Below are 141,548 nucleotides of genomic sequence, written 5' to 3' on the forward strand. Positions count from 1 at the left end.
TGTCAGACAGAGGTGTTGATATGTGGATGTAACTGGACATTCCAACATGACTGTGATCCCAAACCAAATCGGGATTTGGAAAGGACCAAGCAGGCTAGCATTATGCTACATCTGTATAATCATCGTGCCTGTTATTACTGCAATGTAAAGCTCGGACTATATGTTCAGTTTTGAATGATTTTTCAACCTCTCATCCTCCTTTCACCTTTCCTCAGGTGGATAGACAATGCGAAGTTGGAGGTTGCAGCAACATGTGGTCACCCTCTTGAGCTTAGAGGTCAGCAGGTGGCGGCCACCAATATCTTTGCTACCTGCCCAGAAAACGCTAAAATTTCTACAGAGATGGGTGCTGTACGGCGCAGACCTGTAAAAATAAAATCCACCAGAGTGAAAGCAAGGCCAGGAAAGCCCAAGCTGGACAAAGTATCCAGGACCCAGCATCGGATAAAGGCTGCGAAGCATAAGGCCATGAACAAGAAGATGAACGAAGCTACAATGGGAAATTGAGTTTCTTTGTAACGAGCTGTTTCATTGTAGATATGCGTTTGCTGTTAGATTATTGTCGAAGCAAGTTCCAGTGATCCGTTTACTATAATATCATAACTATATCATATACGACAACCTATATAATAATTATGCACTTTACGCTAAAAAGGAATACTTGTAGTAAATTGTTGGATGAAGGTTTAAATCCATTATGAATGTGTGTCATAAGCAGTGTGCCATTTGCAAAAAAAACAGTGGGGGGAATCATTTCAAGTGTTAACCAACAAGGTTATATGGCCTGTATGCTTGCCGCCAGACAGCTTTCCATCTTAGAAAGCGGTCTGGCTGGAGATGGCCTCCAACCTGTCTGGGCGGGAGAGTGGAGACATTACCATGGTACCAAATGCTAGCATTACCATGGCATTTCGTCCCGTCATCTACTCTTGACCTTTTCTGTTGATCTTTCGGGCCGAAATATGACTAAATACTTTGTTGACGTTTATGCTGCCACACGTTCTCATTCATTACTTGGAGCTAGCAGCTGCTCTTTCAGGTAAATAGCTAGATCCAGTAGGTTAGACTATTGTTTTTAAACTTGCGCCATCTACTCTCTGGACTCGGGAGTGGGTATTAGTTTACTTTAACCGCTTCGAGCAGAAATCGTATTAATACTCTTTAAAAACGGACAACAAAAAATTTAATTAACAAATGTGAAGGACACAAGACATGTATTTATTACTTATTTATTACGTATTTATTATTTATTTATTGATTCTGATTCTTATATTAGGGCTGCCAAACGATTAAAAATTTTAATTGCGATTAATCGCATAATGTCGATAGTTAACTCTAGATTAATTGCACATTAATTGCATATTTTATCCTTTTATTTCTGAAAGTCTAATAACCTGTTTGGGCATTTTAATTTGCAATTTTGAAATAAATGATACTAATAAAATACATGCTTGTACAAAAAATATTTTTATTTTGTTATTTTTCAAGCACTTTTCAGAACTGGAATGAAAACATCCTTGTGCCAAATGTTAAACTCTGGACTATAATGGCTAAATGACGCCCTGATGTTTACACAATGTGTAAACAAATGTGTAAATAAATACCTGTTTTCATGGTGATATATTTTTCTGCCTCTTAAACAAAGATAGACATGGTATTACGCATACACAAACAAATTAATAAAAACTGTACATTTCAATAAAGTCATGTTTTGTTCATTTTTTCACTCTCTCACACACATCTAATTCTGAGCTTTCACACCAACAGCAATAATTTCTTTTAATATTTTTGCTTGCTGTTTCTATCCATATTCATAGAGTTTAAGCCTGAAAAAAGGTTTTAAATTTCCAGGTCATTTCAGTCTTACGCTTTGCTTGCAACTGGCCAGGAGCTTAATACCCTGAAAGAGACTGTTTAGCAACTGTTTAGTAACTCCAGGTCCTTCGTTTGGCAACATGATTCAGCCATAGTTTGTCAAATACAGAGACAACAAATTAATAGGCATTAAAGTATGGTTTATGGGTTGGGTTTCTGCAATGTTATCAGCGTGTTAAAAACTTATCTTCTGAACCAATATCTGCTTAAAATGGTGATCTGCATCGCCTAACCTACTTTCAGTAGACAGGTAGAGTTGCTCTGTCTGCCTTTACTACCGTCGGCTCCTATGGCGGAGGGATATTTCAGCTGGATACACTAAAGTGTCTGTAGTGCATAATAACCACTGAGCTATATAATACACTGGAGTGCTAATCACCGTCTGTTTGAACGAATCGCTTTGAAGCCACCGGCCGCCATATTGGTACTCCCTATTTTCCCCCAGTAACTAGGGAATATGTGCGCTACAGCATCGAATAACGAGGATTTTCTCATGTTCAGGGGGGGCTTAAAACTTAAAAATGTCAAATGCCATATACTTTTATGTTATGTTCTAAAACTATCAAGTACTGAGAAAGTCATGTGCTGAAATATTTTGCATTATTTATATATATATATATATATATATATATATATATATATATATATATATATATATATATATATATATATATACACATTTATGAATATATAAATAACAATATACATATATTTACATATATGTGCACATATATATATATATATATATATATATATATATATATATATATATATATATATATATATACACACATACTTATATATACATAACATACATATATATTTATATATATGTATACATAACATACATATATATTTAATATGAATAACGTGTAAAATATTTCAGCACCTAATTTCTTAGTAGTTGATAGTGTACATCCACTGACTGTAGAATAACCTATGAAACGTTTTCACACAACCAAGTACTATGGGATTCTGTGAGAGTAGGGAGTAGCAAGATGGCGGCCAGTGACGACGGCAAAATCAGCACTCTGTGGTCCCTCCCATAGACATCATATACGTAGACGCGTCATAGGGCGCAGGTTCGCACGTCAACGTCACCGCCATATTCCCTGTAAATTTTTCCTGCAACGATACAAAAAAGACATTGACACAAACTGTTCATTCTGCCAACTCCATGAAGAAGATCTCTGTCATTTATTCTGGTCATGTAATTTCTCATATATTTTCTGGCAAGATATTTGTACATTTATTTCCCAAACAATTCTTGATGGCTTTTCTCTTAACTATATAAATGTGTTGTTTGGATTCTTCTCTTATCCCACTAATAAAACTAAACATTTTTATATTATCAATCTAATTTTATTCGTTGCCAAATATCATATACATAAATCTAAATTTTCAAATCAGAAACCTCGCTTTGCAGCCTTTAGAGAGGAATTCAAACAATATATTAGATCTCTCGAATATTCAAAAAATAGAAAAGCCATTAAGACAATGGATTTGTGTTCTTACTTTAATATCTTTCTCAGTTAATTTTTCATTTATTTATTGGCTTTTCGATTTGTTTGTGCTTGATATGTAACACCCTGGCATTACTGTCTTGTCTGTTTTATTACTCATTTGTATTGTTAATTTTGCTTGTTTGTAAACCCCTTTATTATCAATAAAAAAAAAAAAAAAAAAAAAAAAAAAAAAAAAAAAAAACGTCACCGCCATATTGTATGTGGCAGAAAAAAGTTGAGTTCTGTTATTGTGAACGTGAATCAGAAAAGATTCCTCATTCCTGTGCTGCAATAAATACACACACGCACATATATATATATATATATATATTTGTGTGTGTGTGTGTTTATGTGTTATGAATATAAGGATAAATTTGTTAAATCTAAACATTGTGGTCTTCATTATTTCATAAACCCGTGTCACATGTGAACCTTTAGGAACAGACTTTTTGGGTGAGTATTAAAGAGGTAAAATTAATAATATGAGGAAAAAAAAGTCCTAAAGTAAAAATAAACTAACAAACACAAAAGTGATAATGTTATGATAAAAACATCATATTATGAGAATTAAGGGGGAACATTTCCAGAATAATCACAGTTTGCAGAATTATTTCACTCCTGGAGTAATAGGGCCAGGTTAGATTATTTTAAATATTTTTATTCTTTAGGAGAATAAATTCAGGAGGATGAAGCTAAAGGGATACGAAAATAAACTTGTAATATTACAAAAAAGAAATACTACGAATACAAAGTATATTCAGAGATTAAAGTCCCTCTGATACTGTTTAAGTGACTGAGTAACTGCAGATTTGCCACATTTAAGATGGCGGACGCTCTGACGCATCACAGCATAGGCAGAACCCGCCCAATGACGCGTCTACTCTTATATTATGTCTATGGTCCCTCCTCCTTCTACGGATCACTGGACTCGCGAGATCGAGTATTCACACGAGAGTATGTACCGGAAATTCCGCGAGCATAAACAAGCCGGGCAGTAAACGTAAAGATGTAGTTGCTGCTCAAACAAGAAGATAACTGTTTCACTTTCTTTTCTGTTTTCTGTACTCCCGAACTCCTACAGTGGGTAAGTACAGTTTTTATAGAAATGTATTAATTATTTATTGAGCTGTGTGTTACCGGGACGAACCTGGCCGAACATTGCGTACAGTTCAGAGATTTTGTTTTGTATTTTCCCCCAAGCGGATGTGTTTTACGTTGACAACGTGTCTCTCTTCCTGTCTGACTCACGACTTTTCTTTCAACCAAGACAGACCAGTGTCAACCTCTTAAAAAACTCTAAACATTTTAGTTTGTAAAAAGCCCCGCGCAGTAACATTGATTAAGAATTCTAATATTATATAACAAAAAAGCTTTTCCTTTTTAAATATTGATAACATTAGTTTTTCAATAATGCAATTTAAACTTTAATAATAATTATTTTTAGTAATAATACAACAACAACAACAACAACAACAACAACAATACATTTCAAGATTTCCATGGATATGATATGCTGTTAAAATCAGTTTGATACATTGGATTCAGCTTAAAACTAATCCTTTCCACCATTTGTTTACTCAGGTTGAGTTTAGACTGAGGGCAAAGGGTGATGCGCACGCCAGTTCAACCAAATTGCTTTAAGCACCCTAAATAAAACGCGTTTACATACGCAAATGTTACATGACCTTTTGAAAAAGTGCAACCTATAATTGTAGATAGATATTTACTACTTGGATTTTGTTGATTTTTTTTTTTAAGAAGATCACCATTATACTTCTATTTTCACGCTTTAAAATAGAGAAAAATAAAACTTTTGCAGAGAGGACATATACATTTTCTTTTATGGGATTTTATTTTTGGAAAATTATTAAAAAAAAAAAGCACAGTTTCACACCTCATGAAAAATATACAGTAGATAAAAAAATAATAATATTAGTGGTTTTTTTAATGTCAATGTGTTGTGGAAATTCAGTGCAATTATTCCAATAAAAAAATCCTGAACCGGGTGTACTTTAGTGGTTAGCGTGCACGACCCATGTAAGGACCTCTTAGTCCTCGACACGTCCGAACCAGGTTCGACTCCGAACTGTGGGCTTTTTTCTGCATGCCTCTCTCCCCTTTCCTGTCAGCCCACTGTACAAAAAACGAGCCACTAGTGCCGTAGAAACCTCAAAAAAATTCCTAAACCTACATTTTTTTATATATCTGTATTTGAAACGATTTGATGATTCCTAATAATTTTTAGCCAAAGTTATTGCACAAGATCCAAAAAGCCACTTGCGGCTCGGGAGCTACAGGTTGCAGACTACTGGGGTAGATGTTTTTTCTTTACCACCCCCAGAAGAAGACAAAATGCCTGACATTACAGCAAATCAAAGATGGCAAAGACAAAGTGGTGAACCTACTGTGACTAGAACCATACACTGTTTTTGGATTCCCTATACCTCCTAGTATGTAGTATGTACCTTTTTTTTGTATTGATTCAACCAGAGGGACAGCAGTGTAATGAGATCTTCATTTCTTTGTAAATACTTAAGGGTAAAATACTATTCTCTTAGCAAAACATCTGGCCAACATTGGTGTTACTGCTTTAATTTGGTTGGTATAGACACCCCTGGGGGGCATCAGTGTTGATTGTTCTCTGTCAGGAGAAGATACTCCCCAGCCTCACCTGCTGCTGGTGGTGAGTCCGCTGACAGGTGGAGGGCGGCACTGTTAGCTTCTGGTGGAGGATGTCAGGGTTGATCATGTTGAAGTCTACAAACAGGATCCTTGTGTATGATCCTTGTGTATGTCCCTGGGTGGTCAAGGTGGCGCAGAATGAAATGTAGACTCCGGTTGACAACGTTCTCTAGCAACCTGTTTGCCCGGTAAGCAAACTGCAGGAAGTCCAGCAGGGGGCCTGTGAACTACCAGTTGCTTCTTCTACAGTGAAAGTTTGATCAGGGCTTATATTATGTCATATTTCATAAGATATGAAATATGGTGGGAGTGGTGTCCTCGTGGTTATAGGGAGCTGGACGTTTGCGTCATGGAGAGGCTGCATAGGTCGTCGGTTCAAAACTCAGTCTGTCACTCTGGCTCCCTGAGTAAAACCCTTCACCTCAAATTGCTCCCTTTGCGCCACTTGGTGTGGCAGCACACTGCTCCCTGAGGGATGGGTTAAACGCAGAAACTAATTTCCCCTCTGTGGGACTATAAAAGGAAGTATTAATTTAATTTATTTTTGTACAGCCACACTGCCCTGAATGGGAACCAGAAAAAATAGAAACAAAGTCCAAAAAAGTAATGCGCTTTTTATTTATTTTTTATTATTTATTAATTAAATATACATATTTGATCAGTTTTATGGCTATTTATCTCAATTATACATACAATAAACCTAATTACAGAAAAATGAATACAAAACAAAAATAAAATTATATTCACATATGAATATGTACCAAATGATAACTTTGCTCCCTTTTCAAAAGCTGCCGTCGTTTCTCTTTAAAATTCTAAAGATGGGTTCAAACGGGAGAAAAGGCGGCCCCTGATTGGCCAGACTGACCGACTGACCGTTAATCCCCATGAACAACGACGCAATCGGAAGTGATGCTCCGTTCAAGTTGTGATCAAGAGTGGGAATTGAGAATTCTTAGTTGAACTCGGAATGGAGATGCAAATGGAGAAATACAAATACACGACCGCCGCTACGTATATTTTTGAGGTTGAAAGCATAAAGTGGAGAAAAATTTAACAGTTTTCAATCAGCTCTGGGGTCACTCAGATTAACATCCGAGGAAAAATAAACGCAGGTCATTAGTCGAGGGATACCGTAACGTAGCCTACATGCTGTATATTATACCTATGGTAATTTAAATAGTCGCAAAAACAAGGAAGTATGTTTTGTCAGCCAGGATTTTCCCGGGTTAAAAAAAACGACTGTTTGAATATTTGACGTAGCTTCCGTGTTGCGACCTGTCGCTGTTTTGGAACTACGAGTTACCAGACGTTCATGAAGGCAGCACACAAAAAAAAAAAAAAAAAAAAAAAAAAGAAAGCGGAAAGGAACGCTGTTGTGGACGCTTTGCTCTGAACACACGGTAAGAGTGAATGTTTTCAGCGATTAAACGCTTAAATATAGCTCACATTTCGTTACCAAATACAAACCACGACACGAGTTAGCTGACTGAGAGTAAAAAAAAAAATTAACAACGTGTAATGCATATTTAAAAAAAAAAAAAAAAAAAGACGCGTTTAGTGACAGTTTGCTGTCACTAAAAAAAGTGAAGTTTCTTATGCGTGAATTGCATATTGAGCTTTGGTGGGGAGGATATTTGTTGAAAACAGGAATGTGGCGTTTAAAGGCTGAAATAGAAATGGGAAGAATGTTAAAACAAAGCTTTGTTTACAATGCAGATTTGTTTGCAGCTGGACTCCAGTCAGCTGTTCAGATCAGAGTGTGGGGAAGGTTAGAGCTGTGTGTGTGTGTGTGTGTGTGTGTGTGTGTGTGTGTGTTGGTTCTGGGTGGGAGCTGGCACTGGGCCTCATATTGTCGCTGTGCTGCTCCCTGTAACAAGAGGAGAAACAGAACAACATAACTGACCAGGGTAATCTGAGCTAAGGCCAGTGTTTCTGCTGCCTGCCCTCTCATGTTGTTACAGAGCATTTTCCCTTTTTTCCTCCACAGAGCTCTGAAACAGGCTGTTAAAATGTAGTGAGGTTTAGTTGCACGCTTAAAAGCCCCGTCTCTCTCCTGTAATCTAATCAGCAGACTTCCAAGCAGGCAAAAGTTTCTTCTAATCACTGAAGATGGAGCGGATCAATACGTTCGCCAGACTTTCTGATGGTCTTTTAAAGCGTTTCTGTGGAGTTTGGCCTCTTTGCACTCATTTTCAGCCTTTTCTACCCGACCTTGTAGAAGAATGGATGTCTATAATGACAGGGTGGACATATGCAGGACTAAGAGGAATAAATATTTCTATCTTAAGCCAATTTGCTGAATGTAAGAGCTGATACAGGCATGGAAGAGGGCTAATTCTTTAGTTGATGATCTAACGCGAGATGATCTGATGTGCTAAAACAATTTTTGTGTTTCTTTTATTTGTGAAACAAGTACCAAAGTATAACCTTACAAGATGTTCAACATTTCTCGCTTTAACGTAGGATGCCTGCACTTTTTAAGAGTTCTTGTAAAGATACTATTCTAATCTTGTCATTTTACATGTTTATTTTCTAAATATTATGACTTTATTCTTATAATTTCCCCCAAAGAATAAAAACAGGGCGTCACCACCAGCCTATGGCACTGAGAAACCCCTGATCTAACCCATTTCTTCTTTTTTTTTTTGTAATATAATAGCTCTTCGGGAATCACCTTGTAAAAACTCAAACACCATCTTATGTTCAAATTTGATGTTGTTTATAAATTCAGCTAAAATTATAAAATTTTCTGTTGTATTTATGTTCTGGGGCCTTTAAAAAAAATAGCCTCAAAACTGAGAAGCCTTGCATATAAAAGTGTCGTAGTCTTCTTTAGGGCTGGACGATATAGAAACAAAAAGCACATCAACGAAATAAAAATCATATCCATAATTATCAACAAATTCAAAACATATATTTTAAGTGCAGCCCTAACTATTTTATACTGTTGCTTAGCGAATTATTTTTAGATACAGAATACACAAACACTCAATTCAAACTCAATCCTTTATTCAACCAACTTTTTACCAAAACTGCAAGTATTTAAAAAAGAAAAAAATAACATATTCTCTGAGCTCTGTGAAGGGGGCGGAGCTTGGTGACGGAGAATTCCTGGGTCTGTTTGTGATTGGTTGGGAGGATGTATTGACTGTAGTATCAACCTACATGATAGGCTAGAATGCAAAAGTAAGGAAAACTGTTGTTGAACTTTTTATTAAACCCTTTTTTCTATCATCAATATACGTCTATCGATCGATTATATATTGTTATTGAATTATCGTCCAGCCCTAGTCGTCTTTCAGCCTGCTGACTGTCAGTGCACAGCAAGGGTTGGACACCGGGCCTTTTTGAAACTGGAACTTCGTTTAAAATCTTGATTTACTGGTTCGTCTGTTGCAGCTGGCGTCTAAAGATCTTTTTAAAGTTGCTTTGTTGGCATAAGCTGTCTGGTACTTGTAAAGAAAACTGGCGCGTCCCTTAAGAGCTCAGCTGCTTAAACGGAAGCAGCAAGAACTACAGAAGAAACACACCCTGTAAAAGTGGCCGGGTGCTAACGCTAAAAGTCACAGAGTCACAGACATGTTCTGGTTCATTGGAAGCAAAATTAGAAAATGGAGGGATGATTTAAACGTTCTGGAGATTAAAGTGGTAGAGACGATGCAGGCGTGACAACATAGAGTCGCACCAGAATCCAGATTTTCACGGGAATAATAGTCGGGACCTTACCGAAGCGCTGCTGAGGTTCTGTTTTTATTCTCCTATGTTTTAATCATGTAGAGCACTTTGTGTTGTCCTTCTACTGAAATCTGCGATACAAATAAACTTGCCTTGGTTTAATTTCAGTAAATTCATGTCAGGAGACCCCAAAACCAGAAGAGTCGAGCAGAAAAAGGCCAAAATGTACCAAAAGGGGACTAATTATGGGTTCAAAATAACAAAATGCTGCTTTTTAAACCCAGTTTAGACAACTTTGGGCCACGCCGGTTATGTAAGAAATGTGTTTATGGTCCACTGCCGATCACAGGTTGCAGATTATGGGATTGTTATTTTGAAAATGACACTTTTGTGTTCATCTAATGTTAAAACCGTACTGAAAGCCGCTCAATATTCTCTGTTATTTTACTAAGAATTATATTTAAATGTTTTAACCCTTTTTAAGACGACTGATTAAGGATTATTCTCAGTTTAGCATGACGGGAGTTTTCAGTAAAAGCCACGCTCACACACCTGAATGTTTCTTACCAGGTGCCACGCGTCTCTCCCCGCTCCTCGGCGACGGACCTCGTCCTCCCCGCGGTCTCCGCGATGGACAGCCTGGAGGAGGACCTGACCTGCTCGGTGTGTTACTCGCTCTTCTCCGACCCGCGCGTCCTGCCGTGCTCCCACACCTTCTGCAAGGACTGCCTGGTCAACCTGCTCCAGGTCTCCAGCAACTACTCCATCTGGCGCCCGCTGCGCTGGCCCATAAAATGCCCCAACTGTCGCAGCGTGGTGGAGCTGCCCCCGGCCGGCGTGGACGCCCTCCCGTCCAACGTGTCTCTGCGAGCCATCGTCGAGAAAGTGAGACGCGTTCAGGGGGAGCAGGCCTCAAACTTAAAACAGGGTTCCCACGGGTCCTTGAAATCCTTGAAAGTTTGTGAATCTGAAAAAATAAATTCAAGGCCCTTGAAAGTTCTTGAAAACAGCCAAAAAAACACCTTGTCCTTGAAAGTCCTTGAATGCACTGAAATTGTGTCTTTAACAAAGGTAACAAAAGCCTGAGAATGATTTAAATCAGGGGTGTCAAACTCATTTTGGTTTAGGGGCCGCATTCAGCTTAATCTGATCTCAGGAGGGCCACACGAGTAAACTCATTGCAAGATTAAATAAAACTAATAAATGTGGACTTGTTGATTTTTATATTAAATTAATTTCACTTTTACACAATATATTATGAATAACCTCAGCGTTTTTAAGAAAAGTATGTGCAATTTCAACAATACTTTTACTCAGTTAAACATTTACTTAAGTACATTATGCATAAGAACTGATCACAGTGATTGTACAATGTTGAAAAACATTTATTCACATTTTTTGGAACTTAAAAACACTGTCCTGCATGACAAAATACATCAAACAGATAAAAATTAAGAAATGATTTAAATTTTTCCACACCTGAAGCTTAATCTGCTAATTAAAACATAGCGTCCCTCGTGGACAATATAGGAACTGCAGATTTTCAATTAAACAAAGTACATGTTTTTTTCAATAATTGTTTTTATATCATTCTCTTCCTTTTATCTCCTCTTTCTTTCACCTTTTGTTTTTTTTCTTCTTGTTCTTTCCTCTTTTCCTCCTTTCCTCTCCTACTTTCCCATTGTAGTGTCCATATCATTTGAGATATTCCCCGCATGAATCATAATAAAACTATTCACATTCATAAATCAAGCGGAGCACTGTGGCAAAAGCAGTACTGCTCCACTTGTGAAAGTCAAATCTGATTAGCTCTTTTTGGCATTAAGACAACAATTCTTATTGCCATATTGCCAGACAGGACACTGGATAAAAAAATTTTTTTTTTTATTTTTTTTTTATAATGATAATGCATTTAGCCACAGGTCCGGACTAAATTGTTCAGCGGGCCGGATCCGGCCCGCGGGCCGTATGTTTGACACCCCTGATTTAAATATATCTCTGAGTAGCTTTCTGGCAACCGTGGCACTTTAAACGGAAGTCAAAAACTAGCTTAATCAAAGATGAAAGTAATATCGGACATTTTTGACCAATCTGTATAATCTGACCCAATCTGTATAATATGATTGAACTTGATTTTGTAAAGTGCCTTGAGATGACATGTTTCATGATTTGGCGCTATATAAATAAAATTGAATTGAATTGAATTAAGTGAAACAAATTGATATAATTCTGAACATCTCAATGCTGCACTTTTTTCCATAAAATTCCATGAAACGGTAGGCTAATGTACATCTTATATGTAATGTAGTATGGCATAGCCATGTACTGTGGATATAAATGTAGGCTATGAATATGATCAATATCAATGTAGGCTATAAATTAAGTCCACTTTCTTGCATTGCTTCTGACCCAACAACTTCTATGCCATTTAGTCTTTTATTGAATTTGCATTGTATTAAAATATGATAACCTATTCAGCGGTCACAGTAGGTAAATGCCTCCACCTGTGGTCCTTGAATTTGAGGAAATTGGTCCTGGAAAGTCCTTGAAAGGTCCTTGAATTTGATGTTCACCAAGGTGTGGGAATCCTGTCAAAAGCTGGACGCCTTTGTGCTGACGTGTTGTTTTTATTTTCCTCTGTGGTTCCAGTACCAGCGGGACAGCGAGCCGCGAGCGCCGTCCTGCCAGGAGCACCGGCGGCAGCCTCTGAACATGTACTGCGTCCAGGACCGGCAGCTGATCTGCGGCCTGTGCCTGACCGTGGGCCGCCACCAGGGCCATCCCATAGATGACCTGCAGGCGGCGTTCGTCAGGGAGAAACGCACCCCGACGCTGCTGCTGGCCAGGCTGTCGGAGCAGAGATGGGCTCAGGTGGGACGCCGCCTCCAGGCGCGGGGGGGGGAGCCTGTGTGGAGGGAGGGCTAACAGAGTAACGGTGTCCCCGTTCAGGTGTGTGAGCTGGGGGAGCAGCTGGAGGAGGAGAAGGCGCGCTGCGAGTCTCTGCTGAGGCAGGACAGACAGGAGGTGGAGGAGTTCTTCGTCTCGCTGGAGGAGGTGCTGGCCAGGAAGAAGCGGGCCTACCTGGAAGCTCTGAGTGAAGCTGCTGCGGAGGTGGCGCAGGCCTACGAGCCGCTCATCCACAGAGTCAAGGAGCTGCAGGTGTGTAGAGACGGCCGCGGTGTGGGCGGCTCCAGCTTTTTGCTTCGGATGTCCCGATGCCTTTCAACAAGGGCTCCAGGATTTTAGAAATAAATAAAAAACAAAGGGCCCACGGCATCACGGGTCCTCCACCGTGCATGAGGTGTTTTTCTCCACGTACAGTAGAGATCCTTGCTGGTGAAGATTCTCAGTCATCCAGGTCATGGTCATTCCAAAAAAAAAAAAAGGGGTAAAAAACAAAGCAACTGGACTTGTTTTCCGTAGTTGAAGACGTTTCGCTCCCTCTCCAGGAAGGGAGAGGAAGCGAAACGTCTTCAACTACGGAAAACAAGTCCAGTTGCTTTGTTTTTTTTACCTCCTTTTTTTTTTTTTTTTTTTTTTTTTTTTTGGAGTAGAGATCCTTCCTCCACAGAACTGCCTGAAGTAAAAATAGCTCCATCTTTTCCCCATTTTCAGTGTTAATTCAATTACATTTTATTTATATAGCACTAATTCATGAAACATGTCATCTCAAGGCACTTTCTAAAGTCAAATTCAATCAGATTATACAGATTTGTCAAAAAATGTCCTAAGGAAACCCAGTAGATTGCATCAAGTCCCAACAAGCAGCATTCACTCCTGACAGAGCGTAGAGCCACAGAGAGAGTCATCTGCATTGTTGATGACTTTGCAGCAATCAGTACTGAGAAAGCATGAAGCGACAGTGGAGAGGAAAACTCCCATTTAACAGGAAAAACCTCCAGCAGAATCAGGCTCAGTGTGAACGGTCATCTGCCTCGACTGACTGGGAGTTAGAAAAAGCAAATGCAACTAAAGATACATTTATTTTAGCGTTTTTTTTTTTTTTTTTTTTTTTTTACACTACCCGATTGCCAGTAAATGTATAGAGTGTCCAATCCAAACATTAATTTTACTCTGATGGAGAGACTTTGAAATGCATCCCCCCACATTTGGTTTTTAATCATGGTTGCTTTAATCTGTCGACTGATCTCAGGAGGAACAGCTGGACCTGGTGTCTCTGGGATCCTCCGTGGAGGACGAGGACTCCCCCCTGGTCTTCCTGGAGAAGGTGCATCAGTTCAGAGATCGGGTGGAGAAGTTCATCAGAACCCCCCTGCCCTCCGTGATCAGCCTGTCGGTGACGCCGCGCGCCGCAGCGTACCTGCAGCAGAGCTGGCCCGCCGTGACCATCGGCAGCCTGGAGCAGGCGGCGGTTCCCACGCTGAGCTGCAGCGCCACATGCGGCGGCAGCAGCAGCGCGGAAACCGAAGCCGAAGAGGCTCAGCCAATCAGAACGAGGTGGGACGTGTGGCGCCGGATCCCGCTCGCTGCTTCTGTGGCGCTGCTGGTTCTGCTGCTGCTGCTGCTGGTGCTGTGGGCCAACCCTGTGGGAGGAGCGTCGCTCTGCTTCTCCCTCCTGTCGCGCCTCAGTCAGTCCGCCCAGGCTCTGAGCGCCGACCTCGTCACGTCCGTCTGGGACGCGCTGGTGGCGGCGGAGGCCGCTCTGGATGAATGGGGCTCACAGGTGAAGGCGTGGGAAGACAGAACTCACCAGCAGATCCTTGACTTTTTAAAGAGTCTGGCTAAAGAAGGCTAAACTGGAAAACCAGCTTCTTCAAAACATCCGCCGCCTGTTCCACAAATACTCCCCATATGTTACATTTTAAACACGCCGTCTTAGTCTGTCGTCAACAATTAAGACGCCAAATGCTTTCAGCCTGGAACAGCACCAGGATTCTTCTCTGCTTCTGAATTTTTAGGCGAAGCAGGAGCTTAATTAAGTCAGAATCTCTTCTGCTCTTTGCCTGCCAGCTCACATAGGCGGCCATGATGAGAAGAAGCTCAGCCGTTCACAGAATCTGTGGATTCTCTGAGGCTGAGATTCTTCCTCACCTTCAAACTGTTGTAAGAGCACATTATGTAGCATCCAGTGTTTTTATGTATTGTTGAAGTGTTCTGTTCCTCTTTGGGGATATATTACTGCTGTTTATGATGACAAAGAATGCACAGAGACTTAAATCTGATTTTTCCAGGACATTCAGACATGTTGCGTGTGGGTCGTATCACACCAGACCGTTTACAAAAACAGAGGAATGTGTTCAGTGACTCCCGGACGGTGCCTTTGACCACCGTGCCTTCATCTTTCCTCCAGGACCACTTTTTTTTTTTTTTAAGTGTTGCACCTTTTTAGTAGGAAAAGCTGCCTCAGAAACTGTTTTCCCTCAGCTTTAGTGAACAAAGTCCATCATGGCGTCTTATAAAGTCGTCAGGATTTGATGCAAACTGGGATTTTGAAATGTTGTGGAAGAATCACAGCATGATATAAAATAAATGTTCAAAACTGTTGTAACCTATATTTTATGTAAATGTTTGTTTTAAATGTACTTTAATAAATGTTTGATTGGTAGTGTTTGTTTTTGTCATCTTCTCATCATGCTGTGAGATCTGCAAAAATGGAACTAAGACCAAGTCTAATTTTCTTAAGTGTATGTGTCCTTAATTTGAGCAGCAAGTTTAAATGATCTGCATATGGAATAAGATTTTTGCACTTAAAATAGTAACAACTCATCTCCCATAATCTTATTTCAAGTGCAGTGTATCTAATTATCTTATTTTAGGATTAAATTTTTTTTACCTGCTCAGATCACATACACTAATTTCAAGGAAATTGAACTTTTAGTTCCCTTTTTGAACTGAGATCTGCAGACGTTTGGTTGCGTCATTTGAACAGTTTCATTCACTACAGCAGGCAGCTGTGTTAGCGTTGGTCAGGGGGCCCAAAGTGTGGCTCCTGGAATGAACTTTTTATTTATTTTTTTGCTGTCCCCAATTGCCGTTGAAGAATGATTCGGCCCACCAGAACATGCCTGATCCAGATGGAGACTTTATTTTTAATCAGGGCAAAATTATTATATACAATTTAAAAATCTTACAATTAAAATGTTAAACACAAAGTATGTCTTTTAATTAGTGCATTTTTTCTTAAACACTTTAATTTCTTGGTAAATTGGACCACATCTGGTGCACCGAAATTGGATTAAAATTTCTAATATCAGCAAATACAGTAAACATTACGACCCAAATCGTGTTCTTAATCGCTGAGATTCGACAAAATTATTTTTCTAAATATTTTTTTGGCCCTTGAGTACTTTTGAAATGCTGGTTTTGACCCATGTGAATTTGGACAGCCCTGGCACTGGTGTTTATATTTCATTTGATAATACATTCTTCTTCTCATGACTGCCGCTCTATACACTGCCACCTACTGGGCAGCCAGTGTCAGTTCACATATTTCTTTAAACCCAAACCGTGGAAATGCCAGAAATGCTCATCAGATCTTCCTGACAATTGAAAGGTGAAAAACTTTTAAAATGTGTGTTTTAACATCACTGTTAAAATGTTTTTTTGACATCCAGTAACAATCCTGCCTGTTAAATGCAGTTTGCTCCTCTGGTTTAATTAAACTGTTTTGGAAACGTTGACAACCAACATGATCCCATCTGCTGAGCTCTGCATAATTTTCTGTGTGGTGACGTCGTAAACTTTGGTGCTTGTCTTATTTGTCAGATTTCCAGTTAAATTGTGGCTTTTTGCAGGTTTACTTTTCATTTATGAAGATCAACACATCTGCTTTCCTTTGACATGTTCTTTCAAAAAGTATGTTCTTGATTTGAGCAGGTAAATAATGTAAGGTTTTTGCCCTTAAAATAGGAACTACTCATCTCCATTTTATTTCCAGTGCAGTATATCAAATTATCTTATTGTAGGGGTAAAAAAATACTCATTCCATTGGCAGATAAGAATTGTTATCCACTCAAATGAAGGTCTAATAATCTTTTTAAAGAAATATTGCTTACATTTTGTTCCCTTTTTGCCATGTATAAGAATAATTTCATAAACAAGAGCTTTATTTTTGAAAAACTTTATTGTTTTGAATTAAAAGAATAGCAGCGCATTATTACAAAAAGAACATACAAATATTTACATGGTTTGTCAAGAGGAAAATGAAAGAGAGTGAAGTTGGATGTCGGGTTTTATGCTGTGATGGCGTCATGTTCCCTGAACACGATCGTTTTGGGATTGATCCCAACGCTCTTGGTTGTGTTGTGTGTTTTATAGATGCCGATGAGACGATCTGCGATCTCAAACATGTTGTTCCTCAACGAGATGATGATGAACTGAGCGTTTTTGGTTTGTTCCTGAAACCGGAAGAATGTGTTTCAATACTTGCAGCATAAATAAGTTACTGTAGAAGAACTAGCTTTCTCCAAGGTTATTCTCTCTATTTAAAACACAAAAATCTCAGGGTTGGGTCATTAGCCTGGTGCAATCAGACTATATTAATAATAATAATTTTGCAAAGAAAAAAGAAGAAGAAATCCTAAAAAACACGATGGGAAATGTAAAAAATAAAAAAAGGCCCTGAATGTTACGACATCTGGCTCACACAGAGCTTCATACTCACATAAATGTAACAGGCAACGATGGAGACGTTCTTGAAGTCTAGAGCGGCGTCTATCTCGTCCATGAAGTAGAGCGGCGTGGGTTTAAAGTGATGCAGAGCAAACACCAGAGCCAGAGAGCTGAGGGTCTTCTCTCCTCCTGACAGGTTAAAGATCTTTTTCCAGCTTTTCTTTGGAGGGCGAACACTAAAACAAAGACCAGAATGAGACAAATAACAACCAGCCCTGTAGCTGCACATAAAGAAACATTTTTTTGTTTTGTTTTTTTAAACCCTCACCTGAACAGGATTCCCTCAGAGAAGGGGTCCAAGCTGTCCACCAGCTCCAGCTCCGCGTCCCCGCCCAGCGTCAGCATCTGGTAGTTCTCCTTCAGCTTGTTGGTGATCATGTTGAATCCGGTCATGAACTCGTTGAGCCGCTGCTTCCTGAGGTCCTCGTAGGCGCATTTGAACTTGTTCCTCTCTGCTGTGATCTCGTCCAGCTGGGCGACACGCTGCAGGTACACCTCCTCCTGAGGACACACAGCGACGGAAAAGTCCTGTCATCTCTGCGTCTCACAGCGTTTATGACATGAATGAATATAAACTCGGCTAAAAACGGTCATTCTCTGCCAGTGCAGCGGTGACCGTATAGAAAACCAGAGCAGAAAGAAGTCGTCACATTCTGCTCCAAAGCAGGAAACGCTCTTGATTACCTCGTTCTGCTAAAGCTCATGAGTCAGAAGAGAAGCGTGGATCCTTCTTGACCCTGAAGGTCATGTGACCCCTCCCTGCCAACCAGGACCCTGTGAGTGTGCACACCTTTTTCTTGTACTCTGCGATGGCTCCTAGATTGGGCTTCAGCTGACGACACTGGTCCTCTAGCGTGCTCATCTTGTTGAGGAGGACGTTTGGATCGGAGATGGCGTCCAGCTCGGCGGGGGTAAAGACACGCAGCTCCTCTGCCGGCTGGCCCTCAATGGTGTGAAGGGACAGCTTGGCACTCTGGAGTTCAAAGATACGGATCAGTAAAAGGAACCGGCTCAGGGAGCCCGACCGTTAGCCGCCTGTTTGCGGACGCACCTCCTCCTGCCAGTACGCAATCTTGCCGTTGTGCTTTGTGATGGTGGCGTCTATCTGCTCGATGGCCAGCCGGACGTTGAGCGACTCCTCTTGCAGCGCCTCCTTCTGCTGCTGCAGGACCTCCAACTCCTTAGAGACCTTGTGGTACTGCTCCTGCACCTCAGGCAGAGTGGCCTACGGAACCAGGAACAGAGCGTCAGCTTTTACTGCGAATAAAATGAATCTCCAAACACGCCGAGATTCAATCCGGACGAGTACAAATGATGTCAGATGGAAAATGATCTGGTAGAAAGGAGTCACGCGTGAAGTAAATAGCAAGCAGCAACCTCTGCCTCCTGATTGGCTCTCATGATCTCCCCGGCCTCGTCTTCCAGCTTCTTCAGCTGTTCAGTGAGCTCAGTCAGCAACGTCTTGTTCTCCTCCAGCTTCTCCTGCACACGAACAATGTTCTCCTCGCACTTTTTCACGTTTCTACGAGGCAAACGGACAGAAAAGGATTCGTTTCTCCAGCGCAGTGACTGGTGACAGCTAACAGAGAGGTGATGCACACCTTGAATTTTATGATATTTATCCCACTGAAACAAGTGTAGTTTATTCCAAAAAAAGTTAAAAACTGGACTTTTTTCCCGAAGTTTGAAGACGTTACGCTTCCTATTCAGAAAGCTTTTTCTCAATTCAAATGTCTGGAGAAGTGTGGAGTTCCAAGCTTTATATTATTGCCCAAAAAAAGGCCTTTGCTTTAGATAACATGCAAATTAAACCGAAACTGGTCCACCCTTAGCAATGGGGAGTCGTTAGGGTCGTTATTGGCCCGCCTTACAGGAGCGATGTTTTCATCACCTGCATGGAGGTGAGGATGAGGTGAAAATTGGAAGGAATCAACCCTTGTTGTAAGTTTTTGTGAGTTGGAACGCAAGTCGTCCTCCTTTGTTTAAGGTTGTTTTTTCTCTCTTTACGTAGATGTCGATGTCTTCCTTCACCCCCCTTTCAAACCATCTGTCTTCTTTGTCCAAAATGTGAACATTTTGGTCCTCAAAAGGATTTGCTTGGTGAATATCCAACCAATTCCTCCTGATGAACAGTTTTACAAATAATCCAGTAATTTGTTATGAAAATATTCTTTATCAACTAATTGCTTATCAGGAGATCAAAAACCTAGAAAATCTGATGTTTTGTTTGCAAACACGCCACCGAATGGACCGTCTCAGGATGAACTTTAATTATAAATCAGATCAAGGTTAGAGTGGCCACAGAACCTACTCCTGTCATAACCAATTTAGAACAATCAGGCTGTTTGACCGACACTTTTTTTCTAGAACACTTTGTCACGGACACCCTGCAGCCAATCAGAATCGAGTATTCACCCAGCCCACGGTATAAATAAACACTGAACACCATGGTCTGGGTTAATACTCGGATTGGCTGCAGGGTGTCCGTTAAAAAGTAATATAGCCGCTTCTTGTGAACAACTCGTGGTTTTACCTGCAAATTAGAGCCTCCGTGTCGTACATTCATTTCTGATAATGGACACTTTGTTGGGCATTATCCCTTTATCAGATAAAACAGCGACATAATACTAACCCAAACTTTCATATCAGTACATCTCCCCTTTTATGCATAAATCGGGACCATCTTATGATCCCTTACTCCATTACTGAACTTACAACTCATCCTTTTCCTTTCATGGTCCATATTGTTTTAAAGTTAATTATTAAATTGAAACAAATCAGTTTCCTGTACACAGAAAACCAGAAATGACATCATAAACCTCGAAGAAAGCCCAAAATTAGCGTCAGCTAGGAAGAGCGGGACTGGTGCCTCTTTAATATTTCCTCACCGATCGGCCGTGGTTATGGCCACTTTGGCCTTGTTTATGACTGCGGAGCATTCGTCCAGCTCTTTGTTGATCTTGTCAAGCTTATCCTGCTGAGGCTTCACCTTGTTGTCGTTGATTTCTACAATCAAGTCGTGGAGTCTTTTAACCTCGTTTTCCATCCTCACAGCCTTACTGGAGGCCGACTCAAAGTCTGACAGAAAAGGAAGAAGAAAAAGGGAACAAATGAAACTTTCAGGCATTAAAACCTAAGGCAACCTATTTCAACTGAGATCTATTAGGTATTAGAGATACATGAGACAGAGTGTGGAGCACATCTCCCCCCTCTGTCTTAATCCAACACGAGAAAGGAAACAATGGCATAAAATAATTAGCGCCTCTCTTTGCAGTTTACAGAGGTTCCTACCTTTCCTGAAAGCCTCCAGGCTCTTCTCCATCTGTTTCTGCTTGGCTTTGTCCGGGACAGTTGCCAACACTTTGCTTTCAAGCTTCTTAATCTCAAGTTTAGAGTGAGTCTCCTGGTCAGCCAGCGACTGAGGGAAGAGGAAAACACTTTTCTGTGAGTTTTTATGAATGGACATGTGCAACGTTTACCATTTAAACCATAAACGGAGCCGAGCCGAGGCCACAAGACGACATACGTTCATGCAGGAGGTGTATTTTTCCAGCGTGTTCTTCATCTCCCTGAGCTGAGGCTGCAGGCGATCGATGTTCTCCTCCAACTGCTGCCTTCTCTCCTGGCAGCCCTGCAGCTTTGACCTTTTCTCGTTCAGCTTGCGCTCCATACGGTCAAGCTGTAAAAACACACGTGGAAAGTCGGGTTGAGTCGTGATGGAGGACACACTTGATACGCGTCACATAAACACGTCCAGAAATTATGCACAAAGGACAAGTGGCTTAAAGCTGGACTTGTTTATGAACGTCACACTAATTAACTTAAAGATAGATATATATATATAGATATATATATATATATATATATATATATATATATATATATATATATATATATATATATATATATATATATATATATATATAATATATATATATAATATATACACACACATACATACATACACACACACACAAATAATATATACTTCTAGGTTGCAATCCACAAAGATATCCAGATGTCTTGAGAAAAGAATCCCTTCAATTACATGAAAAGACATCAGTAACATTTGCAATTTAATAATAATAAATATTCTTCTATCATAATACTTTGCCTAGTATATTGCATAATATTCCATATAAACATAAACTGAGTGACATCTTTATGTTTCAGTGGTTAGAGCTCTGAATCGACCAGGTTTCCCTTCGTCGGTTCTGATTGGCTGTCGCTGTTCATTAATTGCAGGACGACTTTAATTCAGGGTTTTCAGTCTAGAAATAAGTCAACCAACAGGATGCACTTTAATGAAAAAAATTAAATAAAAACACTAATTATTTTTCCATCGAATGGATACAAAATGACATCTACTGGGGAACCTCCTGCATGCTTTATGGACTTTGGGGACAGGAAACTGGAACTGGTCAAATTTAATTAGAAAACTATTTTTTTAGGAAATCAAAAATCTGTTTTATGAATGTTAAATTGGATAAAACAAGATATAATAAACACAAGAAATCTGTCATTTTTATGAGCAGAATGTATGTTTTTAATGGGATGTTTTTCAGACTGCTGAGACGTGTCAGAAACACTTCAGTTGTCCGTGTCGCGCTAACCTCGTCCTGGGAGACCTCGGTGCCGATAGAAGAACCCATTCTGCCTTTGAGAACTCGTCCGCCTCCAGTCATTGTTCCTGGGAAACAAAAACAAAAAGGAATGAGGGACAAAAAACCTCCCCTGGATAGTCTGAAATTGAGCTCAGAACCAATAAATAAGAAACGGGGTCTCCAGAAAAATAATATACTATTAAAAGGAATTATGTACCTCTAAATTGGGAAGAGCATTAACTAAAATTGGGGAATTATATGAGATTTATTGATATCTTCAAGTCAACACAAGACTTAAGGACAAATATCATGCAGGGTAATTAGAAAATAAAAACAAATTAAAACCAACTGCTTAAGCTTATTAATGACTCGTGTCTCCTAAATGATTCACTTAGGAGACAGACTATTAAAATAAATTGGGAACGTGAACCCGAGATGACCACGTCACTGGAATCTTTTGGTGAAAAACTAAATGCGCTGAGCTCAGCTCATTAGCTTTTACATAGAAAAACAATAATTAGATCCGTCTATTACTCCCACGATAAACAAACGCAGATGGGCCACTCGTGCTTTGGGGATTGTTGGAGGATGCAGATTGGTTCAGGCATCATTATCATTACCACACAGGTTATTACAGCAGGACCAGTTATTTCATCATAAAAACGTTGACGTTTTTGCCTTCAATTTTAGTTTTATCCTGGAAACATATCAGGCACCATTGCTACCAGTCGTTGCTTAATGTTTTTGGTGGCTGCTGGTTAACAAGCCAAAACTAATGGAGAGTCACTAGCCCATACTAATAATAGAACATTAATAAAAGAAATTAATTTCCTCACAGATCTCAGTAATAACTATTGGAGGAAATGTAGAAACGACATTGGAGAGAAAAACACCACAAAAACAGGCGGCGTTGGTTGTGTGAACTTGGGACGGTGACAGAAATGGTGTCTATGCACGTGGTTGGTGTCGTTCCTTTAAATGTTAACAGATAGAGAACATCTTCCCAAAACCTGCAGTGGTAAAGGCCGGCCAGTAGCAACGATGGAACCCGTATAAACCTGAAACTGATGCATCTGGAAAATCATCTTTCCATTTCAAGTTTGCACGTAGCCTTATTTTGTGGCCGGTTATCTTCACTGCAAAAAGGGAACTAAAAATAAGTAAAAATGTCTTGAAATTAGTGCATTTTTCCTTGATTAGAGCAGGTAGATAAGACTATTTGCCAATAGAATGAGATTTTTGCACTTAAAACAGGAACAATTCATCTCTAAAATAACATAATTAGACACCCTGCACTTGAATTAAGACGATAGAGATGAATTGTTCTTATTTTAAGTGCAAAAATCTTATTCCATTGGCAAATAGTCTTATTTACCTGCTCTAATCAAGGAAAAATACAATGATTTCAAGAAAATTTCACTTACTTTTAGTTCTGTTTTTGCAGTGTTGTTTTTAAATATTGACTCAGATGTTATGATCCGATAGCTTGAGTAGCCATTTTACCAACTACTTCAATATAATAAACGTGTCAGTAATCACGACTGCTAAAATGCAACATTTACTTTTACGTGCTTCATTAAGTCGTTGGCTGCTGCCGGCCCCGTGAACTTGGACTCCGGGTGTCTGGACCTTACCTGGCAGAACTCACTGATAGCCGACGCCCATCTCAGACCGTCCACAAAGGGCTACAGCGCTTTCTACATACAACTCAACCCGCTGTACCCAACATTCACAGTTTTATGTGCTTTTCTTGCACAAGCAGCAGTAGGCTTCAAGTTGCCGTTTGAAGCGGACTTTAAACAAGCCTTAAACTGGTTCTATTGATGCCAAGTGTTGCGAAATTAGCAATTCCCATGACAACGGCAGCGCTACTTCTGTTTCTGCACACTGACCATCAAGTGGAGTGGTATGGACATTCAATAAAGCACGATTCAGTCATAGGACCATCTTATTTAGCACTTGAGCAAGTGTTACATGTGAACAGCATAATTGAGTTAATTTAAAGAACTTTTAAGGTCTTAAATTTTGATTTTAACATTTAAGATTTTTTTTAAATAGCCCTCTGAAACCCTGTGTATCAGTAAAGGTAGTAAACTTCTCGGACAACAGCTAGCTGCTATTAGCTTGACTGACAGCCCAACGACTGGGTTCCCCCTCTGAGCGGTGCAGCGCGGTTGAATAAATACAGAAGAAACGAAACTACAAACCAGTGTGTTATCTCTATAGATGATGGTTGGGCACAAAATGGCTTGTTTACAGGTGTGAATTGGTATATAAGGATAGAATGGCAACACGTGGGTAAAATATGAGGCTACAAATTGATAAAGAAGCAAACTGTCATAGATCCAATATCCCTTCCCCCCTAAAAAAACAACAGGAATCTATGTGAAGGTACGGACTCTCACAAACCTGCCATCTCTATTATCTGCCCCTTCAGGGTGACCACCCTCCAGCGTCTGTCCTTCTGGAAGGCCATCCTGGTGGCCTGGTCCATGTCTTGAGCTACCAGGGTGTCCCTCAGGGCAAAGTAGAAAGCCGGCTTCAGGCTCTCGTCGTCCACTCGCACCATGTCGAAGAGGCGGGGGCTGTTCTCTGGGGTGCGAATGGGGGCCATGTTCTTCTCCCAGACCTTCATCTGAATAATAATAATAATAATAATTAAAGAAAGTGGTAAAAACAAGGAAAAGCAAAAACATTTTAAGTTTACCATCCTGACAGAAGCACATTATAAATTTTTTTTATAATAATTTTACCTTGTCAAGACCGATGAAAGTGGCAACCCCGATATTCTGCTCTTTGAGGAAAGTGACACATTTCTGAGCGGTGTCGATCGTATCCACCACAATGTTGTCTAGAGCACCGCAGCACGAAGAAATGGCCACGTCATACTTCTCATCTATGGCTCCAAGATCTCCCTGCAAAGCACCAAAAGCTCTTTAAAATACTGCGTTGTGGCTTAAACACGATAAATAGAGGAATAAAAGGTCAGATATATATATACACACACTGCAAAAACGGATCTAAAAATAAGTAAAATGTTCTTAAAGTTAGTGTATTTATCCTTGATTTGAGCAGGTAAATAAGATTATCTGCCAATGGAATGAGTATTTTGACCCCTAAAATAAGATAATTAGACATCCTGCACTTGAAATAACATGATGGAGATGAGTTGTTCCTATTTTAAGTGCAAAAATCTTATTCCATTGGCAGATCATCTTATTTACCTGCTCAAATCAAGGACAAACATACTCATTTTAAGAACATTTTACTTATTTTAAGTTCTGTTTTTGCAGTGCACAGATGAAGATGGGGTTTTAAAATGTGTTTATAAACCGTTTTTTTTTTCCTTACCAATCTTCCATAGATGCCAGGAATTTTGCCGCTCTTCTTGAGCTGCATCAAGGCATCCAAGACTTTTCCTCGACTGCGACTGGAGGACAGCGAGCTCTTGGCTTCATCCAGCTTCTGCTGCAGCTCTTTCACCACAGGACTGGTCTCATTGTCCAGCTTCACCAGCGGCTCCAGCTCTTGCTGGTCCTGCGGCAAAAAGGGAGGAGCTGGTAAAGCAGAAGCTCCACTGATGACCTCATCAACTACTGCAGTTGGCGCCACCTAGATGTTCATTTTGTTCGGTCATGGGTTTACCCTTTTGAGCTCCTTCTCCATCTGGGGGATTTTGACCTGCAGGTCCTTGATGGCGGCCCGGCGCTCCTGCAGGTCTTTAGAGGTGGCCTGAAGCGTCTCCTTGGCTGCGTTGAGCTGAGTCAGAGCCGTGTTGTGGTTGCTCAGGTAGATGTTGAGCTCGGACTCAGCGAAGTTCATCTGAGACTGGGTCTCGTTTACGGCCTTCTTCAGCTCCATCAGCACTTCCTCTTTTTTCTGGAACGCACACGCGGACACAGCTGGTTGGAAAAGACCTCAAGGCTTGGTTTCAGGGAAATAATGTAAAACTGTACCTTTAAGCTCAGCTAATTAGCATGCTACGATGCACACACACCTCTTTTTCCTGTTGCAAGCCACTTGTCTCTTCTTTGAGACTTTCCCTCACTTCTTCCAGTTTTTCTTCTTCTTTCACCTTCTGCTTCTCCAGGTCTTCTTTGCGGGCAGTTGCTTCACAGATGGCTTGTTCCTTGTTGGCGGGGATAGCTTGCACTTCCTCCAACTGAAGAATGAGCCCACCAACAAATGCAGAGTTAACATAATAAAAGGAGGCAGATACCAATCACAGGTTCATACAGAAGCATCTCAGTTATTCAACTGAAAAAGTAAATATAGATTCATTACAGACTAATTGATTTTAAAGTGTTTTCTCTGTTAAATTTGATGATTAGGGTTTATAACTATTGAAAACCCCAAATTAAGTCTCAGAGCATTTTTATATTGCACAGTAACAGTAAAAAAATGATTTTATTGCAGAAATGTTAGGCTCTACATAACATAACCACAGGACAGACAGCTAGCTAACAGTCTTTGACACAACAAAAAGCCAAAGCGCCAAAGATATTTGATTCAGAGTACTGCATGCAGCCATATCACAGGAAAGTTGAGTGGAAGGAAGAAGTGTGGTAGAAAGCGTGCGTGAATAACAGCAATAACTGCAGCCTTGATGATTGTAAAGAGGGTTTGGTGGAGAATAACAAGATTTGGGGTGCAGCTGAAATCAGTGAGGAGCCACCACACACAAGCAAGACTTAGGCCCCGTTCCCACTGGAACAGGTCAGGTGACCAGGCCAGATGTTTTAAAACCAGTCTAAATGGTCAGATCTGGCCCTGATTCGCATCTGATCACTCTGAATGTGACTCCACTGAGAACAACCATGGTGTATTTCATGAGTCTTCGACCTCACTTTCAATTAACACCTGTCACAAGTTTGCACCAGCTGGAAGTGATAACTTGGCATCAGCAAGACAGCGGCTGCCGAAGCACTGCTCAGTGGAGAGACAGCGAGACGTTAGACCTCATTAATATACCCAATGAAACTCCTATTCCAGACAAACTGGGAAGCTCGTATAGGAACTGTTTGGATGAGGGACGTAACGCACCGCAGTGAAAAATTCGAGTACCATCCTGCACACGGAGGACTGAGATGCAGAAAGAGGTTTTCACTGATTGCAAATCCACTGTGTCGCATTTCCACGGGGCAGCGTGTCGTAATCTGCCACCTGTTGCAAAGCTGTACCACCGACTGCAACGAGTGTCCTGACTTTGGAGTCGAGAGGAGAGACGCTGACATATATAATTAAAAGTTGTAGGACATCCTAAAGTTATGAATGAACTATCACTGAAGTCGTTAAAATCCCTACCCCATCATTCCTGGCTGCGCGCCCACATCTAAATAAACATCTGTGCCGTCAATGCTCTGTAAAATACCAGAATGCAGAGTTTCACTCTTTATTTTTTTGGGTGCCATGTCATCTGCTGGTGTTGGCCTACTGTCTTTTATAAAGTCCATCATCAGTGTACTGGTCTAGCCAGATATTTTACAGCTCTTCATGCTTCCCTTGCCTCACGAGCTTTATTAAGATGCTGATAGTTTCCCAGCATGCTGTGGCGCCTATCCATACTGCCAAAGGTTCCCGTTTAATGTCTATGGTATAACGTATAATTGCGATTGATTGGCCAGCAAACTCACCTGACCTGAACCCTATAGAGAATTTACAGAGTATTGCCAAGAGGAAGATGGGACAGCAGAGCCGACAATGCAGGCGAGCTGAAGGCCGCCATCAAAGCAACCTCGGCTTCCTCAACACCTCAGCAGAAACACATATATCTATGATACAGTTGATGCAGGAGCCCTGAACAAGTACTAAGTGAGCATACTGCAGTACGTAGACACTCCAGTCAGCAGACATTTCTCTTTATTAAATATCCTATTTACTTTCAAATAAACATCATTTGGGCTTTTCATTAGCTGTTCAATTGATTTTTTTTTGGATTGCGAAATAAACTGATAATGATATTCTATGCTAATTAGCATTAATTGAAATGCACTTGTAATCAAGATGAAATTGTTTCATCAACAAACTTGCCTTTAAAGCACGGAGCAGGTTGCCTTTGCTCTTAACCTGCATGCCTACCATGTGTCTGCGTCTGTGAACTCCTGCTCCATGCTTTCCTGCCTATACAGTTGTCTATTAGTCCATCAAGTAACCAAAGATTTACACTAATTACTGCTGTTATGAGGCAGCAGGTAAAGAACGGAGGGTTTAGCACTTGTTGACAGACAAGACATATGAAGTAAGAAATGACAAAATAGATTTGAAAAACTAATCGATAAGATTTGAAAAGACGTAGAGGAAGAAAAGGAAATGAAAAACAAAAAGCAGCATTACATATTGACTTAGAACCATTTTTAAATATCTAATAAGATACATGCACACTATCCAATTCCCCCCTTGAATTTTTTCTTTTTTACATTTAAAAAGAGATAAAATGTAAAACCAAACTACCACCAAAAGTCAGAATGTCTCATTTTGATTTTGCAACTCTGCCGGCTCAATTTCTTCTCACATAACTTTGGAAGTCATTTAAGGCTAAATAAGCAATAAATTTAGAGCTTAGTCGTAGAACAACTGCAGTCTGTAAAGAGGAAGTAGAAAACCTGTTTCAACAAGATAGGCACAATGTCAGAGCCGATATAAATAACACTGCAAGCCAAAATGAAAATAGAGCCAAATGTTAGCGGAATAAACTTGGCTTAAAGATATTATCTTGTTGAAACCTTTACAACAAAAGTGCACACAAAAATTAACAATAACAAATATGCATTGAATAAATTGTACCATGTATTCTCACAGATTTTTGATCACACTTCCATTCTCAACAAAATAAAATAAAATTAAATAGGAAGCACTAAAATAATCCCATTTAATTCTGACAGAATTACATTTCAGATTTGGGTTTCTGTTTCTCCCTGTAGTGGACTCGCCTAAAATCTTAGCATCCTCTTTAATAACAAATAAACTTCAGCTTATTATCTGTTATGAAATAACTATTCCTGTTGATATCCAAGTAAATATACCAATAATATGTTTAAGACGGGTCTTAATTGTCTGAAATTAAATTAAATTGCAATTCGGACCATTAAAAAGCAATGTTCATGAGGCTCTATATGCGCATATGGTGTAAGTCCTGGGTTAAATTTAAAAAGAGGTTCAGCTCGAAAAAAAAAAAAAAAAAAAAAAGTGTACAAAAGACATACACAAAAAAAAAAAAGAAAAAAAAGAAAAAAATCTGTAAATTACCAGCTACTTTACAATGCATTCTAAAGCAGGCCAAGGCACACATGTAATCACGCATAAGCACACAAGGACCAAACAAGCCCTGGTTAACACTGGCACTACAGTCTGCATTTTGGCAGAGCTGAAACAAAGGACGAATTGGCATCTGCGTCTTATAGTCTATGTTTTGTAGGGTTAACTGCGGGTGAAATGTGAATGTTGCTGCTTGAAGTGTTACACAAGCCAGGCCATAGTTGACTACCACACAGCAGAACACAGCTCCCCAGAGGTCAGCCTGCCTCTGCCCAGCTCCCCCTCTGACCAACATATTTCCAGAGCGCAAGGTTTCAGAGCACAGAGAAAAAGTTAGCCATACATCCTGATGGTAACGCTTGACAAATAAATCGTATTAGTTATGAAGCAGGAATAAAGAAAGTTCAGACTAACCCATCAGGGAAAAAAAATAAAAAAATCGTCCACCAAAGCACACACCCAGATTCACTTTCTGTGTAACTTCACAGCCCCCTAGTGGCTAATTTGGGTCTGATAACTTGTCCTGTCATTGATTTACAGTTTCACGTTAGTTTTTATTTTATTCCACTGAAAATATCACGTTATTTAACCCCAAACATTTTGTAAAACAACCCTTCTTCAAACATCTTTACACAGAAAATTTCCAAAAAATTATGTGTACATTATTTCATACGCTACGACTAAATTACAAACGGCACTGTTCTTTGTGCCTAATACTGGTCAGTAAAAATAATAATAATCTAAATTAGATGAGAAAAGCTACTACAGTGCATTTTCCTCAGTGCAACACCCAAAGTTCAATCAGACAAAATGCTGGCAGCTTTTTACAAAACTATACTTGAAAAGATTTTTTTTTTTTTTGTTATTTAATTTCATCTCTTCAGAAGCTGGAGTTTCACATTAGGAAAAATGTAAAGATGTTTAAAAGTTTTAAACATCTTTAAAAAAATATTTTTGCCAGAAGAACAATTTATTTAGCCTAAAAATACCATAATTAAATAATAAATACAAAAAAATGAAGCTTAAATAGTGATTAACACTTGTGTAGGGGGGGTAAAACAACCCTCCTCCACACCAGCTATTTTAGTACATCTGAGCTACAAAAAACTAAAATCTATTTTTTTTTAACATATATTTTTGTTTCTTCATAGTCCAGAATCAAAATACACACTGCAAAAAGGTAACTAAAAGTAAGAAAAAAATTTATTGAAAGTATTTTTCCTTGTTTTAAGCAGGTAAATAAGACTATTTTGCCAATGGAATAAGATTTTTGCACTTAAAATAGGAACAATTGATCTCCACCATCTTATTTCAAGTGCTGTTTATCTAATTATCTTATTTTAGGCATCAAAACACTCATTCCATTGGCAAATAATATTATTTACCTGCCCAAATCAAGGACAAATACACTCATTTCAAGAAAATTTTAATCACTTTTAGTTCCTTTTTTGCAGTGCACATACAAACCCCGGTACTGGCACGGCTGTGGCAGAATTACATTTTAATTAAAAAATGTGGGGTACATTTAGAAAACAAAAGGCTAAAATTACACGCCTCTGTCAGCCTTACTATCTGTGTGCCTCTGAACTGTGCTGCTGCAGTAATGCTGTCAGAGTGACACAACTTATCTACTCCAGAGCAGCAAACACTAACACCAAGGTAGATAAAGACATTGAACTGCCTGCAACAGTGCACTGCAACTTAAAGGCCAACACACCTTTTTCTGCTCTTTTTCCAGCTGCTTCTGCAGTGCCTTGTTCCCGCTCTTGGAGTTTTTAATATTCTCACGCACAGCAACATCCTGAATTTCCAGCTGGGTGAACTTTTTCTTCTGGGTCTCAATGTACTTGTTGATCTTGTCTTTTTTTCTGGTGGAGGAAAAAGCATTTCAAATTTGTGGAAATCGCCTCTGAAACACTATAAAATCTTTGAAGAGGAATCAGTAAGAATTAATAACAGGGAAATCAAGAACAAAAAAAAAAAAAAAAAAAAAGGTGGTTTCTATAACAAAAAAAAATATTTAAAGATGTTCTTGTGACAGATTTAGGGAATAACAGCACACCAGACTGTCGTGCTTCTACCCCTTTTCAAAGCAAATCACTTTATAAATCACTACTTTATAGAAATGTGAATGTAAAAAGAAATGCTAGGACACAAAGCATGTTACATTAGTAACAGGGAGGGGGGGAAAAAAAACCCTGCAGACTTCTTACTTCTCCACATTTTTGAGCTCCTGATTCATTTTTTCGATCTCTTCTGATATCTCTGCATTTTTTTCTGTCAGCTCCTTGGTTTCCTCTAAGATCTTCTGCTTTTCCTGCTCTTTGTCCACCACACGTTTTCGTAGATCATGACTAAAAGCAAACAAAACACACAAACATTTATTTTTAAAGAATTAACCAGCTGAGCATTTCAGGAAAAAAAAAAAAAAATTTTAAATGGTAAAACATCAGTGAAGCTGTTGCTGGGCTTTCTAAACCGACTCATTCTCCTCTGTGTTGTTTTTTTTTTTTTTTGTGTCCAGAGCACAGAGACGGTCCTGGTGTACTTACACATAGTACTGGTTGAGCTGACTCTTGTGTTTGAAGATGCTGTTCTCCAAGGTGAGGAACTCCACAGCTTTGTTCTTCTCCCCTTCCAAAGCATTTTTCTCCTTTTCTACCAGCTTCACTCGATTCAGCTAGACAGAAAATTTATTTTTTGTAGTTTTAGTTTTTGGGGGAAAAAATAATGAAAAAATAAAAAAATCCTAAATTGTGTAGTCTAATTAAAAAAAAAATCTAAACCTCAAAAAAGTGATTATAAGTTAAGATCTACATGAAATTCAATGAATGAGTGATGTTTATAGGTGGGTGTAATCTAACTATGGAATGACACTGTATATCTGTGATATCAAAGTGAAGATGTATTTTCTTAAACAAAACGGTGCTTCTTCATATTTATTTCCAAATGTATTATGTCATATACGCATCTCATGGCCAACTATGCAATTTTACACAACTATCCAAAGTGTTTCTACCTTCTCTCCCCTTTGCTCATTGAGAAGCTCAATCCTGCGAGACAAGGTCTGGATGGGTTCTTTGAGGCGACATGAACCAATAATGTCCTCCAGGTACTCGAGCATCCCCTCCTCATGCTCAGTGTGACCTTTCGGCTTCATCATGGCAATCTGCTCCACCTCACCCTAGACAAAGTCCACAAAAGCAAATGGGCAAAGCGGCACGCTGATGTACAAAGATGCTTAACAAAACATAGATATAAAATTATAATTAAAAAAAAATAAAAACAATCTCATCTACTTATATTTTTGAACAGAGACAAATGTATCCCATGCAAACATTTAAAGAGTGTATTTAACATTAAACAGCAAGAGAAACAACCTGGCTGACCGGGTTTGCCACTCAAAAATAAAAATTAAACCTAAAATCCTACCACTGAAAAATAGACTCTAAAGGAATAAATTATTTTATTACATTAGTAAACTTTGCTTCATAGTTAATGCCAAAATATCCCAGCATCCCACCAACAGTCATTACCGGTGATAACAGAAAAAAAGGAATTTACAGCGCTTTAAGAGCAAATGTTGGTTTTGCTAAATTAAAAACGATGGACTGATCAGGCTTTTCCTGCCCAAAGCCGATTTCCTTAAAAATCTGACCTGTGATTCTGATTAGTGTTATTTTAATGACTACCACACATGAACGAGGAAAGTATGTGTAGCAGGTTCATTGACACAGGAGATAGTTTTGGAAACCAATAATTTAAAGATGATCTAAATGTATCAAAGCAGAAATCTCCTATGTTATCTTGATATTTTATTTAACCTAAAACAGGTTAAGCCACATGCTGTTGGTGGATGTGTTTATTGACCAAAAATTGTGAGCTCTTATTTTCGGCACATATAAAAATAAAGAAAAAAATAAAATAAAAATCTGTTTTCTATATTCTATCGGCCAATTAAGGGGAGGAAAATAGCACAAGTAGTGCATCAAAGTTCTTACTAACAAAAGCAATCGAAGTTGCTAAACACACAAGCTTACTTCACCTCATTGCAATTCTACTGGAGTGGATGTGTATTTTTGTTTTTTATTTCTCATAAATAATCTGTCAAATAATACCATAGTTTAAGATTTTGTCCCAGTAAAACACTTATTTTTACAGCCTCAAATTAATTTTAGATTTTTTTTTTTTTTAAACAATGCAATTTCAAATGCTGTTTATATCTGTGAAGGAAGAAGCAGCCTTAAGAAACATCTCTCATCTCTGCCCAGTGTACAAAATAGAGAGCTTCCCTTTATTTGCCAGGGGCCTGGAAAAGTGTCATGACCATGAAGACCAAGCATAAGCCTCTATCCAGTCATGCAGCCATGTCACAGACAGAAATATCCAAGAATGAAAATGAACATGCACATATAAAAAAAAAAAGGAAAAAAATAATCTTCACTTAAAACCACCACAATAAAAAAAAATGTAATGTGAAAACAAATACAGCTAAATGTTATCATATGCCTCCAGGTAATCAGCAGTAACAGGTAGGTCAGATGCCAGGTGCAACACACTCTGCAGGGGTAGGAGTGTAACAAGTGAACTGATTCAGGCTGAATACAAAACAACACATGGAGGGGAAAAAATGCATAAATAATGAAATAAGAAAAACATTTTGCAAGGAATTCAGACTGCATTAGACTGATTGTGGGTAAAATTAAATAAAATAAAGAAATAAATATTAAAGCCATGGTAATGGAGGGTGTTTTATCCAGCCACCCTGAAGCAGCACTGCTAATATTGGGGTTGGGGTCTTTTCTCACACACCAATATTTACGTGCTGCTAAAGCGTGGCAGGTACATGAGAAAGGGAGGGGGGAAGAGGGTGGGGGGGTCCGACATGCCCCCACTGGTAGGTCACCTCGAATTTTCTCCCACGGAAAAAAAAAAAAATCTCACATGCATGTTTGTCAACTGGTCAAATTGTATATTTTCCTTAAAATACTAAAGCAGCAAATAATGGTTCGCACCTTTTTCACAATGTTTCAAACCATGATGCGCTGCTATAGCAGTCTAAGGGCTGGCAGATCACATGTCCTCTCCTTTTCTTACTCCAGTGCAACTGGTCATTTCACCACACACATACATTAAAAGATACATAAGAAACTTTCACTAGGCAAAAGAAAACTAGGAAATGGCTTAAGGGGCAGCGATTCTTCAGTAGATAAAGGATGGTCACAAGAAGGATAAAAAAAAAACAAAACAACAACTACAATACAATTACCTGTAAGATCAGAAATCTGTTGTGATCTAGGTCAATACCGTGGCTTCGGAGTAAAATGCCAACTTCTTTGAATGTAGCTTTTTTGCCATTGATATGGTAGTAAGAGGAATTGTCTTTGTTGGCAGTCCTGGAAACGTAGAACTTGCTGTTGGGGATGACTTCGTAGTCATCTCCTTCCTGGCTCATGGGGGGGGGGGAGGGGCAGAAGACACAGAGCAGCAGAACAGAACAGTTTAGGAAAGACTCAGACAACTCTAAACATCCAGCTTTATAATTCACAGTACTAAGATAATTACTAGTTGTCACAAAAGGTAATAAACATCAAAAACAATTAAGATTAGGACTGTCAAAAACACTTGATTTAGACAAGCCACAGTAACGTGGAAAAAAATAATAAAAAATAAATAAATAAAAAAAGATTGGTATAATTTGTCACCTTTACAGAACTTATAGAACAAGTTTGGTGAAATGAAGAGATTACAAATACATAACAAACGGGTTGGCAATCTGCCCAATAATCCTTTACTTTAGGAAACAAGTCTAGTATTGCAGGCTGTTTACACCACCTCTAATTTTTTTTAGTTTGCTTCGAAAACAACATTTTTTGGGCCTGATGAACACAAAAAAAATACATCAGTTTAAAAACTTGATTTTAGTTTTACAGCACCGATGAAGCAAATTTGAAGGCTCTTATGAGCAAGATCAGTAAGGGACACATTTACACTCCTATGGCAGATTAAATATATAAATATTTTTAATAGTGAAAAAAAATACAGTTTAGCTTATTTTTATGGTAATTTGTGATCCAAATAAAAATATCCATGGTCTTATAAATATTAACACAGCAGTAAAAATTATTTGGGGCATGATCACCACATGATTGATTTAAAAGAAAAAAATATCTAAAAAAAATTTTAGAAATACTGGGGGTGCGATGTACAGCAAATATAGCATGTGGGGGTGTAAACTTCAACTTTCAAGACTGATTTGAGTCTGTGTTTAGTCACTAATGTTACAAATGAGTAGCAATATTATATTATGACTACTGAGGAATATTGTTTGAAAAATCTGACAATCATTTCTGTCCTGTAAAAAAATATTTGTGGTGTTATTTTTCAGGTTAGGCAGAATATTGAACCATCTCAAATGAGTGTGTTCTGTTTCGGTGTGAAAAAAAATATATAGATATATATACCTTATCAATAATCTTTTGAAAATGCACCTCAACAGTACAGCTTTGCACATCCTTGTGTTTATCAGAGCTGTGAATCAGAACTGAGAGCTTTTTCGATCTGATCTTTTGAGCTCTGTATCCAAACACAAAGAGCATTGAATCTATCACATTGGACTTTCCACTTCCATTGGGACCAATGATGCATGAAAAGCGCTGGAAGACAGGTAAGAAAGGAGATAAAAAAAATAAAATAAAAATCAAGAATCAATTATATCAAGATACACAACATCTACAACAAAGTGTAAAGATTGTATTTTTAAAAACACATGTGGTAGCATTTTATCTCAGAAAATCTGTAATACTAACAGCATTCCATGGAAGTGTGCTTAAGATTTCATGTTAAATCCAGTTAGAGTACAAATCATGTGAATAAAATACAATGAAAAGGCAAAGGTTTAAAAAATGTCATAATTAAATACAACTGTGGGAACAGCAATAAATCACTACTGGTTGAGAGATATACTAACAAAATCAAAATGGAGGATTGTGACCTTTTCACTTAATTTTTTTTAAATCACAAAAATACATCTTTAAAACCTATGTAAATGTACCATGTTAATGCTGTAATAAATTGTACATCTTCAACTATAGGGTGTAACCCCACAGAAAACGCACCAAAAATAAAACAAAAGCAAGACAAATACAACAAGGTTGACACACAACACAACTAATCTTATCAAACAGACTCAAAAGTGTTTGCCCTGCCTGACATGCAGAATTAGAGCCATGTTTGGTCATACCTTGTGAAAAGGCCCCAGAATCTGCTCCCCTGCATATGACTTAAAGTTGCGATTGACTAAATGTGTTATCATCAGGCGAGGAGCGCCCGGTTCATTGGTCATTGCTGGGGGCGGGGGTGGAGGGATGCTGCCGAGAATCTCCTCCAAACTTCGACTATCCACCGCCTCGGTGGCTTCGCCCTGAGACGGATCTGTGGCACAGCAAAAGTACAACTTTTATTCCTCTGATGCGAGTCGCTTCAGGTGGTGGGGTGTGTGTGGGGGAGGGGTGAAGGAGCGCGCACATACACGCACACACATACACAAAATAAAACAAACAAACACAAACACACGCAGCAAGTCTCGGTCAAACGACGACTGTGGAGAGAAAGTTGACAAGGCTTATTTTTTTCTTTGTTCTGAAATCAAGAGCCAGCCCCAAAAGAAGAGAAGTGCCATGAACCCACGTTATTACGCGAACGCTCCCCACGACAAGCGTTTGATACCAGAGTGGATGCGCCACAGCCACTCCGTCGATTATCAATAACTAAAGTGTACGTCCCGCTCAAAAATGCCACAGTCTGGGTCCCTTTTATTAAGTGCAAGCAAAACGCTGCGACGAGAGAAATATTATTTTAACAAATCGTTAAAAACGACTACGGTGCCATCAGCCACAAACGACCTGTCCAAAATCTATTGTGCTCACATATGCATAAACAAGCAAATGACTTGGTGTTTATGGCTCAAACGCTAGCAAACTACCCACGAGGTTAAGCATTTTCAACCCATCTCAACGATTACACTTGAAAAGCAACAAAGAAATTTGCTGATATCGATTAAAAAAATATTTTTTATACTCAAACACGGTTTTGAAATACAACAACAACAACAATAAAAAGCAATTCATCTTTCGAAATAAACTACCTCATTTGCAGGGGACATCCGGACAAGAGGCACCATCGTCGTTCACAAAATCATCCAAAAAAGATATTATGACGAGCACTTACTTCAGACACACACACACACACACAAAAAAAAAACTATCAGCCCATTCTAACTACGTATTCGCAACAAGAGAGGAGAAGAAGAAAAAAAAAAAGCACTACAGCTGAGCCAATTGGCCTCCACCAGTACAGCAACACACGCAAAGCAATTGACTGAGCAACTTCTTTGGATTCAGAGACACCAAAACAGCCTTTGTTACTTGCCAGTTGTCGGGGGTGCCTCCTTTTGGCCATTGGAGTTGGTTTCCTGGGGGGGTACATCCAAGTCGTCCTCAGAGTCATCCCGAGGCTGCAGCTCTTTCCCTTTTGGCTCCCTTTTGGAAGCAGTGGAGCTTTTTGCCGTTTTAGATGGCATGATATGAAATCTGAGGGGGTCATTGAGAAGAAGAAAAAAAAAAGAAAAGAAAGAAATATCCGTGACCTGTTTTTTTTTTTTTTTTTCTGTGCATGTCAATCTTCAAACTCCCATTATAGTCGGTCACAGGGAGCCAATTCTGTGAGTTTTTTTTTTTTTTTATATCATTACCACAGCCAGATCTCACTGCCGCCCCTTTAAGTGCTAATCGCTTCACTTATTCGATATCGCAACATAGTGCAAGTAGCAGTGAAATAAAAAGTATCTGGTGAAGAGCAGGATGACTAAGGTCATTTTGTTTGCGCGGATTTGTTTTGGTGGCAGAAAAGCTACCCCCGGTGTACAGAGAACTATTTCAAATCGCACATTTGAGTAAAATCTTGAGAAAAAAAGGCTCGCTCAATAAATAACTCGCTCTGTCTGGACCTACGATGGGGAACTTTTATAGCGCAGCACATAGCTGTACAATGCAGGGGTGGGAAAGGAAAAAAAAAACAACGTGAAAGATACCGTAAACGTCCCTCTAAGTTGAAAGCACGAGTTTGAACGCAAATACGGTGAAATCGTTCCCCTCGGAGCCTAGTAACGCCTATGTTGCGTGGCCACCACTGCGCAGCTATACGACTCTCTCAAACTGACAGTAATATTAAACTTTCAGCCCCACGAGTTGTTATGCTGGGGGGGCGGAGGTAAAATCCGAATAACCCTAACCTCAATGATAACACGCACATTCAAAACTAATAAAACCTAAGCGCAACAATGGAATAACATTTTAGCCACACGTTAAAAAAAACGTAACTTGGCTATGGTTGCTTTTTCCTAAGGATTTTAACACATTAGCACTAGGTTCGTCATGCTATTCAGGCGTGCTAGGGGTAAAGTTACGTTAGCGGCTAAAGCTAATCGATGTCAAATACCGATATAGAGACTCGAGAAAAATAAAAAAAGTTACATTTGACTTGCAAACCAAACTAAAATAATTTTAAATCCAGTAAAGCTAGCTACTGTCAAAGTAAAACGTTAAAAAGGTTTCATGGTATGAACATAAATGTCATTAAAATTAATGTTCCCGAAAACAACTTACACTTTATAAATTTCCCAGTGTGCAATAAAGCCATCGTTTCGCTTCCTACCGTTACTAACGCTAAGACCTAGTTTAAAACGTTGCTCGCGGCACCTTTCACAACGACCAAACGTTGCGACTCCAGCAAATAGACGGTACCCAGACAACGACTCTCCTCTAAAGCATCCTTAAGCACCTTTTAAGTTACACGCACGGTCCGTCAGAGGTCCTCCTTTCTGTTTCAAACGGCGAATCCCAAAACAAAATGGTCCCAAAATCCAAAACTCGGCCAGTAAAATCCACAAAATTCAGCCCCGTGTCTCTCCGAGTCGCTTTCCCATTTGAAATCTGTATCTTGTAAATGGCGCCTAAAATGCGCCGTCGAACCAAATTCGTTACAAACTGACGCAACGCGTATGGATCGCTGAAAGGCCATGGGAGGGGAGCGAAATTCAAAAAAAGGGGACAGTGCCAACTCCGCCTCTCCTACACCCATTATATTCATAAACCGAAAACCGGTCGAAAAAAATGGAAGAAGTCAGCAAATATTTTCTTCAGCTTGTAAACTTTTTTTTATCAAAAACGCACGTACGATTCAAAACCAGTGTGTTATTTTCTGGAAATTTCAAACGGTTGCTTGGTTACAGAGTCCCGCCTCTCGGAGCAGATTATGCATTTCAGAAAACACATAAAACTCGCTGTACAAGCGATTAATGCAAAGCGACACGCTTGGATTTAACGAGCGCGACTAAGCAGACACATTTGATAAGTTATTTTTATTTAAAAATATGTGGAAAAGTAGGACTTGGATAAGGCGTGAATTACAACTCTCGCGATGACGCACGTTTTTTCTCCCCCTCAAAGCTGTTTCTCTCCTTGATTAAACGGCTACCAACAAAAGTTAGCCCGTTGGTTAAATGTTACTGTTAGATTATGGATGTGATTGCTTTGTGCTGCACTGGCCTCTCATATGTGATAAACGACACGTCCGCGGTGTCTGCTGTGCGGCAGTAATCTCGGTAACGTCAGAATGATGGCCGCGGTGCGTCTCTGAAAAACGGTTACAGGCAGGATTCACGTTAGCAACGGTGACAGCTACCTTAGCAACTGCACACCGCCTTCACCGTTAGGGACTATCAGCGAAGACAAACGGTGGTATTACCGTATTAACGGGGTAGGTAGATGGGTTTTATTCGTGTATTTTTGTTATTTTATGCGCTGCGTTGAGTTAATTGTAGCATGAAGCCTACATTTGTTAACCAGCGATACTTTCGTTCTTGTTTTTTGTTGTTGTTGTTTTTCCTTTAGGATATAGCAGACCAAACATCCGCAATGAGGCTGAAAACGTCGCTGCTGAAGGAACCAAAACATATCCTTGCTGTGATGCAGTTACCTTTACCTACGTTTTTAGTTTGTTTCAAGCTGAAATGTGCATCGTAATAACCTTAATGTGATCTAAATGTATGGAATGGCTTCTATTGGTCGACAGAGAGCATATATATATATATATATATATATATATATATATATATATATATATATATATATATATAAACATTACTTATGCAGATGTGTATAGATATTAAACAATATGAAAGATTCAGCAACTTCTACAAGCCATACAAAAAAAAAAAATCTTTTAACAAAAAGTATGTTTCTATAGATTTATAATGTAGTCCTTCTGACTGAAATAGTAGAATACTGAAGCAAAGGTTAGGGTTATATCATTTAGACTTTCATATGTAATTTTGGGGTTTCTACAGCCTTGAAAGTCATAAGACAATCAAAAATAAGCCTTTAAAAAATCCGCCCCAAAAATGCCCAGCTTTCACACTTAGTGTTTAGAAGTACCATTTGTTAATTATTTAATTTGTACATTGGTAAGGTCAATGCCTCTTTCATTGAATTTTTATTAACTAATCGAGAAAAGGTTTGGCAATGTGTTGGCTGAGGCATTATTACACATGACAAAAATCTATAAATCCCTTGACTCAGGTTTGTACACAGTCCAGTTGTAAAGAATTTAAAAGCAAACATTTGGTCTCCTTTTTTTTAGGTAAATAATATCAAAGCATTCTTGAAAAAAGATGTAATTATGTTCCACACATATCTTACTATCTGTCTATTAAAGCTGCATAATAAAGCAAAGCGCAGTTATTGTGGCCACACCAGTGTGTGATATTCTGCTATGCCAAAAGACTGCTTGGGTGCAATACTTGTTGTCAAGTAAATATTTTGTCAGGCATTCATATTCTGCATAATATTAATATTATATTTGGCCAATTAAATGGACTCTAACTGCCCCTAATGAACGTGACTGATAGACTTTCTGTCCCCGTTTTCTTTCTTTTGTCGTTTTTGTTCGTTTGAAGGACTTTTTCTTCTGTAGACTTCTGCTCTGGGGTGGGTGGGGTATTGGTGGTCTTCTAACTTACCTGGGTTACTTGTCCTTAACAGTATATTACATAAGGAGCTTGTAAGTTGCGTTGGTTGGACCACAGCAGACGAGCTGTACTCTTGCAGTGAGGATCATCAGATCCTCAAGTGGACCCTGCTCACCAATGAAACCAGCCTGGCGGTCCGGCTGCCGGAGGACATCTATCCTGTCGATCTACACTGGTTCCCCAAAACTGTTGGTGCCAAGAAGCAGACACAGGCTGAGATTTATGCCCTCACCAGCACAGATGGTAGGTCCTTGTGTTGTTTAAAATTTGTCTTGCAGGATCTGTTTAGATTTGTACAAGACAAAGATTAGTACAGGATTTAAGTCAGAACCTTGGAATTCAGTTGCTGCTGAAATATTACCACATTATAACCACATTTAATTAAACTTACTAAAGTGTATAACTTTGCCTTATATTCTGAATCTTGTTGCACAGTTTATCAGTTCTTCTTTTTTTTTTAATACAAGAGCAATAATTTGTGCCGTTTGTATTCCATGTTACCTATAAATATGAGAGCACAGTCTGTGTGACGTCTATCGCCATCATCTACCAGATCCAGGTTACTTTGACCCCACGGGCCTTTTCTTCATTCTGTATTAGATGCAAACACAAGGAGTATGGATGCACTTTTATGGCAGGCAATATGTGGTCACATCTCTAATGACAGTGTAGGGTTGCAGAAACACACCCACAAACTGAAGCAGCAATTTTCTCTGGCAGACCAGAGACAAGTGAAAACCCTGTAACGGTTCACTTTTGCAACTTTCTTGCACTACTTGTCATTTTTCAGTTGCATGAGTATTAGTTGCTCAGGAGAGTACTCAACTCGTGAAAAAGGCAAACAGAAACATCATGTACTTTTTAGAATATTAAATAAGCCAACGTTTCTCGTCAGATATTCTCTGTGCCCTGCAAAAGTATTCACACCCCTTGACCGTGTTTGCGTTTCGTCACATTACAACCAAGAACGGCAATATATAAATTTTATATCAATTTTTTTTTTTTTTTTTGTTTTAGACCGATGCAAAATAGCGTCTCATTGCCAAGTGAAAGAAATATATGTTGATGTTTTCACAATTTTTGTTTCTGAAAAGTGTGGCATGCATTCGCGTTCAGGGTCCTGAGTGAATTCTTTGTAGAAAAACTTTTTGCTCTAATTACAGCTGCAGGTTTTGATGGGTAAGTCTCTGCCAGTTTTGGCGCATTGTCCACCTACAGATCTAAGTTTTTCCCATTTTTCTTTGCAAAATGCCTCAAGGTAAGTCACTGTGGATGCAGAGTGTCTGTGGGCAGGATTTTAGTCTGGCCCATTCTAACACCAAATACCCTTTGATCTAAATTGCTCAGTTTTAACTCGGATTGTTTGTTTGTTTCTTTTTTCCTGCTAGAAAGCAAATCTTCTAGGGGTGCCCTGTATATGATGCTTTTAGATCTCTAATGTTCTTTAATAAACCTCTGAGGCCTCATTATAAACAGCTGCAGTTATACTGAGATTAAATTCTACAGTTTTTTGAATTTGCAATTTTCCAGACTTTTAAAGGCAACTGATTGCACTGGATTTTATTAAGGGGTCTCAGAAATAATATTTTTGCAAATTCTCCTTCCTGTATTTCTACAAAAAAATGCAATAATCAAGTACAATTATCCACTTCTTTGTGTTGGTCTGTTAGAGTTCGAGGTTTGGGGATACTGTTCCAAGTATCGTTTTGAATCATTCACATGATGTGAAAAGACAACTTTACACCTCCTGCACCGAGGAAATGGATTTGATTCTGAGAGAAACACGAGGAATCCGTTTTACCCGTTTTTCATTTAAGCATCAAAAATAATTTTTCTCTCCTACATGTACAAGTAGACTTAATATCAAGCTTTTATGATTCCTATGTGAATAAGATGCAAAGAACTTGTCCCACAAATGCACCTCCCACACCTCGACCTGTTTCTAAGACACACCTAGCGTATTCGGTTCGGAGCCTGTTGTTTAGTTCTTAAATGCACTCGCATAGTCCTCTTCCAGTGACTACCTGCAGCATCAGTAATATACACTTTTGTTGGGGTTTCCAAGTTTAGAAACGGGAAAGGGCTAAAGCATGCTGATTTGCAATTATAGGCCACCAGAAATTACATATTACACAGAATTTTTAAGACACATCACCACAAACTATATGTTGGGTAAGCGTCTTCAATAGCTGTCTCCATGCCTGATCACCCTTTCATGTCTGGGGAACAAAAAAAAAAAAAATTGTCTTAATTCCACCAGCAGAAACCATTTGGTTATACTCATTTGCCTCGTGTTCTAACTCTGCAGTGTAGCTGTTGGGAGAAATGCAGCTTTGCTCAACCAAGTGTAGTTTACTTCAGATTAATCCATCCTTTAACTTTCTTTAATCGTTTATAACGCGTTTGATACCGTTGCTTTACATTCACACGCTTATTCTACAGTAACTACAACGGATGTCACTCATTATCTCCCCGGATGATGACACCATTTATTTATCTTCCTCGTTAAAGACAGTTGTCTTATATATCCACTGCATATGTTATAGGTTAGGATTTTACTGAGTTGTTTTTTTTTTTAACAGGAAAGTTCCACCTGGTCTCCAAGATGGGACGCATTGAGAAGAGCGTGGAAGCGCACAAAGGGGCTGTTTTGGCTGGAAGGTGGAACTATGACGGAACTGCTCTGATCACAGGTGAAGGCACCGGCGACACATTTCTGCTTTGAAAATAGACAGTTGATTTCAGTAAAACGTGGACCGTATCATAACAGCTGTCCTACGATCCCCTTTCTTCTTCTATTTACTTAGCGGGCGAAGATGGACAGATTAAGATCTGGTCAAAAAGTGGAATGCTGCGTTCAACGTTAGTGAGCCAAGGTAAGACTTTAAAATGTATTTATTTACAGAAGAAAAAGCATCCAGCTAATGTTACTGCTTGTGTAAAACACCTCATTACCTACAGGTAGTCATAATTGTGTCAGAATGGAACAAGAAGTTATAGCTAATCTCCGAAACCAACTACCGTATTTTTCGGACTATAAGTCGCACTTTTTTTCATAGTTTGGCCGATTCTGCGACTTGTATTCAGGTGCGACTTACATATCAAGTTTAAATGGTAATTCATCTTGACCAGCATGAATCAAGGAGTGAACATTGCTGTCTATAGTATATATATTAATTGTATCATGATGGAGGAAAAAAGCTTAGCGCAACGAGAGGTATTTACCCGGTCCTGCCGCTGTCCCGACGTAGCAGAAGAGCTACCCCCAGACAGAGCTTCTCAACAAAATCAGCGACATCCCCGGTTTTCGTTAGAGAAATCTGGTCACAATAACTTAATTATTAATTGAAACATTAACTTATAAACAACACAGACCGAGAAAATGTTTGTATGTTTCACTGTTTCAGTCTGCATTCACGCAGCAGAGCGTTGCGTGGTGCAGCTCGAAGGACCCAGACCTCGACAGAACCCTGTCTGTGAAGCTAATAGCAGCTAGCGCTAGCTTACAGGTCTGTTGTCTGGGCGGGTTACAACTTTGCTGATGCGTATAGTCCGGTGCGACTTATATGTATTTTCTTCCTCTTTGTGGCACATTTTTGACTGATACGACTTATATTCCGGAGCGACTTATAGTCCGAAAAATACAGTACGCTCAGTACAAGTTATGTATTGATCACCACCATATCATCCAAGCCATTTGGTGCGTTAATTGGAGACTTAAAACTTTATGAGGTGTCTGTAAACAAGAGGCTTTGCTACTTTAAGAAGGAAACTGTGTTTATTTAATATTATATGCCTTACAAAAGACAATTTAAACCCATTAGGAGAAATGGGGAAAAAAGTCTCAATTGATTTCATTGCAGAGAATACTAACCAGCTGCATATAAGAAATTGTGTTTCATAATTTGGCATGATGAAAAAGATGCTTTGTTTTTTACTTTTTTTGGAATGACCATGACCTGGATGACTGAGAATCTTCACCAGCACGATGAAAAAGATTTTCTTTTTATCTTTACTGTTAGCAGTTTCTGGTCAGATAAGATGAAAAATTAGATTTTCTTGGCCTATGTGCAAAGTGTTGATGTGGTGCAAAAACTAACCCTCCACATCACCCTGAACATGTTATCTCCACATAAAACATCATGGTGACAGTATCATACTGTGGGAATTATTTTCGGTGTAGAATGGTTTAAAAACATCTGTCTTTAGTTGAACTAATCTGGTAGAGACATACACCACAATACTTAAGCTGCACTTAAAGGTAGTCCTACAGAGTTTTGACTCAGGGAGGCCAACATAAATGCGTGCCACACTTTTCAGATTTTTCACAATAAGATGCTACTTTTGATGGGATAAAGCGTGATGAAGCTTAGGTGGTGTGTGAATGCTTCTGTTGGGGCACTGTAACCGGGTTACAACTATATACAAATAAAAAAAGAAAGCCTTGTGACACATTTAAGGCACAGGACTACCTATGCCTATCAAAGTTGCTGCTTCTTGGTTTTTCTTCACTGTAAAAAACATTTGAGTACTCTAATTATTGATTGATCAGTCAGTAAGCCTCAGCTGTCTTTACTGATGAGCTTTTGCACCCTCACGCAGAATCATACATGCTGCTCAGCGCAGCCTAGATCTTATTTTTCAGTAAACTGACAGTATTTGTGTGTAAAAATGACCCGATTGCTCATTTAGCTTTGTGTCCATATTAGACGAACTGTTATTGGATACTTACTGTTGTTTGATTTGGTCTTTTGGATTTTACTTGTCTAACAAAATAATATAGCTGCGACTTCACAAAACGAAGATTCAAACATTGCATGCATTTTACCCTGCGCGACTATGTGATTTCACGGAGATTTGCCTGGTGTGTGCATGTGTTAGGCCTTTTGGACTGGAAGTGAGCTCAGATGAAGGAAAGCTGAGCGATCGCTCCAGTCCTGTGGTTTTCTTTATTAAAAAATGCCTTAAAGTTTAAAAGTTTTATAGAGTTTTTATTAAAAACCAATAAAGAAATGCTCCTCTCTTCAGAATTCTCATTACAGATGGCTTACTTCCTAATTGATTCATTGTGTCGTTTGACTCATTGAATATTCTTTTTTTTTTTTTAAATCATAGAATAGACAATAAACATAAAAAAAGGGTGGCTGTTAATTGCTTTGAGAAATTCACAGTACACCCCTAATTGATGACGGGAGTTGTAAAAAATAAAATAATCTTGGCAGAGCAACGGCAATATATGGGAAAAGAACAATTTTCCCTTTGGTTTGTGTTTTTTTGAGTCCAAGCTGCTCGATGGCCGTCAGATCTGCAGAAGCCTGCCACATGGCACCGAGATGGCTGCAGGTGTTGCTTCTCTTCACACTCTCTCATTTGCGCGCAGACATGCAGAAAGTGCAGGAGTGCGCTGTTCTTTTTTGGTTGCTTTTGACCCATTTTAAAACCTAGCTCTAGGAAGAGGTTGGAACTGCGCGAGATGGAGGAAAGAGGAACTTGTCTCAACTCCTTTCATCGACTTCGTCAGATTTTCAGATCACGTGACCAGTTGGCATTTTTAAGAAACCACATGCACCTGGAGTGAGGTTAAATGTCAGCCCCCCCCCCCCCTCCCCTTCACACGTGTGTAGCCACAACTCAAATTTAAACACACACACGCACACACTCGCTCACACACTTTCTGGTCTAACTCTCTCAGTAGGGACAAAACAGGCTTGATGCATTTCCTTTACCCCTTATCCTCACTTTTTAAAAGCAGTGAGTCTAACTCTTACCTGAACCAGATTCTAATATAAACACTAAATTCAACTCCTAACCTTTAAGTGGTTAAATCTGTTGTCTGTTTAACTTTGGTCCTCTTGAAGCTAGAAAAACAAGCACACAAAAACCTTTTGTTTGTGTGTGCACACACATGTGCTTTTAATGTGGAATTTAGACAGATTTTCTCAGCTGGTTTTCCTGTAAACTGAGGGCTTTATTAAGGCTGAATGAGGTGAGATCTCAGAGAGATTGTGATATCGCCAGAGAGGGTCGAATCAGTTCTAGTTCTAGTTAGTGACAGCAGGGAGAGCAACGTCCTCATAGCAAATCAAGGCAAAGTCAAAAAGTCTGCGTCTGTTAAAAACCTGGTCCTTTTTTTTTAAGTATTCGTGATTATGATAAAATTTTTCGTGTCTGTATTTCTGCGTCCTTTCCAGGGTCTCCTGTTTATTCTGTTGCTTGGGGTCCGGACTCTGACAGAATACTCTATTCATCAGGACGGCAGCTAATCATCAAACCTCTGCAACCCAACGCCAAAGTCATTCAGGTTCACAGTCTTTGCTTTTTTTTTGTTTTATTTTTATAAGATGAATACATTAGTTAATGTGGTTGGATACATTTTATAAGAGAGGAGCAGGATGCAACATAAAATGTATTTAAAAATGAACTGCACTGAGGTTAAATTTTGTAAATTAACGATTATTTGCCTTTTTCGTTTGGGGATATTGTGTGATAGACCAACACAAAGTAGGACATAAATGTTAATTGAAAGTAAAACTTTTTTTTTTTAATTATTTTTACAAATTAATATCTGAAACGCGTGGCTTATTTTTATATTCAGTCAAGTCTCATTTCGTATGTCTTTACCCACTTTGTACATTTAAAATTTTTTGCATAATAGCTCAAGCTTAGTCAGATTGGATAAAGTGTGTCTATAAACAGCGATGTTCAAGTTCTGGCACTGATTCTCAATTGGATTTCTGTCTAAACTTTGACTAGGCCACTCTTGCAAAGGAGTATTCTTTGATCCAAACCATTACATTTTAAATATTTCCTGCTGGACGGTGAACCTCCGCCCAAGACTTGCATGATTTGCAAACTCTACCAGGTTTACTTACCTTGGCCTGTAGTTGGCTCCTTTCATCTTTCCATGAATTTTGACCAGCCATTCAAGGAAAGTATCTCCACACCACAGCCCACCAACATGTTTCCTCATGGAAATGATGTTCTTAGGGTGCTGTATAGTGCTAGTTTTCTTCCAGACATCGATGTTTGTATTTAGGCCAAAAATGTTTAAATTTCTCTCATGTGACCAGAGCTCCGTCTTGTACCACATGTTTGCCATCTCCCCTACATGACTTTAGACAAAGTTTAAATGGGACCTGAGTCGTTTTCAATAATGACTTTCTTTTTTCCACTCGTTCATAAAGCCCAGATCTCTGGAGTCCACCTCCAGAGTTAACTAATGGTGGGTTTTCTAATTAATCCTTCACTTGTCTCCCCTGACAATTTATCTCAGTTGGTTTACAGTTGTGCCGTACTACATTTTCTGATGATGGATCGAGCGATGCCCCGTAAAATGTTCAAAACTATTTTTTTATAACCTAACTTTGCTTTTAACATCTCTGCAACTTTATCTATCGGTTGTGTTCCTTGGTCCTGATGCGGTTTATTTACAGATGTTGTAACAAACCTCTGAAACCTTTATGGAACAGTTGTTTTTATAATGAGAATGCATTACACACAGGTGGTATTTAAAGATTTAGGTGGCTTCTGAAGCCCATTTGTGGCGCCAAACTTAAGGGTATCAGAGTAAATGGGGTTGAAAATGGTAAAGTGGACCACAACCTTCAGATTTTAATCGTTCAAAATTTATTGTATCAAAATGTAGTGTGTGTATCAAATAGTTTTAGGTATTTATTTATTGCGCTGATGTCAGAAAGAGTTTAAATCTCAACAGTTTCTTCCAAAACAAATAAAACAATAAAGTTGCCAAATTCTCAACATTAAGCTTTTGAGGATCTTGTTGGTTATGACTCAGTATGCCTGGTGAGGATGCCCCATGCCAGTGGACAAATAAAGTAGAAAAACTATATCTATCTATCTATCTATTCAATTCAATTCAATTCAATTTTATTTATATAGCGCCAAATCATGAAACATGTCATCTCAAGGCACTTTACAAAGTCAAGTTCAATCATATTATACAGATTGGGTCAGATTATACAGATTGGGGTCAGATTATACAGATTGGTATAATCTGATCTATCTATCTATCTATCTATCTATCTATCTATCTATCTATCTATCTATCTATCTATCTATATATATATATATATATATATATATATATATATATATATATATATATATATATACATACATACATACATACATACATACATACATACATACATACATACATACATACATACATATACATATACAACACACTAGTGTTTTTTGCTTTTTTGCTTTGAATAAGGAATTTTTTCTCAGCTAAAAGCCATATAAAACAGCCAATATTCACCTCCGATTAACCGGTACATTTGTCCAATTACGGATTTGCAGGAGCTTGAGTGGAGCTGTTGGACTTTGTGTCCAGCTTCTTAAGCTGTGCAGGGGAAAAATAAATAGAAGTCTTTCTTTGCTGTGGCAAAGTTTCAGCCTCCCTGATGGATCAGTAAATTAATGACCATGCACATTCGCTGCTAACGTATTACTCTATAGATGACCTTATACACCGCAGAGAATTTTTCTTGTTCATGTATGCGTTTGTTTATTATTCTTCTCCATGCTGAACAGCACCTGGGACCTTGGGTAAACAAGGGAGGGTTTAATGTGTGCTTTGCTTTCTCTTGGCCATTACTAGACATACGAGTACAAGTTCAAACACACACGTGCACGCACACACTGAAAAGTGCCACTTCATCACCTCTCCCTCACACCCCTCCGAGACCTATCCGGCGATGGAAGGCACAATCAACATTAATATGGACACCCAGAAAGATCCTCTTTAAAGTTTGCAACTCCCTTACCAAGAGAGTGATACACCTGCATGAATTTTCCTGTGGAGGAAGTAGGATGCTAAAATGTAATGTTATTTGTTAACATTGAAATCTAAAAAACAAATCACAGAATTTTAGTGACTCGGGTCCAGCTCAGTTGACAGTTTCTCGTGTTTTTATTCTTAGACTTTTTTCTTTGGACAAAGTATAAGCAAAAATTGATCAATACATTTTTTTTGTCGTTCAACTCGATTCAGTTTTATTTATTTAGCGCACATGCCATCTCAAGGCACTTTACAAAGTCAAATTTAATCAAACCATCCAGACAGATTGTTCAAAAAGTTTCCCATCTAAGAAAATCCAGTAGATTGCATCGAGTCTTGACAAGCACCATTCCTCCTGAAAGAGCGTAGAGCCACAGTGGACAGTCATCTTCATTGTCATGGCTTTGCAGCAATCCCTCATACTGAGCATGCATGAAGCGACAGTGGAGAGGAAAACTCCCCTTTAACAGGGAGGAAAACCTCCACCAGAACCAGGCTGTGTGAGCATCCATCTGCCTCAACCGACTGGGGGTTAGCACAGAAGCACACATTGATCTGGAATGTTATATGGTAATGGCAGATGATCTGACCCCCACCCCCCATTTGGATGCCGTCACAACTAACAGAATGCCAGACCAGGTGTACCTACTGTGAAACGAAAAAAGACAGAGAAAACATAAAGTTTAAAAGTTGAAATAACAAACAATGCAGTTGTTCTGGTAACAAATAAAAAGGGAAACTATTTATGTATGATATCATGATGTGTAGCTAAAATTCTCTCTTGCTGTCTGTTTTTAGTGGAAAGCTCATGATGGACTGGTTCTAAAGGTGGACTGGAATTCAGTCAATGACCTCATCCTATCAGGTGGAGAAGATTGTAAATATAAGGTTAGTGATTTTGTTTTTTCCCTTTGCACCCACATTAAAAAGAAAACATATTGTTGAGTAAATACTGTTTATCTATAAATGTTAAAGACAATTGAAAACTGTTTGATGGCATTAAACAAGCCTTCTGTAAAAAGACAAACTAGGCATCCAAGACAGAGTGAAATGACAATGAGTAAAATGCAGTTAAATGGCGAATTCAACGTTTTGGCCATAAGTAGTCACTAGTGGTGTAACAGTAGACCCAGCTCATGAGATGATACCATAGATGGTACTTGGTGTAGTCGCAATAAAAAGTATAAAATAGCTCTTTGGTTTGGTGCTGGGAAGCAGATGCTAACTTTAGCGTCATTAACAGCCCAAAATGTTTACCACACTAATGATCTGAAAGTGGTTGAGACTCCCTTTATACTTTTGCCAAGTCTGTCAACACAACTCAAGAACTACATCCTTTTCTGCATCAATGCAAGAGTGTTTCAAGCTTAAAGCAGATATTTATATGTCTTGGGGCCATAATAATAGGATAAACTTACTTCCCCAGGTGAAGTCACATCAACTGGATACCGTGTCATGAGAGAGACTACACTTTGACAAGAAATAATAAGGTTATTTAATATCACAAGACCTTTCACTAGATCTTGTTACACCCCTAGTAGTCATTAGCCCCTTTCACAAAACACTTCAAGGTGGGATCAAGGTGGCATTTAGCCTTCTCCATGTGTTCTTTGTTATGACCAATGTGGTGTGGGGGCTAGAAGGTAGTCACAGGCCCGGATCGGCTGACTTGTATCAGAACAAGCTGGCTTCACAGGTCGAGGGGGTGATGTAGTGATGACATGTGGTTTGTGCGACCAGCCTGCAGCAGGATTTACAAGCAAGCAAGACCTAGAAATCATTTGCTGACAGGAACATTTAGAATGTGAGATATATACATTTAAGTCTGAAGTGTTTGCTCGACCAACAACAAGAGTGCTATGTTGTGTTTGTCTGCTATTGTTGTTTTGAATGTAAGAGTGTGGGAAAAGCTACAACATAGATTTTTTTTTTTTTTTTTTGCCTACAGCTGATTTCTGTGTTGTACCACACCTCTTGACGCTGCCGGCTTATTTGTTCTAGAGCTAAACCTGTTAGGATATAACTGACTTTCCTAGTGATGTGAAAGGTGCTTTAATATTTGTGAGTTTTGACAGAAACTTTTGTGGAAGAGGCAAAGGATGCTTTCAAGCTAGGGTAGAGATGCGTTCTTGTCTTCTCAGTGTAGTCTCCGTAAATGGTAAATGGCCTGCGCTTGTATAGCACATTATCAAGTCCAACAACCCCAAAGCACTTTACACTACATTCAATCATTCACCCATTCACACCCTGATGGTGGTGAGCTACATTACTAGCCACAGCTGCCCTGGGGCAGACTGACAGAAGCGAGGCTGCCATACATTGGCGCCACCGAATCCTCTGACCACCGCCAGCAAGCAATTCGGGTGAAGTGTCTTGCCCAAGGACACGTCGGCTGAGACGGCCAGAGCAGGGGGTCGAACTGACAACCCGCCTGTTACAGGATGAACTTCCTAATAGGGCTGTCACAATAATCAATAAATCGATTAATCGCACAGTAAATTTGACTCACATTATTAATTACAATAAACTCAATAATTTGTTTGTGCATGCTTTCTTTTTTCCACCCTGTGTTTCCCTCTCCTCTCTCTGCGACTGGATAACTAAAGGTTTTAGTACAGCGGATCAATGTCCACTCACCCCTCCTGTCTTGTTTCTTCAATGTAGGAGGAGTTAAATCTTGTGTCAGGTAGGCACATTCTCAAAGTTTAGCATGAGAGCCTCGTGAGAGACAGCCAGAGAAGCGATAGTTTGAAAAGAAAATGGAATTTGTGTCAAAACCGAACACGACCGCTGCAGTGTGGGAGTGTTTTGGATTTAAGCCAAATGACGGCGGCCAACCGCTTGATCTATCTGAGCCGTTATGTCAAGAGAATATACTTGCGTTATTATGCCATTATCGCATTAGTTGAAAAAAGTCTCCAAACAAAAATATTGTGGTTTATTGCGATCATTTTTAGGAAGATTTATCGTCCAGCAAAATTTGGTATTGTGACAGGCCTACTCCCTAACTCTGCTTAAGGACTGAGATGGTATGGTTGGAGCTGAAGACAATCCTCCCCTGGTAGACTTTGTTCAGAGAAGGAGACCAGAGCAGTATGTCTTTCAACCGGAGGGTTGTGACTGCAATTTCTGTGGCTAACATCCACAAACATTTCTCACTCTCTGTCTGCTTCAGAATCAGAATCAAGTTTATTGCCAAGTAGGTTTGCACTTACAAGGAATTTGACTTGGTGTTGATGGTGCAGACAAAATAGATATATATACAGAATCTAGAGCTATATACACAGTAGACTGTGCGTTAATGTAACGCAGAAGGTCTGAAGATGCTACGTTGGTGTAGCTTGTAGGTTCTGAACGGGGGAGGGAGAGAGGCAGTGTCAAGTGTCACAGGCGGTTCTTGCTTGAAGCTGGTCTTGCTTCAGTTGTGGTGACCTGTTTCTGGTAACTCTTGCCTACTTCTGCACAAAAGAGGTTTGCACCAGCGTGTGTTCTGTTGGTACCAGAGAGTTGGTGGCAGCTTGCTTTTCTTCCAGAGTGGTGGGAAGGCTTTTGTGGACCTGGTTGTGGCACCAGGTGTCACATCCTTGGCTAAGACTGATCGTATACCCTGTCATAATATGTTTGTGGTATGCTGGCTTCAAGGATAGGGCACATCCTGGATCTTCAAACAGCCACTGGTTTGATTTGATGGTGTTGGAAGGACATTTAAGTTCACTTACAGCAAACTGTCCCAGCATGTCCACTGACCCTGCTTGTCAAATGAGACTGCCTTGGCCAACCTATTCTGCTTCCTCCTGATGACGTATTTCTTCCACTACCATCTTCCTGCGCTCGGTTGCCATAAGTTCCAGGTTGGCTGTCTGGTCGTTTGTCCAAAGTCTCCTCTTCCTTGCTGAACATGTCCCACTATATCAACGTCTCTGAGGGCTGATATATCCTCCCCCACAGTGTTGGCTGGTTTCTATTTGCAGCCTGCCACTGTAAATGGAAGGTTGGTGCATTGTTGCTCACCAGCACATCTAAAGACTTTTTTCAGTATTATCTGGAATCTTGCCTCTGTGCTGGCCAAGCAGTGAGGAACTCCAAGCTATATCTTGACAAAGCCCGCAAGTCCTCTTTCCAGTTTCTCAACTGTTGTGAAGGGGACCTCAGTGAGTATAAGGTTCCACATCACCCGAGGAAGCTGGCCAAATTGAAGACACCAGGCCTTCAGTTTTCCAGTCATATTCTCTATGGCCCAAAGCCCAGGACTAGTTTGCTTCTCCAGGAGTTGCATTAGCCAGATCCAGATAAACTACATGGAGGTCCTTCCTCTGCACCATTGCCATCTGGAACTGGTGCCATATCGTGTTGATATGCTCTAGGCACCACAAGAACAGCCTTATTCCTGCCATTTGTAAAGATGTATCAATGTATTTGTTCTCCTGCAGGCAGGTGGACACCCTTTTAGGGAGTGGTGGCCTACTGGTTAGAGCAGCACGCTTGCGCTCTGAGAAGGATGCAAGTACCCGATTCGATCCCAACTGCCTGCACTCTGGGTCCCTGAGCAAGACCCTCAACCCCCAATTGCTCCCCGGGCGCCCTACAGTGGCAGCCCATTGCTCCCCCACGGGGATGGGTTAAATGCAGAGAAAAAGGTGGAAGTGTTGGCCTAGTGGTTAGAGCAGTACGCTTGCGCTCTGAGAAGGATGCAAGTACCCGGTTCGATCCCCACAGCCTGCACTCTGGGTCCCTGAGCAAGACCCTTAACCCCTGATTGCTCCCCAGGCGCCACACAGTGGCAGCCCACTGCTCCCCCCAGGGTATGGGTTAAGATGCAGAAGTGAATTTCTCCATTGTGAGATCAATAAAATTCAATTATTATTATTTTCCCTTCCTACGTTCAGTAAGTATATGGACCAGAGCTGGCTGATGTACTTTGCTTCCATCTACTTTGGGATCAGTATTCATCCTACCCATTGCCACTTTTGGGTACAACCCTCCTCTGCAACAGCACTTTCGTAAGCCTCCAAAGAAACCTCAGGAAATCTGGAGCCTTTTTGTACACCTTGTACAGGAATGCTTTTGTTTGAGGGACTAATGCTGATGTTGGCCAATGGACTACATTTTCCATTTTTTTCCAGGTTGGGGGCCCATCGACTGTTCTGAAGAGTCTAATGGTGGAATGTCTGAAAGGATAGTAGTTCATATTGCCTAGGATCAGAATGTGTTGTCTTCAGGTTCTCTTCAAAGTTTGTCCTACCTGGTATCAAATTTGCACTTTTCTCCACTTTAGAGAAAGCCTTTTAAGGAATTTGATGGAATCTTTATAGAAATATGTTTTTTGTTACTTCCATTGGTTCTCTGCCCTGCATAGAGCCATTAACTGAATTTTAATCTCAACTCAAAGCTCATTGATTCTTTCTTTCATCAACTCAAAGGCTTTTTTCCACTGTTTCCAAAGTTGTCTCTGCTGAATGAGGCTCGTAATTTTCTGTTGTCTCCTTGAAGATGGTGGTATAGACCAGTTCATTGTTATTGTTTTGATGCAGGTTTTTCGCGCATTCGCGCCGGACTGGTAGGCAAAAGGCGAACACAATGGCGGACGCAAACAGAGAAACTGACGAGTTCTCCACGTATTTTTCTTCTTTAGATAACATATCACAAGATCGTTTTAAGAGTAAGTTGATGGTTGATGGTATCAGATTGATAGGTTAAAAAAAAACATTGTTCACTACGGATTATTTTGGTGTTTTTGTCTTGTTAAAATGGGTGGGGGTGTCGGCGACGTTGCAGCATAAACACAGACGTACTAGCGCGCGTGAACAGGGGCGTAATGCAGCCACTGTCTGGTGCACATTTTTGCACACTGATTGCACAAAGAAAACTAAAATGATGTGGCGTGCTGCTGCTGCAGCGCATCGACTCCGCTTCTCCCGGCCCCGTCTAGCGATCGCCACCTCCCCTCCGCCGTTATTTAAGTAGAACAATGACTAGTGCAGAATTAAGTTGTATTTACCGGAGATGAAGTGTAGGCTGCAAATTCTGTCATGGTATGATGGCTCCTACTGTCCATTGGGATTGTCTGCCTGTGCTCTTTTCATTGAAATTATCCATTTCTTTCTTCCTCCTTCGGTAAACGACAGAAACGTACATCCGACGATTTGGAATTCCTCTCTGTGCAACCGGGAGCACAACAAGTCGTAGGCATTGCTTAGATTCCAAAAATAAACAAACTAAAAGTACGCTCTAAATCACCCGTTTTGTCATGTAGTAGACGAGAACAGTTCTGTTTTTGCCTACCAGCGGGACCCGGATGTAGCGCTGACATCACTCGTGAACTGGTCTATTGGGACATGGTTTCCAGACTTCCTGTCCTGAACACCATAACGTTCTTCCTCATATCAGCAGCAGTGGAGCATTTCCCTTGTAGTCTGTGGCTGGTGAGCTTCCTTTCAGGTGCAGGCTTGGGAGGCTGGGTGGGCTTTTCTGACGTTTCCCTCTGTGCATGTGTACACTTCTTCCGTGAAAGGGATACCGATGTGATGCAAGCTGTGGTTTGACTCCAGTTGCCGTGCTTCACTCGACTGATTTGACTCCTTCTGCAGAAAGTAGTCAGTTTGGGGCGCCTGTCTTTCAACTCTCTAGTACTTTTTCCTTCCCTGGTGAATCCTGTGATGTAACCTCCAGCCACATGCACGTAACTAAAGTTGATGGAGGTGTAACTTCAACGTTCCATTTGATGCTTTTGTTATTCCTAGTCAAGGGAATGTTTAAGTTACACCTCCATCAACTTTATTTTTGTGCGTTGTGATTGGAGCAGATTTCAGGATTCCAGCCATGCAATATGTAAAGAAATTTGAAAGTATGGCTATTTTTGTGAAGCATAATATGTTTTGGGTCATAGTGTCTCACGTTTTATTGTAAATGTGTAAACTAAGGTATCTAAATCTGACCTGATCCTTCAGAGGCACTTAAATGGAGTCACTAAGTCGGCCTTCTATCACCTGAAGAATATTTCCAGGATTAAAGGACTGATGTCCCAGCAGGATCTTGGAATTACTCATCCATGCATTTATTTTTAGTAGAATTGATTACTGCAACAGTGTTTTTACGAGTCTGCCTAAAAAGTCAATTAGACAGCTGCAGCTGGTCTATAACACTGCTGCCCGCGTCCTCACTAAGACAAAGAAAGTAGAGCACATCACCCAAGTTCTAAAGTCCTTACGCTGGCTCCCTGTATCTCTCAGAGAATAGACTTTAAAATACTTCTGTTAGTCTATAAATCACTGAATGGCATTTTCCTGTTTTATTTTGTTTAAATTTTCCTACATTGTATCTGCTATACAAATACATTTTCCATGCCTAAATCGCCCCAGAATTTTATGTTTTAATTATTTTTGCCTTATAATACTAAAGGTATTTTCATACTCCTTTTATATTAACCATTTATTTAGATATATAAATCTTTTGAACTACTGCGAAAGCTAAAATATATAAAATGGATAAAGTATTAAACTTTCCCTGGAGTGTCTGTCCTAGTGAAATTACTCCAAGAGATAACAAAGGACCCAGAACCACATGTAAAGCACTGCAGGCCTCACTTGCCCCAGTTAAGGTCAGAGTTCCTGATGCAATAGTAAGAAAAAGACTGGACTAATATTGTTTCCATGGGGTAGTTCAAGGTCAAAAGCCATTTCTCACCAAAACAAACACACAGGCCTGTTTCACATTTGCCCTAAAAACATATTGATGAACCTTAAGATCTTAGGGAAAATGGTCTTGGGCTGCTTTGCTTCTTCAGGACCGGGTCGACTACCTTTAACTGAGGAAGCTACAAATTCCTCTCTCCAGCAAAAAGACCCTGAAGGAGAACGTCCTGCCATCGTCTAGTGACCCTGTTATGCTGCACGACAAGGATCCAAAGCACATCCGCCGTTCACATCTGAATGGCTAAAAAGAAAAGGCAAAATGAAGGTTTTGGAGCGACCTAGCCTAAGTATGGACTTAAATCTGACAGTGCCTCTATGGCATGACCTTAAACATGACCTTTATGCTTTAAAACCCTCCAATGTTGCTGAAATAAATCACACTCAGTTATTAGGTTTAGATGGCAATTACTTTTTTTGTATGTGTTCAACTCATTCACAATGCAACTCCAAGTTAGATAAAACATTATTTGAGAAAATAATATTTTGAAGAATGATTTGCTAAATTAAAAATCAATAACCTTTAGGATATTTGATTTCCAATTGATGTAAATATTTCTCCAGAAATATTTAAAGCTATAGTTGGTAATCCTGTTCAGAAACACTTTTTCCAATACTGGGTAGGATGAATGGTCCTTCCATCCTGAAAGTAGTGAATACATTATGTATTCATAAAAAGGAGGTTAAAAAGACATTTTCTGTGGGAGCTGCAGGCCTGTAAAAACTCTAACCAACCCATGCTCGGTCCGAAAGGCATGGATTTGACAGAGATTGTTCCTGCTTTTATCCCCCTCTGCCCCTCAAGCTTCAGGGGTATCACCTTATCTATTGGAGAGTTGATTCAAATCGGAAGAAAGGTTATATACGATCTCAGGAGATGGCCAGTTGTGAAGGCAGTTCTCACATTTCTTATAGCTATTAGAGTACAGTCTTATATTTACATTCCTCCCTGCTGAAGCCCAACACCTTCATCAAAATCATGCCCAAAGTGGTATTTTGCTTGATTCTTGTATGTCTGAGTAATCCTGGTGAATTCTGCTCTCGGAGCACCACCCCCTCCTGGTCATGGAAAACAAGTGGCCATGACCGGGTCTGTGTAAAGTGGTCATTACCCAGCCCCTCCAGAAGCACCTACCTTGACTGCGCCATCCTGCCCAGTAAACCACACATCTGACAATGGGTGACGTTAGGCAGAGCTCAATCTTTTCTGCTCAAAGTTGAGACGAAGTGGCTCTTTTAGCACTTAATCTGCACCAGCGACAGCAACTGCTCTTTTCTGATACCATGCTGTGGCAGCTTTAGGGCGACACATAGGAAGAGGCGGCGTCGCAGAGAAGGCAAGCGGCTTTCTTCCGAGTTGGAAAAGTAGCACCAGAAAACCGCTAATATTTCATAACATTAACACGCCATAATGCCAAAGGCGATATTTCATCATATATATGCCTATAGTTGACTTTGGAAGGCTTAAAAAAAGTACCTTCAAGTAGAACCTTTAAATTAAAAAAACGTTCATTGACCTGAACTGTATGTGGTATATAATGAATGCAGAATGGGAGAAGCAACAAGTGCATGAAATTATTACTTACTAAGGCGACTGAGCTCAGTGTAAGCAAAGAAAACAAGAAAATGACTGCTTATAACATATCCTGACCGTTTGTCCAAAAGAAATTGTATTAATGGTTAGGTTGTTGATCTGTGTTGTAAATTATGTTCTGCCTCTAAAGGTTTGGGACAGCTTCGGACGTCTGCTTCACTCGTCGTCCTCTCAGGACTACCCCGTCACCTCTTTGTCCTGGGCCCCAGATGGAGAGGTGTTTGCCGTGGGTTCCTTCAACACCCTGCGGCTCTGTGACAAGACTGGCGTAAGTGGAAACTTTGTACTCGTCTTCAATTCCTTCTTTTCATTAAGGCTGGAATCCTCACAGTATAATGTGGAATTAGTAAACCTTGGCACTGAGAAAAGGACTTTTGGGGATGATCACTTACTGAGATTTTAAATTTAATTTCATGTAGTTTTATTCCTGCTGTACCAATTGACAGCAAAAAGGATTTACAGGAGACCTCACACATAGATAAACCCAACAGATTCATTTTTAGCACTTTTAAGTGACTGCTTAGGTGGTAGTTTGTCACATATTAAATTTAAAATTGACTGCTCTACTTTTTCTAAGTCATACTGGAGCGGCACCATTGTACGCTGTGTTGTAAAGACAAAAAAGGCTCAGAGAGATTTGGCTGAGCAGATTAGCCTCTTTTCATTGTCATCTACAACCATTTGTTAAGCCTATACATAGGCCTGTCACGATAACAAATTTTTCTGAATGATTAATTGTCTCAAAACTTATTGCGATAAACGGTAATATTGTTTGAAGACCTTTTTGCACTGATTTAATGGAAATTACTTAATAATGTTTGCGATTTCCTGCCAAAGATAAACACACTTTACACTGGAACTGGTTAACAAAATAAAACGAGAAATAAAAATCAAATGGACTCTTAGTCTCTGTTAACTAAAAATACACTTGAATAAAAACTAAACACAAGATAAAACCATGGTGGAAATAAAAACTACATTCAACCAAAAGAGTACAGATAATGAAGTCTGTATATCATTAGATTTTAAAAAAGATAGGCAAAACTGCCATTTTATAAAAAAAAATGCAAAGTAACAAAAGCAGATTCTTAAATAAGACTAGATGCCTCAACAATCTTTAAGCAGATCTGTAACTACTTTAGTCAGACAGATTCCGAGCAAGAGTAGCAATGTGTCCAGCTGTACCAAACATTCTCTCTGAACTGGTGCTTGTTGCACAAATACACATGTATTTTTTTGGCCAAGTTTGCCATCAAAGGATTCTTTGACTGACTACCTGATGCGATAGTCCACTCCTCCTCCCTCCTCATTTTTCCCTTCCTAAAAAAAATTAGGAAGGGGAGGGGTCAGTGGATAGCACCGGAGTTAAGCCTTTTCATCCAGCGTCATCAATAGAAACAGAAAAACACAGGCAGAGACGATATAGACGATAAATTAAATGACGCAGATAGTTTTTATTTATCGTGCGATTAATTGATTTATTGATTATCGTGACAGGCCTACCTATACAGTACCTGTATGGTGGTTATTAAAATATCTGTTATTTTTTTTAACAGGAATAGTTTGATCCATTTTAGCCATCATAGTGTGCAAACAAGGTATTGCCAGATCTATCCCTTAGCACTTGGAAATTTAGATAAAACGTCTAGGACCTAATCTGGCATACATGTCCAGTGAGTTTAATCAAAAATCAAGATTATTTATGGTCATTATGTAGCCATAATGACATTTAGGTGAGACATCGGCTCAAATTTCATATATAATACACAGACACAAATCAAAGACATAAAGGTTCAAGTTGAATGTACCAAACAACATAGGACTGCCAGACCTATAATACAGTGGGGGAAACCCTGTATGTTTGCATAAGAGATTCAGGTATTGTATTGTAGGCACCCTGACTTGCTTTGGTGTGGACATGAATAGAATGCCATGCTCTGTAGATTATCTGCTTTTGTGGATATAACTTCACGTATGACCTATATCTTTTGTTTTACTTTTTATTTTTACTTTATTTTACATAACAAAGACATAACCAACACTTTTAGTTACAATGTATTCTGCATTATATCAATCTCAAACAAAAATAGGCAGGTGAGTAAATGTGTCCTGTTGTCATATCGTTGTCACCCTTTTAGCATGTACATCATCTCCTAATAAGTAACAGTAAGAAAAAAACAGAGAGGGAACAATAACATGGAACAATATTTAACCCATAAAGTTGAAAAAGATTGCAAGTAAGGAATTTTACAAATAAAAAAGAAGTGCATTTTCATACTTTAAGTAGTTCCTCATTTGCTTCAAGTTAGATTAAGACCTATTTTTTGGCACATTTCTCCTAGTGTTTAGCAATCTGTAGATTCAGAGAAAAGCTACTTTTTTTCCATCCTTTAAATAACCATGATAGGACCTATATCTGATGAAAATCTCCTTGTATAACCTCACCCTATTTAGAGGTTTAGAGTTCTAATGCTTGGCCTTTGAGCAGCCTTGGCAAAATTGGTTCATCTTCACGCTACTGCAGCCATACACTTTTCTTATATTTTTAGTTTTTCCCAAATAATTCAATTTATTTTATAATTTCTTTCTTCATATACAACTTATATGCTTTTACACTCAGTGAAACCTTTTACCCTGGAACAAACAAAACATCTGTGGCACTCTCTATACTGCACTTATCCAGTGCAGCATGGTTTGTATTGTGCAGCTCACGCTGGTCTTATGCTTTTCTATACATCATTCATCTCTGTAAATTGCATTAGGCTTCATGCCACACATTCCTGTTACCTGGTGCTCAAGGTAACTGCAGTAATGAGAGGTGGAAAGGAGAGAATGATGAATGGTAATTGTCGTTTTTTGTTTGCCAAGCATTTGGCTAGCAAAAAACATTACCAATCGCCTCATGGGACATTTGGGGCCTCGTTGAGTTGGAGATGTCAGCATATTGCGGCGTCGCATTTCAGTAATCAAAACAAACAAACAATGCTGGGTTTTTGTGCTTTGATCACCAGGCGTTTCATGCTCTATTTTGATTTAGTAAGGATCAAATGTCTTTTTTTTTGTTTCAGAGCACTGAAATAAGTTAGACGAATGTCTAAGGGAGCGCATGTACTGCTTATGGAAATAGAGTTACTTTTGGTTTTCAGAATCTGGGATTTGTAATATTTCTGTATGGTAAAAATATTTTTCTTGAAGTAAACTTCTTTTTAGGAACAAAAATGCTCAAGTCATAGAACAGATGAAAGTAGGTGACACCTTGACAGACCCAATTTTAAAGAGTATTAGAAAATACATATATGATATGAGTTTATTTGTTATAATTGTACATGAACTTAATATTACAATTTTGAAGCTTTTCAGCCAGAATCCCATGTTGAGTCTCGCAAAGAACGCTTTCCAACCTTAAAGACTGGGAGCTAATCACCAATAGCTCCCAACTGCCAAGTATTGGTTGTGTTCTTCAAGTGACAAATGTCTTCTGTATTCTCCATATGTCTACATTAAGGAGTAGAATGCGAGAATAAAGTGTTTTATTCCAGAGAAACCATCTGGGCTAAAGTTTTCTAGAGAGTTGTAGAAGAAAGTTCTGTGGACTAAAGAAATCCAACCTAAACCTTTTGGGCCATACTTCTAAAAGGGACGTTTGGCACAAAAAAGCAACATTGTACATCACTAAAACACTGAAATTACATTGAAACATGGTGGTGGTAGCATCATCATGTTTAGATGAAAATGTTGTTGTTTTTTTGTCAAGGTGAATTAAATTACTAACAGTTCAAGACATCAGTAGATTTTGATGCAAGACCTTCAGCTGTCTGCTTGAAAGGTGAGGAGGAAAAGGCATATCATTTTCAGTTTCCTATTGATTCCAAGTATAAATCCAAATGAGGCTTCTGTACATGGGTTGCATTCACTACCCCTGCTCCACCACCTCATCCATCTGACAGTTTTTGAGAACTTCTGCAAGGTAGCGTGAGCAAATGTATTCAAGCCAAGATGTGGCATGAACTGTCACTACACTGTTTTTGAGTTTAAAATGTACTGAAACATATAATTAGCTCAAGGGTAGCGCAGATTTAGGGGTTGACAAACCTCTCCATATCCATGACCTGCTTGGTCCCTGCGAACAAGCACCCACCCCTATTCACGCTATTTTTAGCTCAGCAAAACAATCACGCTCCACTGAGACGTACAGTTTTTAAACAGCCTCTCAGAAGACGACTAAAACAAATAAAGTGATTTCTAATCAGAATATCATTCCATTTTTGTATCGTTGTTGTCTTGGATAGATGTCCCTCTGTGGTGTGGCAAAGCCTCCATACGGGGAACCTCAGTATGAATTCCTGGTTGTGTCAGGAAGGGCATCCGGTGTAACAAGTCTGCCAAATTCGTGTGCAAATAGTAATGACTTGCTTTGGTGACCTTTTAAATAAGGAAGTAGTTGAAAAGACACAGGTTGTTCACGACAGATGAATTATCCAGACTGGCGAAACAGCATTGTTTTATTTTAAAAAATGTCCCCCCCCCCCCTCTTTTATTTGTGATCTGACCCATTGTCTTCATTACCCGCTTAGTAATTGGCACCCCCTTTGATATTAACGTTTTGGAGCTTTAAAAGTTAAGGAGTGACTGGTGGCACGTACTTTCACATTGAATGTACGGGCCAAGAAAATCCAGTCTACAAGCGGACCACATTAGGTGGGTATAGATTACGTCACACAGGCTTTGAGTCGACAGACTAGAGGTTAGGACTTGGCCCTATGCTCCCAGGTTATTTCAACATTTTTTTTTTTTACCATATTTTTTGGGTCCTTTAGTTGTATTGTATATTATGTCTTACATTAAAGGTGTAAACAGTATTTTTAATTTTCTGCTAAATATATATATATATATATATATATATATATATATATATATATATATATATATATATATATATATATATATATATATTTTTTTTTTTTTTATTATTATTATTTTATTTTATTTATTTATTTTTTTTATTAAAGTTGCAAAAAACCTGACTTTCTAACAGCGGTGTCTATACGTTAGAGATCCAATATACCTCTTCCTATCATTGATTTGTTTACATGATTGTTTTGTCCCTTTTGTTTTTTACGTTTGAAGACCTCTTCCCTTCCAGTTGTGTGTTTTGGTTGAGGCAGTGCGGGGATGATGATAATTATGATGAATGTGTCTCAGCCCTGCTCTGGCTGGAGTAAGGGTATGCTAGCCTCTTCTCCTCCCTGAGCTCTAGAGATAACGTGTAGTGTAACACTGTGTGGGAGGCTTGCACAGGGAGAAAAGAAGCAGAGAAAAATGGATAAATTCTAGAAAAGAAAATCCCCTTCATGGTCACTCGATCATAGAGGCTTTCAGTGCTTGAATTCTGACCTAGGGTCACTTCAGTATAAATGCTACAATACCATTTAGTGTTTAAAATTTGCAAACAATCAAAGAAGCTGTTAGCTAATTACAAGGGTTTTAACTTGGTGGTTAGTGGTGCTGCAAGGGTTACCCAGTGTGAAGAGTCTTTTCACTTGCTAGTGTGACTAATGGGAAGGAGTTTTTGTTCTGTATCTGCAACAATGAAACCTTGCACTTTAACATATTGCTGCTGGCTCAGCAGGATCTGTCCCTCTTATTTAACCCATTCACACCAGACCAGCGTAGCTTTTCTCTCAGCCTCAGCTACACTAACTTAGTTTCTAGTCATTTGTGCTCAAGGGCAGATGTAGGATCGCCGTTAACATGAGGTGTGCTGGGTTAACACCTACACATGTTGCCTTTTCGGTCCAACATGAGGCTAATCTTTTTTTATTTATTTATCTATCAATATGGAGATGTTATTGTTTTCTTTCTCAAATTAGTAACAGGTCTTTCATTAATGTGTTTTAAGTTTTTCTGCGCTTCAAATCCTTCTTCTTGGTGGAGTACTTTTTCTTTTTATGAGCGATTTTACAGCTCAGAAGATACAAAGAGCTTCACTGTCCCTCTTTACAAGATTTGGGAGACACAATCAGTCAGTGTCTGTCTGAACGCCTGCCATAGTATATGCAAGTGCCCACATGCCCGTGTGTGTGTGTGTGTATGTGTGTGTGTGCAGCCATTGCTGTGCAAATGTCCCTGCGAGACAGCAGTCTATTTACGAGGCGCTGCAGCTGGTGTCTAGCGTCTGGACCCTGTCACGATCCCTGACACTGTCACTGGCTAACAAGTAGGACTCATTGTGCCAGGCAAGCACCCTCTTGCTTCTTTCTCTTCTCCCCCTCCTTATCTTTCCTATACACTTGTTTTTCTCTGTATAGTTTTGTACACCGATGTACACATATATAGCTGATTTGAGCTACTGAGCTGGAATCGTGTTTATTTATGTACCTTCCTGTTTTTCTTTGGTTGTAGGTTTTAGATCTGTCCTAATGTGTCAGGACAATGTGTGGATCTTTGTGTCGATTAGTTTAAGCAGACTTCAGGAAGTTGTCCCAAGCTCCAAAGTCGGTCATCAGGGCGTTAGCACAATAGAATCAAGAAAGCATGACTTTCTTTTGCCAGACAACCATATGTTTTCCCCTGTAGATCTCATTCACAGAAATAACTGGATTTTGACTGGTCTTGTGGAACCCCTGCCTGTTAAGGTGAGTGGAGGCCTAGCACAGAGCTTCGGTCCCAGAGGTTCTGAGTTCAACTCCCACAAGCTGCCATTCTGGGTACCTGAGCAAGACCCTTAACCCCCAATTGCTCCCCAGGCGCCACACAGTGGCAGCCCACTGCTCCCCAAGGGGATGGGTTAAGATGCAGAAGTGAATTTCTCCATTGTGAGATCAATAAAGTTAATTCATTATTATTATTATTATTATTATTATTATTATTATTATTATTATTAATCTGAATGTGGCTGCAGACTCATGTCTTGTGGAACTTATGTCATTACTGCAGTTTTCTCTCCTCTTTCTTGTTGTAACTGAACTTAGTCCTGCAATGACCCAAATCTCGGTCCCAGTTCACCCAATTGTCCAATGTGCATTTCCTATTTTTAATATTGTTGTGACATTACCACTTTTCCGTCATCCCAACATCCCTACTACTCTCCTTAGGTTTTAGCACCGCATATCTAAAACCTATATAAAGTGTCGGGATGAAGTAATGTAGTCAAGAGCAACTTAAGTCCAAGACTTTGAGTAAACTGAGGCCAAGACCAAATCAATGAAACACCATTATAATACGATTGCTGCAGTCATAATAATTTACGTGTTGCTGCAAACGTTTGGCGACAATCTGCCAATGGTAGCTCAGTAGCAGTCAAACATTATTTGTATTTTTTGTTTTATTTATGTTTTTATTGTGTTATTGTTGCAAACAAGACGTGCGACGGGGGTTAAAGACCACACCTCCATGAGGTGTTTCTCTCTTCCAGGCCTTTCTATGGCGGTTGAAAAACAACACTTTCTAAGTAAAGCCAAGCTGAACGGTTCGGAGAAGGGCGGACAAAATCGATTAAGTCCGGTGGAAAAGGGTTATACTGAAAGTTATACACCCAAATAACATAGTTCCTTTTTGTAAGCATTTAGGAAGCAACTCACACCAGGTTTATGTAAGCAAGAAGAAGCTATAGTGTTTGACTATTTATCCAAAGGTAATACCATTACCCCCATTACTGATTTTGATACTAACCTAGAAAAATACTGTTGATTTAATAGTTGTATGTTTACATTTTTATAATTATATATAATACTCATTTAGGTTCAGAGTGTAATCTTTTAATTTTAGTAACATGTTACTTCTGACTGGGAGTACTATTATTGTTTTGGAGTCCTGACTCAAATCTGATAGAGAATCTATGGAGGGAGCTAAAGATCATTAGGGTGATGGCAAAGAGGGTCTTCAACATCAAAGACTTGGAATTAATTATAGGTAAATTTGATAAGAAGAGCTCACATTAAGGTGAGGTAGACATAAACTACAGTTCACTGTGTCATGGTTTGGTGCATTTATGGTACAGTTAAAGTTAAGCCCAAGATTATTCATAAACCTGACAGATTTAGATCACTTCAACCAAAAAAAAAATATTTCTGATAGGAAACCAAAATAATGTAAAAGGATTATCCAGCTTTAAGAAATAACGGATCTGTTTTGATTTACATTGCAAGCTATTTCAGTAATCAAAATCTTTAGGTGAATTACAGCAATAAAACCAAATCTAAAAATACTGACTGGATTTTTACATGTTTCCACTGTTATTTTGACAATTTATCTTTGTGATGATCACAAAAATCTCTCCAGCCAAAGAGGTCTGCAGCATTAAAGTTTGGTAGTTTTAAATAGTTTGTTTCTATTGTAGCTCTTAGCAGCATCTTGTGTTAAAGATTATTACATTGCCAGAATATGGCATGTCCCAAACCATGACTGAACCATAACTTATCTTACACTTTTCTTCTCTGCTAGCTGCTCTGTCTGCTTTGTAGCACACTTATCTGAACAGCTACTCTGTATGAACTTAAATCTGTGATTGAGCTACATAATTTTTCTTCTAATTGCTTCTTTTTTGCTATGAAAAAACATATGTTGTCATTTTTTAAATCAAACTAAGCCTATTTGAAAGATAAGCGTAAATCCCTTCTTATCTTTTAAAAAGAAGAAAAAATTATACGAATTGCTCTTGCCTCCCTCCTTTAGGTTTTTTAGTGCTTATCAGTATGTTACCCCTCTTGGCTCCTTAACTTTTTTCAGTCCTCGAGGGCCTCTTTACTTCCCCTTTTCTGGGTAGGCCCAGGGTTTCCTTTTGGGGCTTCCTCAGCATTGGAATGAGTCCATGACAAGTTGGATTCACCAACACTTACTGTTGTCACTCTCCCACTAATTAACTTCAACCTTATTATCTATAGGATCTTTAACTGCCATCCCTGTAGCTATAAAACAATGTTCTATCTGAGAGTGTGAATAACTCTTGACTGTCTTTGTATCATTAGTCATATTTTTTGTTTTTTTACATGCAGAACATCACCAACCTAAAACATGGCCTTTGAAAACAGCACAGCAGGAGTTTGACTCTTCTGTTTCTTGTGTTTGCACCATGTAAACATTTTTTAAAAATCCTACATATTGGATACTTGGAGATGTTATGTCCTTGAAATGAAATTCTTGCAAGAAATAGCAAAAAAGTGTATACAGTTAGGTGCCACTACCACAAAATGTTGGCAGACCCTCAACTACAAGCATAGAAAAGCTCCATAGATTGGAAATCTATGGAGCCTCCAAACCACAATTTTGGATCAACAAACTGTTGTCATATTGCACTCCTGAAAAAATTCTCCATTCAATGCGTGGGACATTGGCCAAGTTTGACCGTATATGGACTCCCTTCCTGGACATTCTAACCAGATTAGACCTGAGAGACTGATCTGTATTGATCTTTACTGTCTTGTGTAAATTCTTCTAACATTTTTATTGTATCATGTTCTCTCAACTCTGGCCTTTCAAAAGTATGCATAGTGCTAAATGTAATATTACTACATGTATTGCTACATAGAGAGAGTGGGTGGGGTGGGTGGATTTTATTTACATTTATTTAATTTTTTTTTTTTTTGGGGGGGGGGGGGGGTCCAAAAAGAAAAAAAGAATAATATTGTACATTGGATGTAGATTTTGTATGGACATATGTTCTGAATAAATATATATATACAAAAAAAAATCCTACACATTAATTTCCATTGCATCAAGTAAAAATTTCAATTTGGAAATATAAGTGTGGAGGCTGTCTGAAGTCAGAATAGACCCCTTGCATCTGACGTCACGGTCACGTGATCGGGAGTGCTCGCCGCCATCTTGGTGGGCAGGCTAGCGTGACTACCAACCACTGCACAGCTTATTACTCGCAAGACCGGCGGAGCGTATACAAAAAACTATTCAATATGGTGCAAACCTGTTGCGTTGTTGGTTGCGGGAATCGTGCTGGGAGGGACAAAAAGTCTTTCTATAGGTTGCCGACTATAATAGACCGGCAGTGTGCTAAGACACTTGAGTTTTCAAGGCGCAGGCGGCGTGTCTGGCTGACACGAATTTCACGTGCTGATCTGGAGAACGTGAACATCAACAATGCACGTGTGTGCAGCGATCACTTTGTAAAAGGTAAGGTGCTGATTCATCAATGGATATGTTGATTGTAAATTAAATTAATGGAACGGTCTAGTAACCGCGGGGTTCAAAAGTTTACCGCTCACGATCTGTGCGGCGCGACGCTCGGACGCGACCGGACTGTACACACTAAGTCGTGCCCCCTCTGGGACCGCTCGCTGTGGTGGCAGAGGCAGGGGAGCAACGGTGGGTGAACAGGGACCCAGAGCAGGGGGTAGAGCCCAGCTCACGCACCGCACCGGCGGCCGCGCGGCACGGCAGGTCGCCAGGCCCGCCCCGCGAGCGGAGGCATGCCGAAACAGGCGGCCAGCGCGTCGCGCGGACCGGAGCGCTTCCCCTTCCCAACCCCCCCGCCCCCGCGAGCCGACGTCCGGGCCCCGCGGGTCCCGGGCCGGGCGGAGGTCGCTTTGGGGATGCCTGCTCCCCTCCCTCCCATGGCGCACGACTGAAGAATCGACCCGAAAAGGGCAAAAACTCATACGGTGTACGCGGGGCTAATAGATCTGCATAGCTGACTAGATTATAACCATTAACATAGGTTATCATCGTTGGTGTATTCGTAGATGAACATGATGAATGAGCCAAACAAATCGATGGTGTGAAGTGTCAAATTTATTTATTGAATAAACTTGAATGCAGTTTTAAAATAATATAATAGGAAAGAATATTAAATAACATATTTTGTATTAATATTATCCTCAAAATTTGGGGGAGTTAACGGTTTCTTATCAACCCTGACCTGAAAATCCAATATGGCTGCCATGCATTCAAAACATTGGGATAGCTGCTAATAAATTAGCTTTTACAGTTCTGGTAGTTTGTATCTTAGTTAATATTTCCTATGTACATCTATTTGTGAACACGTTCCTTGACTGTTTGAATGCATAATTACAGCTAGGCACCCAAAGGCCCCATTATTAGGTTCATATTAAACAATGGCTGAACATTCTTCTGTATACTGTTCTTGCGCACTGTTTTTCTCATGTAGTGTTTACATTCTGATCACTACTGCACTTTATATTTTAATGCTGTCTTATTTCACCTATAATCCCATTACACTGTCGTAAACTGTATGCAACGAAATTTCATTCTGTGTGCACTCTGTACATACAAAATGACAATAAAGTTGTCTAAGTCATATTGTGAGTATCAAATTTACCATTCTTTCCTTCAGAACTGCCTCAATTCTTTGCTAAATAAATTCAACAAGATGTTGGAAGTATTCTTCAGAGATTTTGGGCTGTATTAAAATGATAGGATTCGGCAGTTGCTGCAGATTTGTTGGTAGCACATCCATAATACGAAACTCCTTTTCCTGATCTGGTGACAGCAGAGGCCATTGGAGCACAGCAAACTTATGTTCAGAAAATCAGACAATTTAATCTGTTTGACATGCTGGGTGTAGCCATCAGATGATTGGTACACTGTGGCCATAAAGACATATACACAGTCAGAAACAATTATTTGGTAGGTTGTGTTATTTTGACAATAATCTGCTAGTACCATTGGGCCAAAAGTGTATGAAGAAAATATCATCCACACCATTATAACACCATAACTACCAACCTTAACCACTGATATGAGAGGATGGGTGGCTTATTTATCCTTTCCATGCCAAACTCTGACCCAACCATCCGAATGTTTAAACCAAAGTGGAGACTCATCAGACCGAGCTAAATTTTTCCAGTCATTTATTGTCCAATTTTAGTGAGCCTTCATGAAATGGAGCCTCAGTTTCCTGTTCTTAACTAAAAGGAGGTCCCCATCCTGTGTGTTCTTTCTTCTGTTGTAGCCCATTTTCTTCAAGGTGTGTATTGTTGTGCATTCAGAGATGGTATTCTGCATACCTCAGTTGTAACAAGTAGTTATGAGCTACTTTTGCCTCTCAATGATCTGAAACCACCCTCCCTCATTCTCCTCTGAACTCTGACATTAATAAGGCATTTTCACCAACATAACTGTCACACTCTATATATTTTATACTCTATATACTCTATATATTTTCTCTGTTTGGAATAAATGTTTCCCTGCGATAGACTGGCGACCTGTCCAGGGTGTACCCTGCCTCTCGAATAGGCACTGGAGATAGGCACCAGCACCTCTCGCGACCCCAACAGGGATAAGCGTGATGGAAAATGGATGGATGGATGGATGGATGGATGGAATAAATGTTCTACAAACCTGAGAGATCGAGAATCAAGAGTCTTTATTGTCATCAAGTAACCATAATGAATTTTTGGTTAGACATTGATTTAAAATTTACACAGATTCACATATAACACAGACGCAAACCAAGACATAATGTTCAAGTTGATTGCACCGACAACACTTCCTGAGAATCTAAAGAGTGTGCAAATAGTTCTTAGCATCTTATAAGATGTATATGTTCAAGTCACAAAAGACAGATAGTTGTCACTTTATAGAAAATGACTGTGCAATTGCATGAATTTATCAGACAAACATTCCCAGAGAAATTGAAAAGTGTGCAAATAATCAGAATCAAGTTTATTGCCAAGTAGGTTTGCACTTACAAGGAATTTGACTTGGTGTTGATGGTGCAGACAAAATGGAATCTTTAGCAAGTTTATTGATGTTCAAGTGTATTGATGTTCAAGTCAAAAAGACCGGTAGCAGCCAGTTTACAGGATACTGTGCTATTGGATAAATGTAGATATGGTTGTCCATGGAATTCTCAGTGGTGCAGCAGTGTCTGTAATATTCAGTCCACCCATCTGACACCAACATACATGCTACATTCAAGGTAATTGTAGTCCCCTTTCTTCCCAATTTTGATGCTCTGCTTTAACTCCAGCAAGTTATCTCAAACAGGTCTATATATCTAAAGGCATTGAGTTACTGCCATGTGATTGGCCAATTTGCTAAATGTGTAATTGAGAAATTTAATGGGTGTACTTAGGAAAGTGGCTTGTGCGTATACACGGCTCTCGGCTTGTATTGCTAATCATAAATGTCTTAAGTGAGCACTGTGAATAGGTTTGGTGTTATTCCCAAATCAAACTTATACACTTGTAAAAATCACACAACTTAAAGGGGACATATCGTCCCAAATCTTTTTTAGCCTATGAATACATTTTGTTCTGCAATCGTGGTCTCTAGGAGGGCAAAATAGTTCAATGTAGTCTCTTCAACTGTTTTGTAGATATCTATATGTTCTGTTTGGATCATATTTTTCATTCCCTTCAGTTTTCTATCACGTTTTTTTGAATAATTACTTCACAGTTTTAGCTGTGGTACTGCTAATCAAGGTCATGGATTTCCAACTAACCAATTTCGTGATTCCGACATACTTATTTTTTGCTGCTATTTAGTAGTCCTCGAACAGAGGTAAAAGAGCGCCCGTGGAGCTAAAATAATGAGGAATTAACACCAAAGTTCTTTATATAGGCCACAACTGAATGATTTAAATGTGAAAATAAAGAAGTTAAAAGCATGATATGGCCTCTTTAAGGAACCACCAATCCTCCTTGAGTGAACCTTGGCTGCTTCAGTTTCTGCTGAAGAGTTTTGAAAATACTCTCCACTGGGCTTCCCTTCTGAGTAGTACCTGGTTGAAGCAAAAATCAAGGGGAACTACTCATCTTTTTCAGTGTTGGGGCTTATTAGTTATACCCCATGGCAATTTTGCTTCGTACCAACCACTTTACAACCAAAATCTGCCAGTGTACCGCTAAAGACAACCCATTTATCACCAGCGGTGCTTTTACAACTGTTTGAGATCCATGGGTCTAAAGGTTTCCCCTGTCTTACTAAGGAGCAAATCCAGTGCCTGGAAATGAGCACTTCTGGAAAATAACTAAACATGAAAGTTTTGTCCCTGATCATGAGTTGCTCTCAGCAGAGCATAGAGAAGCAAAAGAAAACCGTTGTACATTTATTAGAGTGCAAGCCTTTATCTATTTTCATGAAAGAAAGTTTCATGAAAGTTTGGCTAAGGCAGCGAAAGTCTGAGAGACCATGCAGAAAAAGGGTTAGAAAAACAAACGAGGGAGAGTTACAGAGGAGAAAAGTTGAAAAGTGAAAATATTGGCAGAGGTTTCACAATGCAAGCGCATGCACACATTAGAAATGATGGTAACTGAGCGTTTCAGGGAGGGAGGGGGGGAAACTGGGAACTTTTGGAGCCTGAGTGTTTCTGAGTGAGAGTAAGAGTAAGGGAGCATTGTCAAACAAAGAGAGTCCTGAGTCAGCAGCAGAGCAGTTTTCTCCCCAGGCAACTGGGTAGGGCTACATCTCTCCCTCTTCCTTCTCTCTCTCTCTCTCTCCCTCTCCTGCTTTTCCCTCCCTCCCTTCTCCAATCTGTGTTTTTGCATGCTATTTCTTGCTCTCCACAGTATTCCCCTCTGTTCTCTCGCTGCAGTTAGAACAGAAAGCTCCCTCCGCACATTGTGAACGGGTAGGCAAAGTTCTGAAAAGAGTAACTAGGGTCACTCTCACCTCTCAGATTTCTCCTCCTCCACCGTTTGCCCTTGTTGTCATGGGAATAATTATACCAACTCCTTTAAAAAAAAACATGTTCCCAAAGCGTCTTTGCAGCCCCATTGAAAGTTAGGTTCGAATGTAGGAATAGTAAAAGCCTTTTTGATGCAATACTTATGTTCACACATAATCTATCATCACAAAGAGCTCATTAGCTTCCCCAACAAAATTTGTATTTTCCTTTTATGTTGTAGAGTCTTTGTACAGAACAAGCTTTGCTTTTTTTTTATGTTTTCAGAACTCATTCTGGCACTCTCTGTGGAAGATTGTATCCTAAAGTCTGTTTAACAGATGATTGACCTCAGTTTGTTTTATTTTTTATTTTTTGCAACCTTTTTGAGTGCAAGTGTGTGTGATGGGTGGCCTATCTGGTTAAAGTGAGCTAGAGTAAAAGGCACTTGTTGACACGGTATTACTTTTACACCCCTCTAGAGTTCGGCTACAGGCTCGCCTTGCTGGAAACCCAAAAGAAGGGGAGCATAAAGAGAGCTGAGAAAAGAGAGCAGTTGGAGGGATGGGGGTGGGGTAGTGTGGAACTGTCCAATATATCCTTTAAAGTTGGCCTAGGCTTCGAGGCTTGGAGGATTGGTCTCCATAAAAAACGGTGGTTTCTCTTTCCCTCAACTCTCGCTCTCCCTCGCTCACTTTGCCCAGATCTTTCTAGCTCCCCCCCCCCTTTATTTCTTAATCCCTCCCTCCATGCGTCCATCCCTCCCCCAACCGTAAGAGTATGACAGTGAGACAGTACCCTGTCAGCCCCTCTGGCAGAGTCATGATTCTTAGCACTGTTAAATTACTACCTCCACTAGCTAGACAAACATGTCACACTGGTAGAGAAAGAGGAGTAAGAGAGAAAGACGAGGATAAAATGTTTGATAAATATAAATAGTAAGAGTGATTCTTGCTGATGAACACAAGTACCAAATAATGGTTGCCCATTCTTTCTGTCAGCTTTTATGGGGTTCAGTTTTGTGTGGAGGGCTTTAAAGTTTTTTTTTAATTCATTCAACAGTTCCTATGTTATAATTTGCTAAACTTGTTTCCGTCCACGTAATGGCCTGCTCCCCTCGCATGACGTAGTGTTTTTATTTCTATATATATACTTGTCTTTATGCTGGTGTAGCAACTTGTAAAAGCTGCAAGAAATTATATAGGTCTCATAAATATAAATGTACCAGTCTTGTGTGTATCACAAATTAGATTTGAAAAGATAAACTGTATATATATATATATATATATATATATATATATATATATATATATATATATATATATATATATATATATATATATATATAAAATGTTTATCTTGGGAGTCATATTATTAGCATTTGTATTGAAACGGAATGATTATTTTAGCTATTCAGTAAGAGAATCAACTAAACAAGCATTAAAAACTCAGAATATGAAAAAAAAAACATAAAAATGAATGCCAAGGGGACCTGAGAATGACCGTTCAGAGACTCTCTGTGCAGCTCTACAAAATATCAGTACGGGAGCACACAGTTGAACACTATAGTCGCATTCAGATCTGATTCAGATGCAAGAGAACAAACTATTAGTATGACCGATCACACCTGCTGTTAAATTCTGACTTGACTGGTCAGATCACATGCCTTACTTGGAAATAATCACACAAAGTCCTTGGCTTTTTGCATCAAAAACTAACCTAGAAGTATTCACATTGACATTGACAAAGCTGTAGAGCGTATTAGTGTAAACTCACTTACAGCCCTAATGCAAAACATAAATAAAAAAATAACAGCATCTATGCAGACAGAGCTTCAACCCCAAAAAATCAAGGGTCATCAATGGTCCTGACACGACTTGTTCAGGAGATTTGGCATATAGGTCACCATATTAGCTGAATGTGAGGTTTGATGATTGACCTGAGCCCCAAAGTAAACTTTCGCAGAGAGGCTGAGAGGTTTGAGGCTTTGATAGATGAAACACACTGTCCATTGCCAGTTTCATTAAAATTGGGAACCACCACTCCACAAGTGTTGTCCTGGTCCTCCAGGAAATAGTGCTGTCAATATTTGGCAGCCCGACAATATGTAGAACCTTCAGCATCTTGGGACAATTCTCATCCACCCGTGGCACCTTGCCACCAGTTTTTTTTAACATCCTCCCAAGTTTTTTGACACAGTAATGGAGCTCAAATGGGCACGTGATTCTGCAATGCATTTTGGGATGCGGTCGGCAATATCTGGGGCAACGGCTTTAGTTTACATTGCTGATTCGTATGCCGTGCTGTGAGAGATGGAGATGCAAAGTGCTTGAAAAATGGACCGTACTAAAGACACAGGCGGTAGACTGTACCGAGACAATCTAGACCCTGTTCTGAAGGTTGGCTATCTCAAAAAAGTCTCTAGGATTGGTGGGATTGATCCAGGTGAGAATAACTGGATAAAGGATTTATATGACCTGCCACTGCCAGCCACCGCCATTCTAAGAAGCTGAGCTTGCTTTCTAGCTCGTCAATGGAGTTATTTTTTTATACAGACAAAGAATTCAGAAATGTTAAGTCTTTAAGGGATTATGGACAAAGCAACTTAGTGAGGCAATTTTTCTCTTGATTGGGTCTAATCAGGATCTCCAAATTTTTTGTCTGAAAGAGAAAACTTGGCATTTCAAAGGTACGCAAACAACACAACTTTACCTCTCAGTGCTCCTGTGTCTGCCAAACAAATATTTTAAAAATAACTTTCAGCCTGGCATCTACTCTACATTTATGGTGGAAATATTTAGGGGTTTAGCATTTAATTTATTTATGAAGCAGGGGATTTTCACAGCCTCCTTTACTCCTACTTTGTTTGCTACACTCAGCTAGCTAGGCTAGTGCTAGCAGCCTGATGAAAGCTCTGTGTGAAACAGCACAAGCTTTGATTCAAACTTACCAGTCTGAAAATGCCGTGAACGCACATATGTATGGCATTGAAAGTGAGGTTTGGTTTTCTCACGGCTGTTATCTGGAGTCCATTTGGCATCTCTTTATCAGTTTAGCCCCTTGGCTTTGATTCCATGTTGGAAAACTGAAAAATCTCCATCATTCTTTTTCCTGAAGCAGTCGTGTGAAGGAGTATGACATCTAATAACACAGCACTTTGCACTCTCTTTTGAAAACAAAAGAACAGAAAATAAAGACAGGCGGTGTAAACAAACAGAAGCCTGTTTCCTGATGCCCAGGTTTCCCACAATGCAGTGCAGTTGTTATGCTACCCTTTCAAGCCTCATAGCCTTGCCTCCTGTAAGTTCTGAGAGTCTGCCCTTCCACTCAACAACACCCTTACCCCAAGTCTGCAGTTACAAATAAGACATTCTAGCAAACTGTGTTGCATAGTTTCTTAACAGGTGATTGTGTTAATAACAGGCCGTCAATACCAGCAAAACTAACTCCTAGAAAATATTGTGGAAAGATGCATGTACAGAACCCCTAGGCTGTTTATTCTGCCCTGAGTAGTGGTCTAGCTTCCATTAGACTCTACTCTAGTTTGCACATGAGGTTAGGTTCATCTGCTAGTTGTTCTCGTTTTAGAGTTAAAGTTGCTGGCTTAATTGAACATTTTAAACATGTTGTTGATTAACTTTTTCATTATTCTATTTTCAGTACCATAATCCGGGCGATCAACTGCTATTAATGGTATTCTTATACTAGATAAGTAATTGTATGTTTGTATTTCAGCGTTTTTAGGTTCTTCTGCATCTTGCCAAAATACCTTTAAATGACCAATTTACCTGTTACTGTGCTACATGTGTGTCTGCATGTATATGTGTGTGTGTGTGTGTGTGTGTCTCTACAAGTGCATATGTGTGTAGTTGGTGCTAATAGAATTCTGCTGTCCAACTCACAGCTGTGTCCTGCTGATGAGTCCCAGGAGGCCCCAGCATGTGTCTGTGGTTACTATGTTGAGGCTCTTGCATAAAACCATGTGTAGGTCATTACGCTCTCTCTCTTTTTCTCTCTCAATCCTGCTATCTTATAGTTTGTCTTGCCCCCGCAACCCCCCCCCCCCCCCCCCCCCAAGCCCCCTCCTTTCTGTTTCCCCTCACTCTGCCAAAGCTCCAACTTATACCACTCTGCACCCATCTGAGGCCCGGCCTCTGTATCTTTCTAGCTGAGCCAAGTGTGTATTTCAATGAAGAGATTTGCAGACCTACTTACATTTGCCTTCACTTACAAATAAATAATTTCTTGAGGATTCTTGTTGCAGAGTCAGGGAATGCATACAGTTGATTGAAGAGGCATTGTACTAAATGTTTTTTCATTCAAGTTGTTTTTTTTTTCTTTTGAAAAGAACATCATTACAGGTTGTAGTTATTGTTTTGAGTGGATCATTAATTTTTATGGGTGGTATTATTTCTTAGTTGTATGTGCAAGATAAACCCTGGATTCCTAAGGATGTGCATTTCAGCAAAAAGACTATTCAGATTTACTGGTAACAATTTAGATTCACTCACAAAGATCCTCTTACACCATGAACATGGATACAGGAAATGTGAAGCTATCCAGAAACATTGCATGTCTTTGCTTTTATTTACACAAAGCAATGTATTATAGTAAAAAAAAATGTCTCAAGAGAAAGAAAGTCTTGTGCTTACTAAAAACTGAAAATATGTATGCATTTTAAAGCAACATCTGAGTTAAAATCTTATTTTCATACACTCTACTGGTAGAAAAAATAAGGATGTCTTCTTCTTCTGCTTCATTGTAGTTTAAAATCAACTTGGTGCCTCACTGCCACCTTGTGGTAACAGCAGTGCTTTACAACCTGGGTGCAGTTGAAAGCAATTGGGAGAAAAACATTGCTTTGATGCTCTTTCATTTAGTCCTCTAACAATTTTGCAAAAGCATACTCTGGCCTTCTGCCAATGTACTTGTCTCAGAAGGTGTGATCCAATACAGCATGCTTGATCAATAGTTATGACACCACTTCATGTTGTTGTAGTTTATATACTTGTCCTTTGGGACATATACTTGGTTTCTGGTCCCAACTCCTGTTCAGTGTTGTCTACAAAGCCACATTGTGGTCAGGGTGTACATATCTTTGGGGAAAGATTTGATTGACTTCTTTAACTGATGTATCATTATCAAAAGAGGAAAAAAAGATCTGGTATACTTTAGGTGTATTGCACTGTAAGCCAGTGTTGCATTGGAGCAGTTTCCACTCAGGTCTCTCTAGAGTTGGATGTAAACCCAGCTTGTCCTCATCCTAAAAGACAACCCATCCCCCATAAAAGGGGTCAGTGCAAACTGACATTTACAAGGACTCCTAATCTGCCGAGAGACTGATGAGCCCCCTTCCAAAATAACCTCCTGGGTTTATCAAAAATGTTGTTGAACAGTAACTACCATCAATCTTCCTTTTACCGTTTTTGTTTTTTTGATTCAAGAAAATGCACACTTTGTCTCTCGTACAGCTAAATAATGGCCTGCTTACATAGCTCTAATGTCCATAACATTTTAGACATGTTATGTTTATGATATTCAGAGTTATTCTCTGTACCTGCGCTGCCAGGTCCTGCTCTGGATACAGACACATGGGGAAACTAAAGCCAGCTGGCTTTGCAGTCTGCCATCTGTTCTGATTTATGTAGGACTGTTAACCCTGGACTAGGACAGCTCCCATAGCGCTCTAGCACAGAGTTAAATGAGCAGATAAGAGGTAGACTACCTTTGAAATATGGGATGCTTTTGGGAGAGAAATGTGCAATACACTAATAAGACAAATTATTACTTTTGTCTTTGTTAGCAAAAAATAAATAAAAAAATGTCTTTAAAAACTTCTTAGGAAAAGAAACTGAATTACTGTATATATAAAGTAAAGTAATTTTTTGTTGTGAGGATTTATTGCTTTATTTATAATATAAAATAACATTTTTATTCTAGTGTGTAGTAAGAGATTTCTATATATTCAGCTGTTGTTTTTCAGTATTTTTTCTCCTAAAAGTTGATGATATATTCAGTTGTAATAATAATGAGCTATATTATTTCTACAGGTTCCTATTAAATATTTAGTATGGTTAATCATTGCTACATTTTCATTGTAAACAGATGTATTTATGTTTGTATCAGAGATACATCGAAAAACTGCCTGGTGACTTGAGCAACAGGTTAGCTGCCCAAAATTGTGTATTTTTGCGATCTGTGAATGCACCATACTGGTACTAAGTCAAGTTAACAAACACTGTTTGGTGTGGACACAGTTGCTGAGGGAAGATCACTTCTAGGTGTCAAGCATTAGATTAGAGGAAGCACAGATTCGAGCCTTACCTGTTGCAAAACATCTTGGGTTTGGAAATGTTGCCGGCATTTTGCAAATCTCAGTTAAAGTTAGGTGGATTCTCCTGTTTTAGTGATACTTGCTGCACTAGTCATGCTCCAGTCTACAGCTACAGCTACTGCATGTACTTTGTTGTACTATTTTTGAGCATAGTTAGAATCAGATAAAGATTAGTGGAGGGGTCTTCAACCTGCTTTCCCAGAGCCACAAGTGGCTCTTTAGACCTTCCACAAGATCCATTTATCAGATCTATTTTTCTTTACATTAGGTTGGAAACTTTTTTTTTTTTACGTAGTTTCTGACAGATATCAACAACCCATATAATAGAATATATTTATCTTTATTTATTTATTTTTTACAAAAGTTTTATTTTAAAGCCAAAACATATTTTTTTACTGTAGACATTTATCAAAAAATATATTTTTTAAATCTGTTTAAATTTTTTCAAAAGCTCCCATAACATTTTTGACTCTGAACTTTTTTTTATTTAGCTGGACTGAGGGCAAAAATGACTCTTTGAATTTTAAGGTTGCAGACCACTGGGTTAGTGGCATATGCTTGGTGCATGAAAGAGGAGAGTCTTGTAATTCCTCAATTTTCTGTTCATTAAGTATCCTCTTTAATAATATGTAAGTACCTCTTTGTTGTTTTAGCTCTGTTTTCTTTTTGTTTTAAGATGAGCGTTTGTAGGGTCATTGTAGGGACTGCCATCGCATCTATTGCCAAAATTTTGAAATACTTTTTATCATTACTTTTATCATTACCACAATAAATACCACCTAATAATTGGACAAACCTTTAACCTCATTCCACAGATCCTACTGCGTGTACATTTGTCTTGTAAACAAAGGCTTAATAGTGATGTTACTATGTAACATTTAGCTTTTGACCCATTAACACTAATGGTAGTTAGAGGGTTTTCCTTGACGTTTGCCGCATTGTGTCTGGAGTGTCCAAGATGAAGGGCTGGAAAAGCACAAAAGTCTGGAAAGCTCATGCCCCACTTCTGATTAGCAGGCTGTTGACTTGCATTAGGGCTAGGGGGTGTGGAGCAGAGAGAGGTCATGGCAGACATATTTAATGCTTGTGAAGTAATGGGGCTGAATCAGCAGATAGCTCCACAGGGAGCCATTAGTCCAGACATGTGTCATTAACCCTTTCCCTGGACTAAGCCTCAGTCCTGCCAACCCCCACCCCTACGTCCCTAACCCCCTCACACCATTAGGACCAGAGCTCTGTTTTAGGTTGTTTAAGAAAATAAGGGCACACACAATACATTTGACACAAATGCAGACTTTATTTAACCTTTGATTATATTGCTTATTCTTTTGCATCCTAACTCTCAACCAATGCATGTCCCTCTGATTTTAGGTGCTGTACTTTCAGATTCCAAACATCTGACAAGTATTTAATCAACTTTTCAGGGAAATATTAAATTAAGGTTAATGTATTTAATGTATTAAACGGATTTATACCCTACTGATAAAAACTGGCCATGCATAAAAATGATCTAATCTTAAATCACTTCTTATTGGGACATCTAGCTTTCCTGAGTGCACTGAGTAAGAGTTTGACACTAAACAGTTGGGCTTCCATGATTGAGAGCCAAAACTGAAAAAAGTAACAGGGGCCATAACCTGTCCTTGCCTCGGGGCTAATTTTTTGTTAACATAACCTCTTTGCAAGCGTCCCCCCATATTGGTTTCGGCTGCAGGGCAACAATAGAGTGAAGGGGCAGGCTCACAACACCTGCCAGTCTTAATGGTAAACATATGTGGAGAAATGCAGAGCGGGTGAGGAGAAGGAAGGGAGGACGGGGGTGGGGTGGGGGGGGGGCAGCAGCAAGGGCACTTCTTCAGCAGCCTGCGCGTTAATGGATTGGCTTTGGTTTTTCAGTGTGCGCTTGATTATTTGTGTGTGCAAACGTCCTCGTTGTCTGAGGAGTTGTCAGTATATGCCTGGGATGGTTTGCATGGTGTGAGACAGAGTCTGTACATTGTCATCTAGACTATAGAGTGGTTCAGCAAGAAATCCAAAGGAAAAAAGCTGGTAGGAAAAGCGACTTTTTAAAGTAATTTATCACAGTGTTATAACTTTTAGCAAAAAGCATTTAACCTGTTCTGTGCCCAGAGTTCGTTCTGTTTCAGGACATAGGTTACAGGTCTGTACATTCAAGTCACATAGATGTGGGTGTGTTAACACACGGGTTGTGCGTGTTTTCGTTATCTTGGTTAATCATCACGAGTCTTAAACCACCATTAAGACTGCTGTAGGGTGTGTATATTTAGTTGGTCTGTATAAGCTCATTGTGAGTTTGAGGGGTCTCACCCGCTTTCCCCCCAGACCTCTGCTAAGAACTATACGTCATGTCTGCCACCTTCTCCCTGACCACAAAGCTGCCCATTATGGATAGACAGAATTCGGTGGCCAAAGTGGATTTGAGTTTGATGAAGCCCAAGACTTGTTTTCCTTTTCCCTCTACTAAATCTTAGTTTTGGCTTTCTTACATATATTATATATATACATATATTTATGGATGTTTTCATGTTCCTTCTTTCTAAGTAGTATCTTTCTGCACTAAAAATAAGTCTCTTTCTAGCCTTGTCTGTTAGAATTCCCAAGTATCCTGCTGTGTTTTACCTCTTCAGGCTCCAAAAATAATAAATAAAAAAAATAAAAAAAAAACAGTCGGCAAATGTTTTGCCAATGGCTGATTCATCTCCCCTTGTTATTTTACCTCTTTTCTGTCACTGCCATCACTACCACTTTTGTAACAGACAACTCCAAAGTTAGTTATTAAAAAAAGAGAACAGCTCTTTGTTTTTATTTTTGTGTGCCAAAAGCAAAAAAGCAAATCCAGAATGTTAACTTTTCTACTGTTTTTTTTAAGTGAAATTTTTCTCAATAGTAATATTAGATATGCATCAGTCATGCCTTTCCTGTCCAAAACAGATTTTTGGTTTTATGTTAAATCTGATCTTTTCTGCCAATTCAAGTCAGCGTTAATGTGTGATTCACCTGCCACACAGGATGGCAGAAACAAATAACTTTTACTAATGAGAATAAGAGGGGTCTGAAGTGATAAAGAAAGGAATATTTAGCCACCTTGTTATTTAACAAATTAGGCTCTGTTATCTAGATCTGTGATTTTATTTATTTATTTTTTTATTTTTTTATCAAAACTCGTATTAAACATTCCTGGTTTTTATCTGATTGTCTTCTCTACTCTAAGAAGAGGTGGAGTACAAAGACATGGAGCTTTTCTCTTTCACATCCAGTCTGATCCAATTCAAATTTTTCACAGTAACACAGAATATTCCTACCACATGTCCATCTGAAGTTGAGTTCACACTACAGGGAAGTGCGACACAAATCCAATCTTTTTGCGCATATGCGACCCATCTCCGTCTTTTACATGGCAGTGTGAACGGCCCAATTACGATCTTTTCACCCCTAAAAAAAATCCAATTTGTGCCACATCCATATGTGGTACTAATTTGGATATGTATCAGATATTTCTCAAAGCATCCACAGTCTGAGCGGTCATATCGCGTTTTATCCGTCTTTCACGTCACTCTCCTGGCTTTCACTTCACCTCCACACATTGTAGCAGCTGTTAGCGCTCCAAAGAAGACGGTTGTTAATAGCTGTGCTGCTTTTTTTCTTACCTTATTTAGTCTCGCTATGATGTGGTCCTAATATTGTCAGGAGCTATTGCAGCTGCCGCCGCGGAAAATGTTGCCGTAATGTCTATCGTGTGTTTTTACACAACCCGTAAAACAATAAAAATCTGTTATTTATATCCATGATGTTCTACCCAAATTAAGGCAACAAAAGTAGAACAAAAACAAATGAGATCACACAAACATACCCCATCACTATGGGTCACATGACATGATCAACAACCCAGTGGATTTCTTCCCGTCTTTTACACATATACAGCTTTAAGGGATCCACAATTAGTTTTAATAGACTTTTTTTTGAAAAATATCTATTTTAGATGTAAAAACTGCACAGTAGAAATACTTTAAGCTGTTTAGTTTTTATAAATTTGAATAAAATATGTTACACGGACATCGCCATGTTGTTTCAGCACTTTGAATCGTCTTGTTACTGAAAAGTGCTTTATAAATAAACTTCTTTACGCTGCAGTGCATTCTGGGTAAATGATATATGCTAGGTCCTTTAGCGCTAGCTCTGTCCAGCCAAAACAGCAATGAATAATGTTAAACCTTTTCAGTTTGGACCGGAGCGTGTTGAAATTGTATACTAATAATATTTGAATAATAATAATAATGATGATGAAACGATAAATGACACGTACCGCTCGTAGGACTGTGTGATTTGGCAAGTAGTGCTCTGTGTCCAGTGTCAGGTCCAGTAACACTTGCTTAGGATCTGATCGGTCTGGACTTCGGACGATTAACACCTGTTAGGATCTGGTCTTCAGTCGGGTGTGGGATGATTTCTCATTCCGGTGGCAGTGGCAGTACTTCGTTATTTAAAAGGGCTTCCAGTGTTGCCTGTCTCTCATGTTTTTCCCAACGTGTTTGGCTCACAAGGCACCTTATGGATAAAAACTGTCAGCACCGCAGTTGGTTTTATCTTGCAAGGGTAACGCCCACCTGTCCTTCATCAATTTTGTTAGTACAAATGACTCAAAGTCTTCTGGAGAGATGTGTTGAGAGCACAAATGTGGGTCCTTTGGAAGGTCTTCCAACGGCTTATTTCCTATTGTGCTCTTCTTTTTTTCCATGTGGGAAGCGATGAAGAGTCACCTTATTTTTCTGTTGTTTTTTGTTTTGAAATTACAGCCACAGTGTGACTATAGCCCCGTTTACACTACACTTTTTTTAGCCAAGCTGAGACCAGTCTGAGCTTGGATCAGTTAACCAAGCCAAGACGACCGTTTACACACCACACTATCCCGGTTCCTTGGTTGTTCCTCGCCTCCTAGTGACGATCTGCGGTACTACCGCTCTCTGGGATTGAAGGCAGGACAAAGCAAATCAAAATGGCGGCGCCCGTAACATTCAGGATGTTATGGTTAGACAGAGTCGGCTTTTGGGGAAGTGGATAAGACAAACGAACGTCTAATAAGGATTTACAGATGCAGGAAACAACAACAGACACTGAGGTTCATCACACTGCTAAGCAGAATCATCACTGGAAATCGTGTGGTATGGTAAGGAAGCTAGTATTTTTAAGAATGTCTAAAATCTGTCTGAATGGAGTGTGAATCGGGACGTGCAGCCAGACACGCCGGAAAAAACGCAGACAGTTAGCTGACTGTAAGGGGATGACGCGGTCTGCTCATGCGCTCTTTATCAAATAACCGGGCCAGAAAAAAAAACCAGGCTGAGACCTACTCAGGAACTGGTCTGCAGTTAGCGCGGTCCGGTTATGTTTAGCGCGGTGCAGTTCAGTCTGCAGACCGTTTACACACAAGAGTTATCTCGGTTACCGAGCTCGGACTGGTCTCGGCTCGGTTAAAAAAGTGTAGTGTAAACGGGCCTATTGTCTATATCTCCACCAGTCAAACGCAATACAATAAAAAAATGACTCGGGTAATGTTAGTCTTCTTGTGTTAAGTCTGTATGTTTCAGTCCAGTAGGACGTAACCATGTCATTAACCTAGCATGTATTGCGCTGGTGAAAAACATGTTCAGTAAATCGTGGATCACTTTAAACACAGGTCTCTGACTGGCTTAAATTGTGAAGTCTTACTTCATTTCTCCTTGTGGTCCATATCTTAGTAAAAAAAAATGTTTATTGCTTGATTTCTCACCCCGGTACCAACACACACATGCACACACATACACAGATACATCCTTGTTTTAAATGCAAAGTCTAACCCTGTCCCTAACCCTAAAAACAGGTCCTCACTTTACATCAAAGTCCACACTTTACTAGTGAAATGTGCAAAAATTATAAGTATAAGAACACACGCACACACACACACACACACACACACACACACAAATCAACAGAAACCCTCCCGCTGGCTCCAGAAAGTGTCAAATGGCTCAATGTGTTAAAAGCATTAGGTAAGCATGGCTCCAGCAGCGCTCCGCAGCCTGATATCGTATGTCTTGCTTCATTACAGTCTGGTGTATACATTCGGCTGCATCTCTGACCCTCCATCTATCCATCCCTCTCACTTTGCTCCCTCTCCTCTCTCCCTGGGGTACTTTAAAAGATCGTGGACCATCTCATGCAGAAGAATGACTAAGTCCTCTTGTTATTGTAAACACTGGGCCATGCCGCCAGAGGTATGGCTTGTGTAAGCACAGAAATAGGCCTTAATATAGAAAATATAAGCATTAAAAAGGGTAATTTCTGTTGACATTTTCTGTACATGTGAGAAAAGTCAAAGTTAATAAATGAGGAAGGAAAAGTTAAATAGACAGTTATTTAAAGTTCTGAGTTATCCCTTGTCCACACGGGAAAGGGCCTTATTTCCTTGCAGCTATTTTGGGTTATGACATGACATTAACTGCTGCAAGAGAGCTGACCAAAACCAGCTGAGTGGCATGTGTATGAGGCACACATGAGGACCCGGAGATGGAACGAGATCAAAGCAGCTGCCCTGTAACCTGCAGCCTGCCGACTGTTACTCCGAGCCCCCATCAGAGGCAGAGAAGAGGAAATAACGATACACCTCACATCCCGCAGCTGCATGCGAACGAGGCAGTGAACACACTGAGGCCTTTACTCCAAGATTCACCGCAGCATTTGGCCAGCTGCACCACACTTGTCTCTGCCTTGCGAGGAAACCGGCAGGGCAAGTTTAACATTAGCACTTTTCTCCCTTCATAAGCAGTTTACAGTGTGAATGCACGCATTTGTGTTGAAGATCTCAGCCGAGAAAATTCCCAGCCCGTCTCAGATCGGCCACGTACGACCGTGTTAAGTAGATAAAAATCCACTATGCTTAGTGGACTGACCTTTAAAACGAATATCACTTGAGAGAAACAAACTTAGAATACAGTCATATTCAATAGATTAGAAAATGTATTTCTTGTTTAGAAATGCATTTTCATAGATTAGAAAATGCATTTCTAACAAACAAGGCTTGTTTGTTAAGATCTTCAACCTGCAAATTAGATCCACTTCCAACTGTTCTTTTTAATTCTACCCTTCCTTTTCTGTCCCCTCTCACCACAGACATTTGACATTCTTCTTTTACCACGGGTGTTGTTCCCCTTGCTCTCAAAACTGCTGTGGTAACCCCAATACTCAAGAAATCTGGCTTAGATCCCAATAACCTCATTAATTTTTGCTCTACTTCAAATCTAAGATTCATCTCCAAAATTCTTGAAAAAACAGTCACTGCCCACTTTAATGCTCATCTGTCTTGCAATAAGTTATATGAACAACTTCTATCTGGTTTCGGCCCGCTCCACAGCCCTGAAACAGTACTTCTTAAAATCACCAATGACCTTCTTCTTGGGGGTGTTAACCCCTTGGTTATATCTTTCGCTTTCACTGTTATGTAGATGACACCCAGCTCTATCTCTCAACCAAACCTAACGCTACACTTCGACCTTCTCCCCTCACTGATTGTCTCCTTAAACTAAAACACTGGTTCAGCTTTAACGTTCTTAAATTAAGTTGTAATAAAACTGAACATCTTTTAATTGCCATTAAATCAATACTAACTAAACTTAATAACTTTTCCATTCTGGTTGATAACTTCTCCATCTTTCCTTCCCCTCAGGTCAAGAGTCTGGGTGTCATCCTCGACAGCACCCTCTCTTTTGCTTCCCATCTCAATAATATCAGCCTACTTCCTTCTTCGAAATATTAATCATCTCCGTCCTTCTCTTACTCCTCATTCCATTGCTGTTCTGGTCCACAATTTGGTCACCTCTCGTTTAGATTACTGTAATTTTCGTCTCTCTGGCCTTCCACAGGAAACCGTGATAAATTTCAACTGGTTCAAAACTCAGACGCCTGTATCATCACACAGAACTCCTCAATCCATCATATCACACCTGTTGTACAACAGTTACATTGGCTTCCCATCCCATATCGCATCAACCACAAAATACTTCTCCTTACCTTCAAAGTTGTCCACAACCTCGTCCGTCCATATCTTTCAGACCTCCAGCACATTGCTGCATCTGGCCGTACCCTCAGATCCTTTTCTTCTATTCATTTCACGATCCCCCTGCCCGTCTTGTTACTATGGGGAGCAGCGCATTAAACTGCCCAGCTCCCCAACTCTGGAATTCAATCCCACCTGATCTCTATAACACAGACTCATTATCACATTTCAAATCCAAACTCAAAAGTCATCTGTATAAAGTACCTTACGCTCTGTGATCTTCAGCCAATCAGAAGAGATCACTCTACATCACAAAGCCCACTATTGTGACATTTGGCCAATCAGGAGAGACCCGGGATGAATCCAACTCTCTTTTGTTTTGGAGTCCGAAAAATACACCAATCTGGCTCTACAAACTGTACATTTTTGTAGAGAACATCAAAACTAACCATGGAATATTGATTAATTTATCACATTTATTGTTGAAAAGTTAAGAGATAACGTGTTGTTTGTGGAGAACTTAGTGAATTGGGTGAAATTGTGGCCCGAAAAATGTGGACTCCGTTTTGGATTATACCCCCGAAACTAGAGTTAATTAGGTTTGTCCAATATTAAACATATGCCCGATGCACTAAACAATTCATAATTACAGCATTTTCTTGATCAAAACTTTTAAAACTTAGAAAATTATATTTTTATAATGCCAAACACTATATAGTGATTCAGAGAGAATTTCTGGAATTTTTAATGTGTGTCAAAGTTCTCAGATACAGTCAAGAAAAAATATCAGGACGACTGAGACTCCCTTAGATATTTTCTCTCTCAAGATTTCCAAAATTACACACAGTCGTATCACATTACCCGAGACATTTAGTTTGGTGTTTCCCTAATTGTTGAAGTGAGAGCTAACTCCATTGTAAGATCAAAGGACCTGCCTGAGGCCTTCAGAAAGAAGATGCTAAAAGAAGTCTCCCAAAATCTTAAAATGTCCTCAGATGACATCAGGTTCTTGCTCTTATTGATATTAAAGTGGATGACTGTACAGTCAGAATGAAATGGAAAAAATTATAATGTTTTCTGGAATAATGTCTGTATATACAGTATGAGTATAAAATGTAATTATTTGGACACCAGAACAGAAGACACCGTTGGCATCATCCAAATATAACATTATTTTACAGATGTAAAGTATTTTTAATAATTGGTGATGCTCATAAAAAACTTAAACCTCATACAATTTATTTTTATTTTATTTAATTTTTTAATACATCTAGTTTTCATTGGTCTTGTTTGTAATCCCCTTTAGGACCTGTTGATTCTTATGAAATATGGGATAATATGACTCCTGAATAAACTATTAGACCCATGAGCCACCTTCGGCTTGTACATTATATTTATGAATCTGAATATATGGATCTGATATGTTATAGAAAAAGATGAAATTATATAATATATAATTTATCACACAGAGTGATATATTTTAAGTATTTACTACATTTATGTTGATGATGATGCCTCACAGCTAGTGAAACCCAGAATTGTTTTTTTTCTTTTCTGAATATCAAAATAAACAACCAATAAAAAAAAAAAACACTTTTTAAAAAAGATACGGAAATATGACGTTATGGCCTACACCAGGGGTGTCAAACTCATTTTGGTTGAGGGGCCGCATACAGCTTAATCTGATCTCAAGAGGGCCACACGAGTTAACTCATTGCAAGATTAAATAGAACTAATAAATGTGGACTTGTTGATTTTTATATTAAGTTAATTTCACTTTTACACAATATATTATGAATAACCTCAGCATTTTTAAGAAAAGTATGTGCAATTTCAACAATACTTTTACTCAGTTAAACATTTACTTGTGCATTATGCATAAGAACTGATCACAGTGATTGTACAATGTTGAAAAACATTTATTCACATTTTTTGGAACTTAAAAACACTGTCATGCATGACAAAATACATCAAAGAGATAAAAATTAAGAAATGATTTGAATTTTTCCACACCTGAAGCTTAATCTGCTAATTAAAACACAGCGCCCCTTGTGGACAATATGGGAACTGCATATTTTCAATTAAACAAAGTACATGTTTTTTTCAATAATTGTTTTATCATTCTCTTCCTTTTATCTTGTCCACTTGTGAAAGTCAAATCTGATGAGCTCTTTGTGGCATCTTATTGCCACATTGCCAGACAAGACACTGAAAAAAAAAAAAAAAAAATTTAATTTTTTTTTTTTTTTTATAATGATAATGCATTTAGCCACAGGGCCGGACTAAATTGTTCGGCGGGCCGGATCCGGCCCGCGGGCCGTATGTTTGACACCCCTGGCCTACACGGTAATGGGAAAGACTTCTGACTAATGGTCCGGCAGTCACTGAGACCATCCACACAAAAAAAACAGGCAATTGCTAAAGAATCTGTATGTTCACAGAGTGCTGTAACCAGGCATAATTATGAAAAGTTGAGTTGAAGGAAACACTGTAATATAAAAAGGCTGTACAGGCCACAGCGATAACCACAGCCCGGTGAAGATTGTGAAGCAAATGCTATTCCCTTAAAAAATAGGTTTTTATTCTCAATGGGATTTTTCCTGGTTAAATAAAGGTTAAAGGTTTCTAAAAATAAAAATATGTCTTATGTAATATTCTTATCTTCACAGAAACTGAATTTTAGGTTTTCGTTAGCTGTTGGCTAAGATCCTGAAAATTATCATATATATGCATGTATGTATGTACTGAACCTACATAATAGGAGTTTTTCTTGTTGAGTTAAATATTTGAAATAAATTAATTTATCAAGTCTTCTAATTTGATGTTCCTGTATGACCACAGTATTCCACAGTTGTTTATGAATAAATGAAAGAAAATCAATATAAATCCTTAATTCTGGAAGCAGGCAATGATAGCTGGGGTATGAATTGACACATAGTCCTTTAGAAAACATTTCATGTCAGGCTGCTTCATGTTTTTACCAATTTGGGTATGAAAAGGCTAACACAACGAAGGTACAAAACACCGTAAATTAAAAAGTAACCAGCGCCTCCCCTGAACTTATTCCTCTCTCCTCTCCCTGCAGTGGTCCTATGCGCTGGAGAAACCCAACACAGGCAGCGTGTTCAGCCTGGCCTGGTCCGCGGATGGCACCCAGCTGGCCGGGGCCTGCGGAAACGGACATGTCATCTTTGCCCATGTGGTGGAGCAGCACTGGGAGTGGAAGAACTTTGTCATCACTCTTACCAAAAGGAGAACCATGCAGGTAGAAAGAGAGCGCCTACGATACCTCTTTTAGCTTTTTTTTCTCTCCAGGGAATCGTATACCTTTTTGTTTTTCTTTTTTGTTTGCTTGTTTTGCTGCCATTCTCGACTTACAAAATATTCTTCTGAATGCTGTCAAGATATTCCAGCCCTGCAGTGACAATGGTCAGTCTGTGCAGCTCGCTGACTTGCTTCCTACAGTTTAAACTCGCACTGACCACAAGGTAGCATTTACACGCAGTTAACACACCCAAGTGTACATATACACCCACTTTTATACTTTGAGACAGGCAGGCACGCGCGCACCCACAGAAACGAGAAAACAAGCAGACACCTCTACCAAGGGGGAGTTTGTAAAAATCAAACAAAGTTGGCTCATCAGCCATTTATTTTCAGCCCTGTTGGCGCTTTTCTGTCCCCCGCCCCACCTCTTATCCTCACAGTCCGTTTTTAATCGGGCACATCTGCCAGTGGTTGGTGAATCAGCCAGCTAAATTTACCACCTTGCGGTCCACGGTATTTATTCCTGGTTGTGTTGCATGTAAATTTGGGTAGCTGCGGGGAGCAGAGGAGGAAGATTTGTAAAGCTGTAAAAATAACCCCACCTTTCACCTGGTCCTGGAAAAGACTCTTTCATTCATTCACGCGGAGCCGGAGCGAAGTGTTGATCGATGCAGGTGAAAAAAAAAAAAAAAAGAGGGTAAAGTTTTCTCTCGCTGACCTTTGAATGCTTGTAGGAGTTCTTTGCACTTTTCTGTTGGGCTTACATGAGCGTGAAAAAGTTCTCCTTTTGTGAAGCCGGTGTAATGTTGAAATAGTAAATATTTTCCCCGTGGTAAAAAGTTTACGCCTGTTCATTGAGTCTTAAGAAGTCAAAGTGCTTCCCTGTTTGCCTTCCACTCCTGTCTGTCTTTTTTTTTATCAGGTGAGGAATGTCCTGAACGATGCAGTAGACGTGTTGGAGTTTAGAGATCGTGTCATCAAAGCCTCTCTGGCGTTCGACCACCTGGTGGTTGCCACTTCCCTCCAGTGCTACGTCTACAAGTCAGTGGGTTTCTTCTCTTTCGTGTGTCGTTTGCCATTTTTACTGTCAGATAGTCGTTTTTGACAATAGTTGTCCTTGCCATTTTGCTACAAAAAAAATCTACAAAATGTGAAATCAAATTCTTTTCAAACAGAGAAACTATCACAGTCTAGTTCAGAAGGGGGAAAATAGCAATTAATCTTTCTAATATGCCTGTGCAAATTCTCAGTGATCCAGATTATCACAACAGCAAACAGGCTTAAATCGGAGGCAACTGGACCTTCATTCAGTTCTTTCTGATAATGTTTTGACACCTATCCAGGAGTCTTTGTCAGTTCTGGTGATTCACACTTTAGCAACCTGCAGTTGGTGCAAAGGACATGGAGGCCCGTCCTCCTAGGCACATTCTAAGTCAGATTCAAATCAGTGACCCACCTGCCACTGTCATGGATTGTTAGAAGCTATTGCTTGGTGTGAGTGGAGTACATGGTCACCTGAATCATGATGAGACAGCTGATGTAATCTTTCTAATAATTCATAATGTCAGTCCTGTAATGCTGATTATCGGAGTCAGTTTTATTGGTTACAGCTTTGCATATGTATCTTGTTGTATGAGCCCTTTAGAATCCTCGGCTGTGGTGTCAGGTTTTCGTTGTCCCACACAGTCAGAACTAACTTGCTTTCTAATTTAGCATGTTTCCCAGTTTTTAAGACTGTTTTTTGTTAGTATTTTATAAACTTTTCTGTTTCCCTTATGCACACTTTTTTGGTTTACTTTCTTTCAATAAGTGTCATAATTTTATCTTTTTAAAATGGTTTGCGTTCACTCTTATTTTTATGGCTGTATTTTTTATTCTTATTTATTTATTTTGTCATTCAGTTTTGCCTGTCATATGGTATTATATTATATTTAGTAGATTTTAATGTGTCAGTTTAAATTAATAATTGACCAAAATAATTTGTTTGTAGAAATCAGTTACCTGATGCAATTTTTCTTTACTTTTTGTAAGTACTATAATTATTATCTTTATTATGAAATTTTGCTTTTGCACAGATTTATATTGTGCTATTATTTAGCTTTTATTTAGTGATTAAATAAAGCATTTTATTCATTTTTATTTGCTTTTTATTTTTATAAATACTTTTACTTTTCATTCTTCAGTGTTTCCTCACAAATAGATGGGAGAGAAATTATATAATCAAGAAGCTTTATTGTCATTATATGTTACCATATTAACATTAGGCAGACACCGGCTCAGAATGCACATAATTACATATGCAGACACAAAGACATGATCTTTCCTTTTTTCCCTTTTTTTAACTTTTATTGTATTGGCCAACAACAACACTCCCTGAGGAGCTTAAGCGTGCATATATTTCTTAGTAGTTAATTGATTTATTTTAAAGTAAAATAGGGTCTCTGTATAAAAATGCTGCTCATGTCTCCATTACATATGACCATTTAAATGCCTTGGTGCAAATCTATTTCTTTGGGATATGTTTTTTTACTGGATTGTTTGTTTTGTTTTTGGCAAGCAGAGGGGAGATCTGTTTTTATTTCTGTAATAAACTTTGTGGGATTAAGCACAGAAAGAACTGTATTGAGCTCTAGTTACTCAAAACCCCACTTAAAATCTTCCTCTGTAATTCTCAGTTAATGTCAATAAATGCACCCCTAATGTTGAATTTGAAGAGTTTTCCTTCTTCCTAATGTTATTTGCTTAGTGTTGCACTTTTTATTGTAACACTAGTCACGCAGTGTCATATTTTTCTTACTTTTCTGACTGTATGATTGTCATGTTTTTCTGTGCCAGCTCCAGGAACTGGAATACTCCCCTCATCTTTGATCTGAAGGAGGGAACGATCAGCCTCATCCTACAGGCAGAGAAGTGAGTCTTTCCACTCCAGGAGCTGTGCAACAAGAGACAGAACAGGCCGTTGGATCGCCTGTCAGCTCCCTAATGCTTCATTACTCTCCACTGGCCACTCATCAACCAGCAGCCACACACACACACACACACACACACACACACACACACACACACACACACACACACACAGATTTACACACACGTACAGGGTGTGCTCTAACTTTGCCCCTGTCATACAATAAGGCTGAGAGTGAAACCACTGGGGGAAATTAGATTAATATGGAGTAGCTCTTGTACAAACCCCCAGTGCCGTCTCCAACACTCAGCATGAAGCTAAATAGATTAGAGACTATTTTGTAATCGCAATTGAATTTGATGCATCTTGCTGAGTAAGTTAGCACTATTGTCATGCAGTACATTTTTTAATTATCTGAAGATGTCAGTTAATTATCTCTTTATTTTCCACCATACTAACAATTTGTCTTTTTCATGCCTCCTTATGATACTCCTTTCACCTCTGTCTCCTGTATTTCCTTTCGCAGACATTTTTTACTTGTGGATGGGTCGGGATTGTATACTTACTCTTATGAGGGTCGGCTGATATCAACTCTGAAGTTTCCGGGTATGAGAGCTGATATTCTAAATGCTCAGGCGGCCTCGCTTAGCAACGACACAATCGCTATCCGAGACAAGAGTGATGAAAAAGGTTTGCTGACCTCTGCAGTAGCAGCATTTTTGAAAGTCATACTGTGTGTTTTAATTTTTTTTCTCTCTCTGTTTATATCAATAGTCATCTTCCTCTTTGATGCCATGACTGGAAGACCCATTGGTGAGGGGAAACCCTTGACTCATAAGGTGGGTTATCGTTTTCCCTTGTTTTTAATCAGATAAAATGTTTTTTTTACCAAACCCACTGTTTATTTTTTTCCATGAATCTTCTGTTTAGTTTAGGGTTGGCTACATACACATAGATACATTACACATTACAGATAACATGATATATATATATATATATATATATATATATATATATATATATATATATATATATATATATATATATAAAACCAAACATAGGATTACATATTAATTATAGAGAATAAATTAAAAGTGGAAATAATTCAACAGATAAGCATATAATTTGTTACTTGCATGCAGTATAACCCAAATGTGCAGATTAATAGATATCAGTAACATGTTGACAAAGGGTCAAAGAAAATGTAAAGAGTATTAGCTAACTTGTGTTTTCACATAATGGAAGGTTTGTTTGGATCTATCTTTTTATTATTTTAAAATATGTCTGAAAATCTGAAATATTTAAAGTAACTACAGCTTTAACTCCTCCCAGTCAGTAGGTGGCGCCTGCTCTTGTTCCAACCTTCAGTTGTACCTTTTTCCAGCCGGTTGCCAGGTCCTTTAATTAGCATTATCATTGTCAATTATCAATTTATATTGAAGAAACTAACCAACCTCTCTACAGACGAATGGCTCAACACAGGAGAGCTACCTCCTCATTACAGGACTCAGCCGTCCACCTGCACTTCAACGATAAAGGACACTCTTTTGAGGAAGACAGATGGTTTGAGAGAGGGGTGAAGGAAGTCATTTACATAAAATGAGAAAAACAACTTTAAACAGAGGAGGAGGGCTCAAGTTTCAACTTTCAAAAACGTACAACACAGCAGAGGTTTGATTCCTGATAAGTTTCACCCCATGTCACACCTCCACACATGTGACCACAACATTTCTCCTGTGAGCCAGGCAAACGATGAGCCTAAAGACTCTCCGTTGTGAGGGGCGACCAGTTCCTGGTGAATTTTCATGTAAATGTAAGCTCCAATGAGGCCTCGCCTGCACGGCTATAAAGCTTGAATCTCCACACTACTCCATCCAGAGAAAGCTTCCTGGATGGGATGCGAAACCTCTTCAGCCTCAGAATAGAAGTCCAGTTTTTTTGTTTATTAACCTTTTTTTTGGATTTAGCATTATGAAACATTTAACTTACCTGTCCAGAAGGAAAGCGACAACATCCGCGCAGCTTCTGAGCCCCTTTGCTTCCTCTAAGGAGTAATAAGTGATTTTCACCACTAGGTGGAGTTTGAGCACTGTATTTAGACCAAAACAAGATGTGTATCAAGCCACGCCTTTCTCCATCTCTGCTCCATCACTCTGCACACATTTCCCTTTCTCACCCATCGGCTGGTATGAGCCAATTTGCTAAGGATAAATACAAAACAGAATAACATCACCTTTCAAAGTGACATGTCTGGTGAAGAAGTAAGCAACTCATAACTTTCTAATGTTGCAAGCAACAGAACGTTTTGATCCAATGGATGTGCTCGCTGCCATTTTGTGCCTGGCTGTGGCATTTTATGGGCAGTGAGTTGGTAAGACCTGAGTGGCAGCTGTTCACATCTGTGGCCCGGCTATGCAAACAATAGGTTGGAGAACAACACAGCGAGAAAACGTGTGATGTTTAACCATAGTCCATTTAAAAGGATACCTTTAGTTCTTCACAAAACTATCTTTTTAGTTCTTTCTAAAAGAATGACATTTTTCTTATTGCTCCTTTAAGTCGGCACCAACGTTCAAAAGCTTGAAACTAAGTGGCTTTTGAAATTCAGTATTGAGGTGTTTTTTTTTTTAGCCCTAATAAAAGAAAATGTAAATTAAAATCTTCATATCCTTTTAAGGTGAATTTTCTGTCCGGTTTTCCACATTTTCAATGTTTTCTACACATAGACTTGGGAGGTGTTAGATTTGGACCAGTCAAAATTGGGGACAAACTTAAGTGCTGTGTCAGAATTATGTGTTGTATGTCCAAACCAGTGGCTGGTCTATTTATTTGAAGAATTTTATTACAGCGAATGTCTGCATTTAAAATTCAGATTAACTCATATGTGCAAGATAGGTTAAAGACACTACCAAACTTAAGAATTAGCTTTTAAAGCCAAAAATCCCAAAACAAGCATTTAAAGGTGAAAAAGGGGCCAAAGATTGGGAAATAAGCAGACACCTGGAGCTAACTGTGCTTACCGTCTGCTGGCACTCCTAAGCTTTTAGGATAGGAGGCTAAAAACATCTTCTCTCTGCTTTGTATACACAGGTGGTCACACTTGGCAGTCTTGCACCTCCTCTCTCCCGCATTTATTCTTTTATGTCTGTGTTTTTGTGTAGCTAGAGGTGCTGGAGATAGCTTTGGACCAGTGTGGCCCATCCACAGAGAGGAAAATTGCTCTGATTGACAAGAACCGCGACTTGTACTTGACCTCAGTGCGTCATCTGGGAAGGGAGCCCAAAATCTGCAAAATCGGTGAGAAAAGCTGCTGAGAACTACAGATCTGTAACCCACTTTTGAAGACTGAGGTTTTTTCATGCGTGAACTGTTGTAGGCAGCATGGTGCACAGCATGGCATGGAACGATACCGCCAACATCTTATGTGGAATCCAAGATGATCAGTTTACAGTGTGGTACTATCCCAGTGTTGTCTTCACTGACAAGGAACTGCTTCCAAAAACTATTTACACAAAGGATGGCAGGTAAGCTTTTACAGATAATATTGCAGACATGTGGAGAAAAAAAAAAGTCCAACCTCAGTGGCCTTATACTTTTAATCTGAGAAGTTGAGAATTATAAAATAATTTCTAAGACAAATACACCCTTCTTGCTTATTCCATGGCTTATAGCACACATTACCTTATTCCCTGCGTTTTTATGAGCAACAGTCGTGGTGTGCAATTCCTCCTGCTCAAACGTCCTCAGCCTCAGCCAGCACAGAAGGGGCTCGGATAGACTGAATGTAGTCACCTAAATTACTTTTGCACATTTTCTGCTCTAATCTTAAGGGACAAATAGATGTCAGCTGAGATGCAGGTGGAGCCTGTATTCTCTCCAAAGCAAATTTCTGATTCAGCAATGATAACTGATTTCACCTAGGCGGCTGCTCGTGTGCCTAAGCCAACATCACGCTGCTCTATCATCTCTGCGGTCCGTATCGAAACCGCACAGAGCGAGGAGGAAATATTTCATGTTTTTCAAGTAGCCTGAAATAAAAGCATATAAAAAGTAAAAGGGATTTGCAGTTTAAACAGAATGTACGGGGCTTTGCAATGTATTTAGTCATTTTAAACGTCTTATGTTATTCAAAGTTTCTGTGACTGGCCAACATGACAAAGTAACACATCATTTTAAATGAAAGCATAAATTTTTTTTCTTCCAAATTTCTTCCAAATAAAATAATGAAAATTGTGCCATTCATATGTGTTCAGCCCCCTTTACCCTGATAGCAATAAATAAAATCCAGTGTAAGAAATTGGCTTGAGAAGTTATTTAATTCGTAAGCAATCCATCTGTTTGTATTTAATCATAAAGTGATAAAGTGACCAAGTTAAAGTCTTTTACAGACTTTTTTTTACTACTCTTTCTTCTGGGTTTTTACGGCATTATTCACTCGTTTTTCATACAGTAGAGTGACAGGAAAGGGTGTTTGAGAGGAAGACATGTGGGAAAGGACCTCAGGCCGGAATCGAACCCGGGTCCGCCACATCGATGACTAAGGCCTCTGTATATCGGTCGTTCTCACTACCACCATCGGAGCACGCCTTCAGCTTTCACTACTAAATCATGGCCAAAATTGAAAAAGGCGGATTCATGAAACTGATAAGCCAGAAGTTAATGACCTTGTTTAGCAGCTCTGCGGCAAATACTGTGACGTTATTGTTAAAAAACAACAACAACAATAGAGAAAAGAGAAAACTGAACAGATTGAAAAATATCACCCTGGCTAAATATAAAAATATCTACGCAGGACAGAGACCCCAAGTACACAACAAAATGTATTTAAGGGCTGAAAGGTGTGAAAGAGAAGCCTGACTGATCCAGGCATAAAGTAAAATGCAATAATCTTGTTATCTAAAACTTGATCTGGTTTTAGATTGACAACCTGACATCCCTGAAAGAAACTTTTCTACAAAATAACCTTATTTCTGTAGGCGCCTGTGCTAATTCTCAGCTGTCCGGGTCATGGTAACAGCAAACAGCCTTAAATCGGAGGCAACCGGACTTTCGCTCCTTTTTTCTGTACCTTTATCATCTCCTTCTTTCTGTATTTTGCAACCAAAAAAAACTGTCTGAATCATGTGTGTGAAAATATGGGGATATGAGGTATTTGTGTGTTTTGATTTGATCTGTTTTTATGTCTGTACAAAGCGAGTTTACCCGTGCCCCGCACATCCTGAGCTATGTTGGTGCCAAAGTGACCCTGCGGCAAAGAGACGGTTCCTTGGTGTACAGCAGTGTTCCCATTTATCCTGCTCTCCTGCATGAGTACAGCGCCTCTGCACGCTGGGAGGATGCACTCCGTCTCTGCCGCTTTGCCAAAGTAAGATATTTTGCTGACAGCTTGATTATTTCTCCTGCTGTCTCTGTGAATACTGAGACACTTAAAAAAAAATGCTGTTTTATAAAATGAAATCCGGAAAATGTGACGTATATTCAATTCAACCCTATTTACTCTGGTACCCTAAATAAAATTTGGTGCAACCAGTTGTTTATATGATCGGAAAATGGAAATGCTGCTACAGAGGTGAAGAGCCTCCTCTGTCCAGACGAATACAGGTTTGACTGAATCTGACAAACTTCTTGGTTGGATTTGGGGGTTCCCATTCAGATCAAGTGGCCGCGAAACCGACTACATTCTCCCTTATCGCAAATGCGCTGACGCAAACAATAATAATGGCGGACTTTGGAGTTGCGGTTGTACTTCAGACATTATTCAATTTATTGTGGATTTTTCACAAACATTTTGCTCTTTTACTATGTATGTAAACACTGCCTTGTCGTCAGTCCATACACAAATGCCTCTTTTCTCTCTCCTGCATTCATTGTTTTCTCCAAGCTCCTCTTTGTTTTTCTACCCTCTTCACCCCTCCAGGTTTCAGAGTGCTCCCTTCCACCTCAATTGGCCATTTTTGTAGTTTGCTGGGGGACGGTGTGCTTAAAAACCAAACATTTTCACTTATCCATTTGTAGCTTCAGCGTTCTTGAACTTGGACTACCAAATCACTGCTAGAAATAAGATGGTAGATTTGTGAAAGCTGGTAGAACGTCATGACCTTCTTTAGCAGTTCTGCAGCAACTACTGTGACGTCATTGTTCAAAGAATTTGATAGAAAACGGAGAACACTGATCGGCTTTAGAAATATGACCCAAAAAGAATGTAAAGATATCTCTACGCAGCACCTGGACAAGACTATATTTAAATCTTCTGCTCTCCTAGAGCCTCTTTGTACACAAAAAAATGCATTTAAGGGTTAAAAAAGGGAATTTTGCATTATATCTCCAGTTTAGATACAACCGAGAATCTGTGGAAAGAATTCAAAATTAATGATTAGAGATGTTCTCCAAACAATCTGACTGATCTTGAGATAATTTGCAAAAACGGAGGGGCAGAAATCTCAGGCTCTAGATGTACAAAGCTTTTAAAGACATACTCAAAAAGACTTGCAGCTGTGATTGAAGCAAAACATTCTGACCCAGTAGGGCTAGTGTGAATGTACACTGCACTTTTTTATATTAGTACTTTAAAAAAGGTGGACTATATGTCATGTTTTCCCTCCGACTTCTCGGTTATGCAGTATATTTTTGTCGGTCTAGCGCATGAGATCACAATAAAATCCATTAAAGTGTTTAGTAGTAACCTGCCATTAACTGTTAAAAAGTTAAAAGGTGTAAATACTTATCCAAGGCGACGTATGTATGCGAGAACTTGACAAAGTTAGCGATGGAAGGTAGTGGACAGGTTTACGAGACCAGAACAGCAGGACTGAATTAGCCTGCAATTAGCCTGGTGACAGCATTTACCGGATCAACCCCCCCCCCCCCAAGACCTCCCTCATAAATACACACTTTGCTGTATGAATGTAAAGACCCTCCAGATGTATACAGTCAGGCACACAGATGGGGATTTAAAACAGCTCTGCCTGATGATGCAGTAACCACAACCATAAAAAGGGACAAGTAGAAGCGAAAGAAGGGTGTAACAGAGGAGCTGGAGAGAGACTCACCCGTTTTAAGAGATTTTCCTCTGACCCCTCCTCCTCCGGTTCTGGTAAGCGTTTGGTGGCAGTTTGGCTTTTCCCAGAATCCCAGTTGTTATTGTCAGTAAACAGCCCTCGTAGTTGTATACATTAGGAGTTAATTTATACAAACATGACATATAGTCCATGACACCATATTGCTCAACTGTAACAGGAATTCATTTAAAAAAATGTGTCCCTTCAAATTGTACTTTCTCATGAAGCCATTGTGGGGTTATGGTGTTTATAACGTCACCCAGTGGCTGTCAGTGTTGTATGTTTGCTGGAGTGGTCTCAATTAGAGCTGTTTGTCATAGAGGCGGACACTGATTGAAGGAGGGGTTTCACATGGTGGGGGCTGTGAGGTGCAGTTAGATCAAGTGTGGACCAACTGGTGGTGAAATTAGTTTTAATTAATGCAACTGTGCAAAAATAAACTGGTGACGCTTTTGTTTACTTGCACAAGTGTCAATGGTGGATTGCAATCTTTATCATCGTTTGATGTTTTGTCCTTGGATGTTACACTAAAAGTCATGCAATGCACAATTTCATGATTTCATAAAACTAACGGAAATTAGAAACCAAAAATTTAGTGCTTATTAGATTTGACAAGATTTAAAAAAACATTTTTAGGAAAACAAAAGTTTGGGATCTGTGGTCAGGACCATGCTTCCTTTTAACTAAGATGTGAGGAATAATTTTGTAATAAAAAAGACAAATATTCAAAGTTAGAATAAACTATGATTTTAAAATTTTGCCGCCGCCTTGTTTTTGGTTAATATTCACTTACATTTGCTTTAACTTTCTATTCATAATAACTTGAGGAATGGACTACCCATTTAGGTCTATGAGCTTTAATTTGTTTCAGGTAGTGCACTGTTAATGTTATTTCAACTGTACTGTAAATGAAGCAAAATATTGAGAATGTAACATAAATACATATACAATAAATATAAATATTTGTTTTTATTAATGCATATCCCTTTTTTCTCTCCAAATGTATAGTTAACAACTACTTACAAATCTTTATCTCTCCTAAGAATTCATGTCTAGAATGGGTCGGTCTTATCTGTATCTATTGTTCTTTTATTGTAAAAACATTTTCCTGGGCTGCATCTTAGTCTTGGAATAATCTGCAAAAGGCAGTACAGCTTCAAAGCTTTATTTCCCTTAATACATTTAAAACTCTTGCTTACAAACTGTGATTGCTATTCTTAAACCACTTTTAAATTATTTGATTATTTCCTAATTGTATGCTCTAGTTTTGTAGGTTTTTATTTTGTTTTGGATGGTTTAATTGTGTATAAGTTTTTAAATGATTTTTTTGTATACTGTACACCAGGTGTGGGTCTTGGTTAGGTCCCCCTTGAAACTTTTTTTTTTTTTTTTTTTTTTTCATTTTAAGGGACACCCTAATAAAGGAAAAATACTGTTGTGTTTGCTCATGAAATATAAATGAATAGTAGAACCTATACAGTCACTTAAGTATGTTGTTCCTCTTACATCTGTAGGACCAGCATTTGTGGGCATGTCTTGCTGGTATGGCGATGGCAAACAGAGACTTAAACACAGCAGAAATGGCCTATGCCGCTATTAAAGAGGTAAGAGCCTTAGTTTAAGATGGTTGAATTTCTTTTTCTTTTTCTGCAACAGGAAATATACTCCTGAAAGGTAGAGCTTCAGGTTGTGGAGGGGTATCAAACCACATGTGGAGATGTTGGAGTTTGCTCAGCGATCACAAAGCTGCATTTTGTTTGACAAAGGACATATTCCAGAAGAATAACATCCATCTTTTGAACCATCCCGATCCCCAATTGACGTCATGCCTACTTTAAGATTGCTCCACACACACGGAAGTGTACCCCAGGCAGCTCTAACCCCGACAAACAAAGACGTTGTAATGGCGGCGATAGTGAAGCTCACAGGGTTAACAGAGGCATTTTTGCCTAATCTACCAACATTAAAGCAAAAAAATGGGAAAAAAATTCTAAACGAGTTGTGAATCATGTCAGTGAAGTTATTTCAAGGTAACCACATCCCGATGTTAAAGACCAAGTTAAAATAGCAAGCTTATACCCAACTTAAAATATATAATAGAACTTGAAATGTTCACTGCAGACTGCAGTAGATGTTTTCATACTGCCTTTGAGCTATCCATGGTAAGAATGTATGGTTAAATTCTGTATTAGGAGTGCGTACTTTGCTTTACATATTAAACACTTTGTATAAAATCCAAGTCCTGGTAACTGCTTATAGCTAACAACAAAAAACTCTGGCAACCAGAAGAACACATAAAACATAGCACAACCAAAATTAAGCATTACCCCTTAATTTAACCATTAATCATACAATGTTTATGAACATAAATCTTGTTACTTTCATAATGACGAACATGTGGTAGTTCCCTGTTGATCAATGTTGTCTTCAGCTGTTCATGAGGGCGGTCGGCCTCGTATCCATCTTTTACATTTCACTAGACTCCTTTTAGGTTTCGGGAAAGGAATAAACACCCTCTAACCGTTCAGGATACCCCATGTCTGAATTGTACTCCCCCTACTAACAACGTTTAATAATTTCAACCAATGTTTTTTGTAACGAAATCACTGTCACCTCAATGCATTTTGTAATGTAACATCCTGGGACCTTGTCGGTCCGGAGGTTAAGAGGGACCAGCTTCTGTAGGCAAGGGCCGTTTCACTTTGGGACAAATTGCGATCACTAATTGGTCAGTTACTGACGAGCCTCAGACATTGATTGACAGGCGGCTCCACATCAATTCAAATCCATTCAAAACATTTTAAGAATGGAGAACAGGAGGCGGTTTATAAAACAGACATCGGTCTCAGAACATAGATGCTTTTCAAGAAGTTATGTTCTTCACATGGAGTGATGTTCCCGCTAGCCTAGTGAAGAAAATTGCATGAAGTGCCTCTAAACAAATATTGAAGTTATCTACAACAGCTGTGGGACTACTTACTACTAACTCTGATTTTGACATTTCTGTTTATTTATTCATTTATTTTTGGCTAAACTTCTGATGAACAGCCTTATTGCTTTAAAATGTAATTTTCAGTAAATTGCCCGGTCTGTTTTTTCTCTCTTACTCCTGTTGTTTCGTCTTGTATTTTAAACCTCAGCTTAGAAACTGTTGAACACTCCAGCAGCCTGAAATGCAAATCTTTTTTGGTCTTAAGTTCTTGTTATTGTTATGTCAGATGGAAACCTGATACAGAACTAAGTCAGAAAGATAAGGTGTTTTAGTAATTACAGTATATCTCTTTTTTGTCCCTTTCAATGCACCCCTTCTCTTGGTGAAGTTACCTAGGGTGCAGTACATCAACTTTATTAAAGAGCAGCCATCTAAGGACTCATCACTGGCCCACATGCTGATGTTCAGTGGTCATGTCCAGGAAGCTGAAGCAACTCTCCTCCAAGCAGGTCTTATCTACCAAGCTATACAAGTGAACATTGACCTCTTCAACTGGAACAGGTAGGATTTCTCAGCTCTTAATGCTCATGTTAAAGAACTCTGACATCAATTCATAACACTGTGAGCGCCCTTGACAAAAGTTGTCATAGCAAGGCCTCCAATCTTCATGTACTGAAGATTCATTTGACGGTGGATCCAGAGAGGTGGAGGAAGTTCAGCCTGGTTCACACAGCAAAGATTTAAAAATTGTCAACCGATTTTTAAAGCCTAAGAGACGCCACACATAACGATAATAAATTGTAGATATAACAAGTTTGCTCGTACAGGGTGCGGTGTCCGGTCAAATCTCAAGCACAACAACAGATTTCACTCAGGATCCTTCAGTTATCACATGGGAAATCTCACAAAACCTCTTGAGATTAAATGTCAGTTCAGAGTAAATCAACGAGGAAAAATAATTGCGATAGTTTGTGTACTAATATATACTGGGCATATGAGTGGATTTACCAAAAACCCTCACCTCGGTCTTTTTTTCATTGAATATTAAAAGATTAAAGCCATCTAGGCTTTAGGGACATCAAGACATGGGTATAATGGCTGCAAAGAGCATGTCAAATGTTTTTTTTTAAATCAAGAAAACAGAAAATTTCCTATGCATAGCAATAGGTGCTGAAGGTCTACACGAGGCACGCATCTGAAAATTTGATATTCATCCTTTAATGTACACTATTTTGAAGGATGCTATTTGAATGATACAGTACAAATTTAGATTTTTGGAGACCTGAAGGCCTGTTTTTGAACAGCTAGTGTTGAGCATGTTTCTTCGTTCTGTGTGTTGCTTTGTGTCCAGGGCTCTGGAGCTGGCAGTCAAACACAAGACCCATGTGGACACCGTGCTCGCCTATAGGGAGAAGTTCCTGCAGAAATTTGGCAGGAAGGAGACCAACAAGAGATTCCTGCAGTACTCTGAAGGGGTATGTTGTGACAGCCTCTCTGTGGTATTGTATAAACTTCAGTAGCAGGTTTGAATTTTTAACAGACTACTTGTTTCCTTTGAGTAAATAACTTTTTGCATGCTGGGACAATCTAGAGTGCCCTCGGTTCACTAAACAGATAGATGGCTATATGAGTTTTTTAATAATCCCAATTATATCCAGGCCAAATTTGAGAAATTCTAGAATAAAAACACATAACAAATTATTATCAGTTCAGGTCACACACTTTAGTTGGTGAAATCAGATGTCTCTGTTTATGCCTAGATTACTACACATTACAGTTTAGCCTAAAGAGGTAGTACATTTGTCATTAATTCATAATACAATTTCTAAGCAGCTGGTGAAATCCTCTAATGCAGTCTAAAGAAGGCGACATTTTCTTTTTTGGTTGTTTCCTGATCTGAATAAGAGTATGGAAAACCTTTGCATTTCATGTTTGTCTTTCCTTTAAAACAGAAATGTAGATGTATAAATAACAAATCTGTTTTCACATTGTCTTTAAATTAAATGATGCTACTTTGAAATCAAAACTGTAATTTTTCGTAGGCAGGACACTCAATACAACATAAAATCAGCTTTTTCTTGAATATACTGTATTTTAGTGTAGACGGGCTTTCGTCAGGAAAAGTTTGCAATTTATGAATAGAAAACAAGTTTCCAGGTTTTATTTACTTTTATTTAAAGTCAGAGCTGTTATAGCTTAGACATGTAACCTATATTGGGGTGCCCACACTTTTTCAGCGTGGGAGCTACTTTTAAGATGACCAACTAAAAGTGATCTACCTGCAGTAAAAATACAAAACATGAATATACTATTCTATATTATCATTATTTTATTATGACTATTCAGTATTGCATACTTTTTTTTTTTTTACATATTCCCCTATTATGATAAAGTATCTTTTAATTGAATTGAATACATATCGGTGTGCCTTTCATAACTACATGAATCCACATTGCACAATACAAGTCTGTGCATTGCTTGTCCTTGCCTTACTCTGATGACTTGCACTAAATAACAGTAGCTGCTGATAGCCAATCTCAAGCACACTTCCAGGTGATCATCAGTCATGGTAGAGCGGTATTTGGACTTAATTATCTTCATGTGGGAAAAGGCTAATTCGCATAAATAGGTGGAACCAAATAATGCAGTCAGGGAGGAGGCACATTTCCTCATGTTGGGGTATTTTCCATCCGTTAGTAAGTTCCAGAGCCGTCCATGAGCTTCAGCTCAATGTCAGCAGCGACTCAGCCTAACCCTCCATCTGATCTACGAAATTTCATTGTTTGTACCTTGTATGTATAATGACAAAATAAAAGCATCTTTCTTTCTCTTTCTCAGCTCGCTTTTCAGGGCAAAGTAAATTTTGTAGTTTTTATGAGCAGTCCGAAAATAGCGCACCACATTTCCTTTCTTTGGGATAGCAATGGCACGCTGACAGATGAGGCAAATGCATTTTAGAGTGACATAGTGAAACAAAATCCTCTTTCCATTCCGTATGGAAGTGGTTTAGGTTTCTTACTCCGGCCAGCTGCGGGATTAATTTTTATACCTTTTCTTAAATTTCGTTGTCAATGAATTTTAGGCTAGGTACGTTTACAGAAACAGAACACAGTAGCATGGTTTAATGAGCATGCGCAAGGGGGGCCGACCCCCTGCCAAATTGGCTTCCCTGAAGGTCAACCAAGAAAAATGTCATAGTGCAGATGGATTATACATTTATCCCCTACTTTTAGATGTCATGTGATCTACACACACCCTCTTCACGATCGACCAGTAGATCACCATCAACGTATTGGGCACCCCTGCACTACATCATATAGCTTAAATCTGTTCTAAAGCAAATACTAATCAGAATTTTGGAGAAATAAAGAGTTTTTGCCTTTGATTTATATTTAGATGATGTTCTTTTATCCTTTATTTGCCACACAACGTAAACTTATTCCTCTCCTTGTTTTTTAAGTTGCTAACATTAAAAAAAAGAGCCATTTAAGTATTTTCGTACCAACATAGATCCTTTTTCTCCTGGGTTTTAAACTGTACGCAAGGTTGTCAAACCACACCAAGTACTAAAATTCTTTGTTTTATTAACTGAATCTATAAGTGATTTGAAGTTAGCTGCAATCAGTCATCAGTAGTCCAGTCTAGACTTTATAGATTTCACCTGATTTAAATGTCCCCTGTTCTGAGTCAAAAAAATGGCATGTGATAGCCCTTTGCCACGCTGTTGAATCCTAAGCTCTGTTTTTTAATGATTGACAGGGCTTTAAAAACAGCTTAGAAAGAAAACCTTTTGTACTCAAATGTCCATAATGTCAGAAAACTGATGGAAGTATGTAAATTTAGAAATAAAAAATGTTGGAACTCTGATATACAAAGCCACAGCATCACTTGTTTTAATTAACTTTCTGCGTATATTTCATCTTTATCAGTCCATTCTTTGGAAATTCTAACCTAAACCATGTTCCAAATTCACATAAAACCCTCCGGTGTATGAACTCACATAGCTGCATCAGTAACGTAGCAGCTCAACACAAAGAAAACCTTGGATTTTAAAGAATAAAGTTTTTCTTTTATTTGACTTGATTGTATCTTTAATAAATGTGTTGCTTTCTATGCTGATTAGTTAGTTTTGCCTAATTTGATCTCATTTCCTTATCTCACCTTAAGGTTGAAGTGGACTGGGAAAAAATCCAGGCAAAGATTGAAATGGAGTTATCCAAAGAGCGAGAGAAAGCGGCAAACACCACTGTGAGGAGCAGCGTGGCGTCACGTCATTGATGTTGAGGACTTTTAGGTTTTTAAATTTTTTTTTGGCTTCACCTCAGACACATCATTCTTACCTGAGGTACAGCTTCCATGAACACCATGATGCTGATTCTGAGTCTGGCGCCACACCCGTCCAGTCTGTCATGTCACATGTTATCACTGATCCCCCTCCGTGTTGAACAGTGTGCTTCCCACCATGGCCACCTGGAGTGACTGCAGCCAGAGAGCTCAAGCATAGTCTCATCGGACCAAAGGACAGGACTCGAGCAAGGTCCCTGCAGAGTTGAGCAAATTCTCCATGTTTATGTTTGGGATGGTTGAACAGAAAAGGCTTTTTCATGGCATGCTTTCCCATAAACACCCGGTTGGCATTAAGACTTGTTGACCTCAAGATGTCACTGCCTGCTGTTGTTCTTTAACAGCTGTGGAACAGTTTCATACCAAACTTTAAACTCAGGTTCTCATTCAACCTTGTTTGTTACTGTTAAAGTTGCTTTTTCAATTACTGCTCTGTCTGTAGGTACGGGCAAGTTTAGGTGAGTATCTATCTTTCTGAATTATACTGGTCAATACACACCTGTCTTACTTGCATAGTATGTTCTTTTGCCTTTCCCTTTTGAAGAGTGGACTTCTGTTTCACGTGATATTAATGTCCCAGAGAAACCAGAAGTCAAAGGTTAATAATGAAAACCTCCTAGACACGCTGACCAGCTTAAAAAGGTAAAAAATGGCTTTAATAACATTTTTGTAATAGGAATTGTTATGGATGCTAGTAAGGCGATTTTGTTAACAATGACAATCTTTAATCTTGAGATTTTTTCCTTCCTCTGAATTTACTGTCTGAAATGTAAATAGCAAGACTTAACTATTGCAATAAAGGATGAAATTGTTTCAAGGCATTTTATACACTTTTACAAGGAGTACCAATAAAGATAGGTGTCACTTTACCTTTGACCGTTATTATTTTATATATTTAAACCCATTATCACTGTGGTTTCTTTACTATAACTTGATATAGGTTTCCAATATGTCTCCCACAATTGCCAGGACATAAAAAGATGACACTTTCTGTCATGTGAACTTAAGTAATAATAGATTTTATTTGTAATGCACTTTACATTTCCATTAAATCTCAAAGTGCTACAGTCAATAGAAAACAGCTAGTAAAATAAGAAGAAGGACATTAAAATGTAATTAAAAAAACACAAGTAAAAGTTTTGAGGCTGTCAGTGGAACTTATATGATGGAAGCTCCACTGATAGACCTATTTCTGGACTGATACTGACAGTCTTCTTTTATTTAGTTCCTGTTTAGATTGGCAGCTACAGTGAGTGTACAGACCTGACTCAGCAAACACTGTCCTGAGTGAATGAAGAATGGTGGCTCAGTCAGTGAGGTGTCAGATTTATTCTTGACTCATTTGTTAATTTAACCTGATTTGTTTAGACATGCACAAACAAATAGTTTCATCTTCTGAACTAAGTTTTTGTTCATGTAAAATTTATATATGACCATTTATACAGTTAAAAGGCTGCTTTTGGAAACACTATGTGTATATTGTTTAATAAAGCATATGGACTTATCAAATATGTATTTGTTTTCTATTTTAAGTGTTTCTGATGAGTCGGAACCGTTGTTTAGAAATGTTGGACTTAGACCACAAAAAAGTCTTTAGTAATACCCTAAATTTGTACTTTTGGTCAATTTCCATCAACTGTATATATATATATATATATATATATATATATATATATATATATATATATATATATAACCAAACATAGATTACATATCAATTATAAAAATTTAATTAAAAGTGGAAATAATTCAACAGATAAACATATAATTTGTTCCTTGCATGCAGTATAACACCCAATTGTGCAGACTAATAGATATCAGTAACATGTTGACAAAGGGTCAAAGAATATATATATATATATATATATATATATATATATATATATATATATATATATATATATATATATATATATATATAATTTTATTTTTTATTTATTTTTTTGAAAATTCAGTTGTTATTATGTACACATTTGACGATGTCAGATTCCAAATAGTCCTGTTGGAATCCCTGAAAATCCCTGGGAGTTCAGCCTTACCAGAAAACTTTGAAAGAATTGTGCTCCTGAATATATCTGGCATATTTTAGGTTTAGGATATGAAAATCTATTCTAACAAAATGTTTGTTGTTATGGGAAAGTATATCATTAAATGATCAATAAGCGAAATTTCATTATTTAAAAAATTTATTTTTAAAAAATTGTTTTATGAAGAACTAAATGGTATGACGTCACACACCATCTATCTGTGATATTCTCTAATCTCTAGTTTACATAGTCGGGCCAGCTGCGTGTGCACGTATGTGCATGTGAACAGCTGCCACTCAGGGCTTAGACCCTCCCTGCCCATAAAATGCCACCGTCAGGCACAAAATGGTGGTGGGCATGCCCAACAGATCAAAACGATCAAATGTTTGGTTTTCCGGACATTTTTTAACGACACACTGCAAAAAGGGGAACTAAAAGTAAGTAAGATTTTCTTGAAATCAGTGTATTTGTCCTTGGTTTGAGCAGGTAAATAACATGATCTGCCAATGGAATGAGTATTTTTACCCCTAAATAAGATCATTAGATGTATTCACTTGAAATAAGATTGAGATGACTTGTTCCTAATGTGAAAAAATCTTATTCCCTTGGTAGAAACAGCATCTTGGCTATACCGTCATGTCCTGGATATAAACGTTAACAACAATAATGGTTTTAAAAATTAGCAGAGTAATCCATAATTCTGTGTATTCTGTAGCCAAAATTATAGGATGTGGGGAAATCTTTGGAAGGAGTGAGGCTGTTTGTTTTGTTTTCCCTGTCAGGAAACGGAGGCACTTCCAGCTGTGTTCTGCTGATGTTTTAAAATTATTGATCCGGATAAAACAGTTACACAGAGCCAACATTATCAATATTAAATATTAAACATATCAGGCCATTAAAGATGTTTATAATAGGACTCATCATTGAAGACTTGTTTCTCACATATTAACATTCAGAGGAGTTACACGCATTGAAAATACAGGGAAAATTAAAAAAAATAGTTCCTTGTTTCTCTTTTTCCCTATAGACTCGCAATATTTGTTACAAACATTGTTTCCATATAATGTTGATTTACTATTTAAAGCTAAATTCTCCCCATGATCTGAACGTTGACTTGAAATCACACTGCAAAAACAAAACTAAAAATAAGTTGAATTTTCTTAAAATTAGTGTATTTGTCCTTGATTTAAGCATGCAAATAAGATGATCTGCGAATGGAATAAGATTTTTGCACTTAAAATGGGAACAACTCATCTCCGTCTTCTTATTTCGAGTGCAGGAAATCTAATTATCTTATTTTAGGGATCAGAATACTCATTTCATTGGCAGATCATCTTATTTACCTGCTCAAATAGAGGACAAATGCAATAAGATCAAGAAAATGTGATTTATTTTTAGTTACGTTTTTGCAGTGCAAGAATTCAGAACTAAACACGATCCTCACGATTTTTAAATCAGAGCAATAAATGAAGTGTATTTTATCATTTTAAACCCACACAAACAACACACAATTCTCAGTGAAAAACAGAATTGAGGCTGGAGAGGGATCACGTACTAAACAGATAGCCAAGAGATGCAGCTGGGATCTCATGTAAAATTTATGAGGAGTATAAGCTCCATTGATTTGACCTTTTCTGTTCTTTTGTCCAGTAAGCAATAGACTAACTGGATTATGGGCACAGACTGAAAAAACATTTGGTGTTAGCATTTGTGTACTACATCTGTCCCTTAGATCTATTTTTTTCCCTATTTGTTCTGTTTATTTATGCTAAAATATTAGGCTGTTTTGATGGATGATAGCTGCCTTCGAAGAAAAGAAAAAATAACCATGTTATTGTTGTTCTTTCTGGAAAAGATAAAGCATCTTTAGCATAACATCCTAGAAATCGGAGCTGATGCACTTTGATCCAAAACAGTTTTGCTTCTTATGCTTGCAGTTGCACTCATGCACACAGCCACACATTGCACCTCTTGTACCCGATCAGTTGGATTTAACTGCTGGGTTTTAACGCTTTTAAGGTCAGCATCCTCCCGCCCAGAGAAGGAAAGCCATCAGTGATCACTATCAGCTGGGCCATCACAGTCGGGCAGTGTTGGGTTACAGAAGCAAACAGCCGTCACTCCAGCGTTCGGTGTCCGCAGGGTTAGAGGAGCTCCACGTTTGCTTTGTTAGACTTGCAAAACAGAATGTCCGGAGAAGTAAATTAAATGTACTGTATAGATGCATCTACAAGTCCAGGGAGAATTTGATGTAATGGATACGAGGCTCACATTTTATTTAGGACTTTTCAAAACACAGTTGAACGATTCTGTTTTAGGATGGAACGGTTATACAAGAAACTTAAATTTGAAATTTAAAACAAGAATTAAATCACCTTTATTTATATATATATATATATATATATATATATATATATATATATATATATATATATATATATATATATACAAACAGACTCAAATATATATATATATATATATATATATATACAAACAGACTCAAATATATATGCATAGCTTGAGATATGCACCAGCACCCCTAGCGACCCCAATAGGGATAAGCGTGTTGGAAAATAAATGGATGGATGGACACCGACATTTACAGTTGGATAAATAAGCACATTGCAGAAAAACTGTGGGCGTCAACAAGCTCTTGACGTAATCCTGGTATTGGACCAGTCTAGTCAGAAATATTGTAGAAGTTGTTTATATCTGCTGATTGTCAGGCACAGTTCTGGTTTTTAAGGATAGTCTAACTTGTTTTTTGTGGCTGAGGTTGATGCCATTCCAGAAGCTTGATAGTTGGCCTGTTTTATTTACTCTTCAATGCTAATGCTATAATTGGGATAATTTTCCTGCTGGAACTTCTGCATTGTTTCAAGTAACACACATGTGACCCAAACTTTTCACATCAGAGGGAAGAAAATTAGTTAGGCTGCTCTGAAACATTTAAGTGCAAACCACTTTAAGAACATTGCACCCACCGTTATAAGCACAGTAGTGGCAACGTCTTGCTGAGGGTCTGTTTTGCTGCCAGTGTTACTTGAACAGAATTTGGGTGTTTCACCAGGACAATGATAAAAGCTTAATAACCACTGTTAGCTAAACAGACCCTCAGCACGATGCCGCTATCGCCTTGATTGTCGGTTAATACACTGTTCTGAAGCCATTTGTGCTCTGGTGTTTTCTGGGTTGTTCCTGAACACATCCTAACCGAGTTTTTATCTTCGGAAGTTGCCACTTGAACACAGCTAATTGTTCCAATGGGACAATGACCCTAAATGCATATTAAACTGGTTTTAGAATAGATGTAGAAAGGCTAACTTTTACGCTTTTGCTATGGCCTGGACACAAACCCTGATAAAAATGTTTGACCCATTTGTTTAAAAGCTGAGTCCATCCCAAGAAACCAGCTAGTTTAAATGAGATCAACTACTTTTGATGAGAAGAGGGGTCAAATACCCAGCCTGAATCATGCCAGTACCTTGATGATAGCTCTTGAAATCATGTGTTTTCTTTGTAACTTGCCAAGAGACATTTAGGCAAATATTTGTGAGTGTGCTCGATGCATCAGAGCCTCTATGTAGTTTTGACTTTATGGGGGTTAGATGAGTGTTATGAAATGAAATATATATACCAGCACTGTCCAATTTGTGATTAAATGAAATTTTTACTTTTTTGTTAAAAGAAACGCAGCGAAACGTCTGGTTCCCCTTCTGCAAATATCCAGTGTTTTAAAGCCCTCTATCTTGTTTAACGAGACATAATTGTTTTGTGAGAATACAATCTTTGAACTGCAGACGACTCTCTGCAGTTGGTGTGTTTCTACGTGGCCTGGGGAAACAATTTGGCACTAGATTATGTCAAAGTCAAGTTGATCTAAATAACATCCGAGCCTTGCTAGTATTTAATAACCGATACCTGATTGGGAGTTGTCGTTACTCTATTTAAAACTCCATTTAGCTTTAAATCCAGTGGGGTATTTTTCACAAATATCTATTTTTTTTTCACAAATAAATATTTCTGAAGCATTCAATTTTAAGCATTTTAACCTCATATCTCTGAGCTAGAGTCTGACTCTGATGAGCCAGGATAGATGGGAAAGCTGCAGCAAATGGTGACGATGATAATGATCATCTTCAGTACTTTAACTGGGAAATCTTTTTGTATTCCTTTTTTTTTTGGATTTCTGTATTAGTTTCCATCCACTTTCACCTCTTGTTAATTAAATGTCTAAAGTATTTGACTTGTGTCATATCAAATCTAGACCTGGTTTTCCAGTGCAGAGGTCCTGCCTGCAGTCTGGACTCAAACGGTTTTCGCTTACCCAAGCATCTTCTTTCTCCCTTTCAGACTGCTGAGCAAAGGGATTTTTCTTCCTCCTCCCCAGTGATGGTAACAATTTGGGTTGTCCTGGTAGGATTTTTGCTCATTATACAGTAGATGTCAAAGGTTTGCACACTCTTGTGAAGTTGCAATGTAAAAATCAGACCATAACAAAGCCTTTTGGAATTTTTTCCACCTTTTAATCCGACATCTGTCCTGTATACCTCAACTAAAAAAAAGTATGTAAAAGGGAAATATTTATACAAATTAAAAAGCTGCAATAACCTGGTTGGATCGATGTGCAGGCATACCCTTCAGATTCATCATATTTTTGATCCAGTTTTAACATTCAGTCTTTTGGGGTACACACCTAAAACGAGTTATTGTGGATCTAATTTAACCAAAAATAAAGTCTGGCCATCCTGGGATTTTACTGACGTTTGATCACTTGAATCCTTTAGCAACAGTTTGAAGAGAGTTTTCAACGGATAAAAAAAAGATCTAACCGTACAAGCGCATCAGTCAGGAGAAGCATACAAAACAAATTCACATTATATTGATGCAGCATATGCTGGCACAGTAAAAACAGTCATTAGTAAATGCAGAATATTTGGAACGATAGTGACATTACAAAGACAGGGACTGGTCAGTAAGTGTGCCTCGAGGCTGACTGCAACACTGAAGGAGCCAGCTGCTCTCTAAATGTGCCAACTCTCAAATCTAGCTGAAACATTTTTTTTTTTTTTTGTAGCACTAGTGGCCTTTTTTATTAAAAAGTCTGACAGAAAGACATGCAGCATAGGTTTACAGGCCAGGAGTGAAACCCAGGACGGCCACGTCGAGGACTAAGGCCTCCATACGTGGGTCACCTGCTACCCCAGCACCACACGCCTCTGGCTGAAACGTTCGAAAACCTTGTAAAAAATCAACCCTGTATATCAACAGAACATCATAACTACAGTAAAACACTGTGGCAATAGCGTCATGATACGGAGAGATAAACAGTAAATTATTGAGGTGAATGAAATTCTGTTATAATTCCCTATTATACCTGTACTTTTTTTTTTTTAATTAAGAGATTTCTTCTTTTCAGCATCACGCTGAGTCCAAATATGCATCGCAATCGTCGACGAAATGACTTGACGGAGGGAAAATCTTAGCTTTGGAATGGACCCAGAGTTCAGAACGTAACCTGACAGAAAATTTGTGTTTTTTTTTAAAAAGGTCTGAGGACAAAGGATGTGCTCAGAGAAGCTTTTGCTCGGGACGGGGGCAAAACCGAAAACTGGTTCCATGTGTTTTATTGTCGACAGACATCCCTAAAATCCTTACAGGAAACATGGGGGGAACTGCTAATAAAAATCAAGAAAAAGTCAAAATAAATAAATCTGATCAGTTGCCTTATGTGATCTCACCAGAGGCACGTGAGTGTGAAAGCTTGTTTTTAGGAATGCATCTCGATTGAAAACCCAAAATGACATAGCAAAAACTGACCCTGGCATGCCGTTGTAAAGGTAACGAGTTACATATAAAGGAGGGTTGCTTCCTTTTTCAGAAAAGTCAGGCTATAGAGTCAAGTAATCTTTCATGCACCACTTGAATTTGGATTGTCACATCCAAACAAACAAACAAACAAACAAAAAAAACAGTGTTAAGACAGTTGTCACTCATGATCAGCGTACATGCGCATATGAAGACTTTCTCTGCTTGTATCTTCGGTCAGATTTGCTGAACAACGTGGTCTCCTTTCTGCCTACCTCCATTTTCAATGTTTCTTCTTTTCCCTAACCTTCTCCTGAGCAATCAAAAGTTGCATCTGAGTAAATTAGTGTCATTTAAAAGTTTTATTTTTATTTCTGTAATCAATTCAAATAGTTAAACTCATATATGATGAGAACTTTGGACTCGATAAAACGCAGTGGACCAACACCAGCAGACGGTAACGGCGCCACAAATCATTACTGCCTGTGGGAAGTTCACTCTGGATCTACAGCATCTTGTGTCTCTCCGCTCTTCCTCCAGACCGTGGAACCCTGATTTCCAAATGTAACATAAAATCCCCTTTTATCGGGAAAAAGTGCTTTTTTTTCTGCTGCGGTTTTTTCCTTCCACTTAATTTTCTACTAATCAGATTGGATTCAGCAATCTGTGAACAGATAACGTCTTTAACTATAGTATTTTGTATTTTACCTGCCTAAAGAAGGCTGTCAGCTTGACACTGTCTTATTTATTTTTTATTGGCCACCACAGGAAATTTCTGTGATAAAAAAACCCTTTTTAGAAACTATGGAGTTTCATTTTTTGTCAAGCCATAATAATCAGAATCACCTGAAATGTATTACTTTGTATGTAACGGCTCTGTTTCCTACATAACAGTGACTTTTATTGGTTTGAATCCTCGAAATAAATGAGCTTTTGGGTGATAATCTAAATTATGGAAATGCCCCCACAATCTTAGATCTGTTTGCAAGTTTTTTTTGCGAGCCCTTTCCACATTTCATATTTCTTGCCAACATGCACCATATCAGCATGCGTGCTGCAACACATCTGCCATTGTTTTCCCTGAATTCATGCAACTCCAGGCTACAAATGCTGCCGGATCTGAGCTTTTTTTTATTTATTTTTTACTTTGCTGTCGCGTCTTATCTGGCGACAAACGTATGAAACATGGTTCAGATTACCAGTAAAACGCTTATCTATGAGCTACCATGTGAATATGAATAGAATATCGCTTTCATGCTGATGAGACATAATTTGACTGGCTCTATAGGGGGAGTAGAGTTGAAATGGATCCCTTATTTCAGTCCTGATTCATGTTTCTGGGAAGGAACTGTACGATTTGGATGCAATAAAAAAAGAAAAAGAAGAAGAAAGCAAACCAAAGAGTTTATAAAATGAAGGGGTCACATTTTGGAAGAAGAGATGTGTTTTTCATGGTGCCACTAAAACTTAACGTGATTGTCCCGCAGCCGAATTAGCTGTCGCTCAACACAATGAGCCTCAGTTTGAGGCGCCTTCTGCTCACTCTCTAATCCCCTTTACTGAGGCGCTGTTTGCATATAAAGGCGAGCAGACACGCATTATCTCCCAAAACACGTTTACATTCTCAGCCTCCTCCTTTATTCTTCACAATCAGGATTATAATTGCACTTGAGTTTGTATCTCTGCAGGACCCCCTTCGCCCCCCCCACCCCCCACCCATAATGATGATGATGATTATGAGAAATTAGTAATACTATCAGGCTGTCCATTGTCCGGTCCCTGCTCCCCCCCATCAGACTGAGTTCCGAGCTGTCCTTGCCGGGCTCACTCCCAGGAGATCCCGCCCCGGCTCTCCGGACCCCGCCGGTTCCGTGGGTCCCCTCTCGCCGCCGGACAACAGGTTATCGTCGGACCGGTTCCTGTGCGTCTCCTGCATGCTCTCCTCGTACGTGGGCAGGTATTTGACCTCGTCGTAGGCCGGCAGGTTCGGAGAGGCGAAGTCCCCGAGGGTGCACTCCGGGTAGGGCTCCAGGAGGAAATCCTGGGACGCCGACGTGGGTCCGTGGAAGAGGGACGGCTCCTCGCCGTGCTCCTGGTTCTGGTGCCGGTTGCGGGGCCGGGGGCAGATGATCCTCTGGATGAAGTAGCCCATGGCGAAGAGCAGCAGCAGGATCAGGATGCCCGACAGCTTGCGCGTAAACCAGCCGACGTTGTCGAAGAAGACGTGGATGGGGAGCTTGCAGCAGCTCTCCGCGGGGCCGGAGCTGCCGTTCCCGGGGCCGGGCTGCGGGCAGCACTGGTGGCCGTCCACGCACTTGACTCCCCCGCAGCTGTGAAGGGCATGGCAAGCCGAGATCAGGCACGCCGACAGAAGTCTCCTGGTTGTCCTGCCGCCGCCCAGCAGACGGGGCTTCATCTCTGCATGCAGCCCCGCGTTGCGCTGCGTCTCTCCTGTGCAAGAGCCCCCCGACGGTGCAGCCGGGTCCGCTCAGGTGTTACAGGAGGACTGGCCTTTTTTTAAAAATTAAAAAAAAACCTTCCCAGGCGAGCCCAGATCATGAGCAGCCACAGGCTCCGCAGCGCCGAGTGGGACAGCAGCTGCAATCCCCCTCTGCCCCCCCCCCCCCCCCCCCACACACACACACACACACATACACACACACCCCTCCCCTTGTTGCCGACAACCTGTCTGCTGGGGTGCACACGAAGCGAGAGGGGCAGCATCAGTGCCTGGAGGGAGCAGTGATGGGGATGATGAATAATCTTACATCATTATTACGTGAGGATATTTCTATTAGGCTCCCTGCGTGTCCTCCTCACTCAGGTTTGCTCAGATGTACGATGCCTTACCTCTTCAGTTCAGATTTAACTAGGAGAGTCAGAAACCCGTTACACTTACATGAGACGAGGAACCTTTAGGTTTGGTGCAAAGCTGAGACCTTAATCATCTGCACAAGAAGGAAAAAAAAAGAAGAAGAAGCTCTGAAACTCCATGATAGCCAATAAGGAGGAATAACATGCTTTAAAAAGTATTGGCAAGGTGCACAATGAAGCACAATCAAAAATGACAAGAATAGTCTGAATAGTGTTTATATATATATATATATATATATATATATATATATATATATATATATATATATATATATATATATATATATATATATATATATATATATATATATACTTGTCTTTATGCTGGTGTAGCAACTTGTAAAAGCTGCAAGAAATTATATAGGTTTCATAAATATAAATGTACCCGTCTTGTGTGTATCACAAATTAATCTGAAGGTTAAATTCTTTTTCCTATTCAGTGAACTCTAATTGCAAGATTTGAAAAAAATAAATTATATATATATATATATATATATATATATATATATAATATAATTACAGTGCCTTGCAACAATTTTACAACCCTTAACATCCTATATTTCTCTGTAAACTTTTTGTGGAATTGACTAATGCAAAGTAGTGCACATTTGATGTAAATGGAAAATCTCTTTTTGTTATTTTTTTCAAATAAACATTTGGAAAGTGTAGTTTTAATTTTCTATCCAGCCCCCTTTACACTGATACCTGTAAATAACATTCAGTCCAAATGCAGCCAGTTATTAAAGAGGCGTGCAATATAACTCAGTATAAACACAGCTGCTCTGTGAAGGCCCCTAGAGGCTTGTTAGAAAACAAACATCTTAAAGCTGTGTTAACGGTGTCCTGAGCTCTGGACATTTCACAGACCACTCACACAATTAGGAAGAGAATGTTACAATTGCACACCAACCAAGATGTGGCCGTCCACTTAAACCAACAGGCCAGGCGAGGAGAGCTGTGGAGGAGCTGTAGAGATTCACTGTGCGGATGGAAGAACCTATCGCAATCAGCGCACTTCAAAAAATGTGGCCCTTGCAGATAAGTGGCAAGACTAAAGCCTTCGTTTAAAGAAAGCAACAGGAAGTCTGTTTGCAGCTTGTTGAAAGCCATGCAAGATACAGAGCAAACACGTGGAAGAAGATGCTCTGCAGATTAGCCCAGAACTCGAACAAAACACAATGTGTGGAACATCGTATCACCCTGAACACACGGTGGTGGACATTCAGGTGGCAGCATCACAGTGGGGGACATGCCTTTCTTCCAGTAGGGACAGGAGATTTGCTCAGAGGGGATGAGATGATGAATAGAGATAAAAACTGGGCTGTCTGGAGTTAGAGCTACGTTTGAAGAACGAGCAAAAGTTTCAGCTCCAAGATGTTTTAAAGAAGGTAGAGTCATACCCAAAAAGACTTGCAGCTATGATTCCGGTAATAACTCGTTGCCCAAAGTATTGACTCTAAAACAAATGCCTTGTTTAATTGGCCATTGTTGGTAAACTGGCCAACAATTAGGTTCAGTGGCCATTGTACATTTAGGAGCTGCATATCTTCAAACTCTGGATCTACTCTAAAAGGCGTACCCAGGCTTTGCCTAGAACCGGCCTCCTCTCACTTTGGCCCACCCCCCCTGGCTAAAGGGCCACATATAACCAGTGATAGCGAAGGCTTCTGATAAAAGGAGCCAAGCTTCTGATAAAAGGCGCCAACAGCTCTGCACATCTCATAAAAAATTAATCGTTCTTGCCGTGTGGGTTTATAATGGACCCTCATTAGAGGGGAAGCTTGATTCACATTAGCTCAGCATCACCCAAGAGAACCATGTGTCTGCAGCACTAAAGGACATAACCATAAAAGTATCTCTTTGGTTTGAAAAGTGGTCCCCTTGAACAACATGTTAATTTTACACCAAAGATGTTCCTTTGGATACCGTCCAAAGAATGACAGACGGCTCACAAAGTGGCTCCACTGAATACAAACGGATTAATTACAGCACTCTGCACTGATGGTGCAGTAATATCAGTCATTTTCTGACAGCATAGACTGGAGCTGCATCTTTTTTTTTTTTTTTTTTACAAAGACCAGCTTGAGCTGAATATAAAACTAGAATTTGGACTTTTCCATATCCAATAGTTTTTTTTTTAGCGAGAACGCAACAAATCTGCAGCATTTGACCTTCATCGAGCAGGACTGTAACGATAATACAAACTTCTGTAAAGTCTTCATTGTCCAAATTCCTGCTTTTCACCCTGTCCTGTGTCTTTGTGTTTCTGTTTGTGATCAACCTAAACAAAGCCTAATGTAGCAAACACATAATCTAATTCGGTGAGCATTATGACGTCAGATTCAGCACAGGCAGGGCATCACATTTCTTTCTCTAGTCTGCCTGGATTAGGGAAACCCGATCGTGTGGCGCTCTTGTAATCAAATAAACAATCAATATTCTATGGAAAGTGACTCAGAGAGATTACCGCCTCCTCCCTTCCTTTCAGGCCACTCTTTGATGACTTTACCGGCAGCTGTTGTACCTCGCAATACGATGCTTAGCACAAAACTATTCCACCCCATCCCCCGGGCCATTTTCATGTTCTGCTGCCTCATAACCTACCATTAAAATGGATTGTTGTAGAGTATGCACCATTTCAGCTGCAGCACATGCCTGCAACTTTGAGGACGTATTGTTTGGTTGTTATGAAGAAGACCTATTAGGACAAAATAACAGAAAACTTCAGTACATATTACTGTCAACCCCCCCCCCCCCCTGCATAACAAGGGGAAAAAATAGGAAGGAAAGTCAGAGCCACCCTTTCATGCAATCACAGCATCATTGGATACATCTCTATGAGTTTTTGGAAACTGCTCCAGATTCTTCATGATGGAACTATTGTTTGTGAATGGCAATCTTCAAGTATCAACACAGATTCTCAATTGGACTGACAAGGCCATTCCAACACTATTAAATGTTTCTGCTTAAACTACTCGAGTGTTGCTTTAGGAGTATGCTTTGGGTCATTGTCCTATGTAATGGCTTTTTTTACTGGCCACTCCTCCATAAAGCCCAGCTCTATGGACCGTATGGTTTATTGTGGTCCTATTGATAGATCCTCCAGTTTCTGCTGTGTAGCTCTGGAGCTCCTTCAGGGTTACCTTTGGTCTCTGTGCTGCCTCTCTGAATAAAGCCATCCTGGCCTGGTCTGAGAGTTCTGGTGGGCGGCCCTCTCTTGCCAGGTTTGTTTTGGTACCATGAGCTTTCAATTTGAAGATGATGGATTTGATGGCGCTTCAATGGAGCACCAAAGACTTTTTATAACTCCACCCTGACTTGTACTTCTCAACAACTTTGACCCTGACTTGTTTGGCAGCTCCTCGGTCTTCATGGTGTGATGCCTCTTATTTAGTGGTGTTGCAGCCTCTGGTGTCTTTAAGAAGATGTATGTTTATACTGAGAGATCATGCGACACAGGTGGACTTCATTTCACTAATGATATTACTTCCGAAGTAACTAGTTGCACTCGAACATTTAACAGGCTTCATAGCAAAGGGGTAGATTTATTACTCATAAGCCCCATTTACCTTACCCTTGTTAAACCGATCCATGCCGAGACCAGTCCGACCTTGGATCAGTTAACCAAGCCGAGCCGACCGTTTACACACCAAGCTGATCTCGGTTCCTTGGTTTCCTCGCCTCCTAGTGACGATCAGCGGTACTGCTGCTCTCTGGGATTTAAGGCGGAACCAAGCAAAACAAAACGGCGGCGCCCGTAACATTCAGGATGTTATGCTTGATATTGTGATATTTCGGTGTTTGCGGAGAGTCAGGGGAAGAAGGCAACCATTGGTGAATTTACTTGAGAGAGTCGGCTTTTGGGAAGTGGATGAGACAAACAAACGTCTAATAAGGATTTACAGACACCGGAAACAACGACAGATGCTGAGGTTCATCACGCTGCTAAGCAGAATCATCACTGGAAACAGTGTGGCACGGTAAGGAAGCTAGTATTATTATGAATGTCTGAATTTTGTCTGAATGGAGTGTGAATCGGGACATGCAGCAGCCAGACACGCCGGAAAAACCGCGGACAAAGCTTGGAACTCCACACTACACCAGACATTTTGAACTGAGAAAGCTTCCTTGATGGGAAGCAAAAATGTCTTCAGCTTCAGAATAGAAGTCCAATTCATAGCTCTCAACTCTCACGCATTGACCGTGTGACACACGCATTTCATCAATTGCACACGCTCACACGCATTACTTTGAAAATCTCAATCTTACAATGAAAATCTCACTCTTGAAACGCACGCGTACGGACGCTTCACGTCATGGCGGAACCAATTTGCGGTACAATGGTTTCCGCACGTCCAGTAGTAGCGGTAACACAGCTGCAAGGACCGGCGCCGCGCAAACAAGGTTCCCCCATCCAAAGTGAAACACTTCTACGGTCCGTGTTGTGTGCGAATGAAATGGTAAGTCGGCATGTGTTATTGAAGTCCGTGTAAAATAGTGACCGTCTTGAATCGAACAACAGCACCCCCCCCCCCCCCCCCCCGTTGGACCGTCTTCGATCGAACAACAGCACCCCACCCCCCCCCCCCCCCCCCCCCCCCCCCCCACCCCGTTGGACCGTCTTCAATCGACCAACAGCACCCCCCCCCCCCCCCCCCCCCCCCCGTCAACAATCTCACTCTCAACAATCGTAAAAAGTTGAGAGGTATGCCAATTGTTTTATTTATTTATATTTTTTAAACCTTTTTTTGGATTGATCGTGACCTGGATGACTGAGAATCTTCACCAACATATAGCAATACAGAAGCCACGGAGTATCATAAATGTGACAATGTCAACATGTCCTCCATGTGTTAGCTACTGCTAATAGCTAATAGCTACGGTAATTGTGTGAAATGGTATTTGGCATTGCTGGCAAGTCTGCTTGTTTTTTTTTTTTCCTAAAGTCGCTTCTAAACTCAGCGGCGTTTTTATGGGCTCGTTTCTGAATGTGCATTCACTTATTTGGGCTTTAAAATAAGCAACTATAAAAAAATAGTGAAGAGACCAGCTCATGCTGCGACGGTACAGCCGTGAACGAGCTGATATCACTCTGCCCATCCGTGTACACACATACTCCCTGAGAGGGAGACAAGACGAACAAACTACCTGTCTCTGCCAGGAGGAGAGAGTAGTTGCTGCTCTACACTGCCCTGTTTCTAACATAACCGCAAAAATAAATTTCACTGTTATATTGATTTAACTTGCCTGTTCAACAGAAAGCCTGTAGCCTCAACATCCATTTTAAATCCCTGCTCCCTAATGAATTATCTCTACCTGGTAATAATAGCTGATATAGATTCTTGTTTTCTCTCGGTTATTACTTCTTTTTCCTTTCTTGATAATTTTTTCTTCCGTCTCGCTAGGCAGAGAACATGGATGGTCCACCATTTCAACAGAAAACAGCAAATAGAATGGTCTACGGTCATCTTTGCTTGTTTTCTACTCCTCCTCCACCAACAGCACTTCTTCATATAGAAGACAGATAGGGGAAAACGCGCATGGCTGACAAGCTTGTCTCCTTTCAGCTTCTGAAATCAGAAATAGCGACTCAACATGGCGCCTCCCAGTGGATGCACCGTAGTTATAAACTACTAATTCAAAGTTATGAGAACGCTTTCATTTTTGATGTGATGTTATTAGACTTTGCCAGAATATGTATTTATAAAAGCAATACCTGATTCTTGCCAATTAATAGCCAAATTAGTTACACACGGTCCCTTTAAATGTGGGGAGGGCGTATTTATGGCGATCTGGAATGACAGTTTTGCCCACAGAGTGTTTTTATAAACCAGAGAACTTGAGTTTGGTCTTATCTGACCATCAGAGCCCTGTCTTACAAATGTATTCCTGTTGTCCACATATATAATGAAGTAAGGGCTTTAATCTTGCCTCTAATTCTTAAAGACCACATTTGAGTAGAGCTAAACTGATAGTTGCCCTGTCAGTAAAGTATCCCACCTGAGCTGTGGGTCCCTGCAGCTCCTCCAGAGGTACAGTAGACCTCTCAGTTGCTTCTCAGTTTGGGTGGAGAGCCACGTCTTGGTAGGTGTGCATTAGTATCATTCTGTTTCTATGTTTGCACAATAAACGGAGAAATACTTAATCAGATGTTCAAAACTTACATTATTTTATAACCCAACTCTGCTTTAAACTTCTCCACAACGATCTGTCTGTTCCTCACATTCATGATCCTGTTTATTCACTAATGTTTCCTAACAAACTTCTTAAGGCCTTCGCAGAGCAGTTAGGTTCAAAGATTGTATTACACAGAGGTGGACTCTATTTACGAATAGGTGTATTCTGGGGGTATTTAGTCTTGATTTTGAGGTATTGAAGTAAAGAGGGATCAATATAAATGCATCCTGCACTTTAAGGCTTTTATTTTTACAGAATCTTGACAGCTTTATGCACCACTTTGTGTAGGGCTCTCATATCATATCTCAGTAAAATACATAGAAATGCATTTGTAACGTGACAAAACATGTAAAAAAGTTTGACAGGTGTGAATTGTGTTGCAGCCACTGTGAATTGTAGGGAGCAGAAAATGCAGAATTACTTGATGACAGATGTAGAATTGCAGAATGTATACACCTAGATCTGTTAACATGGCTCATACAGTGGCATTAATCTACATAATAAGCATGACCTCCTCCTGTGTGGCCAACAATTAAAGCCATAACACGCTGACTATTGTGTATCAGTGTTGTAAATTTGCCATACTGTATGCTTTTATCAGTCTGGCACAAAGGGCCCTTGTGTTGTGTTCAGTAATGCAGTCTTATGGGGTCCATTAGCTCTGTGCACAGATGAATGGCAGCGTTCATTTTTACTTGTCAGAGACACTGATATATTGCTCACCCAGCATTCAGTGTCATGGTTATCACGTTTGCATTAAAAATGAAACAAAGAAGGCTTTGTCCGGACTCTGGATTGTTAATAGACCCACTGGAGGTTCTGGGTTTCACTTTGTGGGCTGCAGAGCAGAAGTCAAAACCTCAAGGTTACAGTACTGTGACACAAACTTTTGCCTCTTACTTTTCTTGCAACATATGAAGAAAACAAAGTTATGGGACATGATTAACCGTTGTCTGCATATGAATGGAGAATCTGTTTGATTTATCTGCACATTCAGATACATCAAAGTGCTGCTTGCATTATGTCTGGTTTACTCTGGCTCTATGTAAACACTGTACATGTTTGGGTTACTTGAAGTGCCAGACAAAAGTATTCAAACCCCTTAATCTTTATCGCATGTCCACTTACAACCACACATTTAAAGGTATTTTAATAATGTCATGCTATATGATGGAACAACACAAAGCACTGCATAAACGGAAAGTGGAAGGAAAATGATGCAAATCCAATCTTAAAGGGACATTAATTTGTATTCAGCCGCCTTTACACTGATACCCTTAAATAATCTTCTGTGCAACCAGCTGCCTTCACTACCTTGTGTTTTAATCACAGAGGCAGTCAAAAGACCCATGAATGAGTCTGGAGGTGCTGCAGAGATCTACGGCTCATCAGGGAGAATCTGTCAATGAGGCTACTATGAGTTGTGCTCTTTCAGAAACCAGCCATGATGGAAGAGTGGCAATTAGGAAGCCATTTTAAAAAATAAATAAATAAAAAGTATAAGAAGTCCTGATGGACTAAAGCCACAGAGGGGGAGGGGGACACACACCAAACCAGAAAGAAGGTCAGATGAGACCACAACTGAACTCTTTGGCCTACATGCAAAAACACCATGTGTAATGGAGACCTAACTGCTCATCACTCTGCCTACGCACTAGTGTTGGTAGCATCTTGCTGTGGGGTTGTTTTTCTTCATCCATTCTTATTGGAAGCCAATCAGAATGGATGGAAACATGGATGGAGCAAACCTGTTGGAGGCTCCAACAGACTTTGAACAGAAGTTCACCTTCCAGCGGTACCACGACCCTAAACCGACAGCTACAGCTACAAGGAAATGGTTTAGATCAAAGCATGCTCACTGGCTACATTAAATCAAAAACTGACTTAAAAACTTTTTTTTCTCAAAGCTGTGAAGGCTATCGCCTGCTGCTGAAAAAATCAAACACACCAACCCACATCATAGTCTATTACATGTTACAAACACACTACTGGTTACACAGCTTCTTGATCTGATAAAAACCAGTTATACTGTCTGATCTGCAAATGTATATTCGCACACTTCAATCTCTCAGGGACTGTCTGATTAGGCATCCATGCAAATTGAAAAATTCGGCAACAAAATTTATTGCATAGTATCATAGACTGCTATCTGTCATGGCTTGACTTTCCATGGTGACCCGGATGCAAACACAGATACAGGAATAGCAGTAAAGGATGGTTTATTTAAGAGAAATAACGTTTATGGGTGAGAGTTTCTGGCCGGCTGGGAAGGCTCTGGTCCTGGACCGTGGGGAAAGAAAGAAGACAGAGTGAGCACCAGCAACAGACAGGCTGGTTCCAGGTTTTGCTGGAGCACTCCACGACGGAGAGTGGACAGGCCAGGTGTACTGCAGGACGCCGGCAGGAGAGGAACAGTCGACTGGAGTGCCAGGAAGGCTCGAGGGATGTGGCGCATTCAGAGGACCAGGATGATGATGATTGAAGAAAGACCAAGCAGGAGCAAGAGGGGATTCTAGGAGAAGAGAGACAAGGAGTCAATGAGTGGTAATGCAATGAATGAATATCGAGGAGCAAAGTTCTGGTCAGGTACCGCTCAGGTGAGCTAATGGTCTGACTCCTTCCTTCTGTCTGCAGCAGCCCTAAAAGCTCCTCCTGATTAACGGAGATTGAGAACAGCTGCTGCCGGAGTCCGGCTGTCGCTCCCTGCAGGAGAGGGGTAAGAACAACAACTACACACCACGGCTCTCCTGAACCACATACCTGACACTATCGTTTTGATTTGGAAATAAGTTGATAAGCCGCTAAGGACTATGTGCTGCTAAAGGTTATAAGCTTGACTCCTTCAGGAAGTGTTGTCGTTGGCCAGTGCAATCAACAGTTTTATAAAGAATAAATAAGTAAAAATGGAAATATTATATATCGTTGCGTCTCTTGTGTTATGTGTATATATGTGCATTCTGAGCCAGTCCCTACCTCATCAAAATGTCATTATTGTAACAAATAATGACGGTAAAGCGTACTGATTCTTGGCCCAGTCTGACTAAGTTTAAACTACTTTGCAGAGAGAAATAGACAAAACTTTCATCCTCTAGATGTACAAAGCTAGTGCAAACAAACATATCCCTATCGGCCTTCAGCAGTAATGGCAGCGAATGCTGGTTTTAAAAAAATTGGAGACTGAATACAGCACACAAACATTTTCAGTATTGTGTTTGTTTTTTGATTTTGTGGCACTGGTGGCCTCTATTCAGACAGGAAATGGTCCTCAAGATGGGGGAGTTGACCTGCAGCAAAGATCCCAAGGTCACAAATCAACATTTTCATTCTGGCTCACAAGTATGCAGTACTTTTTGTTGGTCTATCACTGATAATCCTAGTAAAATACAGTAATACAGGACAATTTGCGGTTGTAGCATAATGTTGAAATGTTCAAGGTATATATATATATATATATATATATATATATATATATATATATATATATATATATATATATATATATATATATTACACTTTTCAAGGCACTGTTAGTGGTGCCATTGGGTGTCTGTGAATTACAATCATCTTAAACTCTAATAAAAATCATGGCCTGCAGTCATTGTGGATCTAGTGAATTTAGCAAGTCCCACACCACAGCTATTTCACACCCACATACTTCCTCTAATCTTATCGCTCTGCTGGCTCGGGGGCCTCAAAAGAGCACACAATGTGTGCTCAGAGCATGCAGTGACCATGTTTATGTTTTAGTTTCTTCAAGTGGGTGTTTTTGTATGGCTTCTACGCCTGCCCAGGTCACATCATCAGTGCCAGTTCTTGCATGAATGTTGTCTTGGGCGAGCTCCTCCTATTTAAAAGCCCTTATTTTTCGACAAAACTAAAGATCCCTGCTGTTTTGTTTTCATAAACAGGGTTTTTTTTTTTAGATTTAAAATGTGTTCCAAAGAAATCCTTTATCACTGTAGAATAAGTTAGCTTAGGTTTTTTTTTTATCAGTCTATATATGTTGCAGTCTTTACACTGACTTCAGTACAACACAGTCAGGAGGCAAAAACGAAGACAAAAAAATCATGTTTTGTTGGATTGAAGCTGGACCAAAATGTGCAAATATAGTCCAGATTACTTAAAAACATTATAGAATAGAAATTTTGTATCTAAAAAAAATATTGACTGCATCAGTGTTATATGGTCATACTTTCATACAACCCACAGTCAACATTTACTAAAAGGAAGTTAAAAAACATCCGGGTCCAGTCTTTTTCTCCCCTCAACTGCTTCTGTCCCCCCATGACAGAATAACCCCCTGGGTGAGGAGCCAGATCCCCCACATCTGAACTTCATACCCTTGAATAAGCAAATGTTGAGCAGAAGATTTGCACTTTACTCTAAAATGTCTTGTCCTCAACATTACGTTTAAGTTTTAGCATCGAGGTTAATCAACGTTCAGACGTCCTTCTGGGAGGAAAAAAAAAAAACTTTCATTGAGGCCAAAAGACATCCTGAACTGAAGAGAGCGGGTTAAAATCCCTCCTCTGTCCCATGGGAATCACTCTGGGTACTGTGAGTGGATCAGATCGTTGCGAGGTCTGTGCTGAGCCAGGCCTTTTCACTTCATAGAGACAATACATATACGATTGCCCTCATAAAGAGCTACAGCCTTAGTAGGCTGCTATCATTTATAGTGCTTTGATAGATAAAAAGCAGTAAGTGACTTGACTCAGCATTGATGCTTCTGTTCACAAGGGAACGCCATGTGTCCTCGGAAAGTTTTACATTAGATTACGATAAATTAGCTGCTGCCCTTCTATACTGCCACAACCACCCACAGATTTTTCCATTGACAGCTTAAGTTTTGATACACTGCTCGATCAGGAAAGGCATCGCATCTACGGAGTCACGCAGCTTAACAGGACTGTAGTTTTTTCCAAGTTTTTAAATGCATTTCTGCCTTATCGTGGAGCAGATTTAAGCTACTTGAGGTCAGAGCATTGAAGGTGCTGACAAAATACTAAAGCCCCCCCCCCCCCGCCCCAACCTCTGTTGGGAAGGGCCACCCTCGTTTTTTACTTATAGATAACCCATCTAGCCAGCTGCGAATGACTCAACTTGCTCAAATGAACGCCCCACACAGACACCTGGAGGTTAAATATAGGATAAAGTTTTCTCTTTCCCACAGTGAGGGTGGAAGGCAGGAAGGGTGTTTTTTTTTCTGAACCCCCTCCCTCTGCATTTCATACCCTGAGTCACAGTGCAAAGGAAAGAAAGGGGCGGGGGTGGGGGGGTGATTGTGTGTCTCTGAGGGTTACAAGACTATAGCTTTCAATAGCTTTCAGCTGCATCCCTCCAAACGCCCACGCTGCCCTAAAGCTTGTCCTTCTGCAGCCACTCGAAGCCTTGCACTCTGTCAGGGGACTGACTGTGAAAATAATGCATCAGCAACATAGAAGAAGTAGTTGGAAGGATAGATGACAAGGAAGAGTAAAGAATGCTGACAGGATTAGCATATTATGTTAAACTTAGGTTTTTAGATTGCTTAAGGAGAACTAATGTCTGGATAAAGCAGAAGTGAGCAGAAGAGGCATGATGAACTCAAAAACTCCCTTCCACGTTCCTTAGAGATACAGATAAAGAACGTATTTTCCACCCTGTTGTCTATATAGTCGCTTCTTTTCCTGTTATTCCCCACCAACTTGTTTTCTAGATATTCAAAGACAGGAAATATGTTTATACTGTGCCTTGAAAAATGAAATATATAAATATTTCCCTTTCTAGTCCCACAGAGGGGAAAGTTGTCTCTGCGTATAACCCATCCCTTGGCGGAGTGGCGCACGGGGAGCAATCTGTGGTCAAGGGTCTCGACCCTGGGACTCAGGGACCCAGAGTGACAGACTGAGTTTCGAACCAGCGACCTTTGCAGCCTCTTCAAGACACAAACATTCAGCTCCCTAGCGGCTACGCCACCACTCCCTTATTAAATTATTTATAGCCCTTAAACTTTTTCACATATGGGGACGGTACAACCCCAAACCTCTATTTATTTTTATTGGGATTGTATGTGTTAAAACAATATAAATTAGAATATAAACTGTTAAGTGAGAGAATAAAAAAAAAAACAATTAAAATTTTGTACCAATTAAAAAATCTGAAACCTTTAGTGTGCATTTGTGTTTGCCCCCGACGAGTCAGCACTTTGTTTCTTACAGCCTCGGATCTTTAGGGGTATGTTTCTGTCTGCTTTGTAAGCCATCATTGTTTTCAGAAATTGCGACTGTAGCTCTCGCCCTTTTGTCATCAACTCTTACCGGCTGTCCAATTTTTGCAACAGAAAAGCAGCCCCACATCATGACACTGCCACCATCATGCTTCAACAAGGGGATTTGCGAGTTTAGGGTAATGTGCAGTTCTTGTCAGTCATCTATAAAAAGGCCAGAGTGCATGACTAAGTCCTAAGTGGAGAAACAATTTTAAATCAGAGAAACTTCTTGGCCTTTTGGCTAAGATCAAGCATCCGTTCTTGTCTGTTTAATATCATGGATGCTACCCGGGGACCGTATATTAAATTGATTTTGGAACAGGGAGATGGAACAGGGACTTGTTCTGTCCATGCCACACACCCTCCATGAATGGTGTACCTCCTTTCAGTTTTAAGGAGCAGTGGTGGCCTAGTTGTTAGCGTAAGCCACTTGCGTCCTAGGAAGGCTGCAAGTTCCCCGGTTCACATCCCACAGACTGCCCTTCTGGCTCCCTGAGCAAGACCCCTAGTCCCAGAATGCACCACGCAGTGGTGGCCTACTGCTCCCTGAGGGATGGGTTAAATGCAGGGGACACATTTAATTGGAATGTACACACAGGTGCAATGACAAATATAGATTATTGTTCATTTGTGGGGGACAAAAGTATCCCCCAAAGTTCTCATAGAACTAATTTGTCCAAGAGGAATGCAAAGAGAGACAGAACCAATAGAGTTGACAGCAGGAAAAGCTGTATACATATAAAGATCAAACAAATACAGGACCTAAATCATCCAAATTAAATCAAAGAGAATGGAGTCACAAGTTTAGTCACAAGTCATAAGGAACTGATCCCAGTCCAGGATGAAATATTAAATCAAGTTAAACCTTTTTTCTTCCTTTTTTTTCTCTCTGAATTGAAGATCACCATCACGTCCTACACAATATAACTATTTGGGTTTGCTCATCATTTCCAGAGCGACTCACCTCAGGTCCTAACTTTTCACACCCGGGACACACGCTGAGCTGCTTTCTCGCTGGTCCAACTGATGGTGAACTGGCCGATCGTTACAAACAGGAAACAGGATTCCTCTTCTTCAGGGCTCCCTGTGGATTTATAGGGATAAATACATGCATGGTTTAGGAGAGACGACATAAGCTTATTTCCTATCACATGTAGTTAAACCTTCAATTAAACATGCGAATCTAAACATCACCTGATATAAATGTTTTAAAAAAGAAGACAGGTCACATTTCTGCATGTTTTTAATTTGCTTAAAACTGATCCAAGACGGGGTTTCTATGTCTGTATTTACCCTTTCAATGTTCAGTTGAGCAGTTTAAAGCACAGTGATTCCCTGATCTTTGTAAAGTGTAGGCGCCTCTGTAAAAGCAGATGTTTTTTTAAGGAACATTCAGTAATGTGTTTAAACTTTGTCAGGGGAGATGTCAGGATTTGCAAACAAGGCATTTGCACACATCACACGAACCCTGCTCATTTCAGTGGTTCTGGTTGTGTAGCACCACCTTCAGGTCAACGTTGCCTTTTATTTTTGTGAAACATACACCATGACTTGGCAGAAAACTTGAAACACATGTATCCTTGTTTTAAATCCTGATGACTGCGCCAATCTGTTTTATGCATGATATTTTTAATTGCTGTGGAATCACTATATAAACTGGATTTAACGTGACTAAATAACATTTTTTATTTAGTCACAGTTTGCATTAATTTCTGATGTGGCATTTTAGCTGTTAGTTTTACTTGGTGCTGAACATGTGAAACCAATGAGAAAATCAGCTAAAAATAAATATTAAGGGGTTAACTGAGTACATTTCAAATATTTCTGCTTTAATACCACTGCACATATTTCACGGCACATATTTCCCATTTTCTTCTGACCTATCCTGGACTGTGAACACCTCCCACCTGGTGAAGAAGGCCCGACAACGGTTCTTCTTTCTCAGGAAACTGAAATGGACTGGACTTTCTATTAAGCTGCTCGTGAACTTTTATAGAGCCACAATCGAAAGCATCTTGTGTCACAGTGTGGTGTGGGAGCAGCACGGCACAGGAGAGGAAGGATTTAGCACGGGTGGTGAGGTAGGCACAGGGGATTGTGGGACGCCATCTACAAGATGTAGACACGGTTTGTGCTGCACGAGTCCAGAAAAGGGCCAGACGAATAGCCACAGATCCTGCCCACCCAGACAACTTGTCCCACTTCCATCAGGTAAATGATGCAGGAACATTAAATCTAAAACTAATAGACGTAAATACAGCTTCTTACCCAAAGCTGTGAGGGTTATCACCCCTCTGCTGAGAATCAAATAAACCACCAGCCCGGTTCATAGTTTGTTACATGTTCACAAACATACTACTGAGTCCACATGTTCTTGATCTGATGAGAATCATTTACACTGTCTCTCACATGATAATGTCTATTTGTACACTTTTGTTTCTCAGGGAGTCTTTGTTTGGACATCCATGCAAACTGCACAGTTCTGTAACTTGTAGATGGGCCCAGTGTGTAAGATCTTCACACTGGGGCGCCATCTAGTGGTACGCTGAAGGAATTACAAATGACTTCCCCCCCCAATAGCGACTACGGAAGCCTTGCAGTATAATAAGTGTGACAATGTAAACCTGTCCTCCGTATATTAGCTATGGACATCATGTGAAATTGTTTTGGCACTATGGTTGAGTCTGCTGTTTTTTTTTTTTTTTTTTTTGTAAATTCACTTTTAAATTGCGTGATGCATGATTTTTTGGGCTCGTTTCTGAACATACAGTCGTAAAGTTGTGCTCTAAATAAGGAACTATAAACATCAGTAAAGAGACCCGGCCGGTCTTGCTGCTGTACTACATACAGTGAACAGGCTGGCCGATATCCTTCCGCATATTGTACATACATACATACATACATACATACATACATACATACATACATACATACATACATACCCTTCGTCTCTCTCTCTCTCTCTCTCTCTCCCTCTCAGGTAGAGAGAGGCGGTAGGGAGCAAGAGGCGAACAAAACGACTTGTTTCTGCCAGGAGGACAGAGTGGTTGCTGGTCTACACTGGCCTGTTTCTAACATAACACGAAAAATAAACTTCACTGTTATATTAAATAAACTTACCTGTCCAGCAGGAAGCCACTAACCTCCGCATCAGTCCGCCCTCTCTGCCTGGCAATAATAGCTGTGCCGATATAGACTCGTTTCTCTGGTTATTACATTTTCTTTTTTTGGTTATTTTCTCTTCCCTCTTCTTGGGCAAAGAGTATGGAAGCTCCTCCATTATAAGAGAAAATGGCAAATAGAATAAGTTGCAGCTGTCTTTGTCTATACTCCTCTACCACCAACAGCACATCTTCATATAGGAGACAGAGCAGGAAAACTTGTATGGCTGACAGATTGTCCCCTTTTGGCTACTGAAATCGGAAATAGTGACACAACATGGCGCCTTTCAATGGGTGCGCCGTCACATATGTGTTTATAAACTACTAATTCTAAGTTATGAGAACGCTTTCATTTTTGATGTGAGATTATTAGACTTTCCCTACTGAAGTTGCTACCCCCACGACCCGACCCCGGATAAGCGGAAGAAGATGGATGGATGGATGGATTATTAGACTTTGCTAGAATATGTATTTATAAAAGTAATACTTGATTTTTGCTAATTAAAAGCCACTGTCCCTTTAAATTAATTGCACAGTATTTTAGATCATCTTGTAAATGGACTGCTACCAGTCTTTTTGTCTCGTGCATTAAATAACTTGAACATTTCAATTTTTGCTAATGCCTATTTGCACACTTTTTAACTTCTCTGTGAGTGTTTGTCTACATTCATGCAACTGCACAGAAATCTACATCCTCTGTAAATGGACTGCTATCTGTCTTTCTGACGAACATTTTATCGTATGCTAAGGACTATTTGCACACTTCAAGCTTCTCAAGAAGTGTTGTTGGTGCAATAATAAAAAAAAATAAAAAAGTAACTTTGTGTTATTGTGTTTGCATGTTATGAGTAAAGTATTTGCATTCTGAACCGGTGTCTCACCAAAATTTCTTTATGGTACCAATGAGGAGTCTTGATATAAAGCACCTTATGAAAGTATATATACACCACAGACTTTTCCATATTTTTTCCACATTAAAACTCCAAAGTATTTGTAGGATTTTATGTGGCAGTCTAGCATAAAATTATTATATTTTTTAAAGGAAAGCTGTAGAAAGTCCTGTTTCTGTTAACTTCAAGCTATGTAGGGGACACGGGGAATGAAAACCCACTCCACATCCCTGAACCCATCAACTCCATGGTGATGCATGGCAGTGGCAGCATTATGCTGGGGTTGCAGTTCTTCAGTAGAGCAGGGTAGTTAGTCAGAGCTGATGGGAAGATGGATGTAGCTAAATACAGGACCATCCTAGAAGAAGAACCTGCTAGAAGATCCAAATGACTCTGAACTGGAGCAGAGGTTCACCTTCCAGCAGGACACAAAATATACAGCCAAAATATCAGTGATGTGGCTTAGTTTAAAGCAGATACATGTAGGTTTTGTCATGTGTCATGTATGAATCGCCCAGCCTAGATGAAATTGAGAATTTGTTGTAGGACTTCCAAATTGATTCTCCCAGTTGTTCTCCATTCAAGCTGAATGAGGCACAAAAGTGCATAATTTTAGTGATTATATCTGCAAAGTTGGTGGAGACACAGCCAAAAACATTTGCACCTTTAACTGACGTGCAAGATGCTTTGACAAAGGCTTGAGTCAGGGAAGCTGAATTAAAATGTACTCCACACTGGTAAAATTTTAATATGAATTTTTTAAAATAGGAAAACAAATACCTTCAGAAACGTTGTTTGTGGCATTATTGTCTAAAACTGTGGAAAGTATTAAAGGGTTATGAGATGTTCTGCAAGACACTGAAGCCTCCTCACATTGTTTTTTTCCACATGAATCTAAGGTTGAAATACTTTCACTGCTCACTGTTCCTTCTTTCTTCCACTGACTATGTCCCTTGTCTTACCCTTCAACAAGATCTCCTTCGGTTCTTCTTTTATCTTTGCTGCTCTCTGAAAGATACATATCACTTTGTCAAGTTGGAGAAGTGGAAAGACAGAAGAGATCAGCGAGGTGAAGCTCAATTCGTTCCATCACGAACCAGGGTGAGTTACAACAATGATAAACCCTGGTTCACAGCAAAACTCAGAAGGCTAATGTTGGAGAAGGAAAAGGCTTTCAAAAGTGGGGATAAATGCAGATTCAGAGATGCAAAATACAAGTGTTGCAAGACGGTGAAAGAGGCTAAACGGCTGTACTCTGAGAAGCTGCAAACCAGTTTTCAGCCAACGACTCTGCTTCTGTCTGGAAAGGGCTTAGGCAGATAACAAATTACAAGCCTAAAGCCCCCCACTCCATGAACAACCAACAGTTTGCAAACGACCCGAACAACTTCTACTGTCGTTTCGACAGACAAAGGGACAGTCCTGCTATCACCCCCCATGACACCACCCAACAGATCACCTCCACCTCCTCCTCAGTGACAACTCTTGCCATACAGGAGAGAGATGTTAACAAACTCTTCAGAAGACAGAACCCCCATAAAGCTGCTGGACCAGACTCTGTGTCTGCATCCACCTTGAAGCACTGTGCTGATCAGCTGTCTCCAGTGTTCACAGACATTTTTAACACCTCACTGGCAACATGTCACGTGCCAGCCTGCTTCAAATCCTCCACTATCATCCCTGTTCCCAAGAAGCCAAAGACCACAGGACTTAATGACTTTAGACCCGTCGCTCTGACCTCTGTGGTTATGAAGTCCTTTGAGCGCCTAGTGCTTTCACACCTAAAAGAAATCACCGATCCCCTCCTGGACCCCCTACAGTTTGCCTACAGAGCCAACAGGTCTGCAGACGACGCTGTGAATCTGGCCCTTCACCACATCCTCCAGCACCTGGACTCTGCAGGAACCTACGCCAGGATCATGTTTTGAAAGGCTGCTTTGAAAGGCTGGTAAAGGAACACATCGTCTCCAGTCTCCCCCCAACATTCGACCCGTTCCAGTTTGCCTACCGGCGGAACCGCTCCACTGAGGACGCCATCTCCTCTGCTCTTCACCTGAGCCTGGCACAGCTGGAGGAGAAGAACACACACGTGCTGATGGTATTCCTGGACTTCAGTTCGGCGTTTAACACCATCATCCCACAGCATCTGGTGGGAAAACTGGAACATCTGGGCTTCAGCATACCCCATTCGCAACTGGCTGCTAGACTTCCTCACCAACAGACCTCAGTCGGTCCGGGTCGGACAGAACACCTCTGATGTCATCACCCTCAGCACGGGCTCCCCTCAGGGCTGCGTCCTGAGCCCCCTGCTGTTCACCCTGATGACACAAAACTGCGTCCCCAGGTTCACCACCAATCACATCGTGAAGTTTGCTGACGACACAACGGTGGTGGGCCTGATCAGAGACGACAACGACCTGGACTACAGAGAGGAGGTGGAGCAGCTGGTGAGCTGGTGCAGAGACAACAGCCAGATCCTGAACGTGGAGAAGACGAAGGAGATCATCGTCGACTTCAGGAAGAACCAGCCTCACCACACTCCACTGCTCATCAACAGCTCAGCTGTGGAGGTGGTCAGCAGCACCAGGTTCCTGGGGGTGCACATCATGGACAACCTCGGCTGGTCTGTGAACACCACGGCACTAGTGAAGAGGGCACAGAAGCAATTGTACTTCCTGAGGAGGATGAGGAGAGCCCACCTGCCCCCGCCCATCCTCACGACCTTCTACAGAAGCACCATAGAGAGCATTCTGACCAGCTGTCTCTCTGTGTGGAGTGGAGGGTGCAGTGCCTCCGACTGGAAGAACGTGAGGAGAGTGGTGAGGAGAGCAGAAGGGATCATCGGGGCTCCTCTTCCCTCCATAACAGACATTTCATCTCAGCGCTGCGTGTCCCGAGCCCGTAACATCATCAGGGACCCCTCACACCCCCACCATGGACTGTTCTCCCTGCTGCCCTCTGGGAAGAGGTTCCGCAGCATCCGCTGCATGTCTACCAGGTTCTGCAAAAGCTTTTTCCCTGTTGCCATCAGACTGTTGAACTGCTGCTGAACTATAACCCATAAACTCTGCACAACATTCACATATTTGCACGTTTTGCATCATTGCATCTCCATCTAGCATTACAAATGCTGCCAAACTCTTAGTTTTTTTAATGCATTCTTGCACAAATGCCCTTTTCACAATCAAATTCTGTACATATAAATGTTTTTTTTTTAAAAAAATACTCACCTGTACACTGTGACTTTCTCCTGCATTGTTTACATTTCAATTGTTTTACTTTTAAATCAGTGCTGCACCTTATACTGTAATCTAATTTTTACTGCAATTTACAAGCTGTATGTAACGAAATTTCATTCTGTACGCAGTCTGTGCACACAAAATGACAAGTTGTCTAAGTTTAAGTTTGTGGATTTCAGCTCTGCCTTCAACACAATCATCCCAGCTCTGCTTCAGCAGAAGCTGTCCCAGCTGAATGTGTCCAACTCCACCTGTTGTGGATCACAGACTTTCTGTCTGATAGGAAGCAGCAAGTGAAGCTGGGAAAACATGTCTCTGACTCACAGCTCATCAGCACTGGTTCCCCCCAGGGCTGTGTTCTTTCTCCTCTGCTCTTCTCCCTGTACACCAACAGCTGCACCTCCAGTCATCAGCTCCTGAAGGAGCTTGACACCACTCTCATTGGACTTATCTCTGATGGTGACGAGTCCGCCTACAGGTGGGAGGCTGATCATCTGGTGACCTGGTGCAGGGAGAACAACCTGGAGCTCAACGCTGTAAAAACTGTGGAGATGGTTGTGGACTTCAGGAAGAACTCAGCCCAAGCTACCCCCATCACCCTCTGTGAATCCACAATCGACACTGTGGAGTCTTTCCGCTTCCTGGGAACTATCATCTCCCAGGACCTAAAGTGGGAGCTGAACATCAACTCCCTCACCAAGAAAGCCCAGCAGAGGATGTACTTCCTGAAGAAGGCAGCTGAAGAAATTCAACCTAACAAGGACAATGATGGTGTGGTTCTACTCCTCCATCATTGAGTCCATCCTCACCTCCTCCATCTCCATCTGGTACGCTGGTGCCACCGCTAAGGACAAGAGCAGACTGCAGCGTGTCATCCCGTCTGCAGAGAAGGTGATTGGCTGCAATCTTCCATCTCTCCAGGACCTGTACGCCTCCAGGACTCTGAGGCGTGCAGGAAAGATTCTGGCTGATCCCTCGCACCCCAGTCACAGACTATTTCAGACACTTCCCTCTGGCAGGAGGCTGTGGTCCATCAGGACCAAAACCTCACGCCACAAGAACAGTTTTTTTCCATCTGCTACCGGCCTTATGAACAAGGCCAAGAGGACTTACAAGCTTCTGCGTTACATTAACGCACAGTTTACTGAGTGTATACAGCTTCTGTATATATATATATATATATTTTATTTTATTTTTTGTCTGCATCATCAACACCAAGTCAAATATCTTGTAAGTGCAAACCTACTTGGCAATAAACTTGATGCTGATTTGGAATATGAACATCTTTGATTATTTGTTCATTACTCCCATCAGTCACCCCACCCAGTCACCTCTACATCATGTTTTTTCTTTTCTTTTTTTGCTTCCTCTGGATAAACTCAGTTGACTTTTCATTTTACTTTAAGGGTATGTTTACATAACCTGGCTCTGCCAGATAGATTTGCTCCGCATATCCATCTGGAAACCTTCCGTTGAAGTAATTTTGGGAAGGGGCGAAAATACTGGTTAGCTGATTGGCCTATGTTGGTGATAGACGGGCCAAATAAACCAATCAGATTCGTCGTCGCTCTGTTACGAGCGACGACGAAAACACAACCACAAGCCAAGCTACTCTTGCTGCTGCAAGTAAAGGCTCGTTAGCTCAGCAGAGAAATACTCTGTAATTCCGATAAAACTTGCTCGATAGCCACGCTAACGCTAGTTTCATCGGCTGAAGCCGCCATGTTCTTTAGACTGAACTGTCGCGCTTCCCGTTACGTCACACCTCAACCCGCCTTAAAGCCAATGCTGATTGGACGTTCGTTTGGTGAACGGCTCCAAATTTTCTTTAACGGAGAGTATCCAGACTGATCTGCGAGGTGAAACCTTGAACACTCGCGAGATCCGGATGGTCTCACGAGGCTAATGTTTACAGCCCCCAGTAATTTTTCTTACTTGATTTCACTGTACGTAGTTAGCTCCATCCCTCCATCCTCTGAAAAAACACATCAACCCAGCAAGATGCTGCCACTGCCACTATGTTTCGGGAATGTGAGAAAATGACAAAAAGGGTATAATTTTAGTTTTGCAAGGTTCTGTATTGCACTTGTATTACGTTCAAACTAAAGCCTTTACCCTCATATTTTTTAAATTATATGATTTTTATTGCTCGAGTGAGTCACGTCTAAGATTTTATGAAGGATTTCATTTTTTTTCAATTTGGATTTTTAAAATTTGTTTTACATCCAGATTTTTTATTTATTGA

At 39.7% G+C, this 141,548-nt stretch overlaps 4 protein-coding genes and 1 pseudogene across 6 annotated transcripts; 3 read left to right on the plus strand and 2 right to left on the minus strand.

Annotated features, from left to right (window-relative positions):
- Window positions 1-4,330: 4,330 nt before the first annotated feature.
- Window positions 4,331-15,253, plus strand: trim59 (tripartite motif containing 59). Of its 2 annotated transcripts, none has more exons than XM_036150221.1 (5): window positions 4,331-4,464; window positions 10,311-10,625; window positions 12,390-12,611; window positions 12,690-12,899; window positions 13,894-15,253. In XM_036150221.1, exons 2-5 carry the CDS (start codon window positions 10,371-10,373, stop codon window positions 14,494-14,496), a joined length of 1,290 nt encoding a protein of 429 aa, XP_036006114.1. In that variant the 5' UTR covers window positions 4,331-4,464; window positions 10,311-10,370; the 3' UTR covers window positions 14,497-15,253. The 2 variants fall into 2 exon arrangements, with proteins under 2 accessions (XP_036006114.1, XP_036006113.1); XM_036150220.1 differs by lacking the exon at window positions 4,331-4,464 and adding an exon at window positions 7,372-7,465.
- Window positions 15,254-16,805: 1,552 nt separating this feature from the next.
- On the minus strand, window positions 16,806-39,248 carry smc4 (structural maintenance of chromosomes 4). 2 transcript variants are annotated; one of them, XM_036150069.1, is made up of 24 exons: window positions 39,071-39,248; window positions 37,661-37,821; window positions 36,474-36,664; window positions 35,695-35,886; window positions 34,500-34,676; window positions 32,250-32,414; window positions 31,783-31,910; window positions 31,444-31,584; window positions 30,948-31,098; window positions 25,974-26,138; window positions 25,622-25,855; window positions 25,328-25,513; window positions 24,730-24,891; window positions 24,386-24,611; window positions 21,986-22,062; window positions 20,899-21,051; window positions 20,664-20,790; window positions 20,261-20,450; window positions 18,750-18,894; window positions 18,424-18,597; window positions 18,163-18,345; window positions 17,641-17,873; window positions 17,365-17,548; window positions 16,806-17,098 (listed from the first exon to the last, which is right to left on the minus strand). In XM_036150069.1, the coding sequence occupies exons 2-24, from the start codon at window positions 37,809-37,811 to the stop codon at window positions 16,934-16,936; spliced, it is 3,900 nt and encodes a 1,299-aa protein (XP_036005962.1). In that variant the 5' UTR covers window positions 37,812-37,821; window positions 39,071-39,248; the 3' UTR covers window positions 16,806-16,933. The 2 variants fall into 2 exon arrangements, with proteins under 2 accessions (XP_036005962.1, XP_036005963.1); XM_036150070.1 differs by lacking the exons at window positions 37,661-37,821; window positions 39,071-39,248 and adding an exon at window positions 37,377-37,602.
- Window positions 39,249-39,647: 399 nt separating this feature from the next.
- On the plus strand, window positions 39,648-110,386 carry ift80 (intraflagellar transport 80 homolog (Chlamydomonas)). The gene is made up of 20 exons (XM_021321124.2): window positions 39,648-40,048; window positions 40,183-40,243; window positions 41,340-41,561; window positions 43,901-44,011; window positions 44,126-44,194; window positions 47,510-47,619; window positions 50,923-51,012; window positions 59,537-59,674; window positions 91,454-91,633; window positions 92,558-92,676; window positions 94,471-94,545; window positions 95,070-95,233; window positions 95,318-95,382; window positions 97,705-97,840; window positions 97,920-98,067; window positions 99,737-99,908; window positions 103,116-103,205; window positions 104,922-105,094; window positions 105,885-106,008; window positions 108,701-110,386. Exons 2-20 carry the CDS (start codon window positions 40,207-40,209, stop codon window positions 108,809-108,811), a joined length of 2,334 nt encoding a protein of 777 aa, XP_021176799.2. The 5' UTR covers window positions 39,648-40,048; window positions 40,183-40,206; the 3' UTR covers window positions 108,812-110,386.
- Window positions 110,387-116,287: 5,901 nt separating this feature from the next.
- Window positions 116,288-119,330, minus strand: LOC105932573 (uncharacterized membrane protein C3orf80 homolog). Its single transcript, XM_036150052.1, has one exon. It carries the CDS (start codon window positions 119,126-119,128, stop codon window positions 118,505-118,507), a length of 624 nt encoding a protein of 207 aa, XP_036005945.1. The 5' UTR covers window positions 119,129-119,330; the 3' UTR covers window positions 116,288-118,504.
- A 12,904-nt stretch (window positions 119,331-132,234) lies between these two features.
- On the plus strand, window positions 132,235-132,397 carry LOC118566873 (annotated as a pseudogene).
- The last annotated feature ends 9,151 nt before the right edge of the window (window positions 132,398-141,548 follow it).

This window comes from Fundulus heteroclitus, chromosome 18 (assembly GCF_011125445.2).
Source record: "Fundulus heteroclitus isolate FHET01 chromosome 18, MU-UCD_Fhet_4.1, whole genome shotgun sequence".
NCBI lineage: Eukaryota > Metazoa > Chordata > Actinopteri > Cyprinodontiformes > Fundulidae > Fundulus > Fundulus heteroclitus.

Coding starts and splice junctions, on each gene's coding strand:
- trim59 (XM_036150221.1), top strand. CDS start 10,371: ATGGACAGCCTGGAGGAGGACCTGACCTGCTCGGTGTGTTACTCGCTC. Junction 12,612..12,689: donor CGGAGCAGAGATGGGCTCAG/GTGGGACGCCGC, acceptor GTCCCCGTTCAG/GTGTGTGAGCTGGGGGAGCA. Junction 12,900..13,893: donor ACAGAGTCAAGGAGCTGCAG/GTGTGTAGAGAC, acceptor GACTGATCTCAG/GAGGAACAGCTGGACCTGGT.
- smc4 (XM_036150069.1), bottom strand. CDS start 37,811: ATGCCATCTAAAACGGCAAAAAGCTCCACTGCTTCCAAAAGGGAGCCA. Junction 24,612..24,729: donor CTTTCATCGGTCTTGACAAG/GTAAAATTATTA, acceptor ATTATTATTCAG/ATGAAGGTCTGGGAGAAGAA. Junction 20,791..20,898: donor AATACACCTCCTGCATGAAC/GTATGTCGTCTT, acceptor CTCTTCCCTCAG/TCGCTGGCTGACCAGGAGAC.
- ift80 (XM_021321124.2), top strand. CDS start 40,207: ATGAGGCTGAAAACGTCGCTGCTGAAGGAACCAAAAC. Junction 40,244..41,339: donor GCTGCTGAAGGAACCAAAAC/ATATCCTTGCTG, acceptor ACAGTATATTAC/ATAAGGAGCTTGTAAGTTGC. Junction 92,677..94,470: donor CTCCAGTGCTACGTCTACAA/GTCAGTGGGTTT, acceptor TTTCTGTGCCAG/CTCCAGGAACTGGAATACTC.
- LOC105932573 (XM_036150052.1), bottom strand. CDS start 119,128: ATGAAGCCCCGTCTGCTGGGCGGCGGCAGGACAACCAGGAGACTTCTG.